The 144,179-nt window shown below is 40.0% G+C and overlaps 1 protein-coding gene across 1 annotated transcript; it reads left to right on the forward strand.

Annotated features, from left to right (window-relative positions):
• Positions 1-7,829: 7,829 nt before the first annotated feature.
• On the forward strand, positions 7,830-96,291 carry opn5 (opsin 5). The gene is made up of 7 exons (XM_036147091.1): positions 7,830-8,068; positions 26,380-26,526; positions 53,404-53,523; positions 86,782-86,952; positions 90,298-90,632; positions 90,745-90,986; positions 95,192-96,291. The coding sequence occupies exons 2-7, from the start codon at positions 26,394-26,396 to the stop codon at positions 95,256-95,258; spliced, it is 1,068 nt and encodes a 355-aa protein (XP_036002984.1). The 5' UTR covers positions 7,830-8,068; positions 26,380-26,393; the 3' UTR covers positions 95,259-96,291.
• Positions 96,292-144,179: the final 47,888 nt, after the last annotated feature.

Consider the following 144,179-nt stretch of genomic DNA (forward strand, 5'->3'; position numbering starts at 1 on the left):
TGTCACAGCGCACTATTTTCCAACATGGTGACGACTGGTGTTCTGTACGAAGCAGAGAGTGATGAAGTACTTAGTGACAGTGATAAGAGTTCCATGGAGCTATCATCATCTGATAGCGATATGGATTTTTTAGAAGAGTTTCTTGACAGAAACCGGACTTTTGACGGAATCCAGCGTACCCATTTCCAGTGCAAACTCAGTCGGGTCCTACAGTATATATGTATAGATGCGTGTGTGTGTGTGTGTGTGTGTGTGTGTGTGTGTGTGTGTGTGCGCGCGCTCCGCCGCAGCACGGCTTTGCTGGCGCTGCAGCGGAGCGCACACAACCACACACACAGCGGAGGAGAGATCGCGCTGAAGTGACTTAAGTTATATATTTGCCCTCTAGTAAATAGGGCAGGTGGTCATTATTGTATAAATATACCACATCACATGTGGTGGGATACCACATCACATGTGGTATCCTTCCGCCCCTCTGCTCGGTGACCATCCCCGCAAATTCTAAATAAAAAAATTCTAAAATAAAAAATAACTTACCGAAAATCCTCGCTCTCATGTCATGTTCAAAACATTCTTCTTCAAAATGGTCACTGCATATGACGTGTTTTCTCTCTGGCCAGAAGTTAGATGGCAAATCTGCTCTCTTCAAGTTGGCAATCCAGCTACGAGCCCGGTGGCTCATGATTTGGGAAGTTGAAATAAGCAATGTTTTTTCCACTTTTACCAGTTGTGTTGGAACATCCGATGGCCATGTACGTGGGCATTGTTGCTTCAGCAAAAGCTCTTGGGAATGTCAGCGGTGAAGTCCTCTGGAAATCCGAAAAAATTATTGATGATCGCAGCTATGTAGAATGGCTCCTATTGACTTTGCATGGAAAGCGGAGAGAAATGCTGTCGCCGCTTCCGCTTTTCCACGCCCCAGGATGTGATGTCAAACGCCCCTTACTGCCCAAATATGGGCAGTAATGTCAGCCCCCATACACAGTGATTCAGACGATAATTTATGTTTTTATTTTCTTATTGATTAAAGATAAGTTCATTAAATAACCACAAACATATTAGTTTTAGTTATAGCTAATGATACCCTGATTTTTCCTTGTTGACCGGACTTCCCCTTTAACAGATTTTTGAGCAATTCAATTCAATTCAGTTTTATTTATATAGTGCCAGTTCATGATACAAGTCATCTCAAAGCACTTTACAAAGTCGAATTCAATCACATTATATAGAATGGATCAGATTATACATATTTGATCAGATTATACAGATTGGTCAAAAGGTTTCCTATCTAAGGAATCCCAGTAGATTGCATAAAGTCTTGACAAGCAGCATTCACCCCCCCTGAAAGACCGTAGAACCACAGGGGCAGTCGTCTGCATTGTCTTTGCAGCAATCCCTCATACTGAGCAGGCATGAAGAGACAGTGTAGAGGAAACTCCCCTTTAACGGGAAGGAAAAAACTCCAGCAGATCCAGGCTCAGTGTGAACAGACATCTGCCTCAACCGACTTGGCGTTAGAGAAGACAGAGCAGAGAGACAAAGAAACACACATTGATCCAGTAATCTTTTCTATGCTATATGGTAATAGTCTGTCTGATCTGTCTTCCCTGGATGATGTCACAGCTAGCAGAACGCCTGACCAGGCGTACCTACTATGAAGAAAAAAGAGAGAGAACAAAGAGTTAAAATGACAACAAACAATACAAAATTGGGGAGCAGTAGGAGAGCTCAGCAGAGTGAGAAAAATAGGTCCTGATGTCCTCCAGCAGCCTATGCCTATAGCAGCATAACTATAGAGGTAGCTGAGAGTAACATGAGCCACTCTAACTATAAGCTTTGTCAAAAGAAAAGTTTTAAGCCTAGTCTTAAAAGTAGACAGGGTGTCTGCCTCACGGACCAAAACTGGGAGTTGGTTCCACAGGAGAGGAGCCTGATAGCTAAAGGATCTGCCTCCCATTCTACTTTTAGAGACTCTAGGAACCACCAGCAGACCTGCAGTCTGAGAGCGAAGTGCTCTGTTAGGAACATACGGGGTAATCAGAGCTCTGATATATGATGGAGCTTGATTATTAAGGGCTTTATACGTTAGAAGGAGAATTTTAAATTCTATTCTTGATTTAACAGGAAGCCAATGAAGGGAAGCTAAAATTGGAGAAATATGATCCCTCTTGTTGATTTTCATCAGAACTCTTGCAGCAGCATTTTGGATCAGCTGAAGGCTTCGGACTGCATTTTGTGGACTTCCTGATAGTAAAGAATTACAATGAAGTAACAAATGCACGGACTAGTTTTTCAGCATCACCCCTGTACAGAATATGTCTAAATTTGGCAATATTCCGCTGGTGAAAAAAGGAAACCCTGGAAACCTGTTTAATATGGGATTTAAATGTCATGTCATGACATGTCTTGGTCAAAAATAACAGCAAGATTCTTTACTTTATTACCAGAAGCCAATTTAATGCCATCCAGATTAAGTGATTAATTAAGAGGTTTATTTTTTGAAGACTCTGGTCCAAAGATTACAACTTCTGTCTTGTTAGAATTTAAAAGCAGGAAATCTAAAGTCATCCAGGTTCTGATGTCATCAAGACATGCCTGTAGTTGATGTAATTGATTGGATTCACTAGGATTTATGGATAAATATAGCTGAGTGTCATCAGCATAACAGTGGACATTAAAATAAAGAGAATTGGCTCAAGGACTGAACCCTGTGGTACTCCACAAGTGCCCCTAGAGTTTAAAGATTTATTATTAACATGAACAAACTGGAATCTGTCAGACATAAGATTTAAACAAGCCTAATGCTTTCCCCTTAATCCCTACAGTATGCTCAAATCTAGGAGAATATTGTGATCAACTGTATCAAATGCAGCACTGAGATCTAACAGGAGAAATATAGACACAAGTCCAGTATCTGAGGTCATGAGGATATCATAAGTGACCTTCATCACAGCTGTTTCAATGCTATGAGCAGCCCCGAAGCCTGACTGAAACTCTTCAAATAAGTTATTAATTTGTAAGTGTTCACATAGATTATTAGCAACTACTTTCTCAAGAATTTTAGATAGGAAAAGAAGATTAGATACAGGTCTATAATTTATTAAGTCATCTTGATCAAGAGAGAGTTTCTCAAGTAAAGGTTTAATAACAGCTACTTTAAAAGTCTGTGGTACATATCCATTTAAGGGCAACTGTGGCTTGATGGGTTGAGTAGTCGTTTGGCAATTGGAAGGTTGTGGGTTCAACTCCAGCTTCCCCTTGCCACTTGTTGATGTGCCCCTGGGCAAGGCACTTAACCTCAAGTTGCCTACAGAGCTGCATCTTGGTGTATGAATGTGTGTGTGTTAGTGAGAGCGATTGGGTGAATGTGACCATAGTGTACAGCTCTTTGGGTGGTCAGCATGACTGGAAAAGCACTATATAAGTTCATTCCATTTACTAAGGATAGATTAATCATGTCTAAAATAGGGCCGTTAATCAAAGGGAATACCTTTGATTAGTTGGACAATACCTTTGATTAATGCCCCTATTTTATTTTCTAAAACAGGGGCATTAATCAAAGGGAATACCTCCTTAAATAACTTGATTGGGATTGGGTCTAACATACAAGTTTAGATGAAGCTAAAATGTTAGATAACTCAGAAAGCTCTACTGTGTCTAAACAGTTCAAACACTAAAGTTTCCTCCAACGCTCCCTCACTTACTGCAGATGAGGTAATCATGTTTGGAAGGATGCCAATTATTTTATTTTTAATGGAATCAATTTTATTTATGAAGAATCCCATAAAGTCATTACTGCTGAGAGCTAAGGGAATTGATGGATCAACGGAGCTGTGACTCTGTGTAAGTTTGGCAACTGTACTAAAGAGAAATCTAGAATCATTTTTATTCTCCTCTATTAATGATTAAAAATATGCTGCTCCAACTCTGCAAAGGGTCTTTTTATACAACAGTAGACTGTTTTTCCAGATTAGTTAAGATTTCTCTAGATGTGTAGAGCGCCATTTTCTCTCCAATTTCCTAACACTGTGCCTCAAAGAACGCAGCTCTAAATTAAACTAGGGAGCCAGCTTCCTGTGAATAATTACCTTTTTTTCAAGGGAGCTACATTGTCTAATGCAAAATGCAACGAGGAAGTGACACTGTCAACAAAAGCGTCTATTTATGAATGGGAAGAAACAGCATTGCTGCCATCTGCAGGGCATATCTGTGATACTGAGGATATTAAAAGGGGGACACACTCTTTAAAGTTTGATACAGCATTATGTGATAACGATCTACTATAATGAAACCTTCATTTAGGGGTGGAGAAGTAAGTTAAACTGTACTCAAAGGTTATTAAAATGGTCAGATAGGATAGGGTTGTGAGGAAATACCGTTAATTCTTTACAATCAATGCCAAATGTCAGCACAAGGTCCAAGGTATGAAGGCAAGAGTGCATCGGTTTATGCACATTTTGAGCAAAACCAATTAAATCTAGGATAAATTTAAAGACTTCATTAAGGTTATCACATTCAGTGTCAACATGAATGTTAAATTCCCCCACTATAGTAACTTTGTCAGTGTTTAACACCAAATCAGATAAGAAGTCTGAGAACTGATCCAAAAACTGACAGTAAGGGCCTGGTGGACAATGCAAAGAGAAGATTTTTTCTTTATTTTTTGGTTCTAGTTGAGTCATATTGATTTTTATGAGATTTTTATGATTTGCTCCTTTTAAATTTGTTTTTAATCTGTTAAGTTTTGGCCGTGGGAAAGACACCGTCTCAATAGGATAATGGATGGGTAACAGTACAGAAGCTGCAGAGAGGTGTGTTAAACTACGGCTCTGCTTCCTGGTCTGAACCCTGGGTTGTCAGCATTTTGGAGAACTAATACATTTGGCGAGATTCCTAGAAAGAAGAGCTGCTCCATCAAAAGTGGGATGGATACTGTCTCTCCAGATCAGACCAGGTTTTCACCAGTAAGTTTGCCAGTTATCAATGTAGCCCACATAATTTTCAGGACACCACGTAGATAACCAGCGGTTGAATGATGACATGCGGCTAAACATGTCATCACTGGTCAGATCAGGCAGGGGACCAGAGAAAATGATGGAGTCCGACATTGTTTTAGCAAACTTACACACCGAGGCAACACTAACTTTAGTGACCTCTGATTGCCGTAACCGGGTGTCATGACCGCCAGTGTGAATAACAGTCTAACTGCATTTATCCTTAGCCAGCAGTTTCAGGTAGGATTTGATGTCGCCCGTTCTGGCCCCTGGCAGGCTTTTGACTATGGTCCCTGGTGTCTCTAATGCCACGTTTCTGACTATGGAGCTGCCAGTTACCAGAGTCGGCTTCTCAGCGGGTGTGTCACTGAGTGGGGAAAATCTGTTAGAAACGCAGATGGGTTGATGGTGACCTTGGGGCTGGAATCTAGAGCTGTGCTTCCTCTGTATTGTCACCCAGCCGGCCTGATTACCAAGCTGCTAGGGTGCTGCTGGAAGACCGCTACGTGAAGCTAATCTCTGTGGCTCTTGCGCTAGCTAAGGGGTGCTATCTGCTGGTTACTGAGCACATTGTACCACATAAAATCAATCAGTAAGCAAAATGGTAATCATATATAAGGCACACCGAATTATAAGGGGCACCATCAGTTTTTGAGAAAATGTAAGGATTTTAAGTGCGCCTTATAGCCGTGAAATTATAGTAATTATGGTGAGCAGGAAAGGTAGAGCATCGTGTGGAGAATGATCAGTCCAAACAGTCCAAAAAAAACAGCATCAAAAATCCTAATCATGACAATAATAAAGCCAGGGTTTTTCTTTTGAAGGCTAATACTGTTTTTGTAACATGTTTACATGATGAGAGATTTAATAATTATTTGTCAGTAACTTGAATATTATATTGGGTGAGGTTATTAATGATAGAACTGCAAGGACACAAAATGGTTTACAAAATGACACCACTTCACTGTAATCTACTGTAGCCTTTAAAACCAGGAAAATACTACAATTAGTTATATGCTGTAAGGCAAGGCAAGGCAAATTTATTTGTATAGCACATTTCAGTTCCGAAGACAATGCAAAGTGCTTTGCACTGTATCACTCTGTATCACAATATTGTCACAATCAGTATCTAAAACTACAGCTAGTCTTAAATTGCAATATTAATTTAACATTGACAACCCCTACCTATAACAGTCAATGTATATACATATATTTTAAAATTAAAATGCAATTTTAATGCAATTACAATTTACCTCAGCCTACATCTGTTGTTTATGTTCAGAGTGCTACAGGGAAAGCTCAAAGTGGCTTATTATGAGTAATGCTTATATCTATTAATTTCTTTTCAGATGTGTTTCTTACATTTCTAAGACTTGCATCTTCAAAACTCGGGCCCCGCCTCAGACTCCAGGGATGTTGTGACAATCGGTCCTATTCCCTCTTCCTCATCACAGCACAGTGAGGTAAACGGTCATGAAAAGATCCTGTCGACTGTCCAAATGATTTAACTGATAAGGTAAGAACAGAGTTCTTACAAGACCAGATCAAATTCAAAACAATCTCTTCAGTTTATAGAGCCCAACATTTAATTGCTACATCATGCATATTATACCACATTGGATTTTAAGCAATTCTCTTTATTTACTATATCTATATTTTGTTATGTATACAATGGGTTTTATTATATTTTATTTTGTGCAATAAGGATATTATACGTATTAGGGTACCTTTTGTGTATTTTTTTTCTGCATTTGTTTTAATTTTGGTGTATTTTATAGTATTTGTTGCTGATTGGTACTGCCTTTATAATTTTGGTTTAATATCTAAGTGTGAAATAAAGGGAAGTTGGATTAAAATTTAATTGTGCCACTTGTTTATCAAAACTGTTTTAATTTTTTGGGTATTTTGTTGCATCTAACATGGAGCTGTATTTATCCATGTGAGCTGTAGAACAATGCTTCAATACTTTTTATGATATACTGAGATTTCTCTAAAATGCTTAGTTGGTGATGGTAGTGAGGGATGCGGGGGTGGGTGCATCACAGACATGTTAAACATGTATCAAATTATTCAACACCTGCCATATGTAGGTTTAAAGTATAATCTGACTGGAAGTACTCTTAATATTTCTGAGCGTCCCAGCCAGAGTCTTGTCTTCAAGCTGATACGGAATCTGTGCAGGGAGTTGAAGATTGTGGTGATGGATGGCAGGGAGGATGCAGTCTGAATGATTGTGTGGGCGTGAAGAGGGGGGGGGGGGGGGGGGGGTAAATAAATAAAACTAACAGAAGAATCAGTGTTTGAATGTTCTGACAGCAGTGAACCTTTTTCAATCAATTACTACAAAGAGAAGAAATCGTTTTCTACATGGCATTATATTACGATGTAAATAAAAACAGATTTTTCTTTACTGTTGTATTTTGAGATATTTAGTGAAAATCACTTTAAATCTATATCTGCCAGAGTTGTGAATAATTTTCGGTGTAACTTTTACTAGGATTTATATTGTTACATTTGGGACTGGTTTCATACGATCTATTCCAGTGATCTATTTAGCTACAAACGTGTCTTACAAAAATAAAGTAGTAGACCTTCCAGTGATGGAGATGTGCACCAATAAGAGCGAATACCTTTCTAGAACATCTGGAAACGGATACAGAGCTGTTTACTTGTTGGTAAACTGGTTTATTGAGAATGAATCGACTTTACACAGCCATGATTATCCTCTAAAGGGGAAAAAAACAGTACTTCTTGGACTATATGGTTGAGAATGGGGCGCAGTCTGGATGCTCTCTCCCTGCCCAGTGCGCGCTCCCGACGCAGGGGAAACAGACTGGATAAGTACGCTGGGCTCGACGCGGCAGGCTCACTGGCCGCTTCGCTGCCGCCGCTGCTGCTCATCAGTCAACCGTCACAGTCACTGGTACGTTGCTCTGAGGAGTTGCCGCTGCCGTTCCACGCAGTTCTGATCGGGTCATCCACGCAGTTTCCAACTCATTTTGCCAGAGAAAACAGGCTGCGTACGGGTGGACCTTAAACTTACCGCGGAATGACAGCTGAGCGATGAACAGAGGGTGAGTTATGAAGGCAAACCAGCACTCACGGGCAGTCACATTCTGGAGTTTACGTCGCCATTTCTTTGTTTATTCTAGTTTTTCTTAATCGAGTCTGGAGAAAATGAATGCAACGCGTTTGTTTAGTCTTGTAATTTGACATAGTACAAAATAGGAACATTTTATCTCATAAATTAAGCTGCGGGACTGTTTTAGCCAGAAGGATTTGTCTTTTGTAACACAGTCAGAAGCAGTTACTCTAAAATAATAATAATAATAATAATAATAATAATAATAATAATAATAATAATAATAACAATAACAATAACAATAATTATAATAATAATAATAATAATAATAATAATAATAATAATAATAATAATTATTATTATTATTATTATTATTATTATTGTTATTATTGTTATTATTATTATTATTATTACTACTACTACTACTACTAAATAATTATTTGGGAACTTCAAAAGAAAAAAATTGCTCTTGTTTTAAACAGAGAACTTATTGGAAAATCACTTTGCCTTCAAGTAGAAAATTCCATATATAATCAGGCACAGTGTAGAACAGATGTCAGCTAGTGCCATTTACTACCTGACGAGATGTTGGCTCTGTGCCACCTGTCTTCAAGGGCTTAAGTTGTGTTTTGCTGCACAGCCGGACATAATAACTAGAAGGGCCATATGAAGAGATAGAACGGAAAATGTGTGTCAGTGACCGAGTTTTAGGTGTTGTTGCTGCTTTCAACCTTTACTAAAGTTTCAACAATATTTGGTTTCAAAAAGGCAAAGATCGCCCATCAACACTGTTTCTACATAAAAAGTGCCAGATTTAGAGAAATATTCTCCGTCTGTCTGATGAGTGTAGAGTAGTGAGAGAACTGAGTAATGCGGTGTTCCCCTTCAAGTACCAGTTTTTATGCAACTGCTTGTCAGCTGGCTGAAAGAATGGTTCTACATGTTTCCACAGCTTGTTATGAATATGGATTTAGTTGTTTGGTCATTTTGCTGATGAGAATGTAAATAATGCAGATCAGATTAAGTAAATTCAACCAGTTGCTCACATGAGATTATCAACGGCTTCCAGTCTTAATCTACCCTAATGCCAGCGCCTTATTTCACTTTTCAGAGCACATCAGTTTTACCCAAATATGCTTAATTTTACTAATTTGTGCACTAAATACCTAAATGTATGTCTTCCGTGTGTGCTATAGTCAAATGACCAATTTCTAGTTAATTTAGGAACTGCCTGAGTGCAAAAACACTAATAATATTGTTTAATAAAACATGTCAGGCTGTAAGGGGTTATGGTACACCTGTTAAGAAGCTAGTGACAACAAGTGGCATGTCTGTAAAACAGGCGACTGCAGGCTAGCTATGTAAGCAAAAAGCCTGACTAATTAAGCAGCCAGTACCAGCTCATGTTTCAAGCAGTAGGTGATAGGAAAATCAGGGCTGAGGGTCATCTTGGACATGTCAGACAGTTTTCTAAGCAGTCGAGTTACACAACTCCAGAAAGGTTCCTATTACAAAACTTGAAAGAGGTGGCGTACAACCCTTACAGAGCAGAAAATGCATTATTTGCACTGTAAATGGGCTCTCCTAGAGCAAACAAAGGCTCTTTTCAAAAAGTATGTTTGGAAGAACGGGGTCTGCTGCTTAAAGCTTTCACATGAGATCCATATGACGAAATAACGCTTTAAAACCTTTAGATAATTCTGATCACATGGACGTGTTTGGCGGCACAGACCTGCTACATGGATGATGGGTGTGGGAATATGCTGGTATGAGATTACTTCAGTGTGCTAACCTTAAGTTAAAAAAACACACATTTCGAGGTATTAATACATGAATTCCAAGTCCAGGTACTCCATCTAGAGATTTGCTGATAGAGATGAAAAAAATGCAGGGAATTAAGAACAAAGTGAACCTTCCAAGATGAAGCGATCCAATCACTTCAGGCTCTGGTATTCATTAGTCTGGCCTCAAAGGTGTCTGTATAATGAAGACTGAACGAGTTCTCCTGCTGGAATCAAAAGCAATAAAGCTTTCGAAAATACTTAAAGTGAGGAATTTTTTTAAACATTTTTTTAATTGAATGCACTTTTTACGATTTTAAGCTTTAAAAGCCTATGTGAGCACTGAACATCACGTTTGATTGGATATGCAGATCAGATCCAGATGCAGTCCAGCTGGTAAACACAACTTGCAGCATGTGCCTGTTTTTAATCGGGAACAAGGCTGCCGAGGCCAAAATAATCATCAGCTGGGATTAGGTAAGCAGATAGGTAAGAGACTCCCAGTGGAAAAGTGCTGCAGTGATTTCATAAATGTCAGCTGTATGTAACATGGTATTTAGCGCTTATGCATACTAAGGCAGCGAGCAGCCTCTCAAGTCCTAAACCACAATTTTAGGATGGATGTGGGAGAAACCGTTTAATGGTGGAGGACAATGCAGGGATTAAAGACATTTACATTTTAAAACAGTCATTCACAAAGCATGACACAACATTGATTATTGAGAAATGTTCTTAGGTCCTGCATTTAGGTTGAACATTGTTGCATTGGTAACAATGTTATATGTGATTTACTGTTTGGACATTTTTAAATGACTGTACATTTGTCTGGGCAATGTAAAATGTGGCTTTATTGTAATGATGCAAAACTAGTCTGGTGTAAGGAAAGCTAAGATTAATCTAATCTTTAAACAGGAAAGCTTTTTTTCCCCCTTTCTGAGGAGACCTGGTAGTGTGTTGAGTAAGATACACAGAAAAACACACGTTTGATAGAAGTCACAAAGATTTCACTCCTGGGTAAATGTTACAAGCTCCAGGTGTTTGGGTTTTTATTTGTGTTTGTATGTGATTATTTATTTATTATTATATTTCCTAGGTTGTTCTTTCTTTAGTTATTTCAGGAGTTTGAGTTTTTGCGTTTCTTTATGCTTCCCATCTATATTTTCTAGTGTCTCCCATTTTACTTTATACTTTTATGGATTCTGTTTTTAGTGGATTCTATATACATTTTGTATTATTCCTTAGAAACCTTACATGTGGCTCATAACCCTTCACTTCCTGTTCATTACACTCTTCCCCACAGCTCATTTGTTTTCATTGGTCTCAGCTGTTCCTTATCTCCTCCTGCTTACCTTCACCTTCTCCTGTCTCACTTTTCTCCACACATCTCGCTGTATTTAAACTCCCTGGTTTTCAGTTCTCATCGCTGGTTTGATCACGGGCTCTGTTGTGTTGGTGGTTTCTCTCCTTGTGCTTGCTGTAAATTTCCTTTTTATTTAGGTGTGCACTGAGCCACATTTTTTCACTCTGATCTAATTCTGATACCAGAGTTTGGGTATCTGCTGATACCGATACTTTTCTGATACCAGAGCTCTTTTTGCTTTGTTATTCTCATCATATTGTTGCTTTTTTATCAGGCTGTAATAAACTCATTTCAACCAGCAAATATGATATGTATAAATGTAAGCTTGTACATCCCAAAATACAACTTGGGATAAGTGTAAGCTCACAAAAGAAGTCAGCAAAACAGTGTTCACAGGAAAAATCCCACCCCGAAAACAAATGCAACTACGCAGGTTTTAAACTGACTGTATTTATGAAATCCCAGAGAGATTTTAATAAAGGGTAAACTTCCCTGCTGTTCAAGACTTTATTGTAACTTTCTTTTAATCACTTCTGATTTCATCCATCCATCCATTTTCTAACACGCTTATCCCCATTGGGGTCGCGAGGGGTGCTGGTGTCTATCTCCAGCTGTCAATGGGCGAGAGGCGGGGTACACCTTGACAGGTCGCCAGTCTATAATAATACTACTACTACTACTACTACTACTAATAATAATAATAATAATAATAATAATAATAATAATAATAATAATAATAATAATAATAATAATGCTCCCCTTTTCAAATGAAATTAAAATGGTTATTATCAGCACAAATAAAGTATAATGACAACAAATCATAAGATTTCAAATATTATAAAAATAAAAGTGCAATGGTAACCCCTTGATGATGATGACAGCTATCATGTTTACTTTGTGTTTGGTTCACTCCAGAGGTGATTCCTGCCACCAGCTACTTAAACGCTCCCACATACTTGCGCATTTCAAATAATCAGATTCAAAAATAAGCTAAACGGGCTGTAACTGGACTTTTTATGTGCTTGAAAAAGCCTCATTGTCTTTTCCTGTCGTCTTAGAGTGTTCTTTTAAGAGTATGTCTTAAAGAAAGAAATTGAACTGTATTGATCTCACAATGGAGAAATTCACTTCTGCATCTTAACCCATCCCCTTGGTTAGCAGTGGGCTGCCACTGTGCGGCGCCTGGGGAGCAATTGGGGGTTAAGGGTCTTGCTCAGGGACCCAGAATGGCAGCTTGTGGGAGTTGAACTCAGAACCTCTGGGACCAAAGCTCTGTGCTGTAACCACTAGGCAACCACTCCCCCACTTAATATCTTGCCTGTGTAATAATTTTTAAACAGACATACAAACTGAGTTGTATGTCAAACTCTGCAGTAGTTAGGTTAGTTTAAACTGTCTCAAAATCACATGCTTCCATTTAAATAATTTTGGTTTAAATTTAGCTATTTGCTATGCTTGACGATGGGAACTTACAGTAACAAACCTAGAAAAAAATAGAAAAAAAGGTTCAATTCCTCCCCAGAACTGGGGCCTGCTGGGCTTAAGAGGTTTTAAGGCTGTCAGATAATGCTGAGACAGAGTGAGATCAATGACAGAAACCGGCAGATAAAAAAAAGATTTATTTGATAAGTCATCTTAGCCGGTCAGGAGCTTCTCTTCTGTTATCTCAGCTCCTTCAGTTGTGTTAGGGATTCCAGCTGTGGTGATATGACTCTCCTGCCTTTGCCTTTTTAACTCTCAATCATCACACCAATAAAGACGCAATCTGGTTTCGCCTCTTTGGTTTTCCATCCCCTCATCTTTGCCTTTTTGTGATGCTGTTTTTAATATGTGTTTCAATTTGTTACCGGTGACAGCAGTTTATGTTGCATAAAATGTTAATCCCGAAGCAGGCAGGGTTCCAATTTTAATGTCAGATTTATCTAAAAGAGAAGAAATGCCTCTTATAGATGTTTGATTGAGGGCTGTAAGCAGTGTCGCCTGCGTAAATATTTGCACCAAGCTGTTAAGCATCGCTTCTGATCCAAGTTCGAGCCCTCATCCCAACCCCACATGTGTCGCCTGGCATTAAATCATACTGACGGGGACCTCACCCCAAGAGCAGACTAATTGATTCCACTGAGGAAAGGTGCTCTATGTCGACAACTGTTGTCAACTTTGCATGGATTTAAAATGAATGTCCTTAATCGTGCATCAGCTTCAAAACTTAGAGGCAATTTTATAATAATTAAGCATTTATTCATTAGAAGCGTAGAGATGGGTGATTATGGTTGGCCTTTGTTTACGGCAGCGAGGGCAATTATTGCATTGGATTAATAGTTTTATATCATTTTCCCAATTGTAAAAACAATTGCAAGACAAATGTCAACTGTCAAATTCAGATAAGTTAGGAAGTTAATTACATAAACCAAGATATGTACTTTGCTGCACTGCCTAGTTGCCAATATACACGAAACAGCAAGAACTGCTGGTGTTGGAAACATAGTCAATTGGAAAGCAATAGGACATCCCACTTAATATTCATTCTTGATCAATACATGTTTACATATAAATAGCTGATATTTTTACAGCTCAGCAAAAAATAACCACATTTTAGCAAAAAGTGTTCTCAAGCTGAAAAAAAATGTGATCATCTCTGCTTCGACCTTGCCCACAATGTTTTGACCAGTCCTTGCTGGATCTACTGATATGTTTTGGTTTAGTGTGATGCTGCATGGTCCAGTTCTGTTTTAACTTTCATTCCTGCTATAGATGGTCTCAGCTTGGGACCTTGGGTCCTTTTTCTTGAACACTGGGACTGGTTCACAGCAAACATGTGCACTGTTCAGCAGCCTAGATAATTGTAATTTAGACTGTACAAAGAATATTATTCCAGAAGTCTGGGTCTTTGTCTTAGTTCTCTCTGACACTTCTTTATATATATATATATATATATATATATATATATATATATATATATATATATATATATATATATATATATATATATATATATATATGTGTGTGTGTGTCTTATTAGGAATTGTTTTATTATTTGTGAATTGTTTTATTGTGCACACTTGCCAAGGGCCTGCAGATGGAAAGTAGCTTTAGCTAAGTCTGGTTGATAGCAGCTCTTCTCATTGTGAGATTAATGTTTTTGTACAAAGTCTCTGACAAATAAACACTAAACTTAGTCTTGCCTTTATCATCTTTTTCTCAGGAAGCAAAGCTTTCCTCTTTACACTCTCCATCTTACTTTATAGGTATGCACTTCACACAGGTCTGAATCCAATATGACGCCCTTTATGACCTGTTTTTAGGGGCACATTGCTAGTCATAAGATTTGTGGCATGAATATCTGCCTCTCTGAATATCTTGGCCAGTAACTACACCTACAAGTTTTGTCCTGATTGGACTGAGAGAAATGATCTGCTGTTCAAGAATTAATATTGAAATATATAGTTATAAAGCATATTAATGGCTCACTGGACATCAGGACACAGCATTATGTGGAGTTTTGTGTCATCAGCGTAGCTAAGAAAATTAACTGCATGCATGTCTCCTAATGACACCGCCCAGTGGTAGCGTATAATTTAGAGATGAAATCGTAATGTGGTGCTGTATGATATACTGTTGCCATTCTGTTAGCTTTGCTGACCTCACTCATTTTCATCCCCACACCTGCTGCTCACTGGATGTTCTTTCACTTATTGGACCATTCACTGTAAATCCCAGAGGTGGTTGTGCATGAAAAACACAGTGTCACTAAAATCTACTCTGTTCCCTATTCTGATGATCACTTTGAATTACAAAAAGTTGCCTTCGCCACATTCAGATGCTTAAATGCCTTAAGTTGCTGCATTGTGATTGGCCAAGTCGCTAATTGTGTTAACAAGCAGTAGAACAGGTACCTAATAAAGTGGTCGGTGAGTGTATGTGGCCACTGGCAATAGTACTAAGGCAAAGGCTGAAGTTTGCAGTAACAAAGTGTATATGCACTCTGTGGGCGTCTTTTGTCACCATCTGAGACATGTATGAGTCAGATCAGGTGCTGAGTTAGTTCAAGAGTGTGAAAATAGGTTAATGATTTTGGACATGGGGGGGTTTGAAAATCAAAAGAACCTAATTAACAGTTTGATGACCTTTCCTTGCCTTCTCTTTGGCAGAGGCTTTATCACTCCCCCCTCCAGAGGTGTCTATGTTTTAGTCTTTTATCAGCCTGAACTTTAATTGCCCTCTCCCACAGTTGAACATGAGTTACATATGTGGTTGCCCAGCACCGCTCGCTTTCAAATATATGATGAATTTCAAAACAAGCTGTTGTGCGACGGCAAACTTTTATGCTGATATTTTCAAGAGCGACAAATTGCAGGCTGTCTTTTCCTGGTGTCACTTTGACACCTCAGACGTATAACAGCTTGAATCCGACACACGGAGGGTCTGCGCTTTAAGTGTCGTGATGAACCTGACATGTAGGTATATGCTTAACTGACACATTGAGAATTTACCTCCAAGTCTGTTGGCACCTCACCTGCTAGAACATCAAAATTTGTTTTATTTGTAGCAAAAAATGCTATCATGGGATGTGTCCAGCTCCCATGATAGGATCATGTTGTCAAGTTGGTTAGCTGGGTAACCTGGATACAACAATATACACTTTTTCATGATCATATTCCTGTGCATTTTCTTTCATTATGGGTAATAAAACTGCTTTTCTATGTAGTAGTAATTAGGAACTGAAAGTAATCTGTTGTCACATTAAGGTTTCTATCCACTCTTGTTTGACATAAATATCTAACTAGTTTTGACATTTTAATGATTTATTGAAGATGTGCATTTCCCAAAGTGAAATGATTGGATAACAAATGTTTATTGTGAGTCTTTAAAGATATTTTTGTTGTTTTCTCTGTCCACATAGGATAAAATAATACATACAGCCTCATCAGAAAGGTTTTTACTTAGTTTAGTTCTATAGCGGCGCCAACTTTAACTAAAGTGATTGGCATCGACCCAATTTTAGGACAAAGTCTAAAACGTTTTAGCATGTTTGGGATGGCCAGTTATGGTTTGTTCATTCCAAACGTGGTTTTGATGTGTTTAAGACCATTGTCCTGAAACGTTAACATGTTCAGGGGAAGCTGAATAACTGAAGGTACTCTATCTTCTTCAACATTTGATCAACTTTGAGCGTTGCTGCAGTACCAGTAGCATGGTACTGCAGCAACGGCCCTAGATAATCAATGCTACCTCCACCATGCTTGATAGTGATAAAGTGTTCTAAAATAAGAAAGGTTCACATTGTCTCCTCCAAACATACTTATGGTCACGGTGACAAAACAGCTCCGTATTAGCTAGCCTGTCTTTAAAAACCAGAAAGCAACTGGCTTGTTCTTTTTCCTGACACCTTCTACCATACCTAGGTGGATGACATTCAGTTGAACATGTCTTAGTTTATTAAGTTCCCTTGATTAGGCACTGGCTCTCTATCAATTTTCTAGTTTTAAATAAGAAGAAGACAGATCCCAGGTCAAAGCTGCTGCTAAATCCATTCCTCATTCCTCATTCCTTCTAATCTTTTAAGACTTCAAAACTACCACAGAGATTTACCCCTGCATATTTAGAGATAAATACTCATGCATTCGTCTCGCCACAATTGCATTACTGTAAGCGCCTGTTTACTTGTCTGCACAAATCATCAATTTCTCGCCTTTAAGCCATTTGAAATGCTGCAGCAGCCTGACTCCTGACCAAATCTAGTAAACAAGCTCTTTGGAGTCCCAAATACTTAGAAGTGACCCACGTGACCCATGTTCAGAGGCCCCGGTCCTTGACGTGGGCCTGTGGACCTTTCATCCATGTCTTGCCCATCTCTCAACACCATTTCCTGTTGGCCTGCTATTAAATAAAGGCTACTCATGCCACAAAATTAAAAAATAAAGTGGCTTTGAACCTTGTTCCTGACTAATAGATGTCAGTGACTTTGTTTCTCATCTACGTTATATGTCCACAGGTATGCTTAAATACATTTTTAACCTACAGTTCAGTTGGGTGTGGCTAGTAAAGCTTCAAAGAATACATTTATTAATCAGTGTTAATTCATGTGGGTTACGTTATATTTTCATACAGGTTGGTTAGTATGGCTTTTCTTGCTTAATAAATGAATGCAACTGTTTGTATTTTGTACTGATCTAAAACATTCAAGTGTGACAAAATCTAAACAGGGCAAATACTTTTTAATGGTGCTTAAGTTATAGACAGTTATTTAAATAAATATATCACATCTAGATACATTTTTAATATTTATTTTTGCAGCTGGGCAGATGTGTAGCTCACCACCATCAGTTTGATTGACTGAATGTAGTGTGAAGCGCTTTGGGGTCGTCTGGCTTGATAAAGTGCAGGCCGTTTAACTTTTTTTTTTTTTTTTTTTTTTTAAACCATTTATGTTGTTAAGGTTTTTGGCTTGAGTTTTCACTAACTTTCCATTATGACTTTATCCTTTTTTAAATGAATTTGAAATGAATTGGTATGCTGGAGTCTATGTATGTTTGCTCTTTAGATGTTAGACATTATCTGGTGTTCTCTATTGGCTAATCATGCTAAATTATGTTTTTAAACCCTAAGATTCAAGAAAGGATTCACCAAGACATGTTAAAAAATACAAAACATTAAATAAAATATTTGACAGATCCTAACTGATCTTGTGAAAGAACTCAGAGGGCTGAAGGAATTTGCCCAAATAGCGTATGATGAGCAGTTATGCTGTGATCGCATCAGACACGTGGAAATAAATGACCCAAAAAGGCCAGTTGATTTCATCTTGTGATCTCTTGGTTCAGTTTTGGATCCACACTGTTTTATAAGATCAGGTCTTAACTTGGTCGGGGGAGGTGATCAGCCATTTTCTTCTCCTTAAACTATTTGGTGGTGTACAGATTAGTTTTTAAAGTTACTAAATTAAAATTTTGCCTTTCTACATTTGTGGTAATTGTGTTGTCATTGGCGTGGTGAAGTCTTTCTTTGGGGTTGCCCAGTGGTGCATTGGTTTGACTTGTTGCCTTGCAGCGTGTTCTAATCCAGGAGTAAACTCTTTTTGCATGTTGTTGCAGCATGTTCTACATTTGCATGTGTAGGTCATCAGCAGTTATTCTGGCTTCCTCCCACAGTCCTAAAAGATAATTGTTGGATAAATTGGTTCCTCTGATGTGCCCTTAGGTATGAGTGTATGTCTGCATGGTTGTCTGTCTCTGTGTTGCCCAGTGAAAGACTGGTGACCTGTCTAACATGCACCCCTCTGTACCAATGGCCGCCTGAAAAGGAAAGATTCTTAATAGTAAAAGCATGATTTTCTTTTAAGATAGTTTGTATCAAATTTAATATAAACTGAAAAGTTTATATTAGGACGCACAAGACACACAAGTGCTCAGTTACTGTTGCTAAACATGGCAACCATATTGCTATTTTGAGTGACTTCTGAGACCCTCCCAGCAACGGTTTTTCAAAAAATGTTTTTTTTTTTAAAAAGAAACTTGTGACAAACCTTGTGAATTCTTCTAGTGTTCTGGAAGCCTCTAAGTTAAAAATGCACAATCTTACTCGTGAAAATGAGCCCTGGGTGCTGCTGTGGTCCCCTTTCAAATTTCAAACCTATCATAGCCAAGTCCTTTCACTGCAGTCCTGCCAACCTACAGTCCAAACAGGGGATGTACTGTGTCTTTGTAGAGAGTGCAATTAAATCAGGCATGTGTAAAGTCACTGCTGCCTGATCACTTTAAGACCTTATTTTCTTACTATGCCATTCATTTTTTCCTCTATTGTCTTTCTTTCCATTTGTTTTTTCAGTGTACATGAAAAAGTCACAAATGGTTTGTTTAAAAAAAGTTAACGACCCTAACGACTCTCCATTACTAAGGGGTGGACTGGTTTCGTTTCAATGTGCGCGTAATCTAAGCCATAACAAGGCCTTTGTTGGGCAGTAATATAAAGTTTGGAACTCCAGATTACTCCAGACATTTGAATTGAGAAAACTTTCTGGATGGGAAGCGAAATGTCTTCAAACTTCGGAAAAATGTCCAGTTGTTTTTTTTTTTTTTTACTTTTTTGAGAAAAAAAAACAAGTTAATGTTTGACTATGTCGTGAAGGGCGATCCTGAGTGGTAAAGTAAGTTTAAAAAAAGCAGTATCAAAAGTATAAATCAATTAAAAAGTAAATAAATTTAATCAAGTAAACCTTTTTCACTTTTCCTGTTTTGAAATGTGAAAAAGGTTAAAAGTATGAAAAAATAGTTGATGTTTAATGAATTACGGTTACTTTTCTGCTTTGCTCATTCCTTCCCCTGTGTTACAGCACCGAACCTGAACAATGATGGCTGACATAACAGATTCCTCATGTGTGTTGGTCTTTCAGATCCTTCCCCATGTTTTCAGTGCTACTAGCACAGCTTGTATGAGTGATTAAAGACATCATTTGACTACTCCTGTTTGTCTCCCTAAGTGACAACACTTCCAATCAACACTTTTTTTACACAAACAAGCCATATTGCTAACATTAGCCATGAACTAAAATTGTCTTTTGAAAATATTTTCAAGTTACAAATGGCTTTATCCCCTAGGCGGGTACACAGTGACACAGAGTTGGGTTAAAAAAAGAAAAAAACAGCCAGTGGCAGATGGCTTAGTTTGTATCCTAGAAAGCCGGATAGCAAATGACCAAAGGTACAACAATGTGGAAAAGTGAAGGGGTGGACCCCTGTTTTCAGTAACACAGGAATTAGCAACAAGAGTTACCAGAAACACCGAAAAACAGGTTATACGTGCTACACATTTCAGTGTTAAATTGCGTCAACAATTTAACACGTAAGAAGGTAGGAATTCTCTGGTTGGATAGAAGCAAAAAAAAAGAGGCAATCGCTGTTGCTGACTATTTTTGGTCATCAAATAAAGATAATGATGAGACAAAACGACCAGAAACAGAGGGCTGTTTTTGAACACATTTGCATGGACCAATGTGTTATTTCCAATATATTCAAATTCAACTGAACCATACGTGCATACGTCCATCAAAGAGATGAACACTTTTACCAAGTGTCATGTTGTTTACTCTTATTTTATTTAAAGGTGTTTTGACTTGAGTTGTTGAGTTTGCAATAGGACAACGGGAACATTGTCTTGATTACTGTTTTTATGATCATTTTTTTATTTAACCATATCTTCAAAAAGGTTTGTCCAAAAAAATTTCCAGCTGAATGCAAATCTCTTCTGGTTAGACCCACTCAGAAGAAAGTTACTTAGACCCTACAGATTTTAACATTTATAGTCCAGTATCATTCTTACTCAAGAGCTTGTTTTTCTAAATTCTTCTCATAAAACTTTTTCAAAATTTGCCATTTCTGTTGAGGAATACTAATCCGCGGTCTTGGCTAACCACAGCACAAAAAGCACTGATAAAAGTTGTAAATGATCTTAGATTAAACTTTGATCAGAACAAAACATTCCATCCTAGTTTTGGTTGAACTGAGTGGTGCCTTTGTTACTATGGAACATACTATTCTACTTAGTAGACTTCATAATAATGAAACATAGCAACATAATGGAAAAAGCATTCTTTTACTTAAAGAGCATAGCCAGAGGATGACCTTTTCCCTCCTGAACAAATCCGGTGGCCATGATTCATGCTTTTATCACATGCATCATTGACTATTGTAATCATCTTCTCTCTGATCTACCTAAAAATCACCTTTCATTACTGCAATTAACACAGAACTAGGCTGCATGTCTTCTGATGAGGACTAGATGGCATTTTTAAAGGTCCCTGTTTTTAAGATTCTCTTAATGTCTCAGTACAGAGATTGATTTGTCTGGCTTGCTTTTTGGCTTTGTTGACCCTGAAGTCATCAGATACGGGTCTTTGTTAGATGTCCAAAAACCTTTGGGGAAGCATCCTTTAGTCATTATGGCCTTTAACAGTTTTACTGTTGATCTGAGGGCAGCAGGGACTACTGAGGTTTTAAAGCAAAGAAGACATTTTTTTCTTACCAAATCTTTTAATTTTATTATAATTATTCAAAATTGATTCGTTGATATTTTTATAGCCACCAATTGGTCATACGGTAACGGACAAAATGTCTGCTACCCCTCTGTTAATTAAAAGCAAAACTCACAATGATCACTGAAATAACTTGAAACTGACAAAAGTAATAATAAATAAAAATGTACTGAAAATTAACCAGTGAAAATCAGACATTGATTTTGAATTGTGGTTCACCAGAATTATTAAAAATAAACTAATGCAACGGGCCTGGACAAAAATTATGGCACCTGTAACTTAATATTTTGCCACTTTTTAATGCGATCACAATCAACAACTTCTGTAACTGTCAAAGAAATCTCTGCACCTCTCAGCAGGTATTCTGACCCAGTCCTCATGAGCAAACTACTCCAGATATCTCAGGTGTGAAGGGTGCCTTCTCCAGACAGCAGGTTTCAGCTCCTTCTTTGGATGTTCAACAGGATTTAGATCAGGGCTCATAGGAAGCCACTTCAGAATAGTCGTACAGCCGTTCTTGGGTGGTTCTAGCTGTATGGTTTGGCTCATTATCTGTTGGAAGACCCATGACCTCCAACTGAGACCAAGCGTTCTGACATTAGGCAGCACATTTCTCTCCAGAATGTCTTGAGTGTTGAGATTTCATTGAACTTTGGACAGATCTGAGACACCCATAGCCAGATGCAGCAAAGCACCCTGAGAACAGAACTGAGCCTCCTCCATGTTTCACTGTAGGGACAGTGTTCTTTTCTAGGTGGCTCTGTGAACATGGAGCTGATGTGCCTTACCATAAAGCTCCAGTTTTGTCTATTCTGTCCAGATGCGTTGTGGTTTAACAATATGCATTGTAGCAAATTCAAGTCTTGCTTTTTTATGATTTGCTTTGAACAGTGGTGTCTCCCACTTTGGCTCAACAGCGATAGATGGTGCGATCTGACACTGGTGTACCCTGACCTTGGAGTTCATCTTTAATTTATTTTAAGATTGTTCTGGGCTCTTTGATTACCATTTATTTTAACTTTCTCTTCAGTTTGTCATCCATATTCTTCCTGTGGCCACGTCCAGGGAGGTTGGCTACAGTCTCATGGACAGAAAGCTGCCAGGAGACGGTCTTTGAAGCCTTTACCGTTAACATGCTTATCTATAATTTTCCTTGCAATCTCCCGAGACAATGCTCGACTTTGCTTCCTGTGATCCATGTTCAGTGTGGTCCACACCATGCCACTAAACAGCACAGTGACTACTAGTTACCCTTTAAATAGACCAGACAGACTGACGGGTTACAAGCTTGGAGACGTCTGTAATGCCAATTAGAGGAAACACCTCAGCCTGTTTCATCAGTATTTTTAAACTAATCTGTTAAACCACAATTCAAAAGCAATGTCTGATTTGTATTGGTTGATTTTCAGTACATTGTTATTTATTATTACTTTTTCAGTTTTCAGTTTCAAGTTATTTCGGTGACCATTTTGGGATTTCCTTTAAATAACAGAAAGGTAGCAACAACTTTGTCCATGACTGTATTTTTTAATCTATTTCTATTTTAGTCTTACAGTAACTCTTAAAGCTTTTATATTTTACCTGCTTGTTGTTTTTTGCTGTTATATATATATATATATATATATATATATATATATATATATATATATATATATATATATATACATATATATGTATATTTAATTTTGACTTATATTTTTACTTTTATTATAATTTATGTATCGGCCTTACTTGTTTCCCTTTTTGTAGCCGTTTATCAGACGTAGACGTCTTGGATTGTATTACAGTTACTGTTTTTTGCCTTTCTTCCTTTTATTTCTGTGGTTTTAGAATATCTCCAGTGTTTCTTCATCAAAGACAGCTACAGTTAAGATAGTGATTCCTTTGTGGCCACAGCCATATTAAAACTCTCTGGGCGATCATGTGAGATCCGTGTGTGTGTGTGTGTGTGTGTGTGTGTGTGTGTGTGTCTAGGGAATAGAGATTATTTTGATAAATGGTTGGTGTAAAGTATAAATACATTTGGATAAAGATACAAATACAAGTCATTTGCCTGATTCTTGGCCATAATTCAGTCTTAAGTATTCCTTCCTAACCCTGGAAGCCCCTGGACTTCTTCCTCAGCCATACCAGTTCTTGTTATTATTAGGTTCAGTAAAACAGATCAAACATTTGACTTTTACCACCCATATTTCCTGTCCACAGCCTAGAGGAACCTTTCTGAAGTTAGGCTTTGTCAACCATATGATTTACCATGTGGTCGACCATATTTTCTATATTTGATGCAGTTTTCAACCCCATTTTCATGTTCTTCAGATGGAAAGGCAGTGACGTTATTTCTATGTCTATTCAGCAAAATGTTACTTTGGGAGTTATTTAATGGCAAGGCAAGTTTATTTTTAAAGCACATTTCAGTAGCAAGATGATTCAAAGTGCTGTAATTTAATGTCATGTTCAGTTTGATTATCTGCACACGTATATTGCTGTCATCAAAGCAGTGTGGCTATGAGTTGTTTATGTTGTCTTTTAAACGAGTCGATGCTGTTGTCCGCTCAGACAAAGGCTTGCAAAAATCTGGATCAGGAACAATGCCGGAAAGTTGCAGCCACAGTTCTTTACCTTTGAGTCAGCCAGACTATAATGGAATTCCTTTGTTTGATCTGAATTTGAAATATTTCATTTACATTAAATAAATAAATAAAAATAAAATAAAAAGATTTTATTCCTAAGCTGCAGCACCAGTTATCTATCTTAGACTGGTGATGCAAATCTTACTCACATGCAGTGATCTCTTCTAACCCTGTGTTTTCACCAGGAAGGAAGGACTCCTTCCACCTGCATCCTCTGATTTCACAAACTGTGTGTTTGGAACATCAAACTTATTTGGAGCAGACTGCTCATGTCTTGCACACCTAGCGATAGAAAGAGAAAGAAATCCAGTGATTTAGGTTAATTACGGACACTGATTAACAACCCCCTCCACTACTGAACTGACCAGATCAATATTCCACAAGTTTAACTGACTTGATAATGTACGCTTATTTTAAAAAGTGCTTCTTTAATTTTTTGACCATTGTGTAGTAGCGCGTTTTCTCGATTGCAACAGAGTAACCATCTTTATATAAATAAGACATGTAACATATGAAAGTACAGAAAAGGTCAAGGAGTTTGGGGGCAGTGTTTGAATTGTGTCGTGGGAAAAAGTTATTCTCTGCAAAATAAAAAATGACCAAAATGGATGGGAACACTCAAAACTGTTTAATTTTTAAAATAAGCTTGCGCAAGGAGAACTGTCATAGAAGAGGGTCTGCAGCTGTTCTGGAGAGCAAGCAGCAATCTCAATGACTGAATCAACACAGACTTGAAAGATAGATGAGGGTAATAAATACAAAGAAAGGCATAAGGCAAAAGATGGCCCCCATGGGGATGATTAAATTAACCTACTTGTGAGGTACTAGTCATACTGTGAAGCAATAGGTCACCTTTGTTCAGATAACCTAAAAGAACAGCGGTGGATAAAAATGTTGCCATCACAGTAGCTACCTTTGGCAGTAGACTCGTGATTTTCAGGGTTCTGCCAGGGATCTGATCAGCTTCACTGACATTAAAAGGTAAACAACAAATTAGACACAACACCTTTCTATGTAGAAAAGGCTGTCATAGCTCAAATAGGATTTGGAGGTGCATTACAAAAGAAGTGATGCAGACACTTGTCAGAGTATCTGGCAACCCATCCAAACAGTGAGTGAAGGCCACCAGAAACAGATGATCCCACAGAGACGTATTAGAGCCACACCAGAACTTGACAGAGGTTACATTCCTGGAATGCAATAGCCTGGGAGACTGGTGTGTGGAAAGAAGTCTTCACAACTCAATGTGGGTTTACAGTATGTGCGGGTGCCCTTAAGTACCCAGAGATTCCAACATTTGGCCACAGGGACTTTAGTACTGGACCACTGCACCTTTGCCTTAGGCCCACTGGAAATCTGACCCCGATACACTCTGTAAAGTGCAGTCATTGCTCCCTTAATGCATCCTCTTCCATGATAAATCAAAGTTTAGGTATACAGGATTGTACACAGAATCGAGTACATTTGTCACTTGTCTTAGAACAAGCTTCTGTTATGCAATGGAAGTTAGAAGAATTTAGTCACTTGAAGTGTCTCTCTTTCCAAGATCACCTCCACCACGTCCCAAAAACTTACAGCCACTAACAAGCTTAATTCACATTACCTTTGTTCTGCTTAAAAGACCATAGATAGAGCTGGAATTACATACATTGTGGTTTTTGGTAATCTCCCCACAGATGTCAAAACATATTGTACTGATTAAGACAAAAAACATCCCTGTAATTTCACTTCCTGTAAATCTACATAACCAGTAAAAAACTTTGGACTCACCTTTGTCATTCAATGGCTTTTCCTTATTGTTTTGACTTTCTGCATCGCAGATAAATAGCCGTAGTGAAGACATCAATGTATATAGATTTATTTATCAAACACAAAATTGCAAAACAACTCAAAACATCTGCTTCAACCAACTGTCTTGAAGGAGTTTTCAGAGGTAGTAATAAAAATAAGGACAAGAGGTAGTTATAATAAATGAGACAGTGAGTCCAAACACTTTTGTCTGCCGTGTATAGTGTCCAACATTTTTTGCTTCTGTTCTTCATATATATATATATATATATATATATATATATATATATATATATATATATATATATATATATATATATATATATATATATACATATATATATATATATATATATATATATACATACATATATTTACACACACAATCACACATTTTTCAAGCCAGCTTAATGAGCATATACACCTTTTCCTCTTAGGATGCAAAATGTCAGTTTTCTCGGTCTGCTATGTACTGACACTTGTAACATCTGTTTTTTTAAATGCTGGCTGTTAATTACGTAAACCAAGGTTTGTGTGTGTGTGAGAGAGAGACTCATAAATCAATTTATGTAGCACAGCCAGAATGGGAAGTTTTGCTTTTCAGCAATGCTTACCTGATGCCTCGTGTCTTTGTGAGCTGTTTTGGAGGAAGCTGCTTTGTGAGCTGCTTAGAGGAAGCTGCCCCATTGTTTCAACCTTCTTCCTTTCACTTCACAGGATATTCCCCGCCGATGGCAGTGATGGAGAACACAACATGGCCATACTCCGCATACGTCCCCCATTATCTCCTGCGTGGTGACCCTTTTGCTTCAAGACTCTCCAAAGAGGCGGACATCATAGCAGCCTTTTACATCTGCGTCATAGGTCAGTCTCGTACCTGTAAAGGATCCATGTCCTCATCTAAAACTCACCGTTCTCCTCAAGAGTGCTCCACATTTCCTTTTATACCAGACGCAGTGCACACCTCATAGCAAAACACAGGAAAAAGTCTTTAAGGTTTGGGCTTATTTTGGCGGACAATGAGTCCTCACCATCTTGGAAAATTCCACTCAAACGCTGAACACCAGCCTATGTCACTCTTTGTACTCCTCTTATGTGCTGAAATAAATTGAGATGCAAGATAAAACATTAAAGCTAGAGCGCCAATATACACTTATTTATAAGCATTTGTAGGACATCAGTTGTAGTTAAGTTCCAGTTTGAGTCCACCTTTACAAGTTCTAAATTCATTTAAGGACATAAGAGCAGACATAAACAAAGTTGATAGCACTCCTAATAAAGATGTATAAAACACCTTAAAATAAAATTATCTTTTTTTGCAGCAGCAACCTATAATTTCAGTGAATTTGTTAGGAAATAGTATTTTTAACTGTAAATCACACATGGTACACTTATTGGTAAATTACATTTCAAACAAAGCAATAAAACGGAAGCATTTTTCATTTGTTCAGATGTTTAAGGATGTTTAACCCCTGACTTTGTACCCCTTGAACTAGGTTGGGCGAGGGACCATATTTATCTTGGCACCAGACAGACAGAAAGATAAGAGAGGTGGAAAAAAAAAATCTCCAAAGTTCATATTTAGTGAACTGTACAAAGAATGGCATCTTGGGGTCACAGGGTTAGGGAGTTTACTGGCCGGAGGGCCTGTAACAGCAACCGACCAGAGAAGGCTTCCAAGGGGACGTGTAAATCTGTAGCAATATTTCAATATTGGCACACGTTATATTATCTCTTGGCAGGACTGCAGTTTTATCTTTGATGTATAATGCTATACCCCCCCCCCCCCCCCCACCATATTTACCCCTGTCTCTTCTGTAAAGGTTATAGCCGTCAACAGCAAGACAGAGTTGTCTAGGTACAACTTTTGTCCAGGTGTGTTTCTGATATTTCTAAAACATGGATGTTCTCTGTTTGACAGATTCTAGTTATTCCATCAGTCTTATTTATAAGACTGCATATGTTTAGGTGAGTGAGAACTAAACCCTTTTTAGAAAAACATGACAAAGAAGTTCTAATTTACTTGTTAGACCCCATATTTATAGATGATCAGAAATGATACAGGTTGGTTGAATTGTCATTATTTTAATTTCCTTTTGGTCTTTATGTGCACTTGGGGGTATTTATTTTCAGTAAGTTTATCTTTTGGCCCAAAAGTCCCCTTCAGCTTTATGACAGAAGATAGGGTGGACTGTTTGTCTTTTTAGGTGCAGCAGATTCACCGTGATTTTTCTTGGTCTTCCACCCTCATGGTACAGACCAATCCTCTGAACACGCTCCATATCAATCTTTGGACCATCTAGCTCCAGGTTATTGGAGAACATCTGTTGAACCTACATTTTTCTCCCTGTGCATCAGGTATCCCATCAATAATTATATTTTCCCCTCTGTCCTGGTTTTTATTGGAATCCAACTTGGCGAAGCATTTAATCAATGTCCTGTGTTGACTTAATTATCCCACTTTCAAAAGATTTTTGTTTCGGCTTCAATTACTCTGTGTCCTGTTGTCATCTCCTTCGTTTCCTTCTGTGTAAACTCCAAACTTGTCTTCAGCTCCTGTACATCTTTCATAACGCCATCCAGCCTCCTGTTAGTTCCATCCACCATCACTTCAATGAACCCTTTAAAGTTTTCTTGCTGCAGATGGAACATTCCTTTGTAGAATTACTTCTGCTGCTCCAACGTCTGTGTGAGCGCAGCCATGGCGACAGCAGCCTTATCCTCTCTCAGCTTTTTTGGGAGGCATGATATTCTTACCACGATGTGCTGGTTGTGGATATTGTAGATTGATGACAGGAGTGAAGTATTATGTTGTTCTTCCAGTCCAAGCCTTTAGGCCCAGAGGCCTCTTGGCTCTTTTACAGCCAAGCGTCTTATCAAGCAGTGTTATAATCCGCTATTGGCACTGGAAGTGAAGCCCAAGTATTTCTCGATTTAAAACGTAGGTCGCTTCTAAGGTCAGCAAAAGGATTACAGAGATATTTTGTAGATTCTGGTGAGATTCAGATCAGCAAGGTACTCTGGTATCCAGTACGGTGCTGTGCCTTTCGCTTTTCCTTACTGCTGCTGTTTTTCATGCTGTAGTATCTACTGGACCTCTCTATCATGTGATCTGTGTCTTCCCTCTTTCCCTACAGACCTCATCACTTGTTTTCCTCACTTTCACCTGCCTCTTTACTCCTTTCTTTTCATGTTTTCTATCTCTCTTTTTCCTCTTTCCTATTTTGAAATCGGTTGAAAATCGGTGTCTAATCTCTAAACTCCTTCTCATTTCTTTATGTTAGCATAAAAATAACGAAGTCTCAAATAAAAACAGAACAAATGAGTAACTTAGAGTAGCTAAAGCATGTGCAAATATACAACATACAACAGCCGGGAAAATATAAAAACGTAACTTTTCCTGCTTTGAATGATTCAGTTATAAACATGGAGGATGAAACATGTCACGTTTCTTTCTATTATGTAACAATACATGTTCTCTTTCCTTCTTACGTCTGATATTTTCCTTCTCTCTTCTGCCTTTTTTGTCCTGATTTAACTCATATAAACAAAATTAAATAAACCTCCTGATGTCTGTTTTCTTCTGGGACCGCTTGAATCTGGACACATTTGTTAGAAATTATTTTAAGCCTGGCATCCACTCAGCATTTATGTTGGAAATATTTAGGGTGCTTGTCAGTTAATTTATATATGATGCAGGGAATTTCACAAAGGGTCTCCTTTACTTTTTTTTTGCTACCCTCAGCTGACTTGGCTAGCGCTGGCAGCCTGCTAAGAGCTCTGTGTAAAACAGCACAAGCTTTGATTCAAACTTAGCAGTCTGAAAATGCCCTGAACAAACACACGTATCGAGATAATGCCGTTGAAAGGGAGGTTTGGTCTTCTCACAGCTGCTATCCAGAGTCCATTCAGAATTTATTTGTTAGTTCAGAGAGCTCAACTCCTTGGCTTTGATTCCACATTAAAGAACTAAAGAATCTCAACCCCTCGTTCTTTTCCCCAAAACGATGTGTTAACGAGTGTGTGACAGTTAATGTCACAGCATGTTTGTGCCTATTTTTTAACTTAAAAAAAAAAACTTTTTATAAAAAAAACGTAATTTCTTTTAAAAAAACAAAAGAGTGTAAACAAACAGAAGCCGGTTTCCTGATGCCCAGGTATCCCGCAGTTACCTGACTCCGCCAGATAGATTTGCTCCGCATATCCATCTGGAAACCTTCCGTTGAAGTAATTTTGGGAAGGGGCGAAAATACTGGTTAGCTGATTGGCCTATGTTGGTGATAGACGGGCCAAATAAACCAATCAGATCAACGAAGCATATGACGTACTCGTCAACATGCTTCGTCGTCGCTTTGGTACGAGCGACGACGAAAACACAACCACAAGCCAAGCTACTCTTGCTGCTGCAGGTAAAGGCTCGTTAGCTCAGCAGAGAAATACTCTGTAATTCCGATAAAACTTGCTCAATAGCCACGCTAACGCTAGTTTCATCGGCTGAAGCCGCCATGTTCTTTAGACTGAACTGTCGCGCTTCCCGTTGCGTCACACCTCAACCCGCCTCAAAGCCAACGCTGATTGGACGTTCGTTTGGTGAACGGCTCCAAATTTTCTTTAACGGAAAGTAGCCAGACTGATCTGCGAGTGAAACCTTGAAAGCTCGCGAGATCAGGATGGTCTCACGAGGCTAATCCCGCAGAGCAGTGCAGTTATGCGGTTATCAGAGAGTCATCGCTGTCAGACGATCAAACAGGGATGAGTCCCCGCTTCCATACAACTCCTCTCAGATTGATCACAGCGTTGTGCCGGTGTTGCATTTACCGAAGCCAGGAAATTACAAAAAGTCCTTCTTCTCTAATATCATAGGCCGGCGCAGTTAGTGGAAATTTCGTCTTTCTCGGGTGACAAAAGTACCGGGGGCTTGATGAGAAACATTCTGGGCAAGAGCCGGGAATGCTCCGGGAATGCGATGCCATTGGTGAGATGTGATCGAGATTGAGCTTTTCAACAACAGCCACTCCAGGTGTGCGTGGCACCTAAAAACAAACGATGAATATGTGGAGAAGCCCCTTATGCCCACTGTTAGATTTGGTGGAATATCTGTAATTCTACAACCTGCAGATGCTACCTTTGAAACTTTGGGTGATTTTTAACAAAAATCTAAAGGAGTCTATCAAAAAACAAAAAAAAAATCACTCTTTAGTGGGTCTTTCAACAGGATAATTATCCAGAACATAAGGCTAAATCCATATAGAAATGATTACTTATCAAAGGAGCTTGTTTTATTAAAATCAAACTTCTTCTACAGGCATCTCACCATCTAGACCTAAACACAATGTTTCTCATCCCTGGTCCACAGGGCCCACAATGCTTTATGTTTGAGCTGTGTCTCTTGTCCAGTAGCTGTGATTCAAATGATTGCATCACCTCCTCACCGGCCATTAAGTTTTACAGAAGCCTGTTAATCCCTCTTTCACTTAAGTCAGGTGTTTTGGCATATCGAGTCAAGTTTCTCCTGAAAGGGAACACTCACAATAGTTACATTTTTATTTTAATTCACATGTACATAAGCTACTCTCCACGTGCATTTTGAAAATGTTTTGAATGCAGATTCAGTACCACAGGGCCGCAATATGACACACGCATGAGGCCATGCTCTTTGTCTGTGTTCTTGCCATTTTTTTTCCATGTGCTTGTAGCTTGCTTTCCAAGCGGCTTTCTCCTACTTGTGTGTGGACCTCTTTCTGCTCGCTCGTGTGAACTTCTGTCAGTTTGAGGGTGGTACCCACCGGAGAAAGTAAACGGCCTGTGATTGGTTACTTTTCAGGAAATCACGCTTTTTAAGACAGTATTGTTTTCTTCATATATACCTAATGGACATGGAGTGCCATGTGGCTGACGATAAAACAGGGATGAGTCCCCCGCTTCCATGTGGCTGCCATGTTGGAAAGGTCACCCGCCCCACTCATTGTGGAGTTTGAGATGTGCTTCCTTATGTGCTTTTACTTTTTTCATGGTATGTGGCTTGTACGTGTATAGCGCTTTAACTAGTCTTGACAACCTCCAAAGCACTTTACACTACAGTCATTCACCCATTCACACCCTGACGGTGGTGAGCTATGTTAGTAGCTACAGCTGCCCTGGAGCAGACTGACAGAGGAGAGGCTGCCATGCACCGGCGCCACCGGGCCCTGTGACCACCATCAGCAGGCAATGCAGGTGTAGTGTCTTGCCCAAGGACACAACAACAGAGACAGTTAGTGCAGGGGATCGAACTGGCAACCCGCCAATTGCAAGACGAACTCCCTAACCTCTGTGCCACGTCGCCCTGTCCTCATTCTCAACCCAAAATTTGTCATGGCCGAGGGAAGCAAAAAGAGGCGAACTTTACACTTCACACTCAAGTGCTAATGTGTGTTTGTCAGTTGCAATAAAATACATTAAAGTTTGCCATCACTGAATGACAAGAGTTATGAATATTTTTTCCTTGGCACTTCATTTCCATGTGGATCGCGTTCTTTGTCCAGTGATCTTTTGGATCTGCAAGTTTCTATGAGTCACTCTTTAGGCGCACTTAACTGGCTGTAATTGCTAACATTCAGAATCAAATTGGATTACTCAATTTTCCTGGACGGGGTAGAGAGGGGGGAATTTGTTGTGATCTTATTCAGTCACAGTAAAATCTTAGAACTGACTTAAAGTATAAAAAAGTCCTACTAAATAGCAGATTCAGGATTTACAGCAGAGATTGTTTATAGTAGATGACCAAACTGACCAACTTTAAGACAGGTTAAAGGTGATGAACTGATGGCTGGACACTTGGCTCCATGATATAATAGAATGGAATATATTAGAAATACCTTTATTGTCCCACATGAGACAAAACAATGCAATATGCATTATTCTACGAGTGAACAACTTAGAGTAGCTAAAGCATAGCTATATGCATAGCATGGCATGTGAAACACAGTGTAAAAGATTCTTGACCCTTTTTCCCCGTTTTTAGTGCTGGAGTCAACGCTCTCTTCAAGTACAGTCATCAGTCACTCTTGAACCTCTGCTTTATTGGTGTTAAAGTGAATTATTCTGAGCATAAATTCCTACCTCCATTTCTCTCTGAAACCCTAGCACACCTTTGCCGCACCTTGGCCCCAACATCCCGGCGAAAGCGCATCGGGGCAAACGTAGTCGTCTTCTCGTCACGTTAAGGGTTTATCTGGTGCGCTGTTCAGCGGCTCTTCCGTACGAGTCTGGATTTATGCATCGTTTTGCCTTCTCCCGTCGCTCCCTGGATCCCGTTGACGCCTGGTTGTTGCCTGGTCCTGGATCGGATCAGATGTATCAGCCCCGCAGGACCTTTGCTCCTCATTTCTCCCGGCGCGGAGAGAACCCTGCCAGGTTTGGACTAGTAAACGGCAAATGGGTAACAAATAAAACTTTTAGTCTACAAGACTTATTCACGTTCCAACTTTTTCTGTGTAACTGAGACTTGGTTGAGGGCTGGTGAGTCCATTGTCTTCACAGAGCTCTTATCAGAGGATTACTGGTTTTTTAAACTCCCAGCGAATGTCGGGTAGAGGAGGCGGATTAGCAGCTGTTTTTAAGAAAGAGTTATAAATGTGAACCACTGTCTTTATCAGCTTTTAGCAGCTTTGAACTGACTGTTTGAGCTGGGTCGCCCTCACACAGTGCTCTGTGCTGTGGTCTACAGGCCTCCCAGATACAATAAGGTCTTCCAGAGTGACTTTTGTGACCTGTTGCCTAAAATTATGTCAAAATATGATCATGTTCCTATTGTGGGAGATTTTAATATTCACGTGTGTTGTCCTGAAAAGCCGATGGCCCAGGACTTTTTAAATCTCACTGAGTTTTTAATCCAGTGCAGTCTGTGTGTGCACCCACTCAGAGATGTGGACACACACTGGTTAGTAGACGGTTTACCCGTTTTTAACTTAGAACTCTGTGATGTAGTTTGGACGGATCATAAGCCTGTTTTATTTGAGTTTTCGTTTCCCTGTATCCAGTGGCGCCTCCAGAAATGTTTCATAGGGGGGGCCAGATGGGGCCCCTCAAACTCTTGGGGTGGCACTGAAACTAAAGCCATATTTTATTCTACTGTTGTAGTAAAGCTGCCTGTAGAAACCTATCAGAAAGTCTTAAGTAAACGTCTACTAATATCTTTTAGTTTTTAATGTTTTTTGAGGGGGTTTGTAATGTTCCTAATGATTTAATGTGCATAGATCAATAACAGTACAGTAAACATTTTGAGTTGAATAACAATTCCTTTTTATTGTGTAGTTATATTTAGAATAAGGTGCACATTGTTTAACTTATTGGAGAACAAAACAGTTACTAGGGAAAAGTAGATACTGGCAGATACAAATAAAAGCGCGATAGAAGAGTGGTTGCCTACAATTTACACTGGCATGTGGGGTGGCCAGAACATGACATGAGGGGGCCATGGCCACCCCTGGCCACCCCCTGGTGGCGCCCCTGCCTGTATCAAACCTAATCCTCCTGCTGCTATCCGGTGATGTTGTGTCTTAACTCTTCCACTTCTGGTCAGTTTTCTCATGTTCTGAATCAGGACTGCAGCTCTCCTGAGTCCTCATATGGGAGCTGTGAAAAACTCAGCTTATGGTTTTCCTTAACCTATCGAACAGTTTTAGATTTTGTGGCCCCCTTTAAGATCAGAAAAGTAAATGGCAAATCTGAACCCTGGTTGAATGAAACAACCCGTGCTGTCAGAAGAGAGTGCAGGAGAGCTGAGTGTAATAATAATAATAATTGAACTTTATTGATCTCACAATGGAAAACTTCACTTTTGCATCTTAGCCCATCCCCTTGGGGAGCAGTGGGCTGCCTCTGTGCAGAGCAATCGGGGGTTAAGGGTCTTGCTCAGGGACCCAGAGTGCTGTGACTGGGGATTGAACCGGGTACTTGCATCCTTCTCTGAGTACAAGCACACTACTCTAACCACTAGGCCACGACCCCCCAAGTCGTAAGTGGAAGAGAGATAAACATCCGATCTCATATGAAATATTAAAATACAAGTGGAGTTCTTATCAAAAACCTGTTAGAGATGCAAGAAGAAAACATTTTTCTGCTATTATTCAGGAAAATTTTCACAAGACTCATGTTTTATTTAAAACTATTGAGTTGCTTATTCAGGCTCCACAGATTGTCTGTGTTGAGCCCTCTCAGGAAACTTGTGAAACACTTCTACATTTCTTTGAGGAAAAAGTCTCTGAAAGCTCAGATTCCCCTTTCTGTTTCTGATTCATCTGCCCCTGCCCTCTGCTATCTTCAACACGTTTGAGCCAGTTTCTCTACAGTCTTTACAGGAGATTGTTGCTCACCTGAAGTCCTCAGGTTCTCCATATGATGCTCTCCCCCTCAATTTCTAAAGAGGTTTCCCTCATGATTAAACAGTAGCCTGTCTTCTTTGTTGCTCCTTTCAATCTTAAATAATTCACCCTCTTCTTAAGAAACCTGGTCTTGATCCAGATACTGTGGAAAATTACAGGCATATATCCAAACTGCCTTTTATCTCGAAAATTCTTCAAAAGGTGGTTTACAAACAACAAATGGGATTTTTAGAGGAACATGGCATTTAAGAGGGTTTTCAATCTGGTTTTAAAGCTTTACACATCACTGCGACTGCCCTTTTTAAGAGGTTTTAACAATGTGCTTTTGGCAACTGACTGTGTTATTATTGTGCTTCTGGATTTAATTACTGCCTTTGACACAGTTGACTATAAAATTTAAATTCCTTGTCTGGAGCAGTGTGTGGGTGTCAGGGCTACTGCAATGCAGTGATTCAGGTCTTATTAGGCAGATCAAACTTGTTTTAGTCAAACTGGGTAAATTTATGTCCTTTATGTCCTCTAATGAGATTCTAATTAATCTCATTAGATTCATTGTCCAAATGTCTCAATGATATAAAGTCCTGGATGGCTTCAAACTTTTTACACTGGAATAACCAAAAAAACTGATGTGATGGTATTTTGCAGCACATCTGACATCTCTAACATTGATCTCGGTTCTCTGGCACAATAAGTTAGGCCAGTTATCACAAATCTGGTATTTAAAATAGATGCTGATCTTAAACTTGAAAGTCCGATTAGGGTAGTTATTAAATCAAGTTTTTTTTCATTTTAGGCAGCTAGCTAAAGTAAAGCCCTTTATATCAAGGCAGGTTTTTGAAACAGAGGTACATGTAACATCCAGGCTGGATTACTGTAACTCGTTATATTTTGGGATTAATGAGGCATCTGTCAGGCATCTGCAAGCTGTGCAAAATGCAGTAGCATGGCTTTTAAGTGGAACAAAAAGGTCTGAGCACGTTACCCCCCCATCTTAACTCCTGCCTACTTTCTGAGCTGGTGCACTCCCATACAACCAGCAGCTCCTTATTGTCCCTCAATCGAAACGTAAATTAACAGATCGTGCTCTTGCTGTAGTGGCTCGGCAGTTGTGGAAAAATCTGCCCTTGGGTGTCAGGCAGGCCTCCTCACTTTCAGAGCTTAAGACTCTTCTTAAAACACGTCTGTGTGCTGAAGCCTTTTCCACATCCTGAAAGGTTTTCTATTTTTTTAATAACTTTTTAATTATTTTTTAACAATTTTAACAGTTTTTAACTATGTTATTTTTCTATTTTAGCTTGTCTGTGTTTTACTTTTCTGTTTTAAGTGTACTGTTATTTTCAGTTGTATGTACAGCACTTTGACGACAATTGTTATTTTAAAGTGTTTTATTAATAAAGGGGGTATGGTCTAGTATTACTTTTTTTTTTTTTTTAGATGTACCTAACTAGGTTCGTTTAACCCCCTTATACTCTGAATAAACTGCCCTCAGAAATAACCTAATTAGATCTGAATGTTTGGGAATTTGGAAGTCCCTATCGCTCCACATATTCCGTCAGCGTTCCATTGCCTATTATCTCTGTGAGGAAAAGTCTTCATGCGGTCAGGAGTGATGTCTACTGGGTGTCTGATCCAGTAGTTCTTGTGGTACCAAAAAGCAGATTAGTAAATCTTAATTAAGGAGTGCTTAGGTGGGACAGATTTTTGAGGAGCTTGCTATGCTGTTTCAATGTGATCACGGTATCTTCTGTGAGAATAACTACACTAAAATACCACCCAGCTTTCCCACTTCCACTGAAAAATGGAATGTGTTCTGATAATATCTGCTAGATGCCTCACGGGACCCAGAAGCCTTTTTGCAGCACATGCTCCACAGTTATAGAAAAAACCTGCTATAAATACACCACGCAGTCAAATTGAAACATGTACATCAAACTGAAGAGAAGGTTTAGACTCAGACTCATGTAGCGAGTTCAAACAAGCTGGTAGTTCATCCTTCTGTCTGTCAGTCCATTCATTGGTATAATTCTATTGGTGAATTATAGAATTATGCTTCTCATGGTGGCTGCATGTTTTTTTCTTTCGGGAGGGGGGGGGGGCATTTGTTATGATGCAAAACCATAGCAACAAGTTGGTTTTGTACAGCTAGGAGCAGCTGATTACCATCTCAAAAGCTGAAATAATACCTGAACCCCCGATTCCCATAAGAGTTGAAAATGAGGTTCTGAGGATGCAGAACAGGAGCAAGAAGAAGGAAGAGAAGGAGGGAACTTTAGTCATCTCTTCTGCTGATTATTATGGCCAATGTAAGATCTTTGGGAAAAATTGGATGAACTCCAATACTGAACATCTACTCACTTCTATGGTTTTCAAATGATCTGGCACCGAGTCACTTGCAGAAATCCTGAATATAAAGGCAGCAGCACAGGAGTGAGGGATGAGGGTAATGAGCTGCCGCAGGCATAGCTGCTCATGTTAACAAGCTGAGCAGAGGGGGGTGACAACCGACTGGCCCAGGTGACAACAGAGTGATGACATAGTGACAACTAAAGCCAGCTTCACACTTACTATGCTCCTCCTCTGTCCGTTCACTGCAAAATGTGCCACATCAGAATCCAATCTGGATCTGTTCATTGATCCAAACAGATCCAGCCCCCCTCCCTCCTTTATTTTGAAATATTACCAGATCCGCTTTACACTTCCTGCGTCTGACTTCCTGTCTGACTCATCTGGTTTTCAGAAATTGACGTATTTCGCTCCATCATCCGTTATAAATAGACTCGATCCGTATTTGTAACGTGCTGGTGGGATTGCCCCATTAACTCCAATGTCTTTTATTTGTGACGTAACGGAGAACGTAATGATGAAGGAGTGTGTGTGAATGAGGGGTTAGGCTACGTTCACACTGCAGGTCTGTGCGGACTTTTATTTCATATTTTAGACATCTTATAGGCATTCTTTTATTCTTTTGACGGGTGCTTATGTTTAGTTATGTGTCACCAACACAGGCATGAATAGCACAGCGGTTTTGAATGCTTATAATGAAGTTGATCTATGATTAAAGTCTGATATGGAGGGAAACTGAACGTCTGAGAGGAATCCTCGTGCAGTTTGGCTGTGGAAAGTGGTGTACGCACATTTCAGACCCCATTTTGTGCGCAGCCAAACTTTGCATAGACTTCATACTAAAAGTGGTCAATGCAAAGCACCTCATGAAGTTAATGTATGTTAAAAATGGGTCAGATGATCATTTTTGTCACTATGGTGAAGTGGCAGTCATGGAAAAAGGCAAAGTAACTGTAAGAAAAAGTCAGAGAGAAGTTGATTAAAAGTGGAAATCAGAGGTAAAAGCAACTGTGATGCCCACACTAAAATAAGTTGAAATGCTCCTGTGGCTGTGTGTTCAGATCCACATTCAGAGGGGGAGGGAGAGCAGGGGGTGGTTTCCCCCACAGTTATTAGTGCCCCCAAGATAAAGGTCAAAAAGAAAAAACTACAAAAACATCTTAGGAAGCCGATGGGCGCTAAGCGCTGCCTGGGTGTGAGTGGTGAGCGCACCTCCTTTGCGCTCTGGTGGTTGGACAGCAGCCTTTCAGCTTCTGAGAGGGAGGTGTAGCCACTTTCACCTGGCTGTACTTCTTCCATCTGCACGGCCTTCCAGCAGTGCCAATGCATCCACTGAGCAGCAGTATGCACAAGTGTATTTGACCGTTTACAGCCATTAAAATGATCGCCTCACACCTTGTAACAATGATCTGTTAATCTGTGGAACACGTCACCCTGGTGATCATCAGGGAGAGGAATGTGATGGTAGAAAAGCCCAATAAAATGTTGTGCAGACTTTTGTTCAAGATTTAAGATGGCTTATGGGTGATTTTTTTTTAATTTATTTGAAATGTCCCATATGTATACTTAAATGTCAACAAGAACGAATAACAATAAGGTTTTGAATGCTTATGATCGAGATGATACATGATTAAAGTCTGATATGGAGTGAAATTGAACATCTGAGAGGAATCCTCACGCAGTTTGGCTGCAATTCACTTCAACATCTGTGTTGCCAATTTCCCCTGCCTCCAAAATGAGCGTACGCCTAGGTCAGAGATGCTGTGAGGACCACGCAATTTCCCGTCAAGTTTTTTTTTTTGCATGTAAAGTGTTGTACGCACATTTCAGGACCCATTTTGTGTGTACGCAAGCTTTATAAATGAGACCGCAGGAATCTTTTTTACACCAAAACAGAAGACCTGTTTGGTCTCTGCAGCCCTGCTAAATGAAGTGGGTAGAGAAGTTGTCTTGCAATCAGAAGGTTGTGATTCCAGCTACCCCCTGTCACATGTTGCAGACCGATCAGTGTATGGATGCGCATTAGTGAGTGCGATTGGGTGAATATGTCTATAGTGTAAAGCACTTTTCAGTGGTCAGTATTACTAGAAAGGCAAGACTTATTTTCCAATACGGTCAGTGATTGTCAGAATCTAAAAAAACAGTGGCCATAACACAAGGAGCTTGTGAATGTGACTAGTTAGATTCATAAATGAAATAGATATGAAAATGTCTCTCTCTCACAAGGAGTTTTATTTACTTGTACAATAGGCATCTTAAAAACATTGAGAACATTTTATTCACAAATCAAGTTATAAAAGGAAGATAAATCTTGCAAAGATTTATTTTTACAAAATAAATCACTTACAGCAGATTTATTTAATAAAAAACAATTTGGAGTTATTTCAGAATAACTTTGTTTTGATTACTGCTTTGGTCACTCTGGGCCTTCTCTTGATGAGCGTCATGAGGTCGGTCACCTGAAAGGGTTTCCAACTGTCTTAAAGCGGTTCCCAGAGGTAATAATAAAAATAAAGAAAACCATTGAATGAGAAGGTGAGGTTAAACTTTTGACTGGAAATGTACATTGAGTTGTTGAAATATTGACTTGGGGCTATTATAAACCCATAAGAAAGACAAGAATCAGGAAGATAATTTATTTGTGTTAACGGAAGGAGAAGGGGAATGGTTAAACATATTTTACTTCTTCATACTCCTGTTCAGACATAATCACTAAATATATACTTTTAATATGGTGTTTATATTATATTGAGGTAATTCTGTATGTTTTAAATTTCATTTTTTGATGAATTGTATGCAATAATTGATTCATTTATTTGATCATTCATAAGGTGAAAGAAGTTCTTTCATCCTAGGTCCTGTCACACAGATATAATATTGCTTAAGCTTTGATTATTTATATGTACTGTGTGTGAAAATAATTTCAAAGTTACAGTTGGAACTAAATGTAGATATATAGATATTCAGTGCTGCAATCAAAAAAAGAAAAGAAAAACAAGGTTACGGCTTTATTACCGTAATAAAGAGTTAAAGAATTATACAAATATTGTGTGTGTGTGTATATCATATTGGAGTTAAAGGAATAGTTCTTTGGCAGTTTTGTATCCATACCCTTTAAACGTATTCCTTTTTTGTAACTTTACAACTTTAACATCTGTGTGGCATACATCCTTTATCCTTTGTTGTACCAAGGTTGACTTACAGCTTTAACTTATTTGGTTTTTGTCTCTACAAGCTTTGCACAGTGAGAGACCAAAAGCTTTGCTCATTTAGCTTTTTAAAATGACTAAACCTCAGACAAACTGGGTGGAGAGCATTTGTGAATATTAATTCTCAAGTCTTGTGTATTGGATTTAGTTTTGGACTCAGACGGGGCCATTTAAACCCATCAGTAGACTGATCTAACTTATTGTAGCTCTGTCTGTATGTTTAAGGTTATAGCTCTGCTGGACTGGGAACCAAAGGTTTCAAGTCTTTTGCAGCCTCTGACAGGTTTGCTTCCTGGATTGCGGCATATTAAACTCCATCCATCTTGCCATCAACCCTGACCAGCTTATATGGGCCCCTTGGGCCCATATAAGCTGGTCAGGGGAATTGTTTGTTTAGGGTGATGTGCAGCGTTAAAGGGGACATATCATGCAAAATCCACTTTTGCAGCACTAAAATACATTTTGTTGTGCACTTGGAGTCTCTAGGAGTGCAGAGAATTTGAATGTAGTCTGTCCAGGAACTGCGTAGATATTTTTATATTCTCTTTCGGCCATGTTTTTCAAGCAACTCAGTTTTTGCTGTTTTCTAGTATTCAGAATTCAGAACAAAGCATTGGAGTTCTACTTTATATACACCACAACTAAAGATTTCAATGTGCGAAGAAAGAATTGTAAAAACATTACAAAAAAATTATGCATCATTTTCCTTTCACCGCTCATTTATATTCTACTTTGTGTTAACTTTCCAAAAATAATCCCAACAAAGACACATTAAACTTGTATGTATAATGTGTATAATGGATGCTTTTGCAAGGCACTGTAGCTTGCGTAACTTGAAAAAAAAGAAAAGCCGACTGCTCCAGAGTAAAACTTATTCTCAGCAAAATTCTGATCCCTTGAACACTTTCAACTTTTTAACCCATCTATTCCTTCCAAACCAGAAATTATTAATCAAAGCAGCACAAGCCTAGCAAGGCATTGAGCAAGAAACGGAATTCATTCGTTTGTTCTCATCAATGCGACAATTAGTTATAGAGTTGTCAAATGAATCTCATACCAGGCCAACTTAATTGAGAGGAACAGACTGTCAGAGGTGGAGGCTGAAGGGCTTTAGGGGTTAGACAGTTCATGCTGTCTGTGGAGTAGTTATTCATTTTTATAAACAGCTTTCACATCCACCCACTGTGTGTGTGGGAATGCTCCCACAGCCCAGTGTTGGCAGAGAGCCTCCATTTGCTATTATGCTGCTTCCTGGTGTTTTCTATCATATGAGTACATGGAAATTGGGAGATGCACAGTCTGCTCATTGTGGTAGTTTTTAATTGATTTCACTGCGAGCGCCCCTATATAGCCGCACAAACAAACGTGGTTTATTCAGTGAAAGGCAAGTCTGTGTGGATCAAACTGGCTGAATGGGAAGCATCTGATGGGAAACAGGTTGCAATTGGGGGCTAAATTGTTGTTAACCTTTGTAACCTGTAAGCTGTTTATTTTTTTAAATTGCATTATATAGGGGTTGACTGAGGCCCGATTGGAATACTAGTCTTGCCTTTCAAAAGTTGTAGGTCTGATTTCCAGCTTCCTCCTACCATATTTTCTTGGGTCACTGGGCAAGGCAGATGTGCATTAGTAGATGGATGTGTGTGTCGCTGACTGTGACTGGGTGAATGTGGCTGTAGTGTAAAGAGCTTAAAGTGGGCAGTACATAAAACAGTCCATTTGCCATTATTTGCACAATAAATAAAATCTGCAGCACAATGTATGGCATACAGTGCTGTGAAAAGTATTTATCCCATAACGGATTGGTTGTGGGTGTTTTGTCACCCTTAAATATTTTCAACCAGCAAACAACTGTTAATATTAAGAATAATAATAAGATAATTTTTTTATTGTCCCACAATGGGTAAGTTTGGGTGTGACAATGGCAAACACACGGACAATTACACAACAATTATAGCAATGAGCAAAAAAAGAGAAGAAGAAAAAAGAGCAAACAGGTCTAATCTAAAGTTAGCTCTATAAAAAAACACCAATAGTAGAAGATAAGGGTAAATATCAGAGTAAATATTGAACAAAGGAAAAGAAACAAAAACCTGTTTGAAAATGGAAACAATCCTCCAGCCTATTTACATAACACACCATGATAGAATATGCCATATTTACATGACATATGATAATACAATATGCAATATTCATGGTAGTGCAGCAACATCCCAGCAAAGGCATGTGCAAGTTTCCTTAGTATTTGGGAACAATGTAAACAATTAATGGTTGGATCAGAACCTGTGCAACGATTAGTATGATGTAAACAGTTATTATGTCTCTTAGAAGCAGCCGAGATTATAAAGTCTCATGCAGCTGGGAGGAATGATCTGCAGAAGCGCTCCTTAGAGCATCTGGGATACAGCAGTCTGTCACTAAGAGCGCTCTCCAGCTCTGCTACAGCTCCATGCATGGGTTGGGAGACATTGTGTTTCTGTGATGTGATTTTCCTTACAGTCCTTTTGTCTCCCACCACCTGCACTGGGTCCAAAGGGCAACCCAGGACAGAACTGACCCTCCTGATGAGCTTATCCAGCCGCTTCCTCTCAGCTACAGTTCAGCTGCTGCTTCAACACATCACACCATAGAAGATGGCTGATGCCACCACAGAATTAAAGAAGGTCTTTAGGAGCAGCCCCTGCACTCCAAAATACCTCTGCCTCCTCAGGAGGTAGAGTCTGCTCTGAGTCTTCCAGTATTATGAGTCCAGTCCAGTTTATGGTTCAGGTGAACACCCAGGTACTTCTAAGAATTCACTATCTCATCATCAGTTCCCTGGATGTTCACCTGTGTCAGTGAGGTGGGTCTGCACCTCCGAAAGTCCACCACCAGCTCTTCAGTGCATTTTACATAAGGTGGTTCTGCTGGCACCAGTCTAGAAAGCTCTGGATCCACTGTCTGTACTGTGGCTGATCTTCATCTGTGATGACACCGGCTATTGCAGAGTCATCTGAGAACTTCTGTAGGTGGCAGCCTGGTAAGTTGATGGAGAAGTATGTGTCATGGTTTGCTGGCAATGACCAAGGCGGCAACGAGGCAGAGGGAGAGAGTTATTGATCCACTCCTGATCGCTCCAGCTTGTCCTCCAGGAGTACTGGTTGGATGGTGTTGAACACAATGGAGAAATCAAAGAACATGATCCTCACTGTGCATCCAGGATTCTCCAGATGGGCCAGAACTCAGTGCAGCAGGTAGATGATGGCAACATCCACCCTGATGCCAGGCTGGTATGCAAACTGCAGGGGATCGAACGAAGACCTCACCAGGGGGCGTAGATGATTTAGGATTAACCTCTCGAGGTTGATCGAGAGGCCTGTAGCTGTTGAGGTCTTTGGGGTGTGCAGCCTTGGGCACTGGCACTACAAAGGAGGTATTTCACAGCTGTGGTACGTTCCTCGTACTTCAGGCCAATGTTAAAGATGAGCCCCATGATACCACCCAGCTCATCTGTGCAGCACCTCAGAAACCCAGAGCAGATGCCTACTGGACCTGCAGCTTTCCTCGATTGTGTCTTCCACAGAATGTTCCTCACCTGGAGCGTTGAGAAGGACAGGTTGGTGGAGGGGGTCTCATTAGTGGAGTCATCAGAAGTGGTGGGGATGAATGACAGCAGAGACCTGGAAAATGTGCAGTTCTGGGGGGAAGAAGAGGCAGACGTGCAGGATGAGGGTGCCTGGGTTGGGTGGGGGGGGGGGGGGGGGGGGGACAGGCTGGTCAAACCTCAGGAAGTGCTGGTTCAGCTCCTTCACCCATGTCAAGTCACCTACTGCCTGGACGTTCTGTTTGTGACCTGAGATGGTTCTTAGTCTTTTCCAGACATCACTTCTAATGTTGTTTTGCAGCTTCAACTCCATTTACTTCCTGTATCTGTTCATTCCTTCTCTGACTCTCCTCCTCAGTCTTTTCTGTACATCTGTCAGCTCTTCTTTATTTCCTGAGCTGAAAGCCCATTTCTTCTCCCTCAGCAAAGAGTTTATCTCTGGGTTTATCCAGGGCTTGTGGTTGGAGAAGCACCTCACTTTCATAAGAGGAACAGTGTAGTCCACACAGAAGTTGATATAATCTGTGATGCATTCTGTTATTTGATCAATGTCTTCCCCATGAGGATCACATAGCTCATCCCACATAGTGGAGCTGAAGCATTCTCTCAGGGCTTCTTCTGCCTCCTCTGACCATCTCCTCACTGTACGCTAGAGGCTGACATTTTTTGGGAATCCCGCAGGTCACGGGATTCCCGTGGAAATCCCGCAGGATGGGAGTCAACGTTAGTAAATATCACGTGATTGGGACGGTACAGGATTAAATATCAACGGGAGCAGACGGTAGCGGGAGTAAACCAATAGCAGGTACAATTAACTAGGATCGATGCCAAAAAATTAAATAAAATAGAAAATAAAACATGTAGGATCGTCGCCGCCATTTTTTCCCCAAGAAACCTAAACTATAATGCAAGTCAAAAGAACTACATGACCCAAAAGCCAACATTGCATCCAGTCTATGTTTTCCGCCAGTGCTCAAAAACCAGCAATGGGAGGAGAAACCATTAGTGGTGAACTCGACCTGGAAAAGTTGGATTTGCAACGCAAAGTCAGAAGTAAGGACTTATCTATTAAACTCACAGAGCAACTGGAAAGTTGCAAATATTAACAAACTTGACGAGAGTTGAATGTCACAGTGTTAACACTCAGTATCCTGCTTGTAAAACGTCTTTCCTGGACTCAACAGTGTAATAATATGGCCAATAACTTAAAACTACTTTATTATTTTATTTAGTATTATTTGCACAGTTGTGTTTTTTTCTATTTTAACCCACTAACTGAACAACGTGTTAACACTTCTCTTTCACTTTTAACAAAAGTAACACGTCTACTTCCATGTCTGATCGGATAAAAGTAAGGCGGAGCTAACTGGACCGGCTTTTCCTGGGTCCAGTAAGCTCCGCCTCCAGCTCTGCACCACCCCCGAAAATGAACATAACCTCACACATAATTTTTGATAAAAGTTGAGAGGTCTGTCTAAGAATGTGTTTAAGTTTTGATGACACTATAGGTTCTGATAGTAAACCCTAATTAGTTTGTGGATATTTTCTTGAAAATGGACACACACTAATATGCTTGCATCATGTTCAACTTTTTCTTTTACAAGTTTTAAAAGAAAAAAGTTTTAAACCATTGAGGTACATTATCTAAATGGTGAAAGTAATGCCTTTATTCACTTTTTTGTTAATTGGGTATAGAGCTTTTGCTAGGTGCATTTTTCTTTAATATCAGCGATTTGAAAAATAAAATTCAGTTAGTCCCACAGATTTACAGTAACAACATATTGAATAAGAATAAAATGCAACACAGGCCGTGCTACATCAATCCTTACACTGTACTGTGTTGTGGAATTCCCACTATTCAACCCAATACACTCACAGTAAGCTATCATAGATATTAAACGTACTACTGTCCATCGCAGTGACATTTTACAAAATACATTTCATTTGATCGGCTTTAAGCCAATGCAACAAATTTTGAGATACTGACGTTTTTGTAAATGTCAACTGACGTTTTTGTAAGAAAAATGTGAATGGAAAAAGTAGCAGTATACCATTGCTCTTTTTGATCCAGAATAAGGTATATCATTATAATAAAAAGCATTGCTGTGTTTATATATTCTAACAAAGGTTAAACCTTGTAATGCTTTAGATTTTTTTTTTTTTTTTTGCTTTACACTTCAGTAACCCTGTCTATTGAAGTGCAATACATCGTAAGAGCAAATTGACAGCATTAGTTCTAAAATTATCGGACATGTTTGTCGATGAACACTGCAAAGCTTTAACATCCACTTACTAAGTGTCAGGCCTTAGATGTATGCATTAGTGACAATTACAAGTTCTATAAATGCTGCTGCTATTAGGTCGTAATTCCCTGAGGCTTTTACTTTCTCCACTACAACAACAGCAGGTCTACAGAAAATACTAGGACGGGTGTGCCACATAGTTTCATTAATTTAATATGGAATTCATCTAGAGAAACTCATTTTTGTTATATAATTAAACTCCATGGTTGCTATACCACTGGGCACATAAAATAGCAAAAATATAAATATATTTTTTACAAACTTAACCAGTCAAACAAAGGTCACCCCAGTGTATGTCTACCTTTTGTTACGGTGGCTAAGGAAGACACACTGCTAATCACTAGTTAAACCAGGCTACCACAGATCTTACTATAATTTCTATACCCTGGGTGCGATTTGCTGGGGGGGATGGGGGGGATTTACCCCCCCCCTCTGTTTGTGACGTCCCCCCCTCTGGTCATTCATGTTTTATCCCTGGGGGGGATACATTCCTCCCCCCCTCTGGTCTGAATAGGTAATATTATGGATTTTTAAAAATGTATATAAATTAGGGCTGTCAGTTTTAACGCGTTATTAACGCTTTAACTCTGTTAGACCACAATGCGGACATTTTTTTTTTAACTGCTGAAAGTAAATTACCTGGTGCAGATCACCATTTTGAGCAGAAGATACGTTTTTAATATGCTGATAAAATTGCAGAAACCCAATCCATAAACCGTACTTTAATGCTTATTGATTTGTTTTCTCTGTATTTGACAAACTAAGGCTGAATCACGTTGCCAAACGAAGGACCTGGAGTTACTAATCAGTTCCTAAACAGTCTCTTTCTGGGTATTAAGCTCCTGCCCAGTTGCAAGCAAAGTGTAAGACTGGAATGACCTGGAGATTTAAAACCTTTTTCCAGGCTTAAACTGAATGAATATGGATATAAACAGCAAGCAAAAATATTGTTGTTGGTGTGAAAGCTCAGAATTAGATGCGTGTGTGAGAGAGTGAAAAAACAAACAATAAAACTTGTGACTTTATTGAAATTTTAAATTTTTATTAATTTATATGTATATGCCTATTACCATGTCTATCTTTGTTTAAGAGCCAAAAAAAATATATCGGCATTAAAATAGGTAAGCGATTTAAGTAAACTAATCCCCACTCCCAAAGTATTTTGAAATATTTCCGCCCGAAAAATCAATAGAAAAGGTCAAGAGTAGATGACGGGACAAACAGCCATGGTAATGTTACAGGACAAACTTTTTGTGGATGATGAAGATTTGCAGGCAGCGTCACAAGACAAGAAGCAGCAGCAGCCGATTTCTCCACCTTCCCGCCCAGGACAGGTTACATGCTGTCTCGAGCTTTTTGAATGGCAGTTTATGGCACTGAGTTTCTCTATTTAGTAAAAAAAAAACACATATTGAAGACTTAAGGAACACAAAATTATCACATCAAAAGTTCCCCAAAGTAAATATCCTGTTCAGATTTGTTGCAAATTGCATAAATACAGTAAGTTATGCAACAATAAAAAAATGTTTTACTTATTTTATCAGATACCAAAGCTGTAAAACCAACAATAAAAACCTTATAAAAAGCCTGATAATACTTTTAAAATTCAGTTGGTGTTTGATTCTGTTTTATAATAAACTCTTTACACGTAATATAAAATGTCCAGACTGAAGCCGTTTATCCCCCAGACATCAGCTCAGTGCAGCTTTGCAGCTCCTTCGTTTGGTTTTATGGCTCTCTGAAGTCTCACTGGGCTCATTAAATCCCTGGTATTTTCAGGCAACAGCAGCTAGTAGAACGAATTTGATAACACTTTGTTCATCATCTGCCCACCACCGAAGCACAAATAGACTGAACAACCAATTAGCATTAGGCTAATTAATCTCAGTGTGTCAGCAAGATACATACAGAAGTAGAAAATATTGGAAGCTATAAATAAGGTAATTTAACTAATTATACCTTGGTATATGCTAGGTTATAGCTTGGTCATTTTAACTAATCACTGTTTGGATATAAATAAATACAATGTTTTGCAGGTCTGTTTAAAAAAAAAGAAAATAGATTTAGCAAAAAAAAAAAGAGAAACTTTCAGTGTTGAGGCTACATGTAAACCTTTTGAAATAGCTACACCAAAAAGTTTTGGTTAGTTGAAGCAACCCTGCTTGGTCCAAATGGAATCAAATCTTAGATGGTTGGCTTTAATAATAATAATAATAATAATAATAATAATAATAATAATAATAATAATAATAATAAAGAGCTGCTTGAATGAGATAAACCAGTTAGGTTAGTTTGGATTTACTGAACTCAGTTTCTGTAAAGTTAGTATATTAGTTATTATAGTTCCCTTACCTGGTAGAAGGATGCAATATCACCTGGATGTCATGACCAATAAATGTTTTGTTTGCCACTTTTTTTCATTTTTTCCCCCCACCATTTTAGGTTGTTACTATTCTCTTCACCTACAGTGGTGTGAAAAAGTGTTTGCCCCCTTCCTCATTTCCTGTTCCTTTGCATGTTTGTCACACTTAAGTGTTTCGAAACATCAAACCAATTTAAACAATAGTCAAGGACAACACAAGTAAACACAAAATGCAGTTTGTAAATGAAGGTGTTTAAATATTAAAGGTTTAAAAAACATCCAAACCATCATGGCCCTGTGTGAAAAAGTGATTGCCCCCCTTGTTAAAACATACTATAACTGTGGTTGTCCACACCTGAGTTCAATTTCTCTAGCCACACCTGATTATTGCCACACCTGTTCACAATCAAGGCACTACTTAAATAACCTGACAACAGCCAGCTGTATGTATCGCTCCGCCTAGCTCCACTCACATACATCTGGGACCTCTCCATAGGCATCGCCTTTACTGAAGGCTGGGCCTTATCAAAACTCCTTGCATATGATTGGATAAGCCACTTGTCTGTCATCTTTATCGACGTGCTATTTCAACCACTCACACCGAAGCTAACCCGTGACGCTGATGAGACCGACGCCGGAAAAAAAAAGCTTTTTTTTTTTTTTTTTATGTGTTTGCGGCTCTAGTGCAGGGTTTCCCGCAGCGCTATCTTGGCGAGGCGGCCGCGGAAAACGTGTCGTCCACCCCCCCCCCCTCCGCTCCGCGAGCCGGTCCGCGGAAAACGTGTCGTCCACCCCCCCCCCCCCCCCCCCCCGCTCCGCGAGCAGGTCCGCCTCGCATAAGCAACTTCCTGCGGGAAACACTGTAGTGGCAAGCGTTTTATTGACAGTGAGCTGACAGGAAGAGGGGGGAAGACAGGCGGCAAAGCGCCGCGGGTCGGAGTCGATCCCGGGCTGACCGCGTTGAGGACTAAAGGCCTCCCAATATGGTTTGCGCTAACCGCTAACCGCTCCGGGGCGCGTCCGCGTTGCGCGTCCGCGGACGCGCCCCGGAAAACAAAACTTGCCAAATCCGGTCAGGAGAAGGGCGAAAACATGGTTTCCACCAACAAAAGCCTTCAGAGCCGTTCTCTGATGTTCTTTTAATGAAACAATATCAGATAGATTGGACAACACGGAAGAAATAGCAGCATCAATGCTAACGCTTGCTTCCTCGATGCGAGCCGCCATTGTTGTTGGAATCTCACGGTGGCTTCTCCACTACGTCACATCCATGAAACACCCGCCCTGCGTCCTGATTGGCCAGACCAAAAATTTGGTTGGGGAAATCACTTTCAATCAGCCGTGTCCCAGATGTATGTGAGTGGAGCTAGGCGGAGCGATACATGCAGCTGGCTGTTGTCAGGTTACTACTTAAATAGCTTGACACAGTAAGGTCCACCAGAAGATCCTCAAAAGCTACACATCATGCCGAGACCCAAAGGAATTCAGAAAAAATTGAGAAAGAAAGTAATTGAGATCTATCAGTCTGGAAAGGGTTATAAAGCCATTTCCAAAGCTTTGGGAATCCAGCGAACCACAGTGAGAGCCATTATCCACAAATGGCGAAGACATGGAACAGTGGTGAACCTTCCCAGGAGTGGCCGGCCGCCCAAAATTACCCCAAAAGCGCAGCGACGACTCATCCAAGAGGTCACAAAAGACCCCACAACAACGTCCAAAGAACTGCAGGCCTCACTTGCCTCAGTTAAGGTCAGCATTCATGCCTCCACCATCAGGAAAAGACTGGGCAAAAATGGCCCGCATGGCAGAGTTCCAAGGAGAAAACCACTGCTGAGCAAAAAGAACATCAAAGCTCGTCTCAATTTCTCCAAAACACATCTTGATGATCCCCAAGACTTTTGGGACAACATTCTGTGGACCGATGAGACAAAAGTGGAACTCTTTGGAAGGTGTGTGTCCAAGTATATCTGGCGTAGAAGGAACACTGCATTTGAGAAAAAGAACATTATAGCAACAGTAAAATATGGTGGTGGTAGTGTGATGGTCTGGGGCTGTTTTGCTGCTTCAGGACCTGGAAGACTTGCCGTGATAAAAGGAACTATGAATTCTGCTGTCTACCAAGAGATCCTGAAGGAGAATGTCCGACCATCTGTTCGTGTACTCAAGCTGAAACGAACTTGGGTTCTGCAGCTGGACAATGATCACCAATGATCACACCAGCAAGTCAACCACTGAATGGCTGAAGAAAAACAAAATGAAGACTTTGGAGTGGCCTAGCCAAAGTCCTGACCTGAATCCTATTGAGATGTTGTGGTATGACCTTAAAAAGGCCGTTCATGCTCGAAAACCCTCTAATGTAACTGAATTTGGACAATTCTGCAAAGATGAGAGGGCCAAAATTCCTCCAGGGTGCTGTAAAAGCCTCATTGCACATTATCGCAAATGCTTGGTTACAGTTGTTGCTGCTAAGGGTGGCCCAACCAGTTATTAGGTTTAGGGGGCAATCACTTTTTCACACAGGGCCATGATGTTTTTTTTTCACCTTTAATAATAAACACCTTCATTTACAAATTGCATTTTGTGTTTACTTGTGTTCTCCTTGACTATTGTTTAAATTGGTTTGATGTTCCGAAACACTTAAGTGTGACAAACATGCAAAGGGACAGGAAATGAGGAAGGGGGCAAACACTTTTTCACACCACTGTATGTCTGTCTGGTTCTGCCTTTCTTTTGTTCTTAGTTTTTTCATGTGTTCTTCTGTTCGTTATGCAGATCTTTACTTTAGTGTTAGCCTTTAGCTTTTTGTTTAGTAGGACCTGTTTGTGTAATTTTGTGTGCCGTTTGTTCACTTCTGTATTAATTAGTTCATGTAGGTCCCCACTCAACTCTCAAGCCATTAACCACCTACCCAGCATTTATCAGCCAATCAGATTCATTCCTTTCACGTCACTTCCTTCTGTTCCATGTCAGTTGGTGTGTTTTCCTGTTCCCTCGCCTGTTTGCTGGTGTCCTTCAGTTCCCCTCCTGTTTCTTCCATTGTTATCTTTCTTTAAAAAAGTTTTAGGCTTCCTGATGGAACTCCAGTTTTACTGTTTGTGCTTCTATCCAAGAGGGATTTATGTGCTACACAACATGGTACATAAGTTTGTTGAAAAGTAAATCCATCCATAGGTTTGGTGGCAAGCTAACACCAAGACAGACATATGCTAAATTTATTAACTGATTTAGGAATAGTAATGGTTTCTAAGAATTTGGATATTTCTGTAAAATGTTTAAGAAATGTAAAACACTGTTTTAACTTGATCTAAACTTGAGTTGTAAGATACATTTTCTGAGAACCCTAAATGTCTTTTATTAGCTATTTATAAATAAAATCTTCTATCTTAGAAATGTGTTCCTATAAGGTTTTGTCAGGTATAAATGCTTAGTCCAATTAGGGCATTTTCATATAAAACAATCTCACCCAGTGGTTGTTTACTGATGAATGTAATACCTGTTTGAGGTATTGGTTTGTAAGTTGGCTGTATAGTCAGGCTCATGTCAAGTTTATACTTTCCTTTGACAAATAATTAGACTGAACTGATGCACAACAGTTGCTGCACCTGTCCCTGCAAACTAAAGTAATGTGGTGCAAGCTGTTTCTAATTCAGATCTACATGAATTTCTAATCTATGGCAACCTGCTGGAGAATTGATCTTCTCCTCTAAGGAGTTTTGATCCAACACAATCAAACAATTGTACATTAAAATACTAAATAAATGTTTACCTCATCCAAATGATAAACAGCATATGTAGAATAAATTCTTATTTCCTTAAATTTAATTAAAACTGAGGTATGTTTACACGATGCAAGATGAATACATACAGTAATTGTTATCATTCTAGACAAGACATCAGCTCTGCTGAACACATTTTATTTTTTCATGCAGCATTTGATGTGTGCTCTGTTTGCAAAACACTTACAGTATTGTACTTGAAGCCTCAGTAAGTGTAAAACCCTCCTGCAAGGTGACGCGTGTATTGTAAGTGGCTTTGGTTCATTGCCTTCCACTACTCCACCATCCTTCTAAATTAGTGCAATCTACCTTTTGTTGATGGAATCTGGAATGAAAAACTCAGAGGGTTGATTTCCTGTCTATAAGTAACAGCTGTTCAGGTTTTAGAATGATCATACAGCCCGTGATGTTGGGTGGCTTATTTGGTGGCAAAGAAAACCATTCAGTTTTATATTTTTTTGCAATAAAATTTCTGGTCATGCTAGTGGTAATTGGGACTACTCTGGTCCTCAATCCTTTTCAAACATTTCATTCTCTAGCGCCATCTTTGCTATCATCAAACGTTTTACTTCTTACCAAATCAGTTTCCAGACTGTCTTAGCAGAGAATCAATTGGCCATCTTGAAAATGTATATATTGTGTTTTTTTCTAGAGGAAATGAGCCAAGGTCAGTCTCAGTATGTATCATTGTCTAATAAAAAAAAAAAATGGGTCAGAAGAGTCCAAACATCATACAAGGGTTAAACATGAGGGGAAAAAAATTATTGTTTTATAGTGAAGCTTTTCCTTTCTCTTTACAGGAATTCTGTCTGCAACGGGAAATGGCTACGTCATTTATATGACCATCAAACGCAAGACAAAGCTGAAGCCTCCTGAGCTCATGACTGTCAACCTGGCGATTTTTGATTTTGGCATATCAGGTGAGAAACTTTGGTCATAAGAGTGACCCATGCCACTAGTTATGTATGGGCTGATACATGGATGATTTTCAAAGATTATGTTATAGTAAAAGGATATTGTATTTCACAGAAATATAGTAAAGCTCATAAAGATGGCATAAAACTACTCTACGGCTATGTTAAAATGTTTATATATATATATATATATATATATATATATATATATATATATATATATATATATATATATATATATATATATATATATATATATATATATATATATATATACACCTGATTTCATGCCTGTACAACTTGATTCTAAAGCAAATAGAGAACGTTTAAGGCAGACGTGTCTGGTCCTCAGTGGCCAGTGTCCTGCAACTTCCAGATGTGTCCCTGGTCCAACACACCTGAATCAAATGGCTGAATTAGTTCCTCAGTGTGTAGTCAAGGGCTCCATCTGAATACCTTTATTAAGTAAGGACTCTTTAGCCAGACTGGAAGTGCATAAGCGGTCGCCATGATAAGTCCTGTCCGTATAGTGCAGTCAGTAATGAAGGAGGTAGGAAAAGTAGCTAGTATACTCCCTCCCACAGCTAGTTTTGCCTAGGGACCCCAAACGTCCCTTACTGACGCTAAGGAGCCTTAAAGTATCCCACAATCTTTTGCGCGACATGACGTATCAGCACAGCCCGCCTCACAGAAATAAATGAAAATGTCCAGAGAGAAGAGAGTGTGCACTTTGTAGTTCATTTTCGGAAGGCTGTAGGCCCAGATTTGACTCTTATCATCCATGTGCGTTTCCGTCACATAATGACGTCGGAGGTAAAGGCTGTTCGCTATCGGCACAGCAGGCCGAGGCTCCTTTCCTAACCATCATAGTGTTCTTACTGTTGACCCCGTGTAAGGTTGTAGAACAGGAGCTACTATTAGGGGTATTCGGATGGATCCAAGTTCTTCAGATTCCTGCTAATGACCTGATTATTTGACTCAGGTGAGTTGAAGCAGGACACATGTTAAGTTGAAGACCTCTGGTTTAAAGGAAATATATAAACTGAATATCTATCTATCTATCTATCTATCTATCTATCTATCTATCTATCTATCTATCTATCTATCTATCTATCTATCTATCTATCTATCTATCTATGTGGAGCATGGCGAAGAAAGTCCCATAAGAGAAAACATCACTGCCAAACTCCTGCAATTATGTTCTTAGGTCAAATTAGTCTGAAATTTGATTATCTGGACCAAGGTTATTATCGTTAACTAAAACTAACAAATTTATGAAAACCAGAAGTAAAAATCATTTTAGTTAGCTAAAATAAAAATAAAATTTTGCAAAAAAAGAAAACTGAAACTTTAACAAAGCTGATTAAAACTAGCTGAATATTAAGAGAAAATGTTCTTAGTTTTTGTTTGTGTGTCTTCGTCATAATGCATTAACATGATGTCTAATTTCAAGTTGCTGTTTTTGCTTTTTTTTACATTACACAAAATCTATGATTATTTTCTGAGATTTTGTTACACACAAATGCATCTGTTTTTTTTTTCAGTCTTTCCCTTGGTATGTAAGTCGTATAAAAGACTAAAACCAAAACTAATAAAAACTAAACTGAAACTAAGCATTTTCAAAAAAATAAAAACTAAACTAGCAAACAATTACTAAAACATAATTCAAACTAAAATAGAATTGAAAATCAGAAGTAAAAAGTAAATAAAAATAAAAACTAATGAAAATTTAAAAACTATTTGAACCATGATCTGGACAGCAAAACAGAGAACATATACACAATGCTTTAAGCGGGGGAAAAACCTGTGCTGGAGCTCCCTTTAATGTCATACAAAGATGCAACAGAAATAAAGATGCAACACGGAATATTTTTATGTAAATCTATTGATCTATAGAGCAATAGTTTTATGGTACATAAATTACAAAGGACAAAGCCAGTTCTAAATCAAATCGATAAAAGTGTCATGAAGCCACTTTTATTAACTTCAAGCCTCATGGTGAAAATAAAAATTAATATTTAAAAAATAAATATACAAAATAAAAGATCTATAAAAGCAAGAAGTATTAAGATTTTATTAAAATCATTACTTTTATAGTTTCCTCCTGAAAAAAATATTTATTTGCAGTGTAGGGCCTCAACAAATCCATGCCACTGTAGCAATATTATCTTATCCAGGAGATACTCATTAGTTGTTGAATAGAAAAAAAAGGTTGGCAATGGGAATGTTGAAAAAGCATTGCAAAAAAATGTTTTGTACTGTTGTAGACAAGATATGTAACAAATAATCATTTAACATGCTGTTACTCACTACAAAAGTAACACTAAACTTCTCTGAACAAATGAAACATGAAAAATTATAAATGCAAAAGTGACAAAGACATTACAATTGATCCCCTGTCCAGCATGTTACATCTGTCCTAATTCTGATCAATAGTGGTCAATCTAAAATAATATTCAAAGGTTCTGTAGACTTTGAAGATTTTTAGTTTTAATGTGCTCCTCCAAATCAATCTTCCTCAGGAAAACAAAAGTTGTCCACATCACATTGGTCAGTTTCCTCTGTAAAGTCAGACATTTATGATGTTTTTAAGGGTTTGCCTCAAACAAATACATGTGAAAACAGCACAAAAAATAAGTCTTAATGAGAGCACTTTATAGGATAAATCCTAGTTCTGTATTATGCTCCCCATTGTTTATTCATTGTACTTATTTTGTTTTCTCATTTAATCCCACTTAAAATATGTGTCTTTGATAATTTTCTTCCTTGATAGGTAAAACAGATTATTTTCAGTATACTGAATCACTAGAATCAGTACATTAAAATGATTTGTTCAAATGTTTCATTCACCGAATCATTAAGCTCATGCAACTATATTTCCATTTCATTACAATTATATTAGGCAATTACCATAGTCAAGTGAGAATGCTATACAGCATTCTCACTTATTAAGTTCCTTCAGGTCTTGATTGTTATTCCGTACGTTTTTCGGCATCTAACTACTCCTGCATACTTCAACCGATTTAAACAATTTTTGTGTCAAAAAGTTCAGCTCGTTCACAACATTACTGCTATGTCTTTTGGTAATTATAACTTTTATAATATTTAAAATATTTAACTTTTTGTGAGTTTTTTGCTCTCATTGAAATTGAATGGAGAATCCTTCAAATTTTTCAGCTTTTTGACAGCTTACTGCTTTAGCCTACTTTCAGCTAGAAACACCATTCAACTTTTAAAATGTTCAAATAACCTTCAGCTATCTTCAGCTACTTCAGCTGTTTCATATCTTTCACCATTTTCATATAGTACCTCCTTAAATTTTTTTTGCATTTTCATAAAATTCAGAAAAATGAATGCGTTGCTATGGTTGCTAGGGAGTTGACTTAGAGTGGCCACTGTAGATTTTCCAATAAATTTTTCTTCTTCCAACAACTTCTTCTCACTCACTCAATTTTCACTCTATGCACATAAATCATACATCAAAACGTAGGAGTTTTTGTCCGGATTCAGAAAATGTAACCATCAGTGGTGTGGGATTTATAGATTTTTCGCAAATCACCCAAGAGCATCAAAAACCCCAAACACTCTCCATTGATTTTCTATGGAGGTGCGGTGAAAAATCACACCTGACATTCCCAAGCAACACATGTTTTCGCATCGTCGCTACTCCTAAACCGTTTGATGTACAGGCATGAGACTTTTACATATTCATGTTCAGACCCTTCTGGCACTAACAAAAAAGGAATTTTGTCGATAACTGTTACGGTTTTGCCGCAGTAACAATTTGTTCATGAGTAGCGAATGTGCAAAATCCTAAAAAACGCTTTGGACCTGTATCCTTCTAAATTATGCACTTTTTTTACATTGTCGCCAATGCCTACATCGATTTTTGTACAAACATAAAAATGGGCACCACAGTCCTCAAAAGCCTGCTGATACTTACGCTGAAAGAATTATTTTGATATCTCTTATACTTTTTCAGCTAGAGCAATTTGTTCGGGACCGTTTTCGTCAATATTTCCCTTTAATTCATGATTTTTTGCGCCTACATTAAAATATTTCAAGAAAAAAACAATAGTTTGTCTTGTACCCCTATCCGTTCTGAAATAAACGCAGAAAAAAATTACGTCTCTAGCCCTAACGGTTGACGAAAAATCCAGAGTTGTTCGAGGCAAAGTGATGCCATTTTATTCCAATTAGAGTTCGTCTGACCATAAGTCTGTGCCTGCAGTAGAGGGACACCAGCAGCTGTGAGTGAGTTTCCATGACAACAGAACTCTGCTGGGCAGAGGTTACTACAGGTCAGGGACAGGCTCTCTTTGCTTAAAATGGCACCTTATGACGCCCAATGCAGGGGCTGTGATGAAGGTAGGAAGCTGAGATTCGCAGAGTCACTTCCTCTAAATATTTTTAAATTTTCCAGTGTTTATCAGGCATGTGTCAATTTTCTGTCACTTTTTGGATTTCACATAGTTACCACTACTACTACTGATACAACTACTGATACTACTGATACTGCTACTACTGCTGCTGCTGCTACTACTACTACTACTACCACTACTATTACTCATACTACTACTACTACTACTACTACTACTACTACTACTACTACTACTACTACTACTACTACTATTACTACTGATACCACTACTACTACTACTCAGGGTTTCCCGCAGTGCTATCTTGGCGAGGCGGCCGCCTCGCCAAAGTCACACTACCGCCTCGCCAACATTCCCAAAAAAAAAAAAAACTTACTCATGCTTGCATGTTTATGTGACGTTAACACGCGGATTTTTGTTGTCATTCACGCGCGTGCGTGAATGGCAGGGAAAAAAACACATTGATCCCCCCTCCCCCCCCGCTCCGCGAGTCGGTCCGCGCAAAACTTGTCGTCTACTCCCCCCCCCCCCGTCGGTCCTCCCGACGGGGGGGGGAGGGGGGAGTAGACGACTCCCTGCTGCTACTACTACTAATATACTACTACTACTACTACTACTACTACTACTACTACTACTACTACTGATACAACTACTACTACTTTTTCATTACATTCTTCTAATCCTTCAGCTGTTTTTCATGTTAAAATTGGTTCTTTTATTTCATTTCAGCTAGTTTTTTTCTCTTCAAAGATCTTCTGCATCTTTTCCTGATTCATTCTGCAGGAAAGCATTCTCACTGCTGTTTCGCAGGAACAGCTTTTTCTAGTTTGTTTTACATTTAGTGTGCTATTCATAAAGCTTTAACTGCATTATTTGTTTTGTTTTTTTACATTTAAAATAGGCAATGAGCATGGCTTTAGCGACACTAAGTGTGCTATTTATTGAATTTTATTAACTGCTTATTTTCTTTACAGTTGAAACAAGCAATAAAGATCAGAGACTTATTAGCCTCTCTCCTTAACGTATTTTGAAGTTCTAGCAACCGGAAGTCAGTCAGCTCAGATGGAAAAAGGAAAAAATACATCTCTAGATAAAAACTTTGGATAATTTTTTTTTTATCACTTCCAGCTTTATTCTAGCCATGAACAAAGCAGCACAGTACTTCCCTGCAAGAGAGGGGACCCATCTTCATGGCGCTGCCATGATTCAAGTCCACAGAGGAAGTTTCGGACATTGTGGATGCATTGCTCAATGAACAAACGAAAGAAAAACGTCTCTAAATAAATTTTTTGCATTCAAAAAAATCTATCACTTACATTTACATAAATCACTGTATTATATATCCCAAATCACATGTGTCCGTCCATCTCAGTCCATCTCAGTCCTTGGTGTATTATGAGAGCCAGTGACACAGTGCCACTTTCAGAAAGATTTGCATACTGCAGGAATCAGGGCAGTTAATTCTTTTAGGCTTCACAGGATGAGTTACTTTCACACTGAACCAGTACACAGTACTGAATCACAAATTAGTTGTAGTACTATGAGTGTACAATAGGTTCCCAAATTTTGGCTCAGTGACACAACGCAAACAAAACACCTCTGATTCACATGCAGGACATGTGAATCAGTGTGTGACTCAGCGCTGTACTGAGTGTACTGCTGCTTCGTTCAGCAGTACACTATGAATCCCGAATCGGCGGCAGTACTAGGTGTGTCCAGTAGGTTCGTCAATCTTGACTCAGTGACAGCAGGATCGAAACACATACTGATTCATGCAGTACAGGAGTAAGTGACTAATACTGTGACTAAAGTGGTGGCACTGTTTCTGCCAGTCACTGCTGTGTCAACGCCATCATAGAGATTTAAAATTATGTGTGGCCTACATTAAAGATAAAAAATATCAACACAAAGAAAACAAATATAAAAAAAAAATCACACAACTAAACAAATAAAAGATATTATCCCTGCACACACACACACACACATACATATATAATATAAAATATTTCTTGTCTTCACTGCTATTCGTCATTCTTCTCCTGTCTCATTTGCCCTCAATTTCACTGTTGTATGTATCTATTAAGATAATGGGGGTTGGAGTGACAGGCGTGTGTGTGTGTGTTTTCATGTGTCTTGACTCGTGATCGTTAGCTTGGAGGAACAGATACCATTCCATGTGGCATGACAGTGTATCCTCCACAAGAGGAAATGGTAGAACGAACGCTGAAGTTCCAGTACCGACCGGGACATGCACTGACCTCCTCAACTGTACTGAGAAATTTAAAATCACTAAATGATGTGATTTGGTTCAGTTTGTTGACTCGAATGTGATTGGTGCGTACCGACCCACTTAAGGCACTGCATGCACTATTACAACATTCTAGGAAACTGAAGCACAGGACTTGAGGTGTCATGGTTTGTGGATGCTTTGCTTACCAGCACCTGTCCAGTTAACCATCTACCCTGAATCCTACTGTATTTCAGAGGGAGCTTGAAAAAAATGTGAGACAATCTTTAAAAAAAACAAAAAAGAAATAACCCAAAGCAGAGCTGGACCCTGGAAAAGGACAGTGGACCAAAACATACTTGTAAATCCGGAAAGGACTGGCATGAAATGAAAAAATTGGATAGTTCATCTCACTGAGGTGCTGTGGGGTGGTTTGAAATACAGCTGTACGTGTGAGAGCCTCTCAAACATCTTAAAGCTGAAAGTGAGGAGTCGGGCAAACCTGCCTGTAACTGTTGTCAGATACTGACAGATGACTACAAGAGGCATCCCGCTAAAGCTTTTCTTATTAGTCAATGCTTTTTTCTCAGCTGGAATACAATTTTTGTTAAGTAAAATTATTTTGATTTTTGTTCTTTGTAGTGAAATCCTTTTCTTTTCAGAAATAAAGGAATGGGGGACATCAGAAGTGTAATAATGAAATCACATGACTGTGTCTTGCCTCTAATTAAGTTCAGCCTCTTTATGTTGTTAGTTAAAAGAGATTCCTCACTTTGAAGGATTAAGCTTTGTTATTTTACAAAACCTTGCTGACGAGATAGATCTGATGTCCTCCCATGAGCCTGAGAATCTCTGGAGAGCACTAACCCTGGCTGCTCTGTGAATTTCAGGACATCATTGTGTTCTGATTCATTTCCTGTCACAAGGCCTGCTGAAAACCCCTGGATCGGAAGGCAATTCTGATCCAATCTCCACTGACAGAAGTTTTGTGAGCAAGGTATATAGTGCATTGGGATAGCAAGACTATTTACCTTTTCCATTTCACATTTTCCGTTAGTTTCTCCAACAGATGACAGGCTGACATGTTTTTGCTCAAAACATGAGCTTTGATGAAAAACCTGTGCATAGCAGAAGAATGACATGATGAGTTGTCTCTGCATCAAAGCAGCATAATGGGCTGTTGTTAAATGTCATCATATGGAATGCCAGTGCATTTTAAAGCAATTTATACAATGGTCTGGGTGAATATTCAATTCTGATTGACTGCTGGGTGTCCATTAAAACGTGTTATAGGACACCTATAAAAAATTCGGGTCAAATAGCCTGATTGTTCTAAATTATTGCACTGGTTCAAACATTAGCTGGTAACGGCAAGATGCCGTTACTTTGGCAATGCATCAAAACGAGAGATATTAAATAGTTCTCTCAGCTGCTTCTTGAGAAAAACGTAGGATTTTAATGGTGAAAAACTCATCAAAGTATTCATTGATTTAATATATATGTTTATTTCATAAGTGACCATGGTTTAAGCAGGATAATGCTCTTCGAGGTGTCCATTATCAGAAATTAATGGACTTTGCGGAACGGTCTGATGCATCACAGAGACTTCTGCAGGTAAAAAGTCTCTGTGTCATCTTCAATAGCACCCTCTTCTTTCAGTCTCAAATTAATAAGATTATTAGCTCTGCTTATTTCCACCTTCACACCATAAAATGCCTCCGTCCTTCCCTCAGTCCCCACTCCAGCTTTGTCCTGTGTCGCAGGCTGACGCTGACTTGAAACAGGTGAGCAAGCAGAGGATGAGTTGAACAGATGAATGTAGAGAGAACCAGACTGACCCAGAGTGGCAAGCAGAACCAGACTTGCTTTGAAGCTGCAGGCAGAATCAGAATTGTACAGGAGCTGCAGACAACATCAGACGTGACCAGAAGTTGTAAACAAAATCTGACTTGAAGCCCCCGATGTGTGTCCAGCGTGAGCAGAAGGACACGCACAATCCAACTGTAATCCTTCTTCCAGGCGGTGCACACAAGCACTAGTAAGCAGACCAGTGAGGGTAGGGCAAGGACTGGTCCCAGGGATAACACAGGAAAAATGAAGGGAAGCCACTGTCATAACTATCATGATTTGGGTTTTGTTTTGGTTGATGTTTGTTCTTTGCTTTACTTTGATCAGTTCACATCTATTTTAACAGTTCAGTTCTGTCTCCTCCCAGCAATCTGCCAGCTCACTCAATCTGTTTATCTGTCACTCCCCGATCACCAGTTACCAGCCAATCAGATCTGCTCATCCGTCAACCTCCAGTCACTAACCAATCAGTTCAGTTCACTTCAGTCTCCACCTCCCTTTGATTATTTCCACCGGTCACTTAATTAGCACTCTGCTCTGTTCACCTCCTTATTCAAACCCACTTCATCCTGCTAGAATCTGCCAGATCATTAACAAGCCTGTGGTGAGTTTTGTCTTTTGATTGATTGACCAGTTGATGTTACCCGATTCCCTTCAGACTCTGAGCCAGCCTGACCCCTGAACCTGTTTTTCCTGCCTGTTTTACCTGACCTGGTTCTGTTTTTGGATATCTGAGCTTGCCTGATCTGCCTGTTTGTGTACCGACTTGGACTGTTATTCTGACCACCGAGCCTGCCCATTCCCTGTCTTGCCATTTTGATATTTATTAAACCTTTCACACTTACCTGCTGTATGGTTTGAATACTGGGTCCTCTGTCTAGGTTTCCTGACAATAACACAAGCAGGCGTGGAAACAAGACGAGACGTTCTGGCAGGGAATGGTTCTTCTTCTTCTTCTTCTTCTTCTCTTTTTTATGGCGGTTGGCAAGCAACTTTTAGATGTGCATTACCGTCATCTACTGGAATGGAGTGTGGATCGGGACGCTAACTTTAAACACCCCCCTCAAAGCAAAACAAAATACAACTTATATCTTTTCTATCAATTTTGTTTTCTTGAGATAATTAATTAAATAACTTATATCTTTAGAAGTAGAAATTTTTCCTAAAATATCTTGTAAATTTAACTGTAATTTATTTTCTTGTAACCGACTAACTAATTTCCTTCTCTCAACAGAATATTTTGTACAGAACAACAAAACATGTTTTACCGTCTCTTCTTGACCACAAAAATCACAACTTCCATTTCGATGTTTTCCTATTCAGGGAATGGTTGGATGAGGCAGGTATATATATGGGGAGAGTGACAGGTGATCTGGGTAAGACTAATTAGTGATGGTTTCAGATGGAACCAACTAATGGGACTGGGAGGTAACTGAGCTGATTGGATGATGACTGGTGCCCCCCCCCCCTCTCTCTCTCTCTTGGGTGGATTCCAGACGCCCTAAAAACCAAAAAGTCCAAAAAATAAACCAAAACAAAAAACAACCAAGACAGGGCAGGAGCAGGGAGCATGGGAAGGCAACTAAAAATATTGAACCTGCACATGTCTGCAGGCCTATGAGATTGCCTCAACAAGAATTTGACTGTATACATTTATTGAAGCTCCCTTTTCAATATGAAGTAAGAATGTTATGTGTGCAATACAAGCCTGATGCATTATTGTGGTCTTTGTGGCATCAACTGGAATTGAGCTCAAATTGGACTGCTCGTTCTCAGAAATGTATGTTTATGCTCATGAATTAAAGTATAAGAATATAATTCATGCCCTGAGGCCAATCATTGCAGCAGAAGACTCTGAATGTAATGAGTGAGAAAAGTTGGTGTAATCTGCTGTTTTCTTTTTTAATGTTAGACACAAAGAGAGTGGAATAGAGTCTGGAACAGAAAGAAACTTTAATTCAAACAGGATGTGCAAAATTACTTCACCAAAGACGTCTGTAGCAGGAAAATAGATTGATTTTATTAGGCCTCTCAGCTGGTGACAGCTGTTGCCAGGGGCAGCATGTGTTTTGATTTGTCCTTTTCATACAAGTTTTGTGAAAGCAATATATCAGCCCAGCTTGAGGAACTTTATGCCTGTTTTTTTCTCCAGAAACAATCACTGCAGCACTAAAACAAATTGATTGTAATCTATTGACTAAGGGTCACAATCACAGTGACCACAAAAAATAAGTTTTGGCCAAACCTGGAATTTCTTAATTGATAGAAATAGGGTTAGGGTTAGGGTTAGAACCTAAATGTAGAAGGTAATAACATTATGGAGGGATTGTGTCAGGATCCTCAGGGGTTTGATTATTAGTTTCAGCTCCCTGGGGATCCTGCAGTGTTTTTGTGTTTGCACCTCCTTTGTATTGTTTGCCTGTAGGTTATTGTCACTTGCAAGCTTTCTGTTCATTATTATGTTAGTAGTTTACTCTTGTTTTTGTTAGATTATTTTCCTGCTTGCTTGTCCCCAGTTTAGTTTAGTTCTTTCATATCTGTTCATTCATATATTTCTGTTTTTCCTCCCATTCCCTCAGCCTAATTGCCTTCACTACCTCTACCTGTGCTGCCATTATCATCTGATTAGTTCCACCTGTTCCTAATGCCTTCAATCCCCCTCTCTTCTCAGTATTTAAGCAGTTTTTGTTTCAGGACCTGGTTCCTTTTCTGCTCCATGTGTCTCTGCCTTCCATATTCAGTCCTTGTAAATCAAAAACCTGACAGATGCTATCTCACATAAAGTCATCTTTACATCCTAAACCTCTGTAAATATGTTTTGCTCAAGTTAGTTCAACTTTAATTTGTCATTGTTAATTTAACATTGTTATTTAAAAGCCGGTTAGAGGCTGCAGAAGTCTTAATACAGAGGTTTCAGCAGGTCAACAACCTTAAACGTGCAGCCAGAGCTACAATGGAATGGTTTAGATCAATGCCAATGTGTAGACCTAAGATCAATTGGGTGAATGTGTGTGTTCTCTTACAAAAAGACTGGGGGGTGGCATTTTTCAGTTTTCACACTTGCAAAGCTGGTGCCATTTATGTGAGGACATAGACACACAGACACATTAATTCACAGTGCACCTTATAATCAGGTGCACCTTATGGTCCGAAGAATACGGTATCCTTGGAATAAGGCACATTCACTGCGTCCGTAGTCCAAACTATTGTAAGTGCACAATGAAACTAAACATTATAACTGGTAAAAAAAAAAAATGGATTTTGGCAGAACTGAAGGATTTAAAGAGTGCAAAATCTGAAACATTTCTACCAAAATGTCCACTGATTCTAGAACATGGTTCTGCAGTTTAATTATATCACTCACAACTAGGGGAATTTGGCACATATTAAGCAAGTACTGCTATACTGAAGGGTGTTCAAAATGTGAATGAATCGCTTACACGTTGAGAATATTTCTCGATAAAATGCCTATCTATCCATATGCTATATGTTGAACCTGGAGTTGGAGCACTCCAGCAGAGGATACTGACCTGTGCATGCCCCGCTTGATCCAGACACACTCAAAGTTAAGTCAACAAAGGACGTGTGTGTGTGTGTCCTGACTGTGAACAAAGCTGGGTAATCAGTCCATGTGTTTCCCCTCCAGCTTCTTCCGCAGCAGACCCAGCTCACAATAAAGGTTTTGAATTCAGGCTGATGTCCTCACATGCCTTGTGACATGAATGGTCACGTCACAGCATTCAGGATAAACACGTAGTTTTATTCCAAAACAAGTCTTTTCATTTGTTTAGACTAGCTCAAGGATCAGAATGTTTTGGTCAGCTACTGGCCTTTATCAGTCACCCTGCACTGGCTCTTAGGAGACTTAATGAAATGGCTTGATTGGAGCCAGTTCCTCCATTCTGATTTTCTGTTTTCTACACTTCCCACAAGGAAAACACACTCCTCCTTTTTGTGAAACGCCACAATACACTTTGTAGACTTAAAAAGGGAATTGTGAAACTGTATTAACTTCCTTGTCATTCAGAAAGGTTGGATTGGTAGATATTATAAGTAAAGCCTTGTAACTCCCTCTTCTCTAACTTTTGAACAACTTTTTGGGTATGGATCTACCAGTGTTGCACATCTACATAGATACTGAAATATTTGCACATACTTCTTTTCCAAATATTTTAAGTGCACTCAGATATGATAGAGATCATCTGTAATCATTCATTTTCAAATTAATCTAGACTTTGATGCGACCATTGTAACAACATATATATTGTTAGAATTTATTGTTGAAAGAAGCTATAGGAAAATCCGTCAGTGACCCTGTATCAGTGTGGAGAGGCCTGTGGACACTTGCTAACTACATGAGACCATCCCCTAACCCTGCTGATACTCAACGACTGGCTGACAAGCTGAATGGTTTCTATTGTAGGTTTGAAAAGCACACGGTCACAATTCTCCTCTGCTACAACACCATCTTCAAACAGTCACCTCCCACAACTGCTATGGTCTCACCCGTATCCGTCCTCCCACATCCACCCACGGGTTGTGAAGAGGATGTGCGCCAGCTCTTCCAGAAGTAGAAAATGAGGAAGGCTCCTGATACTAATGGTGTGTAACCTTTCTGCCTAAAAATCTGTGCAGACCAGCTAGCCCCTATTTTCACACAGATCTTCAACAGATCACTGGAGCTGTGTGAATTTCCGTCCTGCTACAAAACTTCTGCAATTTTCCCAGTCCCCCAAAATCCCTCCATCTCTGAAATAAAACACATCTGTCCCCCGACATCCATAGCGATGAAGTCCCTTAAAAGGCTGGTATTGGCCCATCTGAAGGATAACATAGGACCCTTGTTTGACCCCCTGCAGTTTTCCTACACGGGCGATCACAGACTGCAATCCAGGGAGGTTTGAGGCACTAAACAGCACTCCAGCAGTGAAAGCTGTTCCCCTTCAGGAAGAGGAGGCACTCTGCCTTTACACAGTCGATGTGTTGAAGACCCTGAGGAGAGTCAACCCGCGGAAAGCCCCAGGCCCTGACAACATACCAGGGCGGGTGCTCAGGGAGTGTGCAGGTCAGCTAGCTGGTGTCCTCACAGACATTTTCAACATCTCGCTGGACCAAGCCATAGTGCCAGCATGCTTCAAGTCTGCCTCCATCATTCCGGTGCCAAAGAAACCTCAATTCACCTCATTTAACGACTACTGACCTGTTGCACTGACTCCCATCATGATGAAGTGCTTTGAAAGGCTGGTAAAAGAACACGTCGTCTCCAGCCAGGAACATCTGGGCTTCAGCATACCCCTTCGCAACTGGCTGCTAGACTTCCTCACCAACGGACCTCAGCCAGTCCGGGTCAGACAGAACACTTCTGATGTCATCACCCTCATCACGGGCTCCCCTCAGGGCTGCGTCCTGAGCCCCCTGCTGTTCACTCTGATGACACACGACTGCGCTCCCAGGTTTACCACCAATCACATTGTGAAGTTTGCTAACGACACAACGGTGGTGGGCCTGATCAGAGACGACAATGACCGGGAATACAGAGAGGAGGTGGAGCAGCTGGTGGGCTGGTGCAGTGACAACAGCCTGATCCTGAACGTGGAGAAGATGAAGGAGCTCATCGTCGACTTCAGGAAAAACCGGCCTCACCATGCTCCATTGCTCATCAACAGCTCAGCTGTGGAGGTGGTCAGCAGCACTAAATTTCTGGGGGTGCACATCACAGACAACCTCACCTGGTCTGTGAACACCACGTCACTGGTCAAGAGACAGCAGAGAGGATCATCGGGGCTCCTCTTCCCTCCATTAAGGACATTTCATCCCAGCGCTGCATGCCCCGAGCCCATATCATCAGTGACCCCTCACACCTCCACCATGAACTGTTCTCCCTGCTGCCCTCTGGGAAGAGGCTTTGCAGCATCTGCTGCAGGTCCACCAGGTTCTGCAACAGCTTTTTCCCCGTTACCATCAGACTGTTGAGCTCTAAACTGGACTCTGCATCACACGTGCACAGAACTGAACTTTATGGCCACTTTGCAACATTAGTTTGCACTGCCAACGTTGCTGAACGTTTATAATCCATTTAAATTTATACACAACTGAACGTTTACCGCATTTCTGCACCATTATTATTTTGCACTGCCAACATTGAACTTCTCAAATTAATGCCTTTTTGCACCATTATTTTTGCACTATAAACATGGTGGAACATTCCTCTGCACACTTTAAAAAAAATGTGCTTTTCTCCTGCACTGTTACATTCGTACCACTGCTACACTCTATATTTTAATGTTATTTTATTTCAAAATTGTACTTCCATCATCCAAAAATGAAAACAGTATGGCACAACTATAATCCTACCAGGACAAGGCCGTCCACCTAAACTTACAAGCAGAACAACGAGAACACTGATCAAACATGCAGCCAAGAGGCCCATGGTGACCCTGGATGAATTGCAGAGACCCACAGCTAAGATGAGGGAATCTGTCCACTGGATAACTATTAGTCATGCACTGCACAAATATGGTCTTTATGGAAGAGTGACAAGAAGAAAGCCATTGTTAAAAAAACACTATGACAATTTGCGGTTTGCCAGAAGCCATGTTGGGGATACGACAAATATGTGGAAGAAGATGCTTTGGTCAGACGAGACCAAAATTGAACTTTTTGGCCAAATTGCAAAACGGTGTGTGGCGGACACATTGTACTCTTCAGAGTACAATTCCTCACATGTGTACACATACCTGGCTCTGGGGGTGCTTCTCTTCAGCAGGGACCGGGAAGATGGTCAGAATTAATGGGATGATGGATGGAGCCAAATACAGGGCAATTTTGGAAGAAAACCTGTTAGAATCTGCAAACGACTTGAGACAGAGGAGGGGGGTTGCCTTCCAGCAGGACAACCACCCTTAACATAAAGCCAGAGCTACAATGGAATGTTTTATAACAAAGCATAATCATGTGTTAGAATGGCTCAGTCAAAGTCCAGGCCTTAACCCAATTGAGAATCTGTGGCAAGATCTGTACGAGCTAGCCAACAGTTTAGCTACACTGCACTTTCCAAAGATGGCAATTGTGACAACACGTAACCTGCAACCTTGCGTGATGTGTAAAGGGAAAGGTCTTAATGACGTAATCAGCGCCTACGCTCGTGTGGGGTGTGCCTTGACTAGGGAGGTGGTCCTGAGTGAGGAATTCAAAGAAAGAGCGCGGACTGAAAATTCAGACAAAGCAATTGAACTGGAGATAAGAAGAAGGAAAGAAAAAGGGACAAAGATGAAAAAATCGGATCTTGGCGGAGCCACTTATAGGAAACACAAACCAAAACACAGCCAAAATCACTTACAAATTGCATGCACATACATCAGAAATATCCAGCAGTTAAAACAAACTCCGTCTTGGAGTAATTAAGCATCAAACTAAATCCTCATAGGTTCTGACCAGGCACCAAAATACACTCACCGGCCACTTTATTAGGTACACCTGTCCAACTGCTCGTTAACACTTAATTTCTAAGCAGCCAATCACATGGCGGTAACTCAGTACATTTAGGCATGTAGACATGGTCAAGAGAATCTCCTGCAGTTCAAACCGAGCATCAGTATGGGGAAGAAAGGTGATTTGAGTGACTTTGAACGTGGCATGATTGTTGGTGCCAGAAGGGCTGGTCTGAGTATTTCAGAAACTGCTAATCTACTGGGATTTTCACGCACAACCATCTCTAGGGTTTACAGAGAATGGTCCGAAAAAAAAAAAAACATCCAGTGAGCGGCAGTTCTGTGGGCGGAAATGCCTTGTTGATGCCAGAGGTCAGAGGAGAATGGCCAGACTGGTTCGAGCAGATAGAAGGGCAACAGTGACTCAAGTAACCACCCGTTACAACCAAGGTGGGCAGAAGAGCATCTCTGAACGAACAGTACGTCGAACTTTGAGGCAGATTGGCTACAGCAGCAGAAGACCACATCGGGTGCCACTCCTTTCAGCTAAGAACAGGAAACTGAGGCTATAATTTGCACAAGCTCATCGAAATTGGACAATAGAAGATTGGAAAAACGTTGCCTGGTCTGTTGAGTCTCGATTTCTGCTGCGACAGTCGGATGGTAGGGTCAGAATTTGGCGTCTACAACATGAAAGCATGGATCCATCCTGCCTTGTATCAACGGTTCAGGCTGGTGGTGGTGGTGTCATGGTGTGGGGAATATTTTCTTGGCACTCTTTGGGCCCCTTGGTACCAATTGAGCATCGTTGCAACGCCACAGCCTACCTGAGTATTGTTGCTGACCATGTCCATCCCTTTATGACCACAATGTACCCAACTTCTGATGGCTACTTTCAGCAGGATAATGCGCCATGTCATAAAGCTGGAATCATCTCAGACTGGTTTCTTGAACAATGAGTTCGCTGTACTCAAATGGCCTCCACAATCACCAGATCTCAATCCAATAGAGCATCTTTGGGATGTGGTGGAACGGGAGATTCGCATCATGGATGTGCAGCCGACAAATCTGCGGCAACTGTATGATGCCATCATGTCCAATATGGACCAAAACTCCCTGAGGAATGCTTCCAGCACCTTGTTGAATCTATGCCACGAAGAATTGAGGCAGTTCTGAAGGCAAAAGGGGGTCCAACCCGTTACTAGCATGGGGTACCTAATAAAGTGGCCGGTGAGCGTATGTGTATATATATGTGTGTATGTATGTATGTATATATATATAGAGATAGATAGATAGATAGATAGAGCGAGAGAGAGAGAGAGAAGAGGAGAGAGAGAGAGGAGAGAGAGAGAGAGAGAGAGAGAGATAGCGCAAAGAGCATAGAGAGAGGAGATCGAGAGAGCAACGAGAGAGAGTATATAGACCTATAGATCAAGAGCTAGAGATACCTCTCTCTCCTCCTCTCTCTCCTCTCTCCTCTTCTCTACTCGCTTTCTCTCCTCTCGTCGTCTCCTCTCTCTCTCTCTCTACTCTCGCTCTCTACTCTCTCTCTCCTCTCTCCTCTCAGCTCTCTCTCTTCTCCCTCTCTCTCGCGCTCGCTCTCCGCTCTCTCTCGCGCTCGCTCTCTCTCTCGCGCTCTCGCCTCTCTCTCTCTCTCTCCTCTCTCTCTCCGCTCTCTCTCGCTCTCGCCTTCTCCTCTCTCTCTCTCGCTCTCTCTTCTCTCTCTCTCTCTCTCGCTCTCTCTCTCGCTCTCTCTCTCTCTTCTCTCTCTCTCTCTCTCTCCTCTCTCTCGCTCTCCTCTCGCTTCGCTCTCCTCTCGCTCTCGCCTCTCGCTCTCGCTATAGCTCTCTCTCTCTCGCGCTCTCGCCTCTCTCTCGCTCTCTCTCTCTCTCTCGCTCTCGCTCTCTCTCTTATTCTCTCTCTCTCGCTCTAGGAACTCATTATCGTGGCGTCTCTTTTTGACTCTTCTTCATCGCTCTTGATCTTCTGTTCGTCTGCATCCTTTCCTGACTTTGTGTTCCGCCAAAACGAAAGTGTGGCCCCTTTTGACGATCACTGGGAGATAAGACCTCATGCACCTTGAAGCAGGGATGAAGTTTGCTTCGAAAATCGAGCACGTGGCACCTGGGGGCGGGGGGTCCCACGGAGTGAAACAGCCGTGCGTGCCTTCTCAGTCTGGCAGGGTGCCAAAAGAAGAATGAACGCAGTGCGCGGCTGCGTTAAATACCTTTATCATAGCAACGTTATCTCGTTATGGCCGGCTGCCATTTTGACCGTGTTGCATGATGGGAAATGTGGTCTGTCACGTCCTGAAATGGCATAAAAAATCACAAAAACATGTATGTTTGTGGTTGTAATGTGACAATATGTGGAAATGTTTAAGGGTATGAATATTTTTGCAGGCCACTGTATATACTATGTACCAAATACAGCTAAGTCACATACATAATGCATAATACATGTATTATTTTTTCAAAAGATTCTCTGCGCTCATCACACCAGGGTTTCCCCTAGCTTATTTTTAGCCTGGCGGGCTGCCAGGGTTAACCCCCCCCCCCCCCCCCCCCCGCCCCACTCAGCCACCCTTAGAGTCGTTTGTTTATTTTATATGCACCGATGTTTGAAAGCGACATAAAACGTTCAGAAAAGCTCCCGGTCTAAATATGTCAGCTGTTATTAGCGAGACACACATTACAAGTCAAAGCAAGACAAGTTTGTTTAAATAGCACTTTTCAATAACAAGATCATTCAAAGTGCTGTACATTAACAGAAAAACGTTACAGACAGGAAAAACAAAGGAATAAGCTAGGTAAATCCTTGACTAAACTCCTTTCATACATTAACATACATACAGAAAGACTTAATTGTTTCTATTAATAATAAGAAATAAGATAAGGATATTCTTGGAGATTTCTGATCTAAAGTAATTTTGTCCAACCTTTCCAAAGCTACAAATAGAATAATTTATTTTGTTTCATCATTTCACTGGAATGAGCTTCATCACTAAAAATTCAAAGCTTAATTGTTTCTATTCATAGAGCAACAGCTTGAGGTCTCTGATCTGACCTTTCTGACACTGCAGCTTAAACAGAAAGTAGCAGAGTAAGAGGAGATGCGGTGTCTGTGTGTTTTACTATAATTGTGTGTGTGTGTGTGTGTGTGTGTGTGTGTGTGTGTGTGTGTGTCTGTGTGTGTGTGTGTGTGTGTGTGTGTGTGTGTGTGTGTGTGTGTGTGATAGCACTTGCTTTGATAGTGATGGAACATTATCAGGCAGTTCAGTGTGCTCTGTCCAGGTCACAGATGTCACAGAGCGTCTTGTTTACATAACATCCAGGAGAAATTAAGATTGCAGGGGAGCCAGTTTGGATAGCAGCATTTGTTTTGGGCAGGCAGACTCTTCTTTTTCTGTTTGCCTTAAAATCTCACTGGTACATCTCAATAGCTATTCCAAACAGCCAAAATTGTGGTCATTCTACCAGAGTCCAGCTTCCAGCTTTCTCCAAGATTGTTCCCATTCTGCCAGCAAGTTCAGAAACCGCAGCAGGCCTGCAGTTCTGCTTGCACAGCATTTCAATCTGAGTGCTGATAGCCCTCTCATAGTTCAAGCAGCCTTGACGTGGGCCAAAACAGCTGCCAACTTTTTCAGAATTTCTCGATACTCCAGGTAACCGCCAGATCCAAAAAGCAGAAAACCTGTTGTGGTGTCATAAATCCAATTCGGAACACATTTTCAACATCCTCGACAAAATGGACAGACACACAACCCTCTTCCCACTATGTGTCCAGCTGCTCATGTCTCATCGGGCACAGGGGCTCTCCTTCGTCCAGTCTTCTTGTTGAGAAATTTTGATCAGTTGCGTTGATAGTCCAGCTGACCAGATGCATAATTTATAGTTTGGAAGATATGTAAAAAGAGGTTCCAAAAAAGATTGATAGAAGCAGTCAGGGAAACGGGGGAGGGAGAGGGAAAAGGAGAGCAGAGAAACGAAAAGTGTCCGCTTTCACCGAGAGCAGGAAGAAAAAAACGAGAAGCGGCTGTAGTGCGCATGCTCCACGTTAGCTCACGCACTACCAAGAACCCACAGCGACACCTACCGCCAGCCCAAATTTGTATGTGTTTGTGCACCTGTACACCACTTCCACCTCTGACATGTACGTAATAATAACAATAATGATTTAATTTACTCTTGCATTGTTTGCACTTTGCTCATTGCACCATTGCAATATCATCTCAGTCAGTCCGTTTTTGTTTATAGTGTTCATATATGGTTTCTAAACTCTAGTCCCTGCTTGATTTTATTGATGCATTATTATGTTGTTGTATTATTAAGTAAGCACTCTGTGAGCATTGTACACTCCAGAGTCAAAATCCTCTTACACTAATGGTAAGCTGAAGCTTTACTGTCCCAGCTGTAGAAAGGCAATCCAACAGGCAATGACCATAATGTTTTTGTTGAGATCTTGCATGTTTTCCCTACCTGTGTTGATCTAACACAGTCCATTTTTGGATTTTAGAGCTTTTGCCATGAACAACTTTTCCTTGAAGATTTTGTATTGAAATAAATTTAAGACCACTAATAAGGATGTAGCTTGTTGCATTACCAACTGCTAAACCAGACTACTAATATTGAAGATGTTATAGTTAATACAATTGTAACTGTCCTGAACCTTTATGCTTTAAAGTTCATGCTGACCTCTCAAAACTCTAGGTACTACAAGCTTTTCCATCCACACACATATATGTGGGCAACTAAATGCTACTGCTTATGTCAGCCAAGGACTAGTTTCAACATGAAATCTGTTTTTTAGCATTTTTTTCCTAATTAAGTTTTATTTTTTAACTATGAAGGATGATGATAAACATTTATTAGGAGGTCAAAACAAAAACATAGCTCCTTTGTCAACCCCATGGTACCGTTGCTAAAATTTACAGCTTCGCCAAACTAACAGAGAAAATGTAATGGGTTTGGGTATATAAACTAAGAGAGCTTTACATTGCTTCCCCATCCATTCGTTCATTTTATACCCGCGTAAACCTTATGTTGTCTTCTTGGTTTGTAAAAAGTGTTTTTTGGCTTTTCTATTTGAGCAAGGCCTTTATGATATCCTCACAAACAGCTGTTGTAACATAAAATTTTTGTAAATTCTTAAGGTCTCTAAATATCTGTGTCTAATATGACCAAGTAGAAATGATACATTATTGTAGGCATCATTTTAAAGCTCTAAAGCTCGTTTGATAGATAAAATATGGCTCAGTTCCGCCCTGGATGATATAACTCCACACCACAACAAATCAAGAGATCAATTTTTTCTTCACATGCAAAGCCTTAGAATCACCTGCATTACTGCAAATGATTCTTGATTCTATCCTTCTCCCAATTCGTTCTTCCATCATTCATGAACCAGACAAAAAGGTGTGTGATTTTCTCTGATTGAGACAGATAATGATACCAAAACCAGAGGGAGTGCTAAAACCTTTTTCCTCATGAGAACAATGGCTTCAGACTTAAGGATGAAAAACACTAAGCCATCAGATCTGTCCGGTCCTAACTTTGAGCCTAACAGATCCGTGCAGATTTTTTCCTTGACTTACTAGCTGTTTCGAACAAGCTCAAAGAAGATTGCTGTTTTACTTTTTTATGTGTTAACTGTACTTCTGAGCTCCTAGATAAGGGTAAGTTTGTTGAAATATTATATTATTTATTGAGCTGGGTGTTTCCAGGACAAGCCTATATGGGGACAAACCTGTTCGGAAATTGCATACAGTTTACCCTGTGGTTCAGAGATTTTATTTTGTATTCTCCCCAAAGCGGATGTCTTTTTTTACTCTGCCAAAGTATCTCTCTTCACCTCTGACTCATGCAGCTCCGACCAGGATAGAGCGGTGGTCTACCTAGTTCGGAGTTACACAGTGCAATTGCCGAAAACTGCAAGCCGGTCTTCCCAGCTCCATTCATTTCAACCTGATCTAATTGCAAAGATACGATTTTCCATTGATTCGGATGGATCGGATGGTTTGGTGTGTTTCAGCCTTTATGAGAATGATCTCATATCCCACTCTGAATCCCCACCCCCAGTGAATACTGAAGGCCATGGTCTTGAGAGGCCATTAAACCACATCAGCTGCAAAAAGCAAAGACAATACGATGAAGTTGTCAAACTAGCCGCCCTTATCTTCATGACTATGCCTTGTGATCATGTCCACTGTATTTGCATGTTCAATTTATGACATTTTTAATTTGCACTTGGTATTCAGAGTAAAATGAACAATGGTTTTATGAAAAAGAAGACTGCATTTTTCAAGGTGTCCATTTGACTCATAGCACTACAGAATTCTCTATAATCAACAATGTTGAGTTAACTAAATAGAAAACAAAAGTTAACAGTGTTTACATGTACTGACAGGTTATCTATGAGGGGGAAATAGTCAACTTGTTCTGCTTTTGAATGTTTTTTTTGGACTGTGAAATCACAACAGCGACTCACTAAAATGAAAGATATGTGTATCTTTCTAACACAGTAGGTGTGTGTGTGTGTGTGTGTGTGTGTGTGTGTGTGTGTGTGTGTGTGTGTGTGTGTGGTGGGGGATTGAGGACTGTCTGGAATAATCATTTAATCCTACAGAGAAAAGTCAATTTCTATTTAAGTATAGGACTTTCTAAAAAAGAAGACTAATAGTATTGTAAAACCTTAATGTGTCTAGTCTAAATATAGAACTATAAAAGCCGAAAAAAGGAGTCCACAGAATAGTGCTTGGACATTAAGTATTACAATTGTACATCTAATAGACAATTCTTGTTATTCTTACAGTATTATTTTTAGCTTTACTACTCACACACCATCAGTAACCTCAAGGCTATGCAGGAAAACCTATGAATATTGTATTTAGAAAAAAAGTGGCTTGACAGAATAGAAAATAATAACTTTGTGTCAATATACAAATATACAAGGAGATTGCAAGCTACTCCTTTGCAGGGTGGAAATGTAGTTCAATATTCACACAGTAAAATAGAAAACTGTAATCTACAAAACTATGCAACAAAGTCCAAATGACTAATATTACACAAGATTAGAAGTATGTAAATATATTGCACAGATGAGTGTTATTGCACAGTGAGGTATATTACACAAATAAATATGAATGTATTATTTAACACAGGGTTTAGCATTGGGGAAGTTTGTTTTGGGAGATAACTCTGAGGTTCTATGCATACGTGAGTTTAAATTGGTTATAGCCCTTGGGGAAAGAAATCCATTCTTCACCCAGCTGGATTTTGATTTAATATACCTATAGCACTTCCCACAGGGCAACACGTTAAACAGTCCAATGCTGGGGCGTGAGCTGTCCTTGGTGGTCTTATGTGCTCTACTGAGGCAGCGGGGCTGTAGGGTAGCTAACAATCCTCTGTGCCATTGTGACTACCCTCGATACCGAGACCAATACCTTTTTATACTTAAGCTTGATGTATGATGAAACTGTTGAGCTTTTGGTGTTTTTGTGATTTTTACTTTATTATTACAATTGAACAATGGAACATGAACAAAACAAAGTTTCAAAGTAATTTAAAACAATATTAGCACATTACAACAAATATTGTAAATAGTTTCAACCTTCAGCGCACTACTTTTATGGCCTTACAAAATAAAAAAGATAAATAAAAATCAAATAAAGTATAGATAATGAAAGTATAAGTTCAAAGAATAATTCACTGAAGCCACACTGTGGGCCCTCTCCTCCAGTTGAGAACAAAGGATTTGGTTAGAGGTTTTTGTTCAAGAATAGTATCATGTTCACATTTTTTGGTTTCGGTGAACATCACCTGATGTTCAGTAGCTCTACTGCCTTCGAAGAAATCCTCTCAGCTGGCACTAAGGTTTCAACAACTCCTAAATGTCGCTTTGCTAGTTGGCTCAGACAGGGTAATGTTGACGTGTGTTTTTCCACCAAAGTAGTGGATCCTGATCCGTTGGGATGGGCCTTTCTTCAGTGTATCTGCGTATTTCAGTTAGCGCATCAGTGCTTGATTTCCGATGGACTTCAGAGTCAAATTCTGGCCAAATCTCATCTTTTGCTGCATATGTAGAAGGTGCAGGAGCTGAAGCATGGGTAGAGCTGGTGGCAGAGCTTGTGGCAGTTGAAGGAGGTGCTGCTGAGGTCTGACTTATTGATTGCATTTCTGTGACAAGTCGAGCTTTTATAGGCTCAACAGTTGAGTCACAGAATCCCAAGGTTTTTGAATCTGATGTCCAAGTATGTGCTGGCGGTGAGACCATAAAATGTTTCTGTGGTCCTGAAACAGCTCAGCCGTTAGCTTGCTGCCTTCTTGCTCAGAAGCACAAAGGGTTCTTAGAAGCAGTGACACCAGGGGTAGCACTTTCGAAATGGAAATGTGTTTTTCAGCCGATATTTCTTTAGTTACCTCCTAAAATGGTCTTAGTGCATTAAGAGAGAGACTGACTTCAGACCATTCTTCCTGACTCAAGCAAAGAGACTGTTGCCAAGTAGACAGAGAACCATGGTAACTGCATCTTTTTGCTCAGACAGCCTCTCCCAAATGTAAAATACAGAGTTCCATCTGGTCTCAACTGATTGAAGCGGTTTTTGCTCAGGAAATTTCTGTTGCTTTTGAATTTCCTTGAGCTTGGATGCAGTGGAGGTGCTGTGGTGAAAGAAGGAAACAATTGCACTGCATTTCTTTTGGATCTCGAGTAAGACTGGGACAGCTTTGAGTGAGTCTTTTACCACCAAGTTCAAGGTGTGAGCAAAAACATGGATAATGTACCCAACCTGCCTTACGCACAGCAACAACCATGTTGGCCCCATTATCTGTGACTACTGCCACAATCTTATCCTTTATGCCCCGTTCTTCCAGAATCCTTGTGAGTTGGGAACAAATATTCTCAGCTGTGTGTTGTCCGGGGAAAGAACTTGTTTCGAGTACATACGCTTGCATTTGCCAGTGCTCGTTTATAAAGTGGGATGTGACTGTTAAATAACCCTCTGTGGATCTTGATGTCCACATGTCAGTTGTCAGTACATTATCCACTTCTTGCTTTTCTAACCTTGGAAGAGCAGTCTTCATAAAGAGCCGGCAGTTTCCCCTCTATTAAAGAATCAGAGGTCTTCACAAAATCCTGAAAGGCCTTATCTTGCACAATGGAGAGAGGTTGCAGGTTAATCCAAGACACTATGAGGGAGTTGAGGGTGGTGTGAGGTGAGTGAGCCATCAGAAGAAGCTTGAGCCGCTGGCAGGAACATGAGACGTGGGACAGAGAGTCGACTACAGGGAGTAGACGGTCCCATAGGGCGAGAAGAGTCAGTTAAGGAAACGAGATGATCCGGCAGGGGAGAGCAGACTGAGGTGAGTTTAAGTAGAGATGTTGGCAGGTGAACCGAGTCCGGGCTTGATTAGGAACGGCAGGTGGAGATGATCAGTGCAGTAACAAGCTCTATGGGAGGAGGAGGGTGCCAAAACAGGTCCAGGGTGCAGCAAGCAAAACTGCACCCTGACAACTATACTTCTTGAGTAACATATGACGTATATCTGCTGTGAAAGTTAATTTGAAGTGCTGCTGAAGATGACCACTATTATTTACCTGGATATTCTCTGGAGGACTGAAACGCTTCTGTCAAAGACGTCTGTCTGAGGGTGGAGGGTCTGTCAGGGTCAGGCAATGAGAGACGTTTTGTCTCCTCTCTCCGTGTCTGCAGTTCAGTGTTTTCTTGGTCATGATTTTTCATGTGTTTATATAAATTAGTAGTATTTCCACTGTATTTAACTTCCTTTTTGCAAACAATAAAGCTTGCCAATGCTTAATTAACGGCGTTAAAATATTGCCAAATGGCACTTCTTTTCCTGTCGTCCATTATTATTTGCTCCAGCGGTCTCTCTCCAAGTCTGAGGAGCAGCAGCGCGGTTGTGTTTAGAGTAGAGAGAGGGGAGTGGGCGGGCCAGGCTGAGCCTGCGTGCTCATTGGCTGGTGCTGCTGAGCCAAGTGATGGAGCAAGACGCTGACGAGAGGGGAGGGGGAGCAGCAAAGTGCCGGGGCACAAACGGAGACTTTGGTGAATCTGCTGCAGTCAGTGCGTGCGGGAGAGAATAAAAAGTATCGATCTTTTTAAACGAGTATTGTTCAATATCAGTACCAGCGTTGGTATCGATAGTATCGATCCTAGGATCGATCTGCCCACCTCTACTGGACAGCAGTTATTGGTATATAGAGAGTACAGGAGGGGGCTCAGCACACAGCCCTGTGGGGAGCCAGTACTCGGTGTGAGATCAAGGAGAATTATGTAATCAGAATTGTGTAACCACATTTATTTAAAATGAAAAGTACACATTAGTTCCTTATTTCATACCTTGCGTAATCCTCAGAAATCCTCCTCCTGTTCACCTTTTCTCTGGATCAGTATTTATTGAGGATTCAATAGTCTTCATAGTTACCAGGAAGATAATGCAAAATCCATATACTACATATACAATCAATGTTTGTCAGTTTAATGTATAAAGCACTACTTCGAGCAAATACAGGAAAATAATTGTCAGATTTTGTAGTTGTGTGAGCTTATGTTGTCTAAAAATGTACAGGATTATCCCAATGACATGCAGGCTGGATCAAGACAAATCCAATACATTATGAGTACTCTCCGTTATTGGAATTAAATTTGCCCTTTAGATACATAAAAACCATGTTGATGGGCGTGGCGGTGGCGCAGGGGTAGAGCATGCAACCCTTATTAGGAGGCCTCAGTCCTCGATGCAGCCATCCCAGGTCCAGGTGTCGGCCGTTTGAACTGTGCTGCATGTCTTCCCCCATCTCTCAACCACTAGCGTGGTTCCAAAAAAATAATAACATAACAAATAATGTAGATTGATTAGCTGTAATGTTATAGAAAACAGGACCTTGTTCCTGGTGGTATTATGAGTAAGATGAGGTGACCATTCTTTGTCAAGTGGTGTAGCCATTTTGTAAACTTTTTTGAGTCTCTATAACCATTGTTTTTTTGAAGTAGTAACCTCATCCCTTTCTTTTCACATCCACCTTGTCATCCATGAAATTCTTCAAGGGTCACTTACTTACATCTTTCTGTGGCATCAGGCTTTGTGTAACTCTCTTATGGTCTTTACATAAATGCAGATTAGCTTCATTTAGAGCAGGGATTCTGCAACCTTTATAAACTAAAGAGATACTTTTACTTTTATTTCAGCTGTATAAGACTTGTTTAGAGCCTCAAATGTTACAGGACTTCATGTAAAATGACAACAGAATTTACCAATGGTAGATATGCATCAAACATTAGAAGTTGTAATCTTTTAAATAACCACCATTTTATTTTGATTTTTGGATTTAAAAACATAGAAAGATATAAAACCTTTGCAAAAATTAGGATGGATACATTTTCTTCTATGAAATGTTGATATTTGTGGAAAATAATGTAACAAAAAATCAAATAGCTTTAACCTCTGATATTTTTTTTTTTTTTCAAAATAAAGGCCCTTATAAATCACAAGAGTAAAAGATTTAAGGCTCAAAACCTTTCAAAATATTACAACTCAAGAGATGAGCAATCTCTTTAAGAGCTGTCAGATAAAGCAATGACAGCAGGCTCCATAAGCCAAAAAGCAAACCGATTCTTCCCTGATTTGTAGAGCCAGGGGTTTTGCTGTAATCTACTGTTGGTACAGTAAACGCTGTTAAGCTCCTGAACACATGAGCGATCATGTGCATATGTATGTGTGTGTGTGTGTGTGTGTGTGTGCTATTGTCTTTTGTGACCAAAAGAGGACCTTCTCAAGGATAATTAATGACCTGGTTTGTTCTAGAAGCCTTATGGGGACCAGAGCATGCAACATAGTTTCAAAGTTCTTGTGAGGGGCAACAGTAACATCATAGCTAAGGTTGAGATGACTGAGGGGGGTACACAATGCCTACAATGTCTTCAAAATGGATAGTGATGCAGTCTTATATTGTTGCGTTTAAATGCCAGACCCCTTGGATTTCAGTAATTCCAAGAAAACATTTGGCTCATCATATCTGTAGTCAATGCCCTGGAGACAATTGGATGTTTATGCCTTTTATTTTGCTTGAAGTTGGACGAACCACATGGCTTTTGCTCAGTCCAACTCTCCAGGAACTTTGGGCGGGGAATAAACTGGGGCTTTGTGCTGAATGTATTAACTATAGTTCCATGAAGCAGGGCATTCCCTCTGTAAATAAAGAGACAGATATAAAAACACAAGTATTACTATAAATTTCCTGCTGTTATTTTGCACTGTGCTCTCTGGGACTGAAGAATAGATACAGATAAACAAGCCAATTTTACAGTTAGGTTTGCACCATAAACCTCTCGTCATGTGCAACTAATCAACGTTGCAATGCTCCTGTAGATTGCCAAGTCACATTAGTCACTTGGTTTTCCCATCATCTATTTTTACATAGTTCTTCCTTGGGGGCAGCTGCTTTTGTGTGTCTTCTTTTCTTTTTTACAACATACCTTTTGTGCTACGCTTCTGACTTCTTAGAAAAACTCTAGCATTAGTTTCCACAAAAGCTGTCACATGGATTCCCAAGTTTTAGTTTTCTGACATCAAATTCTGGGAAACAAGAAAATTGCTTTCAGTTATTAAGCTAAAAGGTTTTGAGAGGGGAAGTTGTGCTTGTTGCTTTTGATTTAGTATAGTTAATTTTTTTCATTGCAAAAGTTCCTAATAAATCCTGTTAAAGTTATTGTTGGATTGTTTTAGGAATAGCTTTTGTATTTCCCTTGCCTTTAAAAGGAACAAACTTTTGTAGTTTGGACTAGACTTTTCACTGAACTCTGCTGTTCTGTTTTGTTTAAGAGAAAAAATAGTATTGAAAATGTTCGCAGACATCTCAGCAAAAACAATTCTAAGTGAGCTACCAACATGAAATTAGCAACACATGCTGTATACATATACAAAAACTCAAAACAAACAAGTCAATAAGTCTAAACCACTGAATTTTCCAGGGAATGTACCTGGGCCTATAATCCAGAACAGCCCTGATCAGGCGCTCCTGACACGATTTCTCACAGAGCAGTCAAATAATAATCACAGTTGTCCCGGAGGCAAGGACCTAATGTAGAGAAGGTCAGTTAAAAAAACTGTGAATAAAGCCAAGCATCAGCACAGGACTCTGCTGGTTTCAGAGAGAAAAATCTGGAAAAAGGCTAAGTCACTTTAAAATCAATCAACAAATAAAAAACTGTGACATAGCTGAAGATTTTTTTTCAATGTTCTAGTTCTAAGTTTTTTTTTGCCAATGTGAGTGAGCATTTTCAGTAGTCATTCCCTGTTAAATTGTTCCGTATGACACACAAATAATGAACTTTTGTTTTGATTGCTTTGTATTTTTGAATTACTTGGCTTGTTAAACATCTGGTGTTTCCTGCTGTATGACAGACTCTTTGATATTAACTTGTCTGCGTTTGTGTCTCTGCTTTGGTCATAATAGTATGCTATACTGCACATGTAACAAGCTCCCAAAGAAGCTCTGATTTGAACTTGCTACTCATTGCCTCATGCTTCCACTGATTGTTTTACTGATAAAATTCTCTGTGTGATAGCAATTCCCATCCAAGAGAATAGTCCATGTATGCAAATTGCTTGAGTTGTAGATTTTTTTTTTTTTCACGTGTCCTGTCACATTTCAGGCTTTCCATATAGACAAGCTGGTTCCCTACATGTGCCAGGGCACTTTTTGCTCGACATAAAAGTATGTGGAAAAAGTATATCCAGGCCCTTTGATGGTGGTGCAGAAGTATGGCTACTAACATAGCTCACCACCGTCAGGGTGTGAATGTGTGTGTGAATGGGAGGATGACTGACTGTAGTGTAAAGCGCTTTGGAGTTGTCGGACTAGTTAAAGCGCTGTACGAGTACAAGCCATTTACCATTTAATTGCAAGATTGACTTTATTAAATCCAAACTTGATCCAGCATAAGAGTAGGCAGGCCACACTGATGTGTCCTGGGGGAGTGGCGGCCTAGTGGTTAGAGCAGTATGCTTGCACTCAAATAAGGTTGCAAGTACCCAGTTTGAACCCTGCAGACTGCCACTCTGGGTCACTGAGCACAACTATTACCCCCAGAATGCTCCCCAGGCACTGCACAGAGGCATCCCACTGCTCCTTAAAGGAATGGGTTAAATGCAGAGGACAGATTTCATTGGAATGTATGTTTAAAAAGAATATCGCTGATTGTTATTATTTGTAGTGTTGTGTGTGTGTGTGTATGTGTTAGGGTTAGTGTATGGCCCCGTCCCAATACCCACACTTCCATCCTCGTGCCCCTTAAATGTGCATTCCTGCTGGGGGTCTGAGTGCGTAGTATGTCCCGATTCTCCAGAGTGGTAATTCGCCCCGTCCCTTTGCACCCTTGATCCACACTTTGGTGAAGTCTGCATTGATGTGGGCTGCACTTAAGTGTATTACTTACAATTCATGTGACATTTTGAGCCACAAGATGAAAATATTTGATCTAAAAAAAACAAAAATCATACTGCCACCTTAAATGAACGACTGACTAATCACCAATTTTTGTTTCTTAAAACAAATATGGTAGTTATTTTTACTTATAAAACTGAAATTTCCAGTAGCAGCTGGTTTAATTTTATTCTATCTGCCTTGTTGAATTTGTTTGATGTATTTAAAATATGATGTATTTAATTAGTTTGATGTATTTAGATATTTAAAATGTATTTGAAGTATTTAAAATATCTGAGAGCACAAAGTAAAGTTTTGCATGTCTAATTAATGACTGTTTTACCTAAAAGTGCGTTTGTGAACAAGTAAGCAACCAGCCATGCTTGCTGTCTGCTATGTTATGTCTTTACCTCACAGCAGCTGCTCACGAAGTTGTAAAAATTACAATAAATAAATAATTATGAAAATATCTAATGTCTTTTATTATTATTATTTGCTTATTTTCTGTAAGAAAAAAAACCCAATGTCACATCAAAGTGCTATCATTATTTAAAGACACACAACATATTTTTTTATTTTATATTTTGTGTAAATAAATATATTACTTACCATTAATTTCACGTTTGTGACAATACCCACTCTGCCATATCCTCTCAGATTTTGGTTCCTGCAAGTTATTCCCCTCAAAATGCTGGCTTTTTGCTATTTTAGTCATTTTTAGCAGTAAAGACAGTAAAAACAGTGATGGTCCTGTCATTTTTGGAGTCGCAGTTATGACACAGAGAGATGCAAGTCAATGACATAACCCAAAGTGTCCCAATCCTCCTGGTTTGGAGGCTTTTAACCTGTGCACTCAAACTCTTAAGTGCACTTCTACCATAAGTGCATAGGGTTTAGTGTGAGTATTGGGACAGTAGATATGTGTTGAAATAAGTGCAGATTTGTTGAGTGGCTACACTTCAGCAGGTTTGTCCCCTGGTGGTGAACTCAGAAGGACCAAGAGGGCAGATTTCCATCACCCCTGGTGGCTATTCCCTGAGAGGTAAAGAAGGAGGCCAGCCCACCAGAGCCCACCGGCCGATGGCTGGCCATAGCCCCCCAGGCAGAAGCCCACCACTCCTGAATCTGCCAGTTCCCTCAACCCCCCCGCCGCTATTGTGTTTTCCAATTTTAGCATCCCTTCATTGGCTTCCTGTTGAATCAAGAAATTCAAAATTCTCCTTCTCGAGTATAAAGCCCATATTAATCAGTTCAATCGGGGATCAAATTGCATATTTTCAGCTGGTGCATATTGTTTTCACACTGAACTTTGTCAAACGAATCCAACCTTTTGACCAAACTGTTCAATTCCTGACCTGTGGTGACGCTGAAACACAGAAGAAAAGGGGTTGGTCAATAACACAGCACAATTTCCTTTACCTAAAAAATGAAAACAAAATGGAATATCCACAGATTTTAGCCATGTTATTGCAATGTGCCAGACAAGCACAATTCAACAATGAGCTCAGCATGAACGGAAGACTAGGCAGAGAATCACAGAGACTGTTAGATTTTACACAAGGTGGGAGAGATATAATAACCGTATAAGGCGGTAGCGTACGAGCAGGGTCGCATACAGCTTCACTGAACTGATGTCACGCTTCCACAGATGTCGAGCACAGTATTTACAATAAATGATTTACTTCTTTAGTTTCATTTCTCAATTACTATTGTATTTCCCAGGATTGCCCTGGACCGTAGTCCACTTCTTGTTTTGGTAGTCCCATATGTATTCGAACCGCTCCAGACTTCAGTTTAACCAAGCTGAGCAGACCCAAGTTTGCTTTAGTAGTCCACATAATAGCTCGATTATGAATCCACGAACCAAACTTTCTGAGGAAACAAACCAGAGTCCGATTAAAGTGCACTAAGCATTGCTGGTGCGAATATACCGTGACTCTTCCGTTTGCATCCGCATGTTTTAGTGACCTTTTCTTGCTGCGCATTCGAGTGAGTTTGAAGAATGACAAAAAACACTGATTGGCCATCAGGCAAATCTTTAAGTAACCAATTAGAGACCAGCATGAAGTAACATGGAAGCCTAAAGTGTTCCGACATACATACACACTCAAGGAATACAGAGCCCATGTAATTCAAACATTAAAATTAGGCTACGTTCACACTGCAGCCTGAAGTGACCCAATTCTGATTTTTGTTTTGCCCATATGCGACCTGGATCTGATCTTTTCATGACAGTCTGATCGACACAGATCGGATTTTTTCAAATGCGACCCAGGTCAAAAATTCAGTCGGTGGAAAGTGTATTTGGCCAAGTTTCACAGCATTGACGTTCAAGGCTTTCAGTAAAAGATCAATTATGTTCGCCCTTGTCACAACACCATAATAGGAAACTCTTTAAGATGACCAGTAAACACTCATGTATATATCTTCATCCACATTGTGTTACCAAAGTTAGAGTTTTAAATGTGAATAGTATGTAGCCCTTAGCTGTTTGCTGATAAAAGAGCTTCTTTACTTTGCTTTTATGGTTGGACATTCTGTGTAAGAAAACCCTCCTGTTGTGTGTAATTTTGCAAAAACAAAACAGTCAAATTCTGGAAAGTTCTGTTTGCACAGCACTTGTTTTATTATAAATGATGAGGTCTGGGAAAGTATGTATATATGGATTTTATTACGTGATTTATAGATGCTTAGAACTTTTAACCTTTTGGTTTGTACCTGGTAACCCTTGATCGTTAAAAATAAACAAAAACTGATCAAATTATTTGTCATGCTTTGTCCCTTCCTATATCCCTCTACATAGCCAATGTAAAAATAGTAATTTTTTTTTCTTCACCTTTTGTCCCGAATCCTTCCTTCTCTTCCTGTCTTTGTTCTTTCATTTTCATCTCATCTGTTTTTTTTCACTCTTCTTTCCTCTTCCCTATCCTACCAGTGGCTGGAAAGCCCTTTTTCGTTGTGTCCAGTTTCTCCCACCGCTGGTTATTCGGATGGGAGGGCTGTCAATTCTACGGCTGGGCGGGCTTCTTCTTTGGCTGTGGGAGCCTCATCACCATGACAGTAGTGAGCCTGGACCGGTACCTGAAGATCTGCCATCTCCAATATGGTGCGTCTAAAAAGTTCTACAAGCATTTGAACATCATGTACTCTCCCAGGTTGGGGAAATATAACTGAGAATTTGTCACAGTTGTGTTTACTATATATTTACTATAACAGTGTGGCTGATATTTCTTTGCGTTAAACAAAATTTCAAGAATCTAAAACCAGAGGAGGAGTATTCTTTGTTCTTGTGTTTTACTTTTCAGCAGATGACAAACTGTGGACGTTTCTTAGGCCATGTGCACACAACAATGTTTTTGGGTAATAATGGAAAGGTTTTCTTGCATTCTTACTGTTCGGTTTTTCACCACAACGGCACACGTTTCCTCTGAAAACCTCACAATTTAAAAACAGATTCCACAGTGTAACGTTTTGAAATCTTGCCTGTATGGGGAAGCACTGTAACATATACAGCGTGACTTGGTGTTACCACCTTTTGAAACAGGAAGTGTTTGTATGCATGTGCATGATATTGAGTTTATAATAACATACAGGCTACGAGTAGCGTGACAGGGAAATTACACGGTTTTTGTAACTTTTCTACTTGCATTGTTGGCACAGAGATTGTAATTAAAATGTCATGTAGATGTGTTAACAGCAACACAAAATCAATAATGTCTTCAATGGGTGTTTGTTGTGTGCACAGGGCCTTACTCATGGTATAACCTCTGGAACAGTGGTGTCTAGTGTCCATCCTGAGTGGACCAAGGAAATAGCTAAAACGTTCAGGACACTGGCTTTTGAAAATTTGAGTTGGACATTTCTGCACTGGACAGTAAACATTTAATCTCCTCCAAAATAGTTAACACAGTTTACTATCTTTTTGCTGGACTTTGTTTGACTTTAACCTCTTTTAGGCTGTTGTTGTAAATTCTCCTCCACCTGTTTCTGGTCTTAAAGCAGCCAAGGAGCCTGTTAATGCCTATATGGCACATACCAAGGATCATATTGGATATTGACAATTTGTTTAGTAAATATGGCCAAATATGCCTAATGTTGCTAGTTTGCATCATAGTTCTAAATGTATATTTACTGTATAGGCTGTATTAAAATGAAAAAAATGTCCACTTAAGTCATCATTTGCTTAACAGCAAACACAATTTTTTTTACACAAAAAATACATTGAAGCAGCGATTTATTTTTTGGACGGTCAGAAATTACAGTGACACTTGAGCTTCACAATGTATATCCTCTTTATACAGGATTTCAGGTTCTTTTATAAGGAAAGGCAGTATTGCCATTTTTTTTGTCTGGCCTTCACTGAATTGTTATTGTATTCATTGTCCATTTTCATTGAACAAAGATTCTTATTTACCTTACATTTATTATTAAGTCATGTCAGTTATGCATCAATCATGTATATCTGCCTTTAGTGTCAGTGGCGCAGGAAGCGATGATGCCATAAGAAAATAATATTTCAGAATCACCTTACTCTTGCCATCGTGTAAGTGAGTCTGCCGCAAATGTTTTTGGCAATGCTTAAAAATTCACCTCGTTGTGCGCTGCAGCTCTCGCATGCCCACTGCACATGTGCATCCCTTCCACAGAATAGCTGCAACTGTGACCCAGATATTGCTACAAGACCCAACACTATTACTTAATCTCAGATTGCGCTAAATTGGTGCTTCACTCATCCTGGCACGCTGGATGCTTAAAACTGAAAGTGCCATGACTTGTATCCAGATTAATTTGGCTAATTACGACTTGTGCATTAAAATGTCATTCCCAAATGTCTAGCTGATCACATATTAAATGTTATTAAAAGAATCATTGATGTCATGGTTAAAGTCGCATATGCCGTATACCAAAGACATGAGAATACATAAAATCTCTTTGAAATCTGAAGGTTTACCCAGTGTAACGTTTATGTGCAGCATATGTGGAATGACGGGGAATCACGTGAAAGCAGCGTTAGTCTGATCTTAATGACCACTTCGGTGGTAGCTGTCCATTAGCATCCAACAGGAGTTTAATTTATAAATGAAGCACATGCCCAAAACGAGGCCTGAAACTGGCATGTGTCGCTTCCCATGCAAAGGTTGTGATCCATAAAGAAAAACTTGACATTATAATCAACGGTCCCTCACACAAATTCTGACCCATATGTACGCTCATTTAGGATACAGGGGTAAGGTGGGGAATGCAGATGGAAATCACACTCCATCATGATTCCTCTCAGATAGACAGAAACTGTATTTCTGACTCAAGGTCCAGCTAAGAAATAAATAAATACGGAAAACCTCAAAATACCAGATACGGTAGCCAAATGACACAAATGCATACATAATGACATTCACTAAAAGACATTTTAGTTACATTTTTGCTGTCTCTGACAGAGCTCATACTGGTACAAATAATAAAAACACAGTTGCTGACACCAAGTTGGGATGACACACTTGAAGCCCCATTTTACCTGTTTTTGACCTACAGGTGCGTTCACCTGAACAGTCTCACAATTGAAGGAGGCACCCCTCTTTGACTAAGTTTAAAACACAGCTTACTGTGATTCACACAGTCAAAAGCTTAAAAAGAATCAATAAAAGAAAATAAGCATATATACAAAGAGCAGTGCCATGTTTGCCCCGAAGCCAAATGGTTTTCTTTAGAATTGATCAAATCACATATTCTTCTTTGCATAATTTTTTTAATACTTTTGATATAATGCTAGCATTATAGTAGTTTCCAAGCTGCCAGACATTCATTTTCACTCCATATCAAACTTTATCATAAGTGTTCAAAACCACAGTGTTGATAATATTTGCACTGGTGAGCCATAACTTTACATAAGGACCTTTGAAATAAATAACAAGAAGCTCAAATTTAGTCTACTTAAATTGTGAAACTCATAAAACATTTGATCCAAGTTTTCTCACCATCACATTTCTCTCTGGCTGGCATTTATGGTTGAATGAGGGTGTGAAGAGGACGGAGCATAAGGTAGAACACATGGAGTTGTCATTTCTAAAGGGAAATTGCTTGCTGGCATGCTTTCTAATAGTTTTATAATTCATAATTCGTTTTGCCATAGGCCATTTTTTAGCTTTTAACCACACGTACACTTTTAGTATGCATCACAATATTAATGTAACGCAATGTTCCCTAAATGAGACCTTGGATCAATATCATTAAGTAAATATCTAAGTCTTTATCCCTGTAAGGTTGTTTTCTTCCTTAACAGCTCTTAATCTGTTTTATGGAATAGTGACTGGATCAAAATGGAAAATACGTTACATACTGCTGCATACTACAATGTCAAATTTAATTTTCAACTGAGGTTAGGATGGAGGTTAGATGAAATTTGTTAATGTCTTTCATTATAAATGTTTTTTTTTTTGCTGTTTTGTTTTTTTAGGCTCATGGTTAAAACGCCACCACACCTTCCTATGCTTGGCCTTTGTATGGGCGTATGCTGCCTTCTGGGCCACCATGCCACTGGTTGGCTGGGGGAACTATGCTCCGGAGCCCTTCGGGACCTCCTGCACCCTGGACTGGTGGCTCGCCCAAGCCTCTGTGTCAGGCCAAAGCTTTGTAATGGCTATTCTCTTCTTCTGTCTCATCCTCCCTGCTGGCATCATTATCTTCTCATATGTCATGATCATTTTTAAAGTGAAGTCGTCCTCGAGGGAAATTTCCCATTACGACGCCCGCATCAGAAACAATCACAACCTAGAGATGAAACTCACAAAGGTGAATATATCAGGGTGAATTGAAACTATAAAGACAGAAGACAAAAACATATTGCCTTCCAGAACTGACTGTATAAAATTCTGACTTAATTTTGGTTTTTCTCATCTCCCAGGTGGCTATGCTGATCTGTGCAGGCTTTTTGATCGCCTGGATTCCTTATGCGGTGGTTTCAGTGGTGTCGGCGTTTGGCGAGCCAGACTCCGTGCCCATCCCCGTGTCTGTCATTCCCACATTGCTAGCCAAGTCCTCAGCGATGTACAATCCCATCATCTACCAACTTGTGGATCTGAAAAACTCATGCTCATCCTGCTGTATCAGGGTCATGAAGAAACGGACGCACTTTAGGAAGTCAAGGTAAAATGTGTGCCTCTGTCCAGTTGTAATTACATATCTGGGTGTTTGGTGCTGACGCGGGTTTTTGGTATACATTTCTTTCATACCGTTAAGCCTTCCTTAATTTATACTGCTTGTCTGTCTAGAAACACTTGAGAGTTTGTCTTAGTTGTGTATTATAGAGCTTTTAAAAGGTTGTATTATATTTTCTTTCTTACATTGAGACATAGTTATTTTTGGTTAAGAGGTATAATATTCCCACTATTGTAATGAAACAAAGGCATCCTATAAAAAAAAAACAGTGAGCTCTGCTTCTACTCCTTATAGTTCGACTCACAAGGTTTCCTTCTAAGAGAATGCTGAAAAACATTTCTTCAGGTTTTATCGTTCATCATTCTCTTCTCAATTTGAAACATGGCTGGAGGCTTTCAAAACTTCTGGGGAATTCTTGGCTTAAAAAAATCAACAGGATGATGCTAAAAATATTCAAGCCTCGATAATGTAGTGAGAAAGTAAGGCCATCAATGTGGCAGAGCAGCTGTAGTTAAGATACACAATTTCTCCAAAATTAAATGGGCAATATGTTCTGCACACCCAAATATAGCAACACTATTTATTTTGCCCCGGGGGTAACACAGGCTGATTTTGTTGCTGTTGTTGGATACCCCTTCATATGATATTTCCATTGTATTATTATTATTATTATTTATTACCCAAATTATTATTATTATTATTATTATAAAATCCTACCTATGGCTGTCTTGATGTAAAGAAATCCTCTCTTGGCACCTGCAAAATGTACTGTTTGCTGTATACTGTTCCTGCTGCTCACATGCTCTGCACATTAATGCCGGCAGATTTGAATTTAGTTTCTGTCAATCTTTTCAGGAAAACGATATTTAGATTTAGTCACATTTTCTCACCTTCCCATGTGACTAAATCTACTTCAAATTTAGTCAACTAAGATATGAAGTCACAAGGGGAAGGCTATTTTTACGGCATCATATCCTAAAGGGATCCACAATCAGTTGTAACAATGGACTTTATTAAAATATCTATTTTAGATGTAAACCAATACAGTAGGAATACTGTAAGCTGTGTATTTTTTATAGATTTAAATAAAACATTGTTACACGGACGTCGCCCTGTTTTTTACGCTGCAATGCATTCTGGGTAAATGATGTATACTAGGTCCCAGCGCTAGCTTCGTCCAGCCAAAACAGCAATGAGCAACGCCAAACCAAATCCATACATTGGTTGCGCTACTCGCTGCAACACCAGCGCACCCCCAACTTGGGAAATGTTAGCCTTCCTGTGTTTGACCCAAGAGGTTCCAGTCCAGTAAGACCTAATCGTGTCATCAACCCAGTATGCATTGGGCAGGTGAAAAAATTGCGACCTACATGGGTCAGAAATATAACAAACAATACACAATTTTTAAAGTGATTATGAGTTTTTAAGTATCACAGACAGCGATTTTTAAGTTAATAGGAAAATCATAACATATTTCGGCCAACATGGTCAACTAATCATGGATCCCTTTAAAGGAAATTAAATTCCTCATGCCTAAACTTTAAAAACACAAACATTCTAAATGCAATAAACAAATAATAAGTGAGATGTATTGTAAGGAATTTAAGAACAACTCTTCATTAAATAAAAATGTGAAAGGATTGCAGCTCTTTGACAAATTAGCATTTACCGTTGCCATATGTTGGTAAATATAAACACTGCAGTGCAAATAAGTTCTAAACATTAGAAATAATAGGGAAAACACAAAGCAGTTATTTCTTTTGAATTATGGGACTTTAAAGTCTTCTGTATGACAATGATTGTTTTTAATTTTAACCTCAGCTTCTTTTTAATTGTCTCTGTATAATAGAAACTAAATCATCTTCATCAGCATAGAGAGGTAAATGTCTGCAGCCAGTCCATTTTGTGTTTGCTTCCCTTATGGTCACTTTCATGAAACGACCATTATTACAACAATCTAGCTCTATCTCTCTTGAATGCTGCAGACCTTTTTTCACGGCATTAAGGCTTGGTTATGAGAGAATTTGAAGGACTGGGGTCTCATCAGGGGTTCTATGACTTACAAGATGGAAAATGCTGCCACCCACTGCAATCATCAACATGTTACTGTAGGTTTTTAACATTTAATCAGATAATTGGCTAACAACCTCAAGGCTTCAGTGTTGTGGTAAAACCATTAAAATGCTACATGGAACTCTCCCTAAGCACAAATGCATGGCGCTCAATGGAACTATAAAAAGCTGATTGCATTTGTGAGGAAAGAGCATTTTAAGCAGTTTCAAATTTAGACTCAACAAATAGGCGAGCTGTGGCTAACCTCCAGATAACATTAACTGTACAGCCTTGTGAGACACCTATGCATGGATGCCAGGATGACCTGCTTCTAAGTGTCGCCTCATGTCCGTTGTGTTTCTGCACATTGTTGGTGCTCCTCCTCACATTTTTGCAAAACATACCCATCCGTCAGCTCTTCTCCTCCGAGTGTTGAAACGGTCACTTCAGACTGTGGAGAGAATCTCCATCGGAAACTCATGACCTTCACCTCAAACAAGCCGTCATTCACTTCCTGTTGCTCAAGTGCATCAAGTCTCAGTGACTGATACAGATCCTCCCACTTTTCCACATAACTAAAATTAGATCTGATTAGATCTCATCTCCTTTCAATAAATGTTATTTTTCTTCATTGATGAAAATGGGATTTTAGTTATTCTTTGCTTGGTATTAGTCCAGATTTTCTATATAAAACATTTTTGCTTAGGAATCCTATACACAATGAAGTTGCACCCCCATCACGCTCCTTTTGTTGATGCTCAACAAGTTCTTCTTTTCCTGATGTATTTCCATGGCAACATTATAGCTCAAAATACAGGCCCTGCATAGTTACGCCATTATTTTGGGTCCTTTTCCGTGTTTTAGTGTAGATGAAAACATTGATGCAAATAATGTTGTGTTGATGGACTATTGTAGGAAACCATTCTGTGTGCAAAAAGGCTAGATTTTTCTATCATATGACAATACTGAAAACGGGTGTATTTAAGTGTTGCAGAAGATGCTGAGTGGTTTAGTTTTCTCATTATTTAGATCTTTGTATATATTGCTGGAAATAAATTAGGTCCTCACATGGGCTTGACTGACTGAAGAGTGGTCCAGTTATTAGTGCTGGTGCCTTCCAGTAAGAAGGGCCTGGATTTAAATCATAAGCGGGTTCAACCTGCGGTCTTTCTGCATGGAGTTTGCATGTTCTCCCTGTGCATACTTGGTTTCCCCGGCTTCCTCCCACAAGGATAAAATGGATAGACCCGTTTGTCAGTATCCACTACAAAATGCAAAGGTACCTGTGGAAATTTTGATTGTCCATCAACATAGACTGAATTCCAAATATACATGATGTGGCCAGGATGTCATATTTGCCCTGAATAAATACTGCAAATATCTTGAACTAAAGTGTGCTTTGAAAAAAGAAGATAAACAGACAGAAAATCAGTAGCTTGCGTTGCCCTGTTATTCTGCGGAAAAAAAGTGAAATTTAATTCACCTTCAAAATGACATGAAAGAGAAGTTATTTAACTTTTATTATCCCACAGAAAAAACTCTGGTCTCTATTATTGTTTGGTTTAAGAACTGTCTTTAATAGCCTTGCCAATACTAAATGGGCTGTTTTATATATGTCTATAACTGGTAAAAGCTTTTTAATTTCAGTAAGACATCAAACTAACATTTAGCTAAAATCCACATTCTAAATTGCCCCACTTTAAGATAATTCATAATAAACCATACTCCAAACAATATTTTTTTTTATTAAAAACCTAACAAAGGAACACTTTGAAAATCTGTATTTGTTCAATTTCAAAAGACCAATTAGAATATTTACATGTTTAATCATTTATGAAACAATTCTCAAAGTAAGATCTGAACTGATTTGAAGAAGTGATTTTTTTTTTTAATGAAAACTTACACTCATTTTTCACTTGTACATCTTTGACCTTCCTCACTACTTCAGTTGATGATGTGGAAAAAAAAGACCGTAGAAGGGGATCGGTGCTGGTGCCTTGGCGCTTATCCCGTCCTCACTAACAAATGCAACACCACACATCAGTAGACAATTGATGTGCTGTTGAACTGGCAGGCATGTTTGGCCCTGTCCTCTACCTCAGTTTTATTGACATGTTTTGTTTATAATTATGTTCTTGCAGGTTCTACACAATCTCGGGCTCATTAAAGGACACAGCACCAGCCAAAGAAGCTCACATCGAGATGTGAAAGAAACTTTTGAGCTTGGGTGACCTTTTATCTCTTGTACCATGGACATCTTGCCTTGTTCCCTGCCCTCTGTGCACTACACCCAACCAATCGCCCGCTGCCTGCTGAGACATCGTCATCTGCTCACCTCTGCTGCTGGTTCCTGCGTGTTTCAGCGTCCTCCCATCACTGGATACCCATCTTTCTGGTTGCTTCTTGTGATTATAACACATTATTCCCACAAGGCATCCCTATATTTGTAGTGTACACTGTTTTTCATCATATAGATCACATGTTGTGTGGACTATTTGATTTTCCATTTCCAGTATTAGAGAGTTCTCAAAAATTTAATGATTCAGGTTTGGGAACTAGAGAGTTTTCTGGTTCAAGTCACATCTTAAGCTATCATGTCTCTGTGTAGAATATGGTTAGAATCCCACAATTCAGTATGTTTGACATTGTTAGTTAAACTGGAAACTAAAACTTCAAAGTAAAAGCACGATTATGTTGATCTTTGTTGCTGTTTGTGCAAGCTGTTGGTGTTTGTAATTTTACACGTGTGTATTGTATATCATAAATCTATCTAAGTATCTGGATAAAGCACTGGATCACGTTATCTCACCTGGTTAATGGCAGTGAGAGCAAGTTAGAGAGTTCTTTCAACTCTGGTTAATGAAAACTCAAACCAGGAAAGGTGGAGCAAACATTATTTACCAGCATTGATCAAAAAAACATATGAGTTCAAGGTAGAGCTCTTTTTCAAGAAAACACACACAGAATGAGCGCACTTTATTTCCCAAACCATTCAGAATGCACTGATGACAGTTTCTTGTCACAATTTTATATCTGGTCAATTGTTGCAAAAATGGGTTGTATTAATTTAAAGAAAAAGACAATGCATTTATTTCTAGAGATAACTACATTTCAAGATATAGAGTTATAGTTAATTCAGGGACTACTAAAATATATTTATTTTTGATATGTTTTCTTTTTTGTTTTGTTTTTTTTGGTTACCAGTAAAAATAAACGTTTTTGCATGTCCTTTCCTCATAAACACTGTGTCCATTTCTGTCTTGTCAACAGTTTCATGGTAATATAAACTGAGCATGAAAAGTGCGGCTAATTGGTAAATGGCCTGCACTTTTATAACACTTTATAAAGCCTAAGGACCTCATCAGTCACTCCCCCATTCAGCCACTGATGGTGTTGAGCTATATTGTAGCCACAGATGCCCTGGGGCCTCTGACCACCAACAGCAGGCAAAACAAGTGAAGTGTCTTGCCCAAGGACACAACGACTGAGACAGACGGAGCTGGGATTAAAACCTGAAACCCATCAGTTACAGGAAAAACACATAGCTTCAGTGCCACTGCCACCCCCAGAGTGTTTTGGTATGGGTGTTGAAAGGGTAATGTAATAATCGCACTGCATTGTGGGATACTGTTATAAGAATTATTATTCTGAAGTCACTATGGCCTCACACCACTCGGACAGAGGAGGCCTGGAGACCTGATGTCTGTGTATAAGATTCACTGTTTTCTGATTGCAAGGCCAAATGCTGCAGCTGCTGAGGGATACTGATTGTTTACGATAGACTGTCTTTGTTTTGTCTCATGGGAAGGCCACGGTGCAGTATTAGGGGAAGCCCGAAAAGTGACACAGGCAGAGACAGGGCAGACAGAGACTGCAGCGGAACCGTGGGGTGCGATTACTTTCCATCTATGTGAATCTCTGCTCTGTTTCTCAATAAAAGTGCTGGAACGTTATACCACCGTCTCGTCATTTAGTAAAGATGGGAACTCAGTTACTATTGTTTAATATTCCACCCAAAACTCCCACAACAATTTGGCGTAAACGAACAAGATCTCCGACCGACGAGCGAGGGAGTCCGGGGACAGGAGCTGCTTTGGCCGGCCCGGAGAGGTTATCCGGCCTCTGGTACCCCGAATGGATTTTCAAGGGATGTGGAGGAGCTCCTGGTCTCGGAGCGTCTCTGGGCGTCGGCGCGAAGATCCGAACCTTTCTTTCATGAGACGGTAAGGGGATTATTTTCCAGCTCTTTTAAAAACAAACGCAATTGGTCAAAAAAAAAATGCTTGCAAGCTTTTAAATTTTAAACCCCATTTTAAAGTATACCTCAAGAAATTTTAAAATTAAAAACTGTAAACCTAAAAGGTAGTAAAAGTAAAAGCCGGTAGAAATAATGAATTATATTTAATCCTTAAGGCAAATAAAACAGGGTTCACAATACCGAACGGTGACTAAGGTTTAAACATTAAACTAAAATTCAAAATTTAATTAGAATACGTTTTCAGCTGAAATACGGACTTTCCCACAAGGGGGAAGGAGGGGCAGAGTGATTTTCACCTGGAGAACAGGTGACCGGCTGAGCAGTTTGCAGCTGGTCCATTAAAGTCCTCTTGTCTTGGGTTTGTGCAAGAGGCTGTCCACTTCTGTTGTGGATGAAAGCGGCAGGGATGCTTAAGTCCTTGACTGTTGCGAAGACGTTTGCAGCTTTGATAAGTGGGGACCCCGACCATTATACCAAAAAGGCGACCATCGGATGTGAGGCCTTTCATTTAGTTGGTCGATCGTGCTAAGGACGTAAAAAATAATAATAAAAACACAAAAAAAGGATAAAATAAATAAAATAAAATAAAAAAGTCAGGAAGCAGAAGAGTCAGTATTATGGGTCAAAGGCAGAGTTCTCAGGGGTCCAGCCTAGCCCCAGGGTGAGACGTTCGATTTCATGCTGAAAAACGTAGGGGCCCAGACGCATGACATGCATAAATGATTTGAAATGATTTGATTAAACATGCAGATTTCTCACATAGGGGTTATTATTATTACTATTATTTTATTTTATTGCAGTACTGCTACTAAATAATAAAAATAAAATTAAGAGAAAAAAAGAAAAGCGATTAAAAACAAGGAAACGGAAACGAAACTAAAAAGGCGTTGCACCGGGGAAGCGTTTACGTGGGGACCGATTAGGCACTTCCGTTGTGGATAAAATTGGTCTAAACTGCTAATAGCGACGTATAACTTTCAAAAATGGGTAAGCGTCCAAGTGTCTGCGAGACACAGAGTTGTATCCTTGCGGGACTGAAGCGTAAAACCGCGTGTGGACGAAACATCGGGGGGTCGTAACCAGCGCACGCTCTCCACCTTTTAAACTAAGCGGGAACTTAACGCGTTGAAAACATCTTTCGGCGTTGACGTTTAAAAATTATGAAAAACTATTTAAGATGGTGAAAAAGCAGGCCTGCACGTGTTTGTCTGTCTGAATGTCATCGTTTGTATGTAACCGTACGTATGTATGTATCTATGTAACTAAACGTTCGTCTGTGTGAATTAATTCGGGGGTAAAAGTAATGTTCATGGTTTCAGAATGTTCATTTGTTTTGGGAGAACTGCAGCTCCGTAATTCAAATGACATTTTAAGCATGGACTATGTTAACAATAGAGGTACAGTAAAAGAGAGATTTAAATAACAAAGTTTGTTTTTTAACATTAAATATCAGGACCAAATTAAAATTGATACACGGAGAGATTAACATGGCTTGAACGGAAATATTTCAGCTTTGTTAGAAATTGGAAATAAGCTTTACATAAGCTTGTTAAGTTTACTGTTTTACAAATTTAGGATGAGATCCTATTACTTGTTTTTTAGCCCTAAAGTAATTTAAAATTACTGAGATCTCATTGCTTATAATAATAATGATTAATCACAAACCAGTCCAGTTGAAAGAAGTTTAGATATACAAGATTTTTGATTTAAATAGATGGGGAAAACTGTGCTTTGAACAAACTGTATGGAACTAAATATGGTTGCTTTTCTAAGGTTTTTCTATTCATTTATATTATTTATTTTTTACTTGGAATTTGAATGCAACTAATGAGAAATTTTGAAAAGCGTCAAACTATTAGAAGGCCACGTTACACGCGTCATCAGTAAAAAAAATCATCTGATGTTATTAGTTATGCTGAGCTGAGGCGATCCTCAGAGGGACAGTTTAACCTGAAACAGGACAATAGATATGATAAACAAATCTGACCATGATTTAAACATCTGAATGTTTATGGCGAGGCTAGGTTTGTGTGTTCTGGCCTGGGGCACGAAAACTATGTCAGAGGGAAAAATAAAATAAAGCCAGCTACTGAAGGGTTACATTCTAATTCTAATCTTGGTTTGTTTTGGGTAGCCTTCTCAATGTGCTGAATTATGGGGAAAACTCTTATCATTTATAGAGAAACACTAGAAGCTCAAAAACTAAAAGGGAACAATCATTGCTTTAAAGTTTCACCCTTGACCAATTAGGTTTGATAAGGTATATATGAATAAAAGCATCACTAACAGCAAATACACATGGTCAAAGGACCAGAAATATATCAAAAAAGTTTGTAATAAGTCAAAAACCTATGTCATATTGGAAAAGACATAATTGTGCTCCTTGGAAAACAATTTTGTTTTAGTTTTTTTGGTTCATTTCTTTCGTTTTTTTTTTCCTTTCTTTTGGAGGGGTTTTGAACAAAGTTTCAAAGGAAAGGTGAAGAATAGAAACCTTCCCAGGATCAGAGAAAAAAGGGAAAAACATCACGTTAAAGGGACACTAAGGGGACCAGGGTTTTAACTGCATGCTATTAACACTCTTGTTTTTCTCTGAGTTATTGCTTTCAGATTAAAGGAGACGCCACCTTTTCTGCCAACAGAACACTCTGAAAAGACAGTGCTAGCAGTGCGGTAAGGAGTTATAATCAGATTTGGACACTAAATTATACTTAGTTTTAACCAAGTTATGCCAGATCTTCCAGCAGGAAAGGTGGTGTCTTAAAAATGTTTGTTGCTTTCTGCTATTAACAGCTCTATCTTTCTGCTTCTTTTTCTTTGCAAAGAAACCTGGTCAATATGATAGGATTGTGCTAACATAGAGATTTAGTCTAATTTTAGACATTCTCAGATGCGAGAGAATGCAGAAACAGTGCCGCAGTGCCATGGGGGCTGATCCTTGGGACAAGGACTAAAGGTGATGTCATTGACTTCAGCCTGATCCAGTTTTGAGTTTTATTTTGTCAGAGACAAAGTTTGATTTATTTTTTTTTATCCTTTTGTTTCTTTTATGTTTGTCATGTTAGAGGGAACACTGTAGTTAAAATGTTTGTGACTGCTTTGCTGTAATTTCTTTTCAACCTATGGAGCGTTTTCTTTGGCAAAAAATGCTGGCAGAATTCATTCTGTTTGCAGGCGTGAGGACTGGAGGATGGACTCTTGATGAGAAGGAGAATGTTGGGCTGCTGAATTTAGACATTGGACTGGAAAAGGACAATGAAGGACTATGACTGAGGCATCGGACAACCTTCGACAACAAACACAGATGAGTTCTGCAGACACGACTTCATGCATTTCACTTCAGATTTTGTTGTACACAATTAAAACAAAACACACATTACGAAACACATTAAGATTATGTAAAGGTGAAAACTTTTAAAGAAGCACCTTGATGGGATCATGGATCAACTTAATAAATTAAGTGGGTTTTATATCAACAGTTTAATAAATAAATGAATTAATTAGTTTTCACTATATACGTAGAGTAATCTGAACTTTTAAATAGCATTTCATTTAATGAACATCTTAAGAGTAAGCTGATTTCTGCTACTCTGGCAGGCATCAATAAAACGCAAAGAAAGATTACTGGCTAAAATGGATAAGGTTGCAATAAAATTAGCATAATGACACATCCTACTAACTAACATGGGTAAATTTAGGATTAAAGCATCAGGGTACAATGGTTACAATATTTATGGGGATTTAATATTTTCAACTAGAACACAAATAACTCAATAGTCTTTTTAACCAGTTAAACATCCTAAGGGAAAAAACATCACACTGAGTTTAGCTAACCTTTAACCTGACAGCTTTTAGATCAGGATAATTTAATGGTTATCGTCTTACATACAGAAAATAAGTAAGATTAATTTAATTAGATTAAATTATGGGGACATTTTGGATCTGGTCAGGATGGTTGGGGGGCTGTGATGATAAAAGGATAACAGCTTGAAGGTGATATCAATGAATGAAGGTTTTCTCTGAGGAACATCAAAGCAGCAAAGACACCCCACATTGGAACTCCTGTTTTGAACGGGACATAAGGTGAGATCCTTACAATGAGAGACGTTCCACAGGGGGGTGTGGAGACCCCTGGGGCATGGCACCCAGGACGAGCTGCTGTGGACTTCACACAGCTGGTGGAACCAGAGGGACGACGAGGTGGTCCCACAGGTTACCTGACACCTTACACTGACTGTAAAGGGTTCTGGGTTTTCAGGGTTGCTGAAAACAGAAAGCTTCAGAGAACCTTTCACCCTTCCTGACCAGGCACTCAGAATACGTAGATCATAGATCAGATTGCAGAGGCCTAGACAAGTAGGAATGCGGAGACGCGTTCACCCAAGAACTTCTTAATAAAAGTCCTTAATCCTCAGTTTAAGAAGATAAATAAATAAATAAATAATCACAATGTAAGGTCTACTTTATTTTAGGATTAATTTGGGAACTAATTCTGATTTACTTAAGTAGCTTTGGTTGTTCAACAATGTTAGAACATTTTCAAAAGCTCCTGTTCTCTCTCATTGCTTTGTTTGTAGAACCTTGGCGTCCTTGAACAGTAACAGCATGGTATAAATATTTTGTCTTTTCTGTGCAGAACAGCACCTCACTTTAAAAAAAAAAAAAAAAAAAAAGAGGGAGAGAGGGAAAAGGCTTTCACATGGAAAGGTTTTCTTTTTCTCAGTTGGGTTTTCAAAATAATTGGGAAATGACATGAAACGAATATGTTGATGAAATTGTGTTGCAGAGAACTTCAACTGTCAGACAACAACAGTTAAGACACACATTAAAAGCATTCTGTTAAGAATTATTATGAATTTACTGCAGATACATTTGAACTTAAAGATTACTATTTTAATTAATAATTAAATTGCAGAATTCTGAGAGCTAAATAATTGTGGACAGAAATATCTTGAATGTGAAAGTGCTTGGAGAATGTTTAATAAATGACACATTAAAGGGGTTTTGATAAGAACACTAATTACACCTTGTTTCTGTTCTCTAGTGGGAACAAGGACTCGTGTCTGCAGACCATCTTCACAAAGTGTTTTATTAGAGAGAAATGCAAAATAAAATGCTCAGTGCCCATCCAGAACTGAACACTTATTACCATCCAGCTCAATCATCCAGCCTGAGAGGGGGAACCAGAAGAGGACTGGGGATGAAGAAGCCAGAGAACTCTGATTCCTTATTCTTCAACGGGAGGAGTTACCTGAAGAGACCCTAAGCGCGATTAGATTATTTTCTGCCTTGTGCCTGAATGGCCTGAAGGCTTTCTTAACTTTGCGTTCTTGACGTTTAGAACTCTTCTCATACTGTGTTGCTGTTTGTTTAACTGCTCTGTTCCACTGACTCACATGTTTGATTTTTTTGTGTTATGAGATCTACAGTTTAATGTTACATCATGTTGATCAATATGGGGTTATGAAAAATTGGAAACTGTTTGCTTCAGACACACAAGGATCTATGGTTTATGCACCTTTTGATTTGATATAGGAAGAACTGGGATCTGATTGGCTCCAAAGATCCTTTAATATTAACTGGTAATGATAACACTTAGATTCAATACAGGGTTTTCAGGCTCAGATTGGCCGAGAGCAGATTTCCCTGGGAGGGGGCTTGCCAGTTTTTACTGCCCCCTAGGGGTAGCTTTTTCTGGCGTTTCCCCTGCCCGCACTGAACCTCTCCTGCCTTTGCTCCTGGTGTTGTAAGTTTGGAGTGGTGGATTATTGTCCACTGGAGGCGTAAGTGGAGAAAGGAGTAGGGGGGTATTCAGGGCGGGGTGAGAGTAGACGGATTTGACCTTGGTTACTGAACAGGTTTAGCTTACCATAGTCTAATGTAATTTTAAAATAATGTGCACATAGGTACCTAAAACAGGCCTTACCTAATTAGATGAATCCTAAATTGTAGATGAAAGCTAAACCTTTGATCTTGTGTGTTAAAGCTCTATGAAGCACTCATGTCGATCTGTACTAAAAGTTCCAGCACTACCCGGTTCCAACACGGGAACCCTTTGGGTCCCACTTTACGAGTTTACAGAAATGGTTCCTCTGTGCTTTGTTCACATTTTCATATGATGGGTCATCTTGTTTTGACTTGATGCTGACGACGCCATCATCAAAAAAAAAAAAAAAAAAAAGAGAGGAATGTTATAAGAATTATTATTCTGAAGTCACTATGGCCTCACACCACTCGGACAGAGGAGGCCTGGAGACCTGATGTCTGTGTATAAGATTCACTGTTTTCTGATTGCAAGGCCAAATGCTGCAGCTGCTGAGGGATACTGATTGTTTACGATAGACTGTCTTTGTTTTGTCTCATGGGAAGGCCACGGTGCAGTATTAGGGGAAGCCCGAAAAGTGACACAGGCAGAGACAGGGCAGACAGAGACTGCAGCGGAACCGTGGGGTGCGATTACTTTCCATCTATGTGAATCTCTGCTCTGTTTCTCAATAAAAGTGCTGGAACGTTATACCACCGTCTCGTCATTTAGTAAAGATGGGAACTCAGTTACTATTGTTTAATATTCCACCCAAAACTCCCACAACAGATACCTGGGCATCGGAAATGGCCTTTTGTTTGTTTACATAGTCTTCATCTACAAGGCTGTCTTTCTTTTCTGGTTGTAAAAAGTAAAAAAAAAAAAACATGGTGCAAACGTACTGTGTCATTAACTGTTACACTCGTTCACATAATCACTTTGGGAAAAAGAATGATGGAATCAAAGCCAAGGAGCTTGGATCTTTGAACTAACAAATATTGTCATGAGTCAGAAACAGAGGACCCTGAATTCAGCCAGACAAGCAAAGGTTGAAATAAAAAGGTGATTTATTAACAGAGCAAAAAAACAAAAGAGGGCACCAAGCCAAAAAGCAAAGAGGCAGTGTCCAAAAAACTTAAACAGTCCACAGCCAACAACCTAAAATAAACTGGTCAGAAGTCAGGCTGGTCTATTAACAAAAAGAGCAGAACAGGTCAAATAATCCAGGTAAAACAGAATCAGGTTGGGTACAGGCAGACAGGCAAAACAGGATCAGACTTACCCCAGGCAGGAAAAAACACAAACACAATGATCAGGCAGAGTGCAAGGGACAGAGGCAGGCATAAGTAGGGGAATGAGCAGGTGAATGGAATCAAACTAATTAGACTAGGAGGAACTGATCAGGGTAGTGGCTGGAGGTGGAACTGAACTACTGACATGTGAAAACAGGTTAAACTAAAAAACAGTTCAAGAACCAATCTAGAACACACAATAAATGACAAGACCCAACCTAAGATGGAACCAAGACTGAAACATGACACAAGCTAAAGTAGAAAAGAACCCAAAAACAGAAACTAAACTAATGCAGGAACTCAAACTATGACAAATATATGCCGAATGGACTCTGGATTGCAACCGTGAGATGACAAACCTTTCTTAGAAACACCCTATCCCGATACATGTGTGTGTTAACAACATGTTCAGACTGGTAATTTTGAACCAAAGCTTGTTGTGCTTTTCTACACGGAGCTTTTAGAAGGCTGCAATCGCTAGCCAAGCCTGCTGAGGCTAGCAAAAAGAGTAGGAGTAAAGGAGAGCCTTTAATATAGGAGATTAATTTAAAGGGATCCACAGTTAGTTATAACAGTGGACATTATTTGAGAAATATCTATTTTAGATGTAAAACCAATACAGTAAAAATACTGTAAGCTTTTTAGTTTTTATAAAATCGACATGTTGTTCGTGCTGCAAGCATTCTGGGTAAATTATGTATACTAGGTACTAGCACTAGCTTCGTCCAGCCAAAACAGCAATGAGCAACGTTAAACCTTTTCAGTTTGAACCGGAGCATGTTGAAATTGATGACAAAGTAGTGATAATAATAATAATGTTAATAATAAAAACACTGAAAGACACATACCACTTGTAGTAGTGTGTGATCCAGCAAGTAGTGCTCGGTGTCCGGTGTCAGATCCAATAACACGTAGGATCTGATTGAACCGGTCTTCGGTCCGTTAACACGTGTTCCAGTGTCGGATCTGTGATTTCACATTTATAAGGGCTTCCAGTGTTGCCTAACTCTGACGGTTATTCCAGCGCCTTTCCCTTGCAAGGCAGCGGGGTTTAGGTGCTTTATGGTTTAAAATAGCTGCTTTTTTTTCTTGTTTTGAAATTACAGCCAACAGTGACAGAGTGGAATTGTCTAAATTCACACCAGTCAGACAATACAATAAAAAACAACTTGAGTGATATTAACCTTACTGTGTTAACTCTGTAGGTTCCAGTCCATTAGGACCTAACCACATCATCAACCCAGCATGCATTGCGCAGGTGAAAAAATGGCTAAAAATTTAAAATAGTAATGTTTACGCATCACAAACAGCATTGTTTAAGTTAATAGGAAAATTACACCATATTTGCGCCAACATGTTCAAACACTACATCATAAAATGTCCTCACTTCATGGAGTGGTATTTCATTCTTGTGATGTCTTAACCAGAGCTTTTAGCAGGCTGCTAGCCTGGCCAGCTAACACTAGCCTAGCCAGCTAAGGATAGCAAACAAAGTGAAGTAAAGGAGATCCTTTGTGAATATTCTCTGCTTCACAAATAAATTAACCGACAAGCCCCTAAATATTTCCAACATAAATGCAGAGTGGATGTCAGGCTTATAATAATTTTTAACAAATTTGTCCAGCAGACACTGGAGCAGAGGAGAACTGTGAGGTGAAGGAGGACTGAAGAAGTACTTCTGAAATGACGGGTTTTCTCTTTAAGACGTAATATTTGGAGATCCTGGAGCCATCCAAAGCGGCTTTGTCCATGGAAATTTCTGAATCGTTCACTGGTATAAAAAATAACTCTATATTGAAGAGATAGAAAGCAAGCTCAGCATCATAGAATGGTGGTAGGTGGCAGCAGGTCATGTAAATCCTTTGTCTAGTTATCATGCTCAAATGAATCAGTAGTAATGATTGGTTGAATCATTCAACTCAGGCCGACAGCAGAGCACCACTATCATCTTTTCTTCGTTGTTGAATAAAAACTGCTTTATCGCAGCCACATCCAGATTTTTCAACTCCAGCCACAGTTCAACACTCGCGTTCAGTGTGAACTTACCTCCACAGCACAGCATCTGCTATGTACACAAAAGCTGTTGCCCCGGAAAATGCTGACCACGTCCCACAATGCATTGCAAAATCACATACCATTTTGAGCCAAAATGATAGCTCTAAAGTATATGGTTTCTACTTCTCTTATCCCTTATTTTCTTGCAAAAGTATTCAGCTCCTTGACATTCATGTTTTGCTGCCTCATAAGCTGGAATTAAAATACTGTTTGAGAGTTTTCACTATTTCATTTACAGAACATGTCTACAACTTTAAAGATGTATTCATTTACTTATTGAAAAGCAAACAATAAATAGGACAGAATAAAAGAAAGCTCCAGCACGTATAACTGTTAAAGAAGATGGTTGTGGAGAGATATTTACTTACAATTACGTGGCATCTAATGCCTGTAAGCACAAGGTAGATACTAAATAATGTGATTGGGGTATTTGTGACTTGCCGCTCAACATGTAGGTTGTATTTGTGCAAAACAAAATTAAACAGCAAATATCTCATGCTCAGAGGTGGAAAGAGTACCAAGATAATGTACTAAAGTAAAAGGAGTTACTTTGATAAAAGTTTATTTAAAGTCAGAGTCTGCAATTTTTCCAGAAGTCCCGTTTTAAATGACTGCGCATGCGCAAGACCATCTTACCTGCTCTTTCACTCCTCAGGTGGATCACATGAAAAATCTCTTAAATCCACTCGGGTATTTCTTACTACTGAGGCCTTCCAAAACTCTGACCAATCCTGTCATTTCAACCAAATGGCAGGGATTGGTCAGAGACTTTACAGACTTGCAGCTCTCACAGAAATCTAAATTTTCATCCTCCTTTTTCTGAATATATAATGTATTGAATACTGTCAGGATGGAAGGACCATTTCACCCAGTATAACAAAAAGTGTTTCTGAACAAGATTATTAACTATAGCTTTAAATACACGTAAATTTACCAATCCAAAATGTTACGTATGTTAAGTAAAAGTAAAAAATACCTTATTAAAACAAAAGTAAAAGTTACTTAGTTGCTTTTTATGAACAGAACAAAGTCCTCTCATCCATCTTACAAAGTAAAAGACAAGATATTAGCTTCAAACTTTTTTAAATTTAGAAACTTCAACTATAGTTGATGTGCTTTCGCTAGCTCCACTAATGTCCGATTGATGTTGAGATCTGTTAATGCTGACTTCAATGGATCTGCCGTTGCGTCTGGTGTTTTGTTTGTTTCTTTTTTTCACTCCGTGACAGATGTGATTTCAAATGTATCTGAGTAAAATACTTAAATCAAATCATACTGAAGTACAAGTAAAAGTTCAGCTGTTGTAAACTACTTTAAAAAGTACAGAGTATATGCAAATTGTACTTAATTGTACTTAACTGCAGTAACACAGTAAATGTTACTAGTTAGTTTCCACACCTGCTCATGCTTATAGGTGTTTTATCAAAGTACTTTGGTTTGGTTGCAGCACTGAAACACACATAGAACCATTATTCCGAGGCTAGATATAAGGCCATGTAATGTTTAGCTCTGGTACCTTTAGTTCTGACACGGCTGGGTTTAGACTAGTACTGCAAAGGAAATACAATTTATATTTAAGAAATGTTTCAATGTTTAAATGTATGTGTACTTACAGGGGAATGTAAAGTTTCTTTGTAAAGACCAACCAAATCTGCATTTTCTCCTGTTATACCCTGTTTCATGTGTGCTATGCTAAGATGTTTGGTCTTTAAACGTGCCTTGACTTCTCAGCACTGTTTCTCGATGTTAATGTGTAGATGGTTGTCCCAATCTAGGATTCCTGGGATGACACCCCCCCCCACCCCCCCCACCCCCCCCAAAAAAAATGCCAAAAACCTGTAATACTGAAATTTGTTCAGCTTCTGTCTTCGCCCGGAGTTAAACTAAATCAATTAGGTCTTATCAACACATACAAAGTTCTTGGATTTATTTACAAATGTTCTATAATTCTATGTGTAATGTGAATGTATGCAAATTTCTTTCGAATTCAAACAGACTTCACTCAAGTCTTATGCTTGTGCATTTTCACATTTACCTTTCACCAATTTAAAAGTGACCTGTCTCAGCTGTTTAATAGCTTAGTCTCCTCGGTCAAAAGGAACTTTTAAATCCCGAATGTCACAAAATATCCCAGAGCATTTTCAGAGGCTAAAAGATGCAATAGATAAGTGTAAAGTATCTGTCAAAAAAAAAAAAAAAAAAAAAAACAGTAACAGAGAAAGAAGTGATAATTATCCTCTTGCAAATGTTGAGAGGTGATAATTCAGAAATAATGATTAAAAAACAGGTTATGGAAGTCTTACTACAGCTTTTTTCTAAAGAGATGATCATTCCCGACCTGAGACGCCTTCTTGCCGTCTTGGTGTGACCTACGTAGTGACTATGGCAGTATGGGGGCTGAAGATTTGACACTTCTGAGCCACTGAGGGAGGCTCTTATAAAGTCTAAATATTCCATGTATGCTGGAATAAGCTAAAGGAAGTGTCTTAGTATTCTATGTTTACTACCTTGCATTTAAATGTTTATACATATTATAGCCAAACTTAAATGTATTTCATTGAGATTTTATGTGATAGACCAACAAAAACCATTGGGTAATTTGAAAATAAAATTGAAAAAGTTACATGGTTTTCATTGTTTCAAATGAACATTTGTAGTCAACACTCTTTACTCTTTTTCACCTAAATAAATTTCAGTGTGGCCAGTTTCATTCAGAGGTTATGTATAGGACATTTAACATTAGATATCCACCTGAACACAACATCACAACTTTATAATGTGTTGATGGCAGCGTCATGCTCTGGGGATGCTCTCCTAAACAGAAAAACTTTTTAGAAGTGTGAAAAGTTCTCTTCCAGCTTCATGTTTACGCACTACTTTGATGCTCTACCTCATAAAATTCCAATGAAATACACTAAAGTTTGTGAGTACAATGTGACAATGTAACAATGTGCCAGACCCCCATTTGGGTCCCAATATGGCATTTTATTCTCAGAAAATGCTATATTGCCATAACTTTTTAGAGGCATTTTTTGTTGAAACTTTGACTTTGTTTAGCCAAAAAGAAAACTAAAGGAATCACAGTCAGATAAAACATTCTAAAAATATTTTAGACTAGTCTATTACCTGAAACTGATTAAAAACAGACTATACCGTTATACTTCCATTACATTTAAACCAGATTCATATCTATTACAATAAAGCAGATTGGAAAAAAGTACTTTTTTACTAGTTGGAGCAAAATCCAGTTCTGATGAGGTAATTCATCATAACACTCAGAAATGATTTAATGATTTAGTAAATACATGTATTTGTATTTCTCCTTACGTTTTCTTGCGGAAGTAATTCTACATTAGTCAAAGTCACTGGATGCCATTGCTGTGGTAAGGCTTTTGGACACATACCGCAATCAAAACAATGTTTGATTTTAATGAAGATTTTTTTTTTGTCTTCTCTTCATCTCCCAGCTAGTCGGTGATCCATGGATAATGTGTTCAGGGTTGGGGGTGGCGAGACCATTAAAGTCATTTTGTATTGCAGTTTAATTCATCCCACAGATTTCAGATGATTAGTTCTTACAGTGATGCCTCGTGTTATACAATCTGTTCTGTCCTGTTTTGTATTTCTGCATATATGTATAGAATTGTTCAATTGAATATGTGCATGTGTTCATAATGTTATTTCCATTAATTAACAGCCATTTTACAAAATATGCAAAAGTTACCATTTGGGTTGAAAATTTGCTCTAGATGGGATTGTCCACCAGCTATATAATGACCCTTGTTTTTATTTGCCTATATAGGTTTAATGTAGGAAAACTCTGGATAAAATGTTGGATCAATATGGGTTCTAACGCTGAAGAGATTTCCCTAATACCCATTTGAGACCCAATAAGCAAAAAAAATAGGTTGCTAAGTTATTTTGCTGATATAGTTATTTCATGTCAGATTCAGATTTATTTATTGCTCCATGGCAAAGATCACAAAAAAACAGTCACTTTCTGTCATGTGTTTCCTGTGAGCAAAGGGGAGCAGAAAGAAGATAAAATCTTATTTTGTCTGCCCCTAGTCAAAAATCTAAATAACTTTGCAAAGCTGCTACAGCCAAAATAAAGCAATACCATAACAAACGTCCATGTTCAAGTAAACCAACAAACACTAAAAATATCATTCCAGATGGGTCCCAATCATAACGCCCCTTGTGAGTGCAAGTCCATTAGTTCTTTATACTGAACCAGAGAGACAGTTACGATGAAGTGAAGTTTTGTACAATCAAAGCAGAAGAATGCATTGTATTTTTGTATTGTAATGTATTTTTGTATTTTTCACAACCTTCTATCACCTGCAATTTATAATTTGTATTTTTTGCAAAACTACCCTCACAAATATAGTAATGTTGCTTTGCTGCAGTGCTGTCTTATTGAACTACATACATATTCTTTTGTCCTGTGGTGTCTTTGTTCCTCTCCCTAACTGCATATAAATATGTTGTCCTGTAATGTGGCTTATACAATGGTCTCTGTGCTTGCGTACATCGATTTAGTAGATAAAGGAAAACGTTTTGTCTTGAGCAATCTCAGGTTTAATAATGGTGTATATTCAGTCGTGGGTTTATATGAGGTTGGTTTTAGATTTATAGCTATACTAAAGAAAAAAAGTGTATTGTTCAAATCTATGGTTTGATGTATAAGGATGTACAGGAAATGATGCAACCAGATTCTTAAAACTAAAAACGCTCACATTATGGTATGGAGAAACTTTGGTTTTGGTCAAATGAGTTTATGGTCAAATCAATGATTGTAGTGTCAAGGATCTGAAGTAGCTAGACAAGCCCAAACCAGTAGCTGTGCTTGATAGCTGGTATGAGTTGTTTTTACTTGTAATGGTGTCTTCACACCGAACGCAAATTCAGCGACAGAGTCGGCACTTTTGCGTGCCGGGGCTCACCTGATGTATCACCGGCAATTTGCATTGTGAGTGACAAGCCAGAAATGAAGCAGTAAAATGAAACTATCTTGTGACGCCTTCTCTTACTTGCCACTCCAGTCTCCTCACTCACTCTTCTGCAGGCTTGGTCCTTTCTGAACTTGTCTCGTTAGTAATAATTGGTTGAGTCATACAATTGAGACTGACACAGCCACATCCAGTTCTTGATTGGTTGTCACGACGCGAAAAGACACAAAGGTTCCGAGACACGGTGGCTTCACGTCTGTCGCAGGTGTTGTGTGTCTCTGGCTTTGCTTTTCTCGCCACATCACTTCTGTGTTGAACCTGTAGGGATGTCATGTGAATCTGTTACGTAAAGCTGCCACGTTTGTGTTCAGTGTGAACACGCCTTAAGGTGTTTGATTTTAACCAAAGACGGAACTGTTTATTGGACCTCCACCTTGGTGAGACTCAAGATCTAGTGTTGAAAGAAAAAAAAAACAGCCCAGCTTGTACTTCCAACTTGACGCCTTTTATTCATCAATTAATTCATGAATCAATTGTTTTTTAATTATATAAAATGTTTTGGTCTAACGTTTTAATTAATGCCACAAAGAAAACATTGTAACTAGCTTATCAAACTGGTCATAGCTTCAAATCAACACATCAACTTCAAATCTAGGTTGTTCAATTTCATTTCTACACAAAAAGTAAAGGAATGTCAAATCAAGTGTTATGCTTATCTACTGAAGCGTCATTCAAGAGACATTAATATCAACATTTTACAAAATAAAACTGTAATGCTAACAAAATTCTCAATGCAATTGAGTGGGTACAGCTTTATGTCCAACACAAAAAATAAAGGTGTGGCCTATTTCCACACACACACACACACACACACACACACACACACACACACACATACAAAGGCAGTGAACAGATTACATGCAGTGTTTTGCTTATCCACTCAAGCTTCATACAAGTTATATAACAACGGCATTTTAAAAACTAGAATATATTATCAAAATAAAACTGTAACAGAACAGAGTACTACTCAGGGTGAAGTGTCCTTGTCACACACTTGGCCTGTGACATTTTCTCCAAGATGGGAAAGAGTGTCAGCCTCCCGTTTTTCAGCTGTGTTCCGAACACCCAGCTTGGCTTTGAACGCATTGGTTGCGCTGATGATGTGGGGAAGGTGTCGATCTTTTTCCTGGAGCGTGGTGTTCAGTTTTGCGGTCAGGTCTGTCAGAAACCCTGGGTCCAGCAGCCACGGATCATCTGACAGCTCCTCACACTCCTCGTTCCTTGTCTCCAAAAATGTCTTTATGTCAGGCAGTAAATCAACAAATTGCTGCAGCACTTTGCAGTGACTTTTGCTCTAATTGAGTTGATCCGTTTGACCACCAAAGTCATAACATGAGAAAGGTTCACGGCCTTCTCCACCAAGGCCTGCTGGTGAATGACACAGTGGTAATTGACAAAATCAGCAAAATCATGGTCATTACGGCTCATTGCAATAAATCCAGAGCGCACGCCGCGCATCGCTGGAGCTCCATCAGTGCTAATTGCCACCAGTTTATGAAACTGGATGTCATTATCATGGACATATTTTTTAACTGCATTGTAAATATCCTTACATCTTGTTCTCTTCTTTAAGTGCAAATAAGTGAGGAGATCCTCTTTTGTTGAAGAGTCCGGGAACGCTGTCCTGACAAATACAACAAGCTGAGCAGTGTCCACATCATCCAGGGATTCATCAAACTGGAGTGAAAAATATTCACAGTGTGACAAGTCCTTTTGCACTCATCAATCTACGTCCCCTGACTTTTCCTCATCCCTCCATGCCACAGCATTGGGGTCAAGATGGACACTGCGGAGTGCAGTTTTGATGTCAACTTTGTTTTTGAAGCCATTGATAACTATCTGCACTGATGGACATTGCCTCCTTGAATAAATCACCTTCATATTTAACTTTACATATGAGTATTTAGTTATTTGTCCATGATATCGGTTATGAAGAATACCAAAGAAAAAGCATTAAACTTAATTACTTCATTAATATGGCACATTCTTTGTTAATTTTTCATTTCAATCAATTTTCCAGCTCTCACACAACATGGGAGAAACCAACACAGATGAAAAAAATGAAAACTCAAAACTTGGTCTTGGTATTCATCTTTGGTGTTCTCAAGATTTCTTTCTTTTTTTTTTTTTCTTTTTTTATGGGGGACCATTCAAAGTTTAAACAGGTCATAAAATATTGAACTTTACCAGATTGGGATGGAGTTTTTAAATCTTTTTCAGATTATTTTCCCATTACTTAACCTTACTTCCCATTACAGATCTTGCCCCAAAATGTTGGTGTTATTGAGATGATGTTGCATCTTGGGAAATATTCTAAAACATTTTGATTTAAAGGAGCCTATTTTACAAAAGTTTACCAACTAGGAATGTAGAGGCTGGATTTTTGGATATGTGGTAAACAAACTGCAACACTTTATTGAAGTTATTTATTCTCTTTACAGCATACTATTGCACTTGGAGTCAATATTCAACCAAGAAGAAGTTGTGTTGTCCTGCCCAGAGCGAAGCAGCCAAGCAGGCATCAGGGTCTCCTTAATCCCACCCACTGAGTTTGATGGGGGAAGATGACAGTTTAATTGATGAACCTGCTGCGTGATGCCATGAAATGAATAAATACAGAGTGAAATAATGAAATACAAGGGTGTAATTTGTGGGGGTTATAGCCCCCCCACCCCCCCCCCCCCCAAAAAAAAAAAAGAAAAATTTGATCCAGTAAATGCAACCCCTGCTCCATAGCCTCCCCCCTGGATTCTATGAAGAGGTTTTCCTCACTTTTGCATCAGTTCTACATGCAATTATGAATAGTAGCCTTTCCTTTGGTATTATTCCTTTTAATCTTGAAAAAGGAGTAATTCACCCTCTTCTTAAGAAACTTGGTCTTGATCCTGATCTGTTCTAGAATTACAAACCTATTTTCAAACTGCCTTTTATCTTGAAATTTTTTGAAAAGGTGGTTTTTAAGCAACTAACAGCATTATTAGAAGAATATGGTATTTTAGAGGTTTTTCAAGCTTTGCACAGTACTACAATGGTGTACCGCGCACGTGACGTAGGGTGACCAGACGTCCCCGATTTCCGGGGACTGTCCCCGTTTTGAACCACCTGTCCCCGGCTACAGCTGTCCCCGGAAATGTCCCCGATTTTACCGAGGGGGAAAATGTGTTACGATAGCTGGTTGCGCTGCGCGCACCACTAGATGGCGGTAATGATCCTTTTGGATGTCAGATGCCATTAAAACACGAAGAGGAAGAAGAAGAAAAAGAAGAAGAGCGCATCACTTTTAAAACAGAAGAAGAAGAAGAAGTGGAAATTCGTTGTTACAAGGGGAGCTGCCCTGTGTCATGGTAAGTATTTGGATAGGGCAGATCCTGTCATAAATGTTTGGTTTTTGTCCAGGTTAAAAATTATCAATAAAAAGAAAGTATAGATGGCGCCACGACAAAGTGCTCCTCTCATTGGCTGACACCATAGAGCGGGAGAGGGTCAAGAAGAGGCCAGCCGACACGACCGCACAGAGAGCTATCACCTTCCACAAGGAAGGAGCTGCTAGACCACAGTCCACCAGGAGGAAAAGGACTAGCATTCTCCAGGCCGCAAGTTCCTGGGAGATGAGGGTGGATGTGGGGAAGAGGCTGCAGTTTCCTGAGGTGGTGCAAACAACCCTCCGCCCTGACATAGTGCTGTGGTCATCCAAGGAGCGGAAGATAATCTTGGTGGAACTGACAGTACCATGGGAGGAGGGGTGCGAGGAGGCCCATGAAAGGAAGGCCGCAAAATATCAACAGCTGGCCCAAGACTGCCGAGACAGAGGCTGGCAGGCGTGGGTCTTCCCTGTGGAGATAGGGTGCAGGGGCTTTCCAGCAAGGTCTGCGTGGAACTTCCTTTCTGCCATAGGCATGGATGAGCGGAGTAAAAAGGAGGCAGCTCGTCGGATGGGGGAGGAGGCGGAACGTGCCTCATGCTGGATTTGGAGCAAGAGAGAGGAGGAAAGCTGGAAGCCAGGAGCAGATGGGCAGTGAGCTGGCCACTCACTGCGGGCCCACCAACTGGAGGGTGTTGTGGTTTAGGGCTGAAACACCCAGTGAAGGTTGGACACCACCTGAAGACATCTGCTCCTGGCGTAAGGCTACAGCTACCTGCTTAGGTAGCTGAGAAAGGCACCTCGTGTGTATTCAACAAGTCAATTCTGGGTCACCAGTGACGTCTAGGAACCAGACTAGATGACAACCGAGAAAGGTCGGTGACGCTGGAGAGACAGCTGACCTCCAGGAAAGACTGGCGCGGGCACGCAGGGCTAGCAACCCTGTGCGCAGCACTCGTAAGAGGGCACCACCCAAGCTACGAATGAATCAGATAAGCAATACCCCCAGAGTCACCCGAGAGGGGGGGCGGAAGAGGGACTCAACAGGACGGACACACCGGTATCGGCCAGGACAAGGAACATGACTACGAGTAAGCTCAAGCAATCTACATTGACTGGAGTGGAATACACTGTTAGGTGCCATTGTGGGAAGATCTGCAAAAGCACCAGAGGTTTAAAGCAACACCAGAGTAGGTCCAAGTGCAGAACACCAGCAGCTCAAGAGCAGCGCACAGACCCAGGGTCTGGTCAGACGTTGGAGAACTCCAGCCAGGAAGCACCCCACAGTGCTGAAGATCTCTCCGCAACTGAACTGCCTCAGCACCAGAGACCAACTCAGAGGAACACCCCTCCAACCACCCCAATCCAATTAGCAAGGAGAGAGAGGATTAACTGGCCAAAGATGGCAGACAGTAGTGCTTGGATGCAGTTAGATGATGACCTTGATGGCATCCTGGAAGCAACTGCATCAGGCTCAGTTCATAGGAAGATCGATGCACTGACAACCATAGTATACAACCTCGCAAAGGAGCGGTTTGGCACTAAGGTGCGGAAAGGCCAGCGCCAACTACAGCAGCAGCCAAACAGGAGGGAGAGGGAGATCCGTCGCCTGAGAAGCGAGATAAAGGCCCTCAACAAGCGGTTCAAGACCAGCTCACCGACCGAGAAGGAAGGTATTAAAGACCTGACAAGTAAGGTCCGGGAACAACTGTGCAGGGTTAGAAGAGCAGAGAACATCCGGAAGCAGCGTCGGAAGAAAGAAAAGAGAAGATCTCAGTTCATAAAGGACCCATACAGCTTCACAAAGTCTCTTCTAGGCCAACAAAAATCTGGCTCACTCTCCAGCACAAAAATGGAGGTTGAAGAGTTCCTTGCTGAAGCCCACGGTGACCCTAACAGGAGTCGGGGTCTAGGGGCCAATCACAATATCTCTAGGCCTGAGAAACCAACAATTGAGCTGAATGGGAAGGAACCCACCTGGCAAGAAGTTCGGGACGTCGTCCACAAGGCCAAATCATCAGCTGCCCCTGGCCCAAGTGGTATACCATACAAAGTATACAAAAAATGCCCCAAGCTCCTCAAGAGGCTATGGAAAACCATGAGGAAGATCTGGGCCAAGGGGACAATTCCACCCAGCTGGAAGTTGGCCGAGGGATGCTTTGTTCCGAAAGAGGAAGGGTCATCCACAATCTCCCAGTTCAGGACGATCTCTCTTCTGAACGTAGAGTGTAAGATCTTCTTCTCGGTTCTGGCACGAAGAATCACCTCCTACATGATGCAAAACCACTATATCAACCCTTCCATCCAAAAAGGTGGGATCCCAGGCTTTTCGGGCTGTCTGGAACACACCTCGATGATTACGCAACTGATCCATGAGGCAAAACGTAAGAAAAGCGACCTAACAGTCATTTGGCTAGATCTAGCCAATGCTTATGGGTCAATTCCACATGATCTCATCCAAGAAGGACTTGACCATTATTTCATCCCTGAGACAATCCGAGGCTTGATTTCAAACTACCTCGCCGGGTTCCGACTCAGATTTACATCGTCTCTTTTTACCACCAACTGGCTGGACCTCCAAAAGGGGATTCCAACAGGGTGCACCATCTCCCCCATCTTGTTCATTATGGGCATGAACATACTGCTAACAGCTGCAGAGGGCATAACCCGGGGTCCTAGATTGGAATCTGGTGTTGTGCAGCCAGTACTGCGTGCGTTTATGGACGACATCACAGTAACTACTGTGACGCATGTCCAAGCAAGATGGGTGCTGGATACATTGGGCAGCGTTGCCTCCTGGGCAGGGATGCTGTTCAAGGCCAGGAAGTCCAGGAGCATGGTCATCAAGAAGGGCAGAGTCACCGGCAAGTTCAGTCTCCAAGTCCAGGGTGAGATCATCCCACCCATCGAGGGCAATCCAGTAAAATGCCTGGGAAAGTGGTTTAATGCATCACTAACGGATGGTGCCAACGTAGCTGAGGCGGTGAAGCAGACTGAGGAGTGGCTGAAGAAGATCGACAAATCTTTGCTACCGGGCAAGTTCAAGACCTGGCTTTATCAACATGGCCTCTTGCCCAGGCTCCTTTGGCTACTAACAGTCTACGAGTTTCCCATGACCACCGTCGAGCTCATTGAGAGGAGGACCAACAAGCACCTGCGGAGGTGGCTAGGCATTCCCCCAAGCTTCTCATCAGTGGGCCTTTACATCAGGTCGGGGCAACTGCAACTCCCCCTGTCATCAGTAGTCGAGGAGTACAAGGTGGCGAAATGCAGGGTTGTCCTAAGTCTGAGGGATTCCAACGATGACCTCATCAGTCAAGCTGGCATGACAACCAGATCTGGACGCAAGTGGGCTGCCAATGCAGCTGTAGACCAGGCAGTCAGCTCCTTGAAGTTGCGGGACATAGTGGGAAACCAGTGCATTCACCGACAAGGCCTCGGCTCTGCACGGTTCCAAACCTGGGGAGGTGCAAACACGGGAACCAGGAGAGGCATGGTGCAAATGGAAGTGAGGAGCAGAGAGGAGGAGAAGCGAGTAGCAAGAGCAGTGCAGCAAGGTTCCCAGGGAGCCTGGACAAAATGGGACTTGCCCAGGCGCAAAGTCACATGGAGGGAGCTGTGGCGCCTGGAGTCCTATCGCATCTCCTTCCTTTTACGGTCTGTTTATGATACCCTCCCCTCCCCAGTACATCTCCACACATGGGGTCTAAGAGAGGATCCACTTTGTAAGCTGTGTGGCAAGAGGGGGACCTTGGCCCATATACTGTCCGGGTGCAAAACATCATTAACCCAGGGGCGGTATAGATGGCGCCACGACAAAGTGCTCCTCTCATTGGCTGACACCATAGAGCGGGAGAGGGTCAAGAAGAGGCCAGCCGACACGACCGCACAGAGAGCTATCACCTTCCACAAGGAAGGAGCTGCTAGACCACAGTCCACCAGGAGGAAAAGGACTAGCATTCTCCAGGCCGCAAGTTCCTGGGAGATGAGGGTGGATGTGGGGAAGAGGCTGCAGTTTCCTGAGGTGGTGCAAACAACCCTCCGCCCTGACATAGTGCTGTGGTCATCCAAGGAGCGGAAGATAATCTTGGTGGAACTGACAGTACCATGGGAGGAGGGGTGCGAGGAGGCCCATGAAAGGAAGGCCGCAAAATATCAACAGCTGGCCCAAGACTGCCGAGACAGAGGCTGGCAGGCGTGGGTCTTCCCTGTGGAGATAGGGTGCAGGGGCTTTCCAGCAAGGTCTGCGTGGAACTTCCTTTCTGCCATAGGCATGGATGAGCGGAGTAAAAAGGAGGCAGCTCGTCGGATGGGGGAGGAGGCGGAACGTGCCTCATGCTGGATTTGGAGCAAGAGAGAGGAGGAAAGCTGGAAGCCAGGAGCAGATGGGCAGTGAGCTGGCCACTCACTGCGGGCCCACCAACTGGAGGGTGTTGTGGTTTAGGGCTGAAACACCCAGTGAAGGTTGGACACCACCTGAAGACATCTGCTCCTGGCGTAAGGCTACAGCTACCTGCTTAGGTAGCTGAGAAAGGCACCTCGTGTGTATTCAACAAGACAAGACCACGAGTTGCTGCTCACATCAGTAAAAGACACTTGGATAAAATGTAACAGAATAATTGAAAACTCCTTGTAAGGCGCTAAACTGGTACGCTGGTTCTCCAGGGATCAACAAGGGTTCCTCTAAAGATGTTTTAGAACTGATTGGTGAGCTTTGGTTTATATTTCAGATAGTTAGAAGTAGAGTTATTACTAGTTGTTTTGCTGATTTATGAGCATAGACTTCCAGGCTTAGGTTTAGCTTTTCTACTGCTCACTTTGGATATATAAAAGCTCCTCATGAAAAAATAGGAGTCAGTAACAGGAGAACTCAATGAGAAAAGATCTACATGATCTGAGAATGATGGAGGAAGAGATAACCACCTGTTTAATGTCCATTTATTATGTTGTTTTTGCTTGTAGCTCCTAGTATTGTGGTAAATAGATTTGTAGTATTTAATCAGATATAATAATAAAAATAACAATAATTGGAAGTTTTCATGTTGTACATTCTAATGTTTTTGGAACTGATTTTAATTATATAATGTCTGTTTTAGAATAATGTAAGATTGATACAAGAGGAGAGCGGAAGAAGATAGGAAGTCAGAAAGGAGATTAAATGAGAATAGAGGAAAATAGCAACATTGATGGAAAGAACAATTGATAATGGAAAAAAATTACTTAGAGCATTAATAAAGTTCAAGTGATAAAGCGTTGACATGATTTAAGTGATAAAGTAACGTATTGAGTAATGTAGTGTGTGAAGTATACTATGTAAAACAGAGTGACTCAGGTTTGAGTTGAGAAGCCTAATTGTCTGAGGATATAACCTCTTTCTGAGTCTCTGCACTGAACATGAGTTTCACTGCACTTCCCTAGCTGTGGCAGAAAGAAGAGGCAGATTAGTTGTATTTTTTCTTGTGTCTTAAAAATGTCTGTTCTGCACATAATATATCCTCTTCTCCTCTTATTTTATCCAGACCTCTGGATACCGTGGCTGATGGCTCTTCAGACACAGAAGGCCTTGAAGAAACCAGAGATGATCTCATGTTAGCTGACTCACTGACCAGAGTTAACTCACCTTATAGGAACAAACAATATACTCACACATTAACTACTACCATACACATAATGTAGTTATACACACTTTGTGTAAGTTTATACATGCTCATGCTGCACTACACACTCAATCACTTGCATTTTTGTCAAGGGAATTTCCAGGTCTGTGCCTTTGTTTTCACCTCACATCACTAAAACCCATTTTCCTGTCCCAAACAGGCTCCATGCACAGCTCCACTTCTTCTTGAACCTCAGCAGCTCCTTTGTTTACTGCCTTTCATTTCTGGTCAGACTGATTAATCCAGGTGTGTCTGACTTCAGTAACCAGCCAGACACACCTGGATTAATCAGCTTGTCCAGGGATGAAAGACATTAAACAAAGGAGCTGCCGGAGTTCAGGCAGTAGTGGAGCTGTGCTTAGAGCTCATTAGTAGGAGAAATTAATCTGCTTCTTTGAGATGCACAGGCCCCTAATGTGGCCAGATGACAGTAAGAAACATGTATCACCCTCTACCAGCGGGCTTGACCTCTACTTCTTTTTGGTGCAGAAAAACCTACTTCTCATATGTATGTAGACATGAACAGAATAAGTATTTGTTGCACTTTTTTAAAAGGTGGAGGAACTCTGTCTTCACAGAGAGCCACAGTCTAAATGTTTGTATTTATTGGTTTTTCTTTTCCTTATGTCACTCTCCCCTTAAGAGGTGGCAGAGCTCTTTGGGCTACACAAAATTGAAAAGCCCTGCTAACCACCTTAGACCCCTCCACTCCCTCCCCCATCACTTTGCCTCAACCCAAAGTTCTAGTTTTCTATTAACACTATTTATTAGTTTTATTCATCTTATGATATACTAAAAGTGTGGAGAGGCACATTCCTGGCTTTTACACTTGATTTTTGTTGTTTAAATATTAATAAATATGTAAAAATAAATGAAACCATTACTGTCCCCGTTTCCTAATTTCATCTTGATGAGATGTATTGATTTTTACCCACGAGCAAGAAATGTCCCCAGATTTGATTTCAGAAATCTGGTCACCTTAACGTGACGTCACCGACTCAAGAGCAACGCCCCTTTTGCCGCTTAGGTAGGACATACAGGTAGAGAACGCCCGTAGCAACCAGCTATTACACGCGCAACAGAAACAGCGATATGACCGACTTTGCAGCCGTTAAACTTTCCCAAGACGATGTCCCAGGCACACGGTTTACTGGTCGCACTGCCGAAGAACACACCAACCTTCAGCTCAAACGATGGCTTGAGTGTCGAGGGCTTAAAAAACCGAGTTGAAAACGGGCCGAGATGATGAACGGTAAGCTTTGTTTTTTTTTTTCCTGCGCGGCGGTCATGGCGTCGTCGGCCGTTTTTTTGTTTGTAATCACCGTCCAGGGATCGGAATATATTTAATGTTTGTCTTATTTGAAATGTTTTTGAGTAAGCTATCCTGGTAGCAGGCTATCATGTTAGCGCCTGCTACCAGGATAGCCTATATGCTATCATGGTAGCAGGCGCTTCATTATTAACATGTCGGCCACCAAAATACTCTTACCTGTTCACTACTTGATGTCGCTGGAATTGGGTCAGAATGTTCGTCGGTTGAGTCCTTTCCTCCAACAAAATGCTTGCTACATATGTACGTGAATTTGGTAACTTTTTCCGGGTTGAACTGTTGTGTAGGCCGACCGCACCGGTGTACCAAGCGCACATTTCTCCTTGGCAGTCTTGAAGAAAACATCCTTCATATGCGGCCGATCAGCGTACCTCGAGTCGCTGTTGCACGTTCCATAGCAACAATGTTTAAAAACCATGGTCTTAGATTTGGAAAAAGCAGTCGTTTACCAAGTAAAACCTAGGCTAACGCACGTCTCTTTTACAGCGAAACAGCGGCGGACTATGCAAGCTTGTCCTACTGCGTACCACGTGATGTGACGTCATTGTGACGTTACGTTTCTAAAAATAGCTCGCTCGCGGTACGCTATTGCCCTTTTAAGAGTTTTTAATGACATGCTTTTAGCAACTTACTCAAGGGACTGTGTTATAATTGTGCTTCTGGATTTCACTGCTGCATTTGACACAACTGACCATAAAATTTAAATTTCTCATTTGGAGCAATGTGTGGGTGTCAGGCCTGCTGCATTGCAGTGGTTTTGGTCTTACTTGGCAAAACAAACTTTCTTAGTAAACCTGGGTGATCATGTTTACCTACACTAAACATGTTCAGCATATACTGTATATCTGTACTTTGTGTTTAAGTCTGCATTAATATGCACAGATGCATTATTGAAGTGAATTTTTTATTTATTATCACTTCAAGGAGATAAGCAATCCTTAAATTTACTTTACATGCACTTTATTTTGTATTGTTTATACAAAACAGTTTCCTGATATTCTCTATTGTGCAGATTGCGCAAAGTAGTTCTTGATAATGTGCCAATTGTAATGATTATTTGTTAAGAAATGTGATGTCACATTCCAATGTTTACCTGGGCACAAAGATTAATATTTACAAAATCTCGACAGGAACTTAGATCATTTTTGTCTTTCTACTTTTTACTTAATGAAATCAAAGCCTTTAATTAATTATTGAATCGGATCAAATCAAATTGCAACTCCGATAATCAAAATCGAATTAAATCATGAGGTTCCTAACAATCCCCAGCCCTAGTTTGTAAGGCTGCAAGATCGTCTTGTAGCAATGGAGTTGTTCTGCAAAACAAAACAGGGCATAAAATATATAGACAACTCATTATAATTTAAAAGATTTAAGAATTCTAGAACATGACCCTTGACACAGATCTAAATCATTGGCCAGGCAGTTTTTGGGCAGAGGTCACTAACATTAACAAAGTTAGCTACTGGTAAGCTTACCAGTTAACAAGTGCAGGACCACTAAGTGTGAAACCAACAGTTACGTGAATTGTGTTAGTGTAAAGGTGGGGTGTGATGGCAGATGTATTATGCAAAGTATCAGCAACTTTAATGTTAACTTGATATGCACAAACCTGGTCAATGAGAGCCATAATGTTCTTGATTTTGTTTCCTATTGCTCCCACTTTTCTGTAAATCACGCTGGCCAACTTCTCAGTGTAGTGGTCCAACTGCGATATAAACCTTGGTGTTAGCGGGCTGGAGGTAATGATTGTTAAGTCAAACCTAGGTACATGTTCCAACAAGACAAAGAAACCCCCAAAGGAAACCACCGAGAACTGAAGTTAATAGCATACATCTGACAAGTCTGTCATTTTCTGCAAATCTGTGCTTTTAATCATGGAATGTTTTTTGACAGAGATTTGTGACTTTTAAAAGTCACAAATGTTACCATTTCTTCTAGGGAATTTGTGAAATTAATGTCAAAATTTCAGTTTGTTAACCGAAATATGTGACTTTTAAAATATAAATTTGTGACTTTTAAAAAGTCACAAATTTTCCAGTTTTTACTGGGAAAGTTTTTACTGGGTTCTGACACAATCTTTTGAAATATTGTCCTAAAAAATGTTGTGTATATTATAATATTTACAAAATGTAGTGCCATTAATATTTTCTTTTATGTTCATTGCATATCTGTCTGTTTGATTTTGTCGATCCAATTCATTTATATTAGTAGTTTTTTTGTTTGTTTAAAATATTCTGTTAATAGTCTAAAGCACTAAAAATATGGATGTAAAAAAACCTTAGTAATAAAGATATTGCTAAAAAAGGGAAACATGTAAAATTAATCATAAAATATCTGAGGTTTTTTTGGCAGAAATGTATTTTTTTTAAATCTATCATTACCCTGATACGCTATGATACAACTGCCTTCTATTAGGAAAACTAACGCTGCTAGCTAATAATTAACATATTTGAGGTATTTCTCAGACTGCTATTTGAATTGGGGAAAAAACTTGAAGAAATAAATACTTGGTAACGTGTTTGTGATAGTTCACTGCGTCAAGAAACATGTTTTTCAACAGCTTTGTTAAGAAAAGCAATGCAAGTTCCACGGAATAGGGTTAGCGAAACAGACGGAGAGGGATCAGGACTTGAAGCACAGTTCCTTTAATGTTTTTTTTTCAACCATTATTACAACGTAATCTCTACAAAATATTTAATAATAATTCATTGTAAATTAGCAACAATGAGAAAATGTTTACTTACCTCTACTAAAAGTATGGATGCAGATTGATCCAAACAGGCATTCACATGTCCTATGTAAGGGCGGATTATGGCGCGATGATGAATATACGGTGCCCCGAAAGGGACAAACAAGACTATTATTTAAATGCTTTCCATTTTTCATCAACATTACAGAGTTGAGTTGAGGAAACTGAACACAGACAAATAAACCCAACATCACATATTTTTACAATGCAACTAGCTTAAGTTGACATAAAAAAAATGTGTTTAAGCAATTAAAATATAAGTATTATATATAAGTATTATAAGTATTATAAGTATTATAATAAAATATAATACTGTAATATAATACCAAAAATGTAATATAATACCAAAAATGTCATCATGTGTGTCTTTGGAAGGATGCTGTAAATTTCTAACAAGAAAGCTAGAAATCACAGTGCCAAACAGATGTATCCCAAGAAGCCGTGCTTGTGCAACTCTGTCATGTTCAAAGACATCAGGGGTTCATGAAAATCTGAATATTTAACAGAAATATGTGAAAAATTAAATGGACAGTGTGTAACTAATTGGGCTTTTAAGTAGTAAAAATCAAGTATTGCTTTTATGAATACATATTCTGGAAAAGTCTAATAACATCATATGAAAAATTAAAGCATACTTCTCATAACTTAGAATTAGTAGTTTATAAATACATATATGTCAGTGCATCCACTGGTAGGCGCCATGTTACTGAGCTATTTCTGATTCCAGAAGCCTAAAGGGGACAAACTGTCAGCCATACGCTTTCCCCTATCGGTCTCCTACATTAAGATGTGCTGTTGTGGAGGAGGAGTAGAAAACAAGCAAACACAACCGCGGCAGATCATTCTATTTGCCGTTTTCTCTTGAAACGGAGGACCATCCATACTCTTTACCATGCGAGAGGGACGAGAAAGTAACCAAGAAAAGTAAAACAAGTAATAACTGGGAGAAAAACAAGTTTTTACTCTCCCAAATTTACTTTGGTCTTATTTCTTTCTACTGAGTCCTTCCTCTTCTTATAAACATGAATGGTTCGCTTCTTGTGACTCTCAGCCATGTTCAATGTCTACAGTGAGAGCAGCGGAGCTACAATGAACGGGGCAACTGTTAACCTAGCTGCTAAGCTAACCGGATACATGAACATTGGAAGTGTGCACGCGCAGCCAGCAAGCGGAGAGAGCTCATGTTACGTAGCTTTTAGCTGATGCTGAAGCTAATGGGGATCCTAATAAAACAAACAAACAAAAACGTGAGCGCATCAGAATGATTGGCATGTGAGACAGCCAATAGATACGGCGATTCACCTGGGACTTGAGGGACAGAGGGGGTTGAGAGGAGAACCGAAACTCTGACCAATCCCTGGCCGGTTCACGCTTTCTGTAATGCAACAACAGAAGTGCGTCTCTATACTGGTTTTTATAGTCACTTATATTAGAGCCCAAATAAGCGACTGCCCGTTCAGAAACGAGCCCAAAAAAAAACACGACTCACGGAATTTACAAGCAACTTAAGAAAAAAACAAGCGGACTTGGCAACAGTACCAAAACCATTTCACACAATGACCATTAGCTATTAGCAGTAGCTGATACATGGAGGACGTGTTTACATTTTCACATTTATGATACTCCGCGGCTTCTGTAGTAGTTATAACAGCAAAGTAATATGCAATTCATTTAGCGACCCACTAGATGGCGGGCCAGTGTGAAAATCTTACACACTGCTGCTTTCTGCTTCATATAATTCTGCTTTAAAACAGAATTATATGAAGCTGTTGACTTTTTAGAGCTATTGTTCTAAAATTTTGATTAGCTGGTCAACAACCAGTCTGAGTTTAAATGTAATTATTAATGATTTACCTGCACTATTTGACTCTTCCTCTTGCTTCCTCTGCTTACATTTTGAAGCTCTACATAAAATCTGATGCAAATACATGTCATTTCTTTCTGCTCTGAATGTTTTTATCCATGCACTTTGCAGTGAACAGGACGGTTGTAAGGTCTGTATCAATAGTTAAATTTTGTGTTGTACATCTCTTACTGAAAGCTTTTCCACATAAAAATTAAAACGTTTTTGGGGTGGGAGTGTTTAGAGGTTTATTTGTTCTGTGTTACGGCTGCAGTCAGTCCTGGCCTTATTTTCCTTGTAGGGTTCGAGAGATAGGCCTTCTGCAGGTGGGATGCATTTCCCTGATTGATGCTCTGCTGCTTTAAAGCTGCTATGCATGCAGCAAAGGAGAGGCTCTCTTCCTGCTCTCCCTCCTCAGAACCCCGTTTGGTTTGTAGCTTATCTTATGGTTGGGTTTTTTTAGGTTTGTTTTGCATTTGCTTATTTCTGGTTAGTTATCGGTTTTGCATTAATCTATTTTGGTTTCTTATTTCAGGTATTCCCATAAAATGAATTCAGTTATTCAGGTTTTATTTCTTTAGTATAATTAAATTTTAATTTAACCAGAAAATCATTGTGTGGTCTCCTTTTAATGTTACCCCACCAAACGGGCCTGGTGGACGTAACATTCTGCTAAATGCTTCAGATGAAACAGAAAAACAGAGGAAGTGTTGCCAAATATCTTTAATAACCTAATCTTTTTTACAATTGCACTCTTTCCATGTGGTATCAGCTGTAGGGGGAAAGCATAATGGGATGAGGTTGTGTAGGTTTAATTAAAGGGTTGGAAGAAAAGTGATACAGCAAAACCACACAATTGAGTATCAATATAAATAACTGGTAAAGAGAAAAAAATCAAATAAAAAATGAAAATGTCAAGATATTTATGGCATACTATGTAACCCCATACTTAATATGTATGTGAAATAAGAGTTTACTTTTCCCAGTTGTTTTCAAATTTCTCTGATAGATAAACAAAAAACAAGAGATAAAGGTGCACGTTAACTTTGTAAAAAGTAAATTTTTTAATATTAAATCTCATTGTTTCCTGTGGCCTGTTTCCTGTGTGATGTAAATAAACAGGTAAATATATGTCTAACCAAAGGGAAATTCAGTGATCAACAACTTTCTGAATATTTTCACTGTCCAAATCAATGTGATTTTTGTTTAGTTCCACTTCTGTGGGCTACTGTCCCCTAGATACACGTTCTCTGTCAGCTTGCTCTGACTACAGAGTTCTGTAATAAAAGTGCAAATAAAAGCATGATGATACACGAATCTCTGCACATCAAAGTTTGTTTTGATGATGTTTTCTAGCAGCGTCTCTGCCAGCACACTCTCCTTGAGTCAAAAAGCTATGAATAAATTATTTCCACTTCATTGCTTAATTCCAGAGTTTGGTCTGTTTTTCTCATTTAGGTATTCAAGTGATGACTGACTATTTTTTTTCTAATGTTAGGTTGAAAAAAAAGTCTTTTAGTTGTAGCAAGCTTTGTGCTCTCTGTTTAGAGGCCAAAACAACGGCCAGCTGCATTGTGCAAGACAGAATTCTGACACAGACTGATAGACGGTTGATTTGACAGGCTTTGAGCCTTATACATCAACAAACTATCTGAATAATCATAATAAAATGCTTTAAACAGCAGCAGGGATCAAGGCTAATCCGAAGCAAACATTGAGTGAGGTTTCATCTCCACGGGGGGGATTTCCCATGGATTATTCCCCTCCTTTTTATAACCAAAGTAAATTTATTTAAAGTCATCCATTGTATATACATGTATACACTGAATGATCCGGGCTCTTTCCCTGGGGGATTGTGCACGCTGTGTTGTGAGCAGTGAGTTGAACAAAGAAGGAGTCCTTATTCTACCAAACACTGAGTCCTCAGTAAATTCTAAAAAGAGAGAAGCAGTTTTGTGATCTGTTCTCACATAAACAAACAAGGAGAGTTTTCTTACAGTCAACAATAAAAATGTCAAATTAGATGTCAAAATTGAATTTAATGCTGAAAAATTAGTTAAACAGTGAGAAAAAAATTAATTGCTCATGGACTGCAGCTTTTTTCTCTCACGCAGGCATATAAGACCAGGTATTTAAAATTAACTTCTCACTAGGTCAGTTAAGATGACTAACTTATGTTTTGTTCATGTACAACACTCTGAATTGTCTTGTTACTGAAATGTGCTTTACAAATAAACTTGCCTTGCCTAAACTATTGGATCCACATTCTCTAGGGTAAAACACAATATGACTGCTTTTACAGATACCAATGCTAATCTTGCTCTTGTTAATAAATGAAGCTAAAGAAAAATGTATTTATCCTCATTATAATTTTTGCCTCTGATTGAAAAGAAAGAAACTGTTTTACAGGGACTGCTCTTCTCTACATACAGAACATGACATCATCACATTGGCGGCAGACAAACTAACATTTGATTATATTTTGCTTACTCATTGGCCTCCCAGTTTTAAATGCAATTGACAACAACATGCAACAACACAACATTTGAGTGGGCAGAAGCAGGGTCGGGGTCTTTCTCACACCCCTGTTCTCTGATTGCCATCCGGAGTTTGAGGCCTGAAGGAGGAGCAGGTCACCTAGTCAGGGTCTGGGCTGGGGATGGGCGTTGGGTACCGGGGGTCAGCTGGTACTTCTGCTCTCCTCCAGAATACAGGGTAGGAAGTATTAAGAGCAGGGTGTGGGGAAGGCAGTGCCTCTGGATTTGTGGGGTGGGCTCTGGTTGGCTGGCCCATTCGATAAATGTTGGCCCCATCTCTGGGTGGATGGGCTCGTGGGTCGTCTGGGCTGGGATCTTTTGTTTGTGGGTATGAGTGTATGCATGTAGGGGCACTGGATGAGAATGTGTGAATGTGGCTGCTTCACAGGGCCTGGGCCCCGTGGCTATTTTGGGACCCTGCCGAGGGGCGGGGTGCCCTTGGGCCTTGAGTCTCTGGGCCCATGGCTGGATCCACTTTGGCGTAGCTGGCTGCTGGCGGAGCCCACAAGCTCATCGCCGCAGCTCCCAGGAACTTAGGCACTGTTGCAGTCCATTGGCTACTCACAACCTCTATTGAGCATTTTTCTAATATATAAACCTTACATATACAACAACAACACTTACAGGTGCTTGAATTCACATGCTTACAGATTCACTTTTATACAGAAACCCTATAGTTGACTTTAGCTGTCAATTTATACATCTCGTATTAAATAATACTACGTATTCTTCAAAGCTGTTATCAAGGCATTTGTTGTTTGTACCTGTAATATTTTATCGGTTGGTTTTGCTGTTCTTTTTATATATCTCTCTGCAGGTGTAGAAGCAGACTCCGAGGTGTTATCTTGTTCCCTATTTTTCCTCTCTATTTCTTTCTCTTTCTTTTTCCTCTTCTACCTTCCTGTTTTTGTGTCCATTGAATGTTAAATAGTCCTAGAATAAAATCTGATAAAGCTTTATGCATATATAAATCAAGTGGAGTACTATGGCAAAAGCAGTAATGCTCCACTTGTGAAAGTAAAATCTGTTGGGCTCTCTTTGGCATTAAGACATCAATTCTTAATGCTAAACTGCCAGACAGAACACGTAAAAAATACTTTTCTCGCTATAACCAGATAGTTTTATGGCATGACATCACATTTCATAGACAGTTGACTTCCTTGATGAAATGAAATGTGATGGGAAACAGAGATGGAGCCACTTTAGGCATGTTTACTTAGAAGAAATCTACAAGTTGATAGGTATTGCAAAACAGAGAATTTGTAAGAAAGTAAGTTATAGAAAGGTTGGATGTGTGTTCAATCCAGCCCAGGAAATGTTTCTGATTGCAGTGAAAGTAGGACATCCCAAAGAAAAGGAGACACCTGATGTCTTCTGACAGACACACGCTGTTACCACAACAGAAACGTCAGGTGAGCTTTTCGGTGGCCTAACTCTAGGCGGTCTGAAGGCTATATCACCCTCCACGGCAAGACAGCAAGTGGAGCTGTTCTTCACACGCGTGCTGAAATGTGGAGGTGCAATGCTTATGGGTTATCAATGAAAACATTTTTTTTGTGTGTCAGCACTTTGCCCTCAGGTGTAAACATTACTGATGAGCTGAAGGCAAATCCAGAGTCCATGCAGTACCTTCTTATGACATGAAGTACGGTGTAGACAGTGTTGATCAGATGCAAGGGCGAAACTATCATCTCAGAAGTAAGATGTTTAAAAAAAAAAGAAGAAAAATAAGTGAGGGGGTTTGCAGAGGTCTTTTGGATGATTTATCATCCTCTCGCTTTCAACTGTAACTTTAATGTTTTAGCTGCCAAACTGGTTGATTTGACACAATGACCCTCTGACATAAACAGGGTAAGGTGCCAAATGAAAACACTGAACATGAAATGTTCAGTAAAAAATACTTCCTAGAAAAAAACTGTTACTTACCACAGGATATAGAATGGGAGTGACAAGGTAGAAGGACAATAAGCCTAGCAAAAAACTGTTAGGCTCAGAACCGGTGGACCCGGAATTCAAGGCAGACAAACCGTTCAAGTTTAACAGTTTATTTAGATCAGGTGCGGAGCGGGAGGCGTCAGCGTCTACAGCGGGACCCTCTGCAGAAGGAGATGGCAGGTTAGTGACCACGCTTATCTGAAGGTGTTTGCACACAAACGTGTCGGTCACTAACCTGGTCTTAATGTTCAGTTCAGTCCCAGTGGGTCCCAGCAGGCGGGTCGTCAATTCGCTGCGGCGGTTGCCGCTCATGAAGTCCCAGCAGCGGTTGTTTCGTTGGTCGGAGGACAGGCAGGAGATCAGAACCGTGAGGGCAAACGTGAGCAGGATGAGCCGTAGAGCGAAGCCGAAGTCGGGGACGTGGTCGAAGGTCGGAGCCAGGAGATCAGAGAGCCAGTGAGGTACCGAAGGATAATCCAGGACGGAGTCGGGTCACGGTTCCAGGTTCGGTACACAGGGCAGAGATCCAGCGGGTAGTCAGGACAGGCAGAGGTCAGATCGGGCAAACAGAATCAGACGGGAGTAAGCAGGCTCAGAGGTCGAAAGGCAAACAGGTCAGGATCAGGAATCAGAATTATAAACGCTGGGATAAGTCTCACACAAGGATCGAAATAAACTGGCACTGTTGCCTGGTCTTAGAGCTGGTTATATACTAGTGAGAGCAGGTGGAACAGATCTGAAGTGATGAGGAACGGGCGGAGCTAGAACAGGTGTGTGACATGAGAGATCAGACCAGGCAACAGTGCCGAAATCATGACAAAAACAAAACAACTGGACTTGTTTTCCGAAGTTTGAAGACTTTTCGCTGCCTATCCAGGAAGCTTTCTCAATTCAAAAAGTCTGGACTAACGTGGAGCATCAAGCTTTATACTACTGCCCAACAAAGGCCTTGCAATGGCTTAGATAACATGCAAATTACACAGAAACAGGTCCACCCCTTAGTAATGGGCAGTCGTTAAAGACATTAAGCCAGATGATTGAACTGAAACTGGTCCACTCCTCTGTAACGAGGAGTCGTTAGGGTCTTTATTGGCTTGGCTTGCAGGAACGACGTTTTGATCACCCGAATGAGGGTGAGAGTTAAGGTGATGATTGGCTGGAATTAATCCTATAGCTGTATTATAAATTTTTGAGAGTTAGAACCTAAGGCCTCCTCCTCTGTTTAGGGTTGGTTTTTCTCTCTTAACGTAGATGGCTCCCTTCACGCCCCTTTCAAACGATCTGTCTTCTTTGTTCAAAATGTGAACATTTTGGTCCTCACAGAGTGAGTACACCTACACCTTAAGGTGTAGGTGGACAGCAGAGTTTTGTCCTGAGGAGGTAGCTCTCCTGTGTTGAGCCATGCGTCTGTGGACAGGTTGTTTGGTTTCTCCAATATAAAGATTCCCCTGTTGGGTAACACACCACATTACATAGAAAACTCCAAAGACTTTGCAAACAAAGTCAAACATTTAAAGATAGTGCCAGGAGAAACTCTGGTGTCTTTCAATGTCACTTCACTTTTCACTTGCATACCTACATCAGAGGCAGTAGAAACAGTCAGGAAACGTCTTCAACAAGACAGTGACCTAAGTAACAGGACTAATTTAGTAGTATAAAGCTTGATACTCCACATTAGTCCAGACTTTTTGAATTGATAAAGCTTCCTGGATAGGATGCGAAAAGTCTTCAAACTCCGGAAAACAAGTCCAGTTGTTTTGTTTTCTACTTTTCTTTTGGAATGACCATGACCTGGATGACTGAGAATCTCCACCAGCATATGTTATATATTATTTTTCTTTATGTTCTTGCTTTGTATAAATCAGTTAATAACAAATACATTTGTTTTTAATGTTGAAGATTTAAAGACATTTGTGAAGAAATTGTTGTTATATGCACTTTAGCTATAGAGGGCGCAATTCTGTTATATTGCCCACGAAGTAGAAATTGTAATTGACTTGAAGAAAATAAATAAAATGATGGCTGACGGAGCAACACGGTAGTTTTACCGTACTGCGACGAAAAAGGTTGTCACACACATAAAACAGGCTCTGTGTCAGTCATTCAATTAAAGAGGTGAAATGGAAAATGAAGAAGAAACAACAAAACTTTGAATATAAATTTCAGTTTTTCCTTCAATCATCTCTTGATTATGCAAAATATCAGTTCTAGATTTCTTTTGGGCTATAACAGATACAAAATATAGTCAAAATTAAATAAGCTAAATCAAAAATAAAAACAAAGACCCCTTGTTGGTGAGCTCACTGCTTTTACAATATCTTGGAAAATTGACTTTATTTTCATTGACTTACCAAACAGAACTCCCAAATCATGATCCCACTGCATAGAGTCACAGACAACAGAAGAGGCTGAACAGGCATGTTGTATGATCAGATTGTCACAATGGGCCCCACAATGCACATAAGGACCCAGAGGTTGATGCTTTTTTATTATGGCCTGTGCTCCTGAATATATCCCTGCCATGTCTGCTGTACCATCATAGGCTTGGCCTCTCAACCCACTTATTGACAAATTGAGACAGAGTAGTACTATTATGGTCTCAAACACTTCACACAAGCCGACAAATTCTTGTCTTCGCCAAAAACTGCTTTTTTTCAACAGACAGGTTCATGCCTCCTTTTGCTGTAATGATTGTACATTAGACAGTTGCACATCCTCTGATCTATTCTAGTAGATTTGAGTTGGCAAGGCTATTTTGTGACATTCTGATGTAGTGTGTATTGTAAATTTTTCACGGCCCTTTGTCTAGTTTTTAAAACCAATGGAAGTGAACGTTCCATGTTTGCAAGCTGTGATGACGTTTTTAACAAAAGCTTTTTGTGACAGTAAAAGCATTATACTCCTACAGCCCCTGGGATGAAATGAAGCCAGGGGAAGTCCTCATACTGCTGACTCTGAAATCTTAGCGGTCTTGTAGCCACAAAAGATCCCTCCCCTGCTCTATCACTGTCACAATGCAGCTTAAAATATTTTATTGTGAATTAAAGTTATTCTAAAATATCTGTGAAAGCCCTGTCCTGATAACCGCCTGGTTTCTCCTTGCAGATAGATATCTTTTACTCAGCAAGTTTTAACCTCTACTTACCAGAGAAGACTCAAGACTCAAATCAAGATTTATATTAAATATGTGGAAAGCCAGAGTGAGTGCAAATCATACACAGACAGTTATGTATATTCTTGCCACAAACTAACTAGCAATGGATGTAACACACGTAGCAATAGTATTCTTGTTAACTACCTTAACATAATATGGCATGTATTAACTGAGTCACCATTTAGCTAACATTATGCATGCAACAGCAATACTCAACATACATACGGGCTGTTGAAAAAACAGCTGATAGCCGCCCCTTTGCTAGCGCTGAGCCACATAGAGTAACTTCACGTAGCGGTCCTCCAGCAGCAGCACCCGAGCAGCCGGGTAACCAGGCCGGCTGGGTGACGGTTCGTAGAAAGCGTAGCTCTAGATTCCAGCCCCCAGGTCCTCACCAACAAGTCTGCGTGTCTAACAGATTTTCCCCACTCAGCGACACACCCACTGAGAAGCCGACCTTAGTTATTGGCTGCTCCATATTAAGAAACGTGGGGTCTTGTTCACGAATGAGGGGAAGATGGAGCGGGAGATCGACAGGCGGATTGGTGCGGCGTCTGCTGTGAAGCGGGCGCTGTACCAATCCGTTGTGGTGAAGAGAGAGCTGAGCCAAAAGGCGAAGCTCTCGATTTACCGGTCGATCTACGTTCCTACCCTCATCTATGGTCACGAGCTTTGGGTCGTGACCGAAAGAACGAGATCCCGGATACAAGCGGCTGAAATGAGTTTTCTCCGTAGTGTGTCTGGGCTCTCCCTTAGAGATAGGGTGAGGAGCTCAGTCATCCGGGGAGGACTCAGAGTAGAGCCGCTGCTCCTCCACGTTGAGAGGAGCCAGTTGAGGTGGCTCGGGCATCTGGTCAGGATGCCTCCTGGACGCCTCCCTGGTGAGGTGTTCTGGGCACGTCCCACCGGGAGGAGGCCCAGGGGAAGACCCAGGACACGCTGGAGGGACTATGTCTCTCAGCTGGCCTGGGAACGCCATGGGATTCCTCCTGAGGAGCTGGCCCAAGTGGCCGGGGAGAGGGACGTCTGGGCCTCCCTACTGAAGCTGCTACCCCCGCGACCCGACCCTGGATAAGCGGAAGAAGACGGACGGACGGACGGGCACTAAAGAAACCAGGGACCATAGTTAAAAGCCTGCCAGGGGCCAAAATGGGCAACATCAAATCCTACCTGAAACTGCTGGCTAAGGATAAATACAGTAAGACTGTTATTCACACTGGCGGTAATGACACCCGGTTACGGCAATCGGAGGTCACTAAAGTTAGTGTTGCCTCGGTGTGTAAGTTTGCTAAAACTATGTCGGACTCTGTAATTTTCTCTGGTCCCCTGCCTGATCTGACCAATGATGACATGTTTAGCCGCATGTCATCATTCAACCGCTGGTTGTCTAGGTGGTGTCCTGAAAACGACGTGGGCTACATTGATAACTGGAGAACCTTCTGGAGAAAACCTGGTCTGATCCGGAGAGACGGCATCCATCCTACCTTGGATGGAGCAGCTCTTCTTTCTAGGAATCTGGCCGGATTTATTAGTTCTCCTAAATGCTGACAACCCAGGGTCCAGACCAGGAAGCAGAGCCGTAGTTTAACACACCTCTCTGCAGCTTCTGTACTGTTACCCACCCATTATCCTATTGAGACGGTGTCTTTCCCACGGCCAAAACTTAACAGATCAAAAACTGATCTAAAAGGAACAAATCATAAAAACCTAATAAAAATCAATATGGTTCACCTTGAACCTAAAAATAAAATAATAAAATGTGGTCTATTAAATATAAGGTCTCTCCCTCCAAAGACTTTGCTAGTTAATGAATTGATTTCTGATAATCAGATTGATTTGTTTTGTCTCACAGAAACCTGGCTACAAGAGGACTACGTTAGTATAAATGAGTCAACCCCCTCCAGTTATTCAAATTTCCACATTCCCAGATCTGTGGGAAGAGGAGGAGGAGTGGCAACTATCTTTCAGTCTGATTTATTAATTAGTCCCAGGCCAATTAATAACTACAGTTCTTTTGAACATTTAACCCTCAGTTTCCCTCATCCAAACTGCAAAGCAATAAAACCTCTTCTGTTTGTTGTTTTGTATCATCCACCAGGCCCTTACACTCAGTTTTTGGATCAGTTGTCAGACCTCTTATCTGATTTAGTATTAAACACTGACAAGGTTATTATAGTGATTTAACATTCATGTTGACACAGAATGTGATAATCTTATTGTAGCCTTTAAAACTATCCTAGACTTTGATACAATCAACTGGTTCCCTTATATAGGAAATGTTTGACCAAATGTATAATCTCATTGAATTTGACTTTGTGAAGTGCCTGGAGATGACATGCTTCATGAATCGGTGCTCTATAAATAAAATTGAATTGAATTGAACATGCTTTATTTGGAAAAAGTTTTCTGCCTTATGCTGGGTGTGGCTGGTTTGCTATACATCCTGACATGCACTGTGAAGAACTGCTCTGTGATCCACGGTGTCAGCAGAGTTTGCTTATGGTGCATTTAAATACTGCTCAGAAAAAAAAGTTACCACATGTAAATGACGGCTTAAACAGTTCTAGCAGCAAATGGCACAGATATGGAAAGTGTGTGTGTGTGTGTGGGTGGGGGGGGGGGGTCTGTCCCAACCGTATGCCCATCTGTTATCGCTATAATCAGATGGAAAAGGGGTGATGGTACATGGAGATGGCCTTTTGCTGGGTTTTATATAATACTGGACCTTGCGGGAGTAAATGCCTATGCTGTCTTCTAGAAATGCACAGGCACCAAGATCCGTTGTGGGATCTTGGTGCTGTGCGAGGAGGAAGAGAGGAGCTTTGAGCTGGGGAGCTTTTGGGGAGACTAACAGGTAATGGTGGATATCCACATATGGTATGGCCCAGGAGTAGCGTTTCTTCAGCGTTTGAGCCGTTCATCTGATGTTGGGGAAATAGTCAATTTTATAAAGAACAGGCTACATGAGTACAAGGCCTCAGTGCCTGTAATTTGGTTTCCATGTTCTCTGTAAGACGACAACTTGTAAGTTATGTTTAAATATTCATTAAAACCTTTCAGCATCAACTTACTCAGCACTTTGGTCTACTTCAGTTTCAACATGACAGTCAGAACTGAACCTGTGTTTTTTTTTATCATTTCATAGAGTTTTATAAAAATAAGAAACTTACAAACCTGTGCAAATCAGTCTTTATATATAATTTTATTCAGTTTTGGCTAAGAATTGTTTGTTCCACAGAAGCACAATACACATTAGGTTCAATAAGTTTTCATATACATCAGTCAATGCATTGATCTTGGTATTTTAACGGGTTTACTTCAATAGCTGCAGTGACTGGGAATTAAACATGATTCAAGTGGTTATCGTTAGAGTTACATGCAGTTAATTTTGGTCTTTTACCTTAATAATAACCTGCAATCTCACTCTACTTGACATTTAAACCACTTGTCAAAACTGATGATTGTAATTTTAGGGAAGTCTGGATCGTATGTAGAGCATTTTGTCAGCCTTTTCCAAGATTAATTGTGCCTGAAGATCTAAGGTAAAGAAGGTTGCCAAGAATCCAATTAAAGTCACCATTATACCAGAGTCTAGAATCAATTGCAATAATGAGTGGATGATAACCTTTTTCTGTTTGTCTGAATTGTCATCAGCAAGTAATTTACTGTACAAACACCTTACAACCAATTAAAACCTTCCAAGAGATGACATGAGGGAATTCATTATAATTGGAAAAAACATCACATCACCAAAGTGACAAAAAAAAAAACTAACTAATAAAAGCCCTTTGTTAGCTTCTTTGTGTTCAGCATTGTCCATTTTCATAAAGTTCCAAGATGAACATCTGGGGAATTCTCCTGCTATCTACTTACATAAAGTCACATTAAAATAAAACACACCAATTGAATATTAAGCTCTTTGAAAAGTAATATTTAGATTAACTCATATTTTTTATTCAGCTCTTAAAAATGATTTATTTATAGGTAAACAACAAAAATAACCTTGTTTTACTCATCAAACAAAAAATATAAGCAAACCTGTGTGTGCTAACTAATAGCTAGATGTTCCCCCTTAGGCTGAATTAACATCAAAGAAGCTAGTTCTTGTAGCCATCTATCATTCTTTGACATCAATAGAAAAAATGTTTGCTCCACTCATCACTTTCAGTTGTTGGACGTCTGAGAAGTTCAACAAAATGTATAGCTCATTTCAATATTTCACTGAGACCAAGACCTGCACTTTGTCACAGGCTAGGGCTTTGCATTTGTTTCATTCTCAACTAGTCGTTGGAGGATTTACTGGTATATTTTAGGTCATTATCATGTTGCAGGGTCCATTTCTGCTTCCACCAACATTTTCCTCAAGCACCCTCCCATCCTCTTGAGTTTTAAGTTTAAGGGTGTCCTAATTGTTTTACAAGACTAAAATAGGTTTTCTATTTGTGTTTGTCTTTAGGGGCTGTCAATGAAAATGACAACACTATATCAGAAAATAGTAAAATAATCTTACCAATTCCATTTCACAGAAAACATCTCTTTTGCACCACCCATTATCATTTAACAAAAATGTGGGAAAATACAGTAAACTCTTTATTAGAGTTATTCTATAACAGACTAAACACCTCGCTACTTTCCGCGCCTATAGAAACAGCTGTCTTAGTGGAAGTCCTGAGGGGGCGGGCTGTGTGTTTACACCAACAACAACTGGTGTAAAAATTGTAAATCAGTCGCCAGCCACTGCTCTCCGGACATAGAGCTTTTGACTGTTAACTGCAGACCTTTCTACCTGCCTAGAGAGTTTACTGTTGTTAGCATCACAGCTGTTGTGCCTCCCAGCGCTAATACAAAAGAGGCTATGAGTGTTCTCTATTGGACTATCACGGAGCTGCAATCTGCACACACGGAGGGTGTTTTCATCATTGCTGGGGATTTTAACCAGGCTAATATGAAAACTGTTCTCCCTCATTTCTATCAACAGGTGGATTTTGCAACAGAAAAATCCTCGCCCACACCTCCGCTCCTCAGACCACCTTTCTGTGATGCTAATTCCTGCATACAAGCCCCTGCTGATCAGAGCTAAACCTACAGTGAGGCATGCGAGGGTGTGGACTGAGGGAGCCATGGAGGCACTCCAGGACTGTTTTGAGTGCTCTTACTGGGACATGTTCAAAGCTGCAGCAACATATGACAACAACATATACCCCGTTTATACTACCATTTTTTAACCGTGCTGAGACCAGTCCGAGCTCAGTAACCGAGATAACTATCGAGTGTAAATGGAACGCAAACTGAACTGAACCGAGCCAGACACAACCGGACCACGCTAAATGCAGACCAGTTCCATGTGTGGGCTCGGCTCAGTTTTTCAGTAGCCCGGTTTTCTAATAACAAAGAGCGGATGAGCAGACTACGTCATCTCCTTACAGCCAGCTGACATTTCAGACATTCAGAAAAATACTAGCTTCCCTACTGTGACACATGGTTTTCAGTCATAATTCTGCTTAGCAGTGTGATGAACCTTAACGTCTGTCGTTGTTTCCTGCGTCTGTAAATCCTTATTAGATGTTCGTTTGTCTTATCCACGTCCCAAAAGCCGACTCTGTCAAGTAAATTCACCAAAAGTAACCGTCTTCACCTGACTCTCTGCAAATAACGAAATATAACCAAACATAACTTCCTGAATGTTACGGGCGGCACCATTTTTATTTGCTTGATTTCCTCCTTCAATCCTAGATAGCAGCAGTACCGCAGATCGTCACTTGGAGGCGAGGAAACCAAGGAACCGAGATAGCGTGATGTGTAAACGGTCGTCAGAACCAAGCTCGGCTTGGTTCCTGGAACCACACAACTGAGGACGCCATCTCCTCCGCTCTTCACCTGAGCCTGGCACACCTGGAAGAGAAGAACACCCACATGTGGATGCTGTTCCTGGACTTCAGTTCAGTGTTCAGCACCATCATCCCACAGCATCTGGTAGGAAAACTGGAACATCTGGGCTTCAGCATACCCCTTCGCAACTGGCTGCCAAACTTCCTCACCAACGGGCCTCAGTCGGTCAGGGTCGGACAGAACACCTCTGGTGTCATCACCCTCAGCACTGGCTCCCCTCAGGGCTACGCCCTAAGCCCCCTGCTGTTCACTCTGATGACACACGACTGCGTCCCCAGGTTCACCACCAATCACATCATGAAGTTTGCAGACGACACAACAGTGGTGGGCTTCATCAGAGACAACAACAACCGGGACTACAGAGAGGAGGCGGAGCAGCTGGTGGGCTGGTGCAGAGACAACAGCCTGATCCTGAACGTGAAGACGAAGGAGATAATTGTGGACTTCAGGAAGAACCGGCCTCGCCACGCTCCACTGCTCATCAACAGCTCAGCTGTGGAGGTGGTCATCAGCACCAAATTCCTGGGGGTGCACATCACAGACAACATCACCTGGTCTGTGAACACCACATCACTGGTGAAGAGGGCACAGAAGCGCTTGTACTTCCTGCAGAGGATGAGGAGAGCCCACCTGTCCCCGCCCATCCTCACGACCTTCTACAGAAGCACCATAGAGAGCATTCTGACCAGCTGTCTCTGTGTGTGGTGTGGAGGCTGCAGCGCCTCCGACTGGAAAAACGTGAGGAGAGTGGTGAGGACAGCAGAGAGCATCATCGGGGCTCCTCTTCCCTCCATTAAGGACATTTCATCCCAGCGCTGCATGCCCCGAGCTCTTAACATCATCAGAGACCCCTCACACCCCCACCATGAACTGTTCTCCCTGCTGCCCTATGGAAAGAGGTTCCGCAGCATCCGCTGCAGGCCCACCAGGTCTATAACAGCTTTTTCCCCGCTGCCATCAGACTGTTGAACTTTTGAACTCTAAACTGGACTCTGCATCACATTTGCATCCTTATTTGGCATTACCAACGTTGCCAAACTTTTATTATCCTTTTAAATAGCACACAACACAACGTTTACTGCATTTTTGCACATATTATTTTCACTGTACCATACTTTTCTATACAAATGCCTTTTTGCACATTATATTTGCACATAAACAATGGTTGAACATTCTTCTGCACACTGTTCTTGCACACTGTTTTTCTGCTGCAATGTACATCTGATCACTGCTGCACTTTATATTGTAATGTTGCCAAATTCCACCTGCAATCCCACTACACTGTCGTAAGCTGTATGCAACGAAATTTCGTTCTGTATGCACTCTGTACATACAAAATGACAAAGTTGTCTAAGTCTATAGCTTCCATCCATTCAATTTAATTCAATTAATTAATTAATTATATAGCTATAAGTCAAATCCAATCCAATCATCCAGACAGATTGGTCAAAAAGTTTCTTATCTAAGGCTACATTCACACTACAGGTGTATATGCTCAATTCAAATTTTGTTTTTAGCTGAAATGGAATTTTTTTGAGGTGGCCGTTCATACTACTATTAAACGTTACCACTATCATACTGCTGTCTGAACTGTTCAAGACCACACAGTGACCCGAAGAAGCAGAAGGAGACATCACATAGTAGCGCACTGTTTACGGTAAGCAATGGTTAATGTAATTGTTTCTAGAAGTGTTCAATAAAGTTTTACTTAAAAACACCTTGAGAAAATAAAAAAAACACTGATACCGGTCGAGATTTCTCATTATCATTTTCTTATTAAAAAGCTGTTGATACATGGGAGCCGATATTAGGACCACATCACAGCAAGAGAAGGTAAGGTAAGAAGAAAGCACCACACCTATTAACAATGTTTTTTTTTCATAGAGCACTAACTGCTACTACTGTGTGTGGATGTGTAGTGAGTGCCAGGAGAGCGACGAGAAAGATGGATGAGACTGCGGATTCTTTGAAAAATATCTGATACGTATCCAAAATTAGTACCACACATGGAATTGGCACAAATTGGATTTTTTCCAGTAAAAACATAGGAATTGGGCCATTCACACTGTTATGAAAAAGATGGTTATGGGTCACATATAGGCAAAAAGATTCGGGTCGCATTTCCCTGCAATACGAACGTAGCCTTAGGAAACCCAGCAGATTGTATCAAGTTTTGACAAGCAGCATTCACTCCTCCTGAAAGAGCATGGAGCCAAAGTGAACAGTCATCTGCATTGTTGATGGCCTTTAAGTAATTCCTCATACCAAGCATGCATGAAGCGACGGTGGAGAGGAAAACTCCTCTTTAACAGGAAGAAACTTCCATCAGAACCAGGGTCAGTGTGACCGGCCATCTGCCACAACCGACTGGGAGTATAAGAAAACAGCAGATCCAATACAAATGCTCCAAGTTATCTATCTTCTGACCGTTTGTTTGAGTGAAGACATTACAAAGGTGTACCCTCCTTCTCCTCCATTGATAGAGAAAGGCCCCAATGCCCACTACAATCATGACCAAGAAGAAAGGGACATGCAGTCATAAATATGCTCACATTGCCATGTATTCTAGCTTTTTGGGCTGGCTGTTCACCACCTTCTGCTCTGCTCATTCTGTTAATTACAGTGAGCAGATTCACCTGCCTCTCTCCTGATCTTCTCCACCTGTTATCCTGCCAATATAGACCTGCCTCTCGAAGCCAGAAGCCGCCAGATTGTCTTCAAACTTTAGTGTGAGTTTCTATCCAGCGTTCTTGTTTGCATCGCCTTATCTGACCTTTTGTTCTTGTTTTTTTTTGGGGGGGGGGGATTTGCTGTCTTGCCTTGCATTCGCATGGACACCTCATCGGCTTTCTGACTCTTGGGTACGACCTTGGACTGTTTTTGACCATGATTCCAGGCCAGTCCTTTGTTCCTGTCAGTCGTCTCCTGCCTGCCAAACCGTGTATGACCCTTCCTTGTCTCAAGGACCTGCTCTGGCTCCCAGCCTATTCAGCCTTGTTATCTGCTCTTTTCTGGACTGCTGCCTGCAATCCAATGTTTGTTTTTCTGTTTTTGTTACTATTAAGCCTTTTAAGCGCAACACTGTTTGGCTTGAATATCGGGTTCTCTGCTTGGAATGCTCTTCCAAACATGGTTAGATATAAACATTTATATAAATGGAGTACCTCTGGTGGTATTGACCACTGAAAGAGGCTCCACACCCACATAAATGCAACTGTGATGGTAAAATCAAGGTGCAGGCTTGAGAAGTTACATCCAACCATCCAACCAACCAACACACCTGAAGATTCCTATGACTATGGGCATCTGACAGAAAAGTCTAAAGCGCAGATTTTTGGGAATCAAGCTTTCCGATCAAACACGTATCACAAACATTTCATACTAGTGTATGGAATGCTGCATTTTGGGGCTTATTTAGCAGCTGCAAGACTTTGGCACCTTGTAGCTATTGAGTTGACCATGAGCTCTACTGTATACCAAAGTATAGAGTCTAATGTGAGGTCATCAATCCTAAAGTTGTCCTAAACTGGGTCCTGACAATGATCCCAAGCATAACAGGAAATATTGAACACATGGTCTGAAAATGGAAAACAAAGTTGTTGATGTGAACTTTGAGGTAGACTTTGTTGCTCACTCCCTGCGTTTGGTTTTGGCAACAGGTTACAACAGGTACCTTACATGTTGGTTATTCAACCAGTTACCTTTGTAAACATTTGTTGCATAAAAGCTTAAAACTGGTAAAGGTGACTGCATATCTAAGTGAACATACTGTAAGTAGGCAGTTAAGAATATGAATCATTTCGCTGGCAAGATTGAACTGTTCTTTTGATATATTTGTAAGAACTAAATTATAGAAGCTCAGGAGGATCGTGCAAAAGTTACTTCTGTTCTTAATTAATCTTGTTGAACTTGGACTGGCCAAATGTTGTGGACTGTTTAGCTGGACAAAAGCTGTTTAGCTCACATAGATTGGGGTGAGCCTCATGGGTGAGAATTACAATCATGGTCAGAGTCAGGAAGTGAATTGGAAGTTTTTAAGGATGCTCTGGTGATCATTTGAGATACGACCCAGGCTGTAATTTTTGGGGCAAACCACACAACTTGATGAAACATTGGGATTATAGTAAATTGGAGGGCTGGATTATTGCAGCCAAGGCTTTCAATCTGGCAGCTGTAGGGAGTAACCCTATTCCTCCTATGCTGTTGTCTGGCTTGTTACATAAACAAGCTTACATAGTTTCTTTAAAAGAA

The sequence above is a fragment of the Fundulus heteroclitus genome, chromosome 15, assembly GCF_011125445.2.
Source record: "Fundulus heteroclitus isolate FHET01 chromosome 15, MU-UCD_Fhet_4.1, whole genome shotgun sequence".
NCBI classification, from domain to species: domain Eukaryota; kingdom Metazoa; phylum Chordata; class Actinopteri; order Cyprinodontiformes; family Fundulidae; genus Fundulus; species Fundulus heteroclitus.

Coding starts and splice junctions, on each gene's coding strand:
- opn5 (XM_036147091.1), top strand. CDS start 26,394: ATGGCAGTGATGGAGAACACAACATGGCCATACTCCGCATACGTCCCC. Junction 86,953..90,297: donor GATCTGCCATCTCCAATATG/GTGCGTCTAAAA, acceptor TTGTTTTTTTAG/GCTCATGGTTAAAACGCCAC. Junction 90,987..95,191: donor ACGCACTTTAGGAAGTCAAG/GTAAAATGTGTG, acceptor ATGTTCTTGCAG/GTTCTACACAATCTCGGGCT.